Here is a 144,179-nt window from a genome sequence, read left to right as displayed (position 1 = left end):
AGGCGCTTGGGAGCGCCTGTCCTTCGTTACTAGCGCTGCCAGCGCTGGGTGTGCACAGCCGGTGCCCACCCGGCATCCGATCGCCCCGTGTGGCGAGTTGGCGGCGCGGGTGCCACCCCGCTCATTGCCGCGGTGTTATTGTCCGGTTTTATTGATCTACGAGGGAGCCCACTCCTCGGATCATCTGGGAAGCCGCCTGCCTGCCTAGAAGCGAGCCGCCGCGCTGCCCGCGGTGACCCGGAAGTGGTGAGGCGGCCGACCAATCACACTGCGGCCCCGGAGAGGCCGACCGGAAGTCCCGCCCCGCTGCCGCGACCCGGAAGTCAGGCAGGCCGGGGGCAAGACGAGAAGCAGCCTGCCGAGGAGAGCCCCGGGACCAGCGGGAGAGACCCGCCGTCGCTGGAGAGCCCAGCGCGAACCCGGTGAGTGCAGGTGCCTGCAGAGGAGGGGGGGAAGCGTCGGGACACATTGCCGGTGTCCGCCCCGCCCCCTCTCTGTAGCGCGACCTCGCGCCTGTAGTCAGTAAGAGCCAGAGAGGCTCTGGGGGCATTTTCTATTGGCGAGCCTTGCGAGGCTCGATTGCCAGCCCCGCGTCCCGAGCCTAAGAGAGGCTCCAACGAGAGAGAGCACCTCAGCGCTCCTGTTGAGTCACGAGGGGCCCCGGGGGCACCTGTTGAGTTAGAGCCCAGCGAGGCTCTTGGCAAACTTCATCCCTTTGGGTCCCCAGAGAGGGGGACCCCACAGCCCAGCGAGGCTGCACCTTTTTGTTGCTGGAGCCCTGAGAGGCTCAGCAGCCCCCCCTTACTGGTCAGAGAGCCTAAGAGAGGCTCACCAGTGCCACAGTGGTGGTTCTTGAGCCCAGAGAGGCTCCAACTTTGCCCTAACTTTCCCTGCACCAGTTGCCCAGCACTTTGTGGGCAACTGCTACGTTTAGGCCCCTGACATTGGGACACAGGGACAGTCACAGGTGGTGACTTACGTGAGTTGGCGCAATTGTTCATTTTGCTTACACCTCTGAATGTATTGTGATGCATCATGTGTTTTCCCCTTTACACCTCTGAATGAATGTTATGCATTGCATCATGTGTTTTCCTCTTACACCCCTACAGGTATTGTAATACATAGGTGGTTGTTTTCTCCCTAGTACAGGTGGTGCTAGTGAGGTCCTGGTTACCAGTGATTACTGGTTGTGTGCTATTTTGTGCTATATTCTATGTACTAAGTGCTATTTCTTAAAGTGCTACTTCTGATTCCTGACAGTGGTCCAGGTGGCCCTGTCTTGTAAATATCCCCCTGTAAATTCTGCCCGTGCCTCTGGCACATTGTAAAGTGTGTGTTTTATCTAATGTGTTTTGGTGTAATACAAAGGCTATTTTTATATAACCTTGTGTGGAGTTTCCTTTGTGGTGGGCCTTTGGTTGTTGTTGCTGGGGTGCGTGCGCAAATACTTAGCCTACATCGCCTCCAAGTTTAGCCTTGCTGCTCGCGCCACGTTACCTAGAGGGTGAGTAGGGGTTATCTTGGCGTGTAACTCCCTTGCCCTGACTTGGGTGTGGTGGTCTCTGACTGACTTTGGCGAAAGCCCTGGCCAGCCGGGGATCCCATTTCCAACAGTTATTTATTCTTTTGTCTATATGGTGAGTTAATTCAGTAAGTGGAACACTTCAATAAAAGGCTAATTCCAATTTTTAGAATTGTCCTCTGGTTAATGTTCCTTATATCCTCTTCCTCAGATGCTGTAATTCAACATGCTTATTATGACGTGCAGAAACTCTACAGCAGAGACTATTTGCATACTGTATTACAAAGCATTCATTATGACGTGGGAAACACCGCGTGCTTGTAGAAATGAAACTGTGCAGTGGAACGCAACGCTGTCAAGATATTGAAGCGCAGCGCACGTTCACCTCACGTCAGCGTCTGACGTGCATGCGCGCGGATCAGCTTTGAGAGCAGCGCGAGGCAGATCTAGCGCGAGCAAAGCCGAGGAACGTTAATTTTGCGCATCAACCAAATAAATGCTTTTCCTTTCAATATATCGGCTCCGCTAGAAACCTTCGAACACTTTATGCCACAAATAGTCCTCCCGCTCTCCTCACCGCGTTACCAGTGTGAAGGATCAGCCGCTGGGAAGTCGACGCTTCTCTTTTCGTTTTTCCGCCGCTGGAGGAGAAAGCGAGGTATTTTTCTTTGCTATGTTGTCCAGGTTGAGGCGTCCAATCGTCGCCAGTGTAAAATTAGTATAAAATATATAATAAAACGAGGAAACCAGGGATTAAGAAGTAGGTGGGTTTAATAAACCTCATCCCATGAACAGCCAACAGCAACTGACATGGAGAGAACTTCTAGACAAGAAAGTTCTCAGAACTAGAATGTGAGAAGAGAACATTAAGCTTTAAAGGGGAAGAGGCAAACATCACAAGGGGCGCTGTGTGTCTTACCCTTCCTCCTGAGAGGGGCACTGTGTGTCTTAACCCTTCCTCCTGAGAGGGGCACTGTGTGTCTTAACCCTTCCTCCTGAGAGGGGTGCTGTGTGTCTTACCTCCTTCCTCCTGAGAGGGGCGCTGTGTGTCTTACCACCTTCCTCCTGAGAGGGGCGCTGTGTGTCTTACCACCTTCCTCCTGAGAGAGGCGCTGTGTGTCTTACCACCTTCCTCCTGAGAGGGGCGCTGTGTGTCTTACCTCCTTCCTCCTGAGAGGGGCGCTGTGTGTCTTACCACCTTCCTCCTGAGAGGGGCGCTGTGTGTCTTACCACCTTCCTCCTGAGAGGGGCGCTGTGTGTCTTACCTCCTTCCTCCTGAGAGGGGCGCTGTGTGTCTTACCACCTTCCTCCTGAGAGGGGCGCTGTGTGTCTTACCACCTTCCTCCTGAGAGGGGCGCTGTGTGTCTTAACCCTTCCTCCTGAGAGGGGCGCTGTGTGTCTTAACCCTTCCACCTGAGAGGGGCGCTGTGTGTCTTAACCCTTCCTCCTGAGAGGGGCGCTGTGTGTCTTAACCCTTCCACCTGAGAGGGGCGCTGTGTGTATTAACCCTTCCACCTGAGAGGGGCGCTGTGTGTCTTAACCCTTCCTCCTGAGAGGGGTGCTGTGTGTCTTAACCCTTCCTCCTGAGAGGGGCGCTGTGTGTCTTAACCCTTCCACCTGAGAGGGGCGCTGTGTGTCTTAACCCTTCCTCCTGAGAGGGGCACTGTGTGTCTTAACCCTTCCACCTGAGAGGGGCGCTGTGTGTATTAACCCTTCCACCTGAGAGGGGCACTGTGTGTCTTAACCCTTCCTCCTGAGAGGGGTGCTGTGTGTCTTAACCCTTCCTCCTGAGAGGGGCGCTGTGTGTCTTAACCCTTCCTCCTGAGAGGGGCGCTGTGTGTCTTAACCCTTCCACCTGAGAGGGGCGCTGTGTGTCTTAACCCTTCCTCCTGAGAGGGGCACTGTGTGTCTTAACCCTTCCACCTGAGAGGGGCGCTGTGTGTATTAACCCTTCCACCTGAGAGGGGCACTGTGTGTCTTAACCCTTCCTCCTGAGAGGGGCGCTGTGTGTCTTACCACCTTCCTCCTGAGAGGGGCGCTGTGTGTCTTACCACCTTCCTCCTGAGAGGGGCGCTGTGTGTCTTACCACCTTCCTCCTGAGAGGGGCGCTGTGTGTCTTAACCCTTCCTCCTGAGAGGGGCGCTGTGTGTATTAACCCTTCCACCTGAGAGGGGCGCTGTGTGTCTTAACCCTTCCTCCTGAGAGGGGCGCTGTGTGTCTTACCACCTTCCTCCTGAGAGGGGCGCTGTGTGTCTTACCACCTTCCTCCTGAGAGGGGCGCTGTGTGTCTTACCACCTTCCTCCTGAGAGGGGCGCTGTGTGTCTTAACCCTTCCTCCTGAGAGGGGCGCTGTGTGTATTAACCCTTCCACCTGAGAGGGGCGCTGTGTGTCTTAACCCTTCCTCCTGAGAGGGGCGCTGTGTGTCTTACCACCTTCCTCCTGAGAGGGGCGCTGTGTGTCTTAACCCTTCCTCCTGAGAGGGGCGCTGTGTGTCTTAACCCTTCCTCCTGAGAGGGGCGCTGTGTGTATTAACCCTTCCACCTGAGAGGGGCGCTGTGTGTCTTAACCCTTCCTCCTGAGAGGGGCGCTGTGTGTCTTAACCCTTCCTCCTGAGAGGGGTGCATTGCGATTTCGACTCGAGGTCATGAGAAAGGTTCCTTGAGTCTACTGACCCCAGGGGCCCAGGAAGGAGGGCGGGGGGGTGGGGGGTGGTGTCTGGTCACACAGGAGATGCTGTCATTAGCTCGGGGTGCTGAACTCCCGTAAATTGGCTTCCTGTGCCACGCCAGTGCCCCCCCTCCCTCGTGCCGGCGCTGTATCTGAGGTCTGAAGCACCCCATTCAATCAGAGCATCTCTCAGGGAGGGGTGGGGGCGGGGGAGAGGGGGTGGGGGTAATCCATCAAGGAACGGAAGCGAGGGGGCCATGGAGGCCCGGATCCCGCGGCGCCCGCCCTTTGCAGATCCGTGTTCATTAAATGTTTGACTATGTTTTGTAATTTATAATTTCCCGTCCCCGCGGGGCTCCTGCCCGCTCCATCTCCAGGGCCCCCTGCTCGGTGACAGCCCTGAGGTGACGAACAGAAGCAGGGATTTATGTTTATTCGGGCTGCGGCAGATGAAAGGAGGAGCTTTAGGTTGTATGCAGTGAGGAGCCTGGGCTGAGGAAGATGAAAGGAGGAGCTTTAGGGTGGAGGGGCAGTGAGGACCCAAGGCGAGTGCAGAATAAAGGAGGGGCTTTAGGGTGTAGGCAGTGAGGACCCAAGGCGAGGGCAGAAGAAAGGAGGAGCTTTAGGTTGTATGCAGCTAGGAGCCTGGGCTCTGGCAGATGAAAGGAGGAGCTTTAGGGTGGAGGCAGTGAGGAGCCTGGGCTGCGGCAGATGAAAGGAGGAGCTTTAGGGTGGAGGCAGTGAGGACCCAAGGCGAGGGCAGATGAAAGGAGGAGCTTTAGGGTGGAGGCAGTGAGGACCCAAGGCGAGGGCAGATGAAAGGAGGAGCTTTAGGTTGTAAGCATTGAGAAGCCTGGGCTGCAGCAGATGAAAGGAGGATATTTCGCATGTAGGCAGTGAGGACCCAAGACGAGGGCAGATGAAAGGAGGGGCTTTAGGTTGAAGGCAGGGAGGACCCAAGTCGAGGGCAGATGAAAGGAGGGGTTTTATGTTGTAGGCAGCGAGGACCCAAGTCGAGGGCAGATGAAAGGAGGGGTTTTATGTTGTAGGCAGTGAGGACCCAAGTCGAGGGCAGATGAAAGGAGGGGCTTTAGGTTGTAGGCAGGGAGGACCCAAGTCGAGGGCAGATGAAAGGAGGGGCTTTAGGTTGTAGGCAGGGAGGACCCAAGTCGAGGGCAGATGAAAGGAGGGGCTTTAGGTTGTATGCAGTGAGGAGCCTGGGCTGAGGCAGATGAAAGGAGGGGCTTTAGGTTGTAGGCAGGGAGGACCCAAGTCGAGGGCAGATGAAAGGAGGGGCTTTAGGTTGTATGCAGGGAGGACCCAAGTCGAGGGCAGATGAAAGGAGGGGCTTTAGGTTGTAGGCAGTGAGGCTGGGGGCAGGTTAGAGAAGGAGCTGTAGATGTAAGATGGGTTTGCGTTGGGGAATATGAGATGAGGGGTCTCAGGCTGTAGGCAGTCAGGGCCCTGGGCTGGTGTAGATGAAAGGAGGGGTTTTAGGCAGTAGATTGTGAGCGCTTTTATATTTATGTTCCCTAAGGCAGGGGGATGGGGTAGATCTTAATGCCATTAATTCATTCAGGAAGTGTTGATTGCTTTAGGAGTTATCGTGTGTTTCATCCCTGTGTGCAATGCACACAACCACTGCATGTGGCATAGTTAAATCACACCTCTAGCAGGCCTCACAGCCCTACGGCAGGGGGCATCACCCCACAGGTGAGGGCACAGCTGCAAGAGCAATATGTCTAGGTCCATTCTTAGATATTGTAAGTGCAGTGAAGCCATGTTGACTACATGGGCTGGGAGTTTGTCATCATGAACTCCACAGCTACATGATGGCTTTACGGAAGCCAGACTAGTTTGGTATCAAACTTCTCAGCACAATAAACCGACGCTGATGCCAGGGTTGGATTTATTGCAAAATGCACTCTGAGAGCAACTAAGAGATGCCCCCTGAAAAACGACCAACTCCCTCGTGCCCAACTGACTGGTCTGCACCAGCCCGCCACACACAGACATGTTTCTGATCCCCGAGGTAGGAGCTCTTGTGCCTTTGTGGGTCAAGGGCAATGGCTGCTTGAGTGGGGGGTGGGGGCTTCACATCTACACACAAGCAGCGTTGCATTCAGGGCAGTGAGCCACACTTTTTCCGGCAAGGTTGGCAGGAAAATTAATAGTCAGGAGAGGTGTGTCCCCTCCCTGCCAGGAGGACCAGCCCTAAGGTGCCCTGCACCAAGGTGACCCCCACCTTAGAAAATCCTCCTTCTTGAATAAAAGGATTTTAGCCAATCAGGTTAGGGAATCTCCCCTGCCAAAGGGAGGGGAGATCCTAAGGGTGTAGGCACCATAACAGGCAATTAGCTCATTGACTACCATCTGCTAGTACCTGTAACACCCCTAAATTCAGTAATTAGGGGCACCCCTGAAACTTGATCCTTAAAGTCCTGTGAAGAAGAAGCAGTGCAGCCAAGCCTGAAAACGACTACAGATTTTTCCCCAGCCCTACCGGCCTTTCTCCTGTTCTAAGACCCGACAAGGAAGACGATGCCTTTAGTGCAGTCAGTGACTTCCAAAACCCAAGGAAGACTTCCCACGCTTCAACAAAGACCAGATCACCCACGAAAAGATCTCCCCTGTCTAGAAGAATCCATCTACAAGGACTCTGGTTAAGGTTGGAACCACGATCCATGCCCACTCTTCATCAGACTCCAACGGATAGAGTCTGACCTGTCCAGTGAAGTATACACAGTGAACCTGACCTTAAATTCAGCGTTGGCTGACCTCTCCTGGACTCCACAAAGACGTCTGAAGCCTCATTTTTAAGGGTCCCCTCCGACTGTCACCAGCTTGGGTAAAGGGAATCGACCCCAAAGGGCACCCCTACATCCTCCACCCCCTTCTTTGCGGAGGCCAGCTGACAGTACACGAGTCTCCCTCTACATCCCAACTTACCTGCCCAGCCGGTGATCACCTACATCCAGCCTCCAGGTCTGAGCCTTCAGCCTCTATGAGCGACCGAGATTTCCAGTTGAAAAGCATTGGGCGCCCAATGTTGGTTTGCAACCCGCACCCGGTGCCACTGGTGGTGTGAGGTTGGTGCAGCATTGTGGCCCCTGTACTTGTTTTAACCCCTGGGGCCTGTGCCCTGAAACTGCAGGTGCTTACCTGCAAACCGCACCTCTTGTGGGTGTCCCCAGTCTCCATTGATTAACATTGGACCAAGTGATCCCTGCACCCGGCTGCCCCAGTGCCTCTAGTGGTGCAGTACCTACCTTGATCTGACCCTTGCCCAGTGTTGGTCCAAACCCCCGAAGACTGGATGCGTAAGTCGAGTACTTGCCTGTAAAGACATATAACTCTTTTCCTCCCATAGGACTGCATTCAGGGACAGATTGAGAATATAAAGCAACACTTGCAATTAAATTGGACCGGCACCCAGGTGGGGGAGCAAGGGTTGCACTCAATTTGAAAAAGGACCAGCAGTACCCCTTTATTAATGAGACTAGAATAGAACCCCTAAGAGATACCAGAGTCACCATGGTGAGAGAAATACTGGTTTCCCCAGGACATTACCCTCAATTCCTACAAGAGGCTTTAGGCTGTAGGTAGTGAGGGTGGGACAGATGAGAGCGGGGTCTTTAGGCTGTAGACAGAGGGCCCTGGACAGGAGCAGATGAGGGGGGCTTTAGGCTGCAGGCAGTGAGGACACTGGACAGGGGCAAGCTTATGGGGGCTTTAGGTTGTAGACAGTGAGAGCAGGTGCAGATGAGAGTAAGGGCTGTAGGCTGAAGATAGTGAGGGCCCTGGGCAGAAGCAGAAGAAAGGAGAGGCTTTAGGCTGTAAGCACTGAGGGTGGGGACAGGTGAGAGGAGCAGCCTTCTGTGACAGCGTGGACCCCACGCATCAGTGTTTCATTTCCTTTCTTTGCAGGCACTAGAGTGCTGGGGAGTTGTCTGGCTCCTGACTGCAGCCGCCATCTTGGAACGGCAGATTTCTGATTGTTTTTATGTTTTTTTAACATTCACACTGTTATTTTAAGTCGTTTTTAAGTTCACACTAGCTACGTTTCACAAGGGAGCTTGTGAGCAGGGCCGGCGCTAGGCATGGGCAGCGTGGGCAGCTGCCCAGGGTCTCGCACTCAGACCACCAGCATGGGGCCCCGCACTGGTGATGTGTTCTGTCGGTTCCCTGGCGATCCATTTCAAAGAAAGGTGTCACCTTTCTTTGAAATGGAGGCCCCCCCCCCTCCCTTGGCCTCTCAGGGATGGTATCAGGATAAATAAGAGAGGGAGACACACCCTTCAATTAAAAGGAGGCACATTCACAGACACTGTGGGAGGCCCATTGTCCATCATTTTGGCGCCCCCATAGTTTTAACTTTTAGCCCACAAGCAATTCTCACACCTATCGGACTGAAGGTGTGAGAAATGCTTGTGGGCTCAAAGTTAAAACTGTGGGGGGCGACAAAATACTGGATAATAGGCCTCCCACAGTGTCTGTGAATGGTCTCCTTGCAAGGGGCCACTTATCTACATTAGAGGGGCCTCTCACATTCCCTTTTAGCCCAGGGCCTTGCAAATCCTAGAACCGGCCCTGCTTGTGAGCATAGCCGGGGTAGCTGGAACCCAGTTTTTTTTCTTTGCCCTCACTGTTTGTTTGCTGCTCAGTTAGCCCTTGCACTTAGCAGTGCCTGTGACCACACCTTCTCACACCCCGAACCCACCCTCAGATGCCAGGCCTTTTACACACAGGAACACTGCCTATTCCCGCCAATAAAGTGAAAAACCTTGACTTCTTGCTCGATTCCACCTTATCAATGGAGCCACAAGTGGCCAGAGTAGCCGCCATGGGCTTTGCTATCATGAAATAGCTCAAGAAGATTCTGTGGATAATTCCCTTCTCTGTAAGGTACAGAGTTGTCCCCCTAATATATTTTGAGGCTCAAGGGGGGGGACAATATGTAGCAAGGAAACCTCTTTCCTGGCCTATCTAATTTTAAATTAGTGATAACTCTGATCAATTTATTACTCACAGCAATAGCATCTATTCACACATGTTGGGTTTCTTTTTTGTTTTAATTTATTTATCAAAAATATTTTTATAGTATTTTGTACATCTGAAGATTCAGTTTTTTTAAACATCACAGTTATACCAAAAATAGAAATCGCTATATGATTCAAACTTCAGGAATCTCAAATATTTTGTTTCACTTTTTACAAATTGACAAATACATTTACAGTGACCCCTGTGGTTCTGAAATTCTCAAACCTGTCTGCATTTTAATCTTGCCCTTACGTAGGCCAGTGCTGTGGGCCCAACGAACAAGTGGCTTTTCGTGCATATATTAATTTGGGTTTCTCTGTCTCTGAATGAACTGCAGAGAGTAACCTTTTTTTCACCTGGAACTGACCTTTTGTAAAACTAAGTTTCACTAGCTGATGGTTGACTGAGTTTTCCAATTACTGATTAGGACCTTGTTAACCATTAAGTTTCCTTGATCTTAAACAACATCTAAATGTTTTCTTTTCTTATAGACTTTCTCTTCTGAAACTTGGGTTTTTGCTATGTGTCGTGACTGCCATCTAGTGTTGCTTTCTATGTAGGCTTCAGAAGTTAGTTTGTGAGCCAAGCAATCTGACCTGTTGTGAATCACATGTACACATTAACCAGGGATTTTCTTCGTGCGCTGGAGTTAATTTTAGAAGCTGGCCTTTCACCTAGGAATTGACCCTGCCAAGCCAATTTCCCTGCAAGATCGTTATTTACTTTTTCCAATCACTATTCAAGACATTTGTTAACTTTTAAAGTTTCTTTACGTCTTTGTTAATCTTGCATATTATCTGAAACTACTTTTTTTATTGTTCCTTCATTTCATGGGTTACGCTTTCAATTAAAGGTTTGTGTGGGCTTTTCAGATTAATATTTTAGATATGCCTAAATATTAACTTGTGGGTTGGGACACTGTAAAATGAGCTTTACTGTATGATGCTGTGTGATGTCATGTACTTTCTATTGGTTGAATTTTGGTGCAGGGGTGTGCATTTTAAATGTACCTTTTTTGTGTATAAATAGGGATGTCTCGCCTTAGTAAAATTGAACAGTTTCTTGAGTTGTACATCGTGCTGTATTACTGGGATTTCTGCTACTAGCTGCAGCTAATAAATATAATCTCTGACGCCACCAAGAAGTATTCCGTGTCTCTGTATACCAAGGCAAGGGAACCTAGAGGACTCTGGGCGTGTCCCTGACGCCGCTGGGTAATTGAAAACGCGGTTCTTCAGTTGGCGCCCAACGTGGGGCGACTTCAGTGGTACCGGTCCAAGCCCGAAGTTTGCGAGGAGCCACGTGAGGAAATTCTGGAGGAGGGCCCCCACTTCATCGACCCCTGCATGTCGGCGTGGACCAAAGGACTTTTCTGCGAGGCTTCCCGCTTTCCAACGGCTGCGAAGGACTGCTGCCCTGACTGTCGCCTTGTCTTGGACCCTCCGATTGATGTCTGTAAAGCGAGACGATAGACGGTCTTCTGGTGGCGTGACAGATATTTAGTTAAGTATAAGTGGGTCGCTCCCACGACTTTGTCTGGTTACTTGGTTTTGATTTGATTGGTTTTGATTTGGCTGCTGCAGTATCCAAAGCCGAAGGGCTTGTATATTTACAAAGTATATCATTTTTTTTTATTCCCTTTGAAGTTTGAAACCAGACTAGTGAGCAAGATGCCTAGTTTTGGTAAAATTGGTAATTGGTTTGTTTGTGGTAGTAACAGGGATTCCCGACTGGAGGATTCATGTCCGATACCTCCGGTTGGAACTCCGACTTATGAATTGTACTCAAAACATGGAGTAGGCCCTATTACTTATAATGAAGTATGGGTCCGCTACACTAAAAAAGATGGTGTTTTACAATGGCCCCCACATGGTAGTTTTGAAACAGAGATTTTAGACAATCTAGAAATTAACCTATTTAAGAAGAAAGCCAGGCCGGCAATGTTTGACTCTTTCCGCCTTTGGCGTAAGGAAGTCAAACAGAGAGAAATTAAGCAAGCAAAGAGAGATAGGAAAGATAAAAATATGTCAGTACTACAAGCTGCCAGACAGTTTAAGGAAGATGGAGAAGAGCGTGCGAGTGAAGTCTTAGATAGACAGCGTTGCATGGCCATAGATAAATGTTATCCGGCCTTGCCGTCTTCTCCTCCGAAAGTGATGGAAGACCCTGAAAAAGATCCTTTGATCTCTCATTTACTGAGATTGCCTCCTCCCTATGTGCAGGGTGCTACTGCGCCTCAATTACCCCCGGTTGTTCCACCCTTTGTTGTTCAACCTCCTGCTGTTGTTCAGCCACCTGGTGCTCCACAGATGGTTTTGCCTCCTCCTGCGCAGCCCATTCTAGGGTCGCCAGTTTTGTTATCAGCTTTGCCTCAAACTCCTTTGCCTTCTGCTTCTGCATCTTTGATTTCTACTGTTCTTGTCCCTACACCTTCCTTGTCTCAGAATACTTATTCTCCTGTTCTTATGTCTGCTTCTCCTTCTGTTCGAAAACGAATGACAGAGACTGTTTCTAATTTGTTGTCACCATTGTTTGGGTCACTGAATATGACCCCTGTTTCGGAACGTAAGCAGAGTCGTAGTCAGCTTCCTAGTTCTGACGAACGGACAGTGTTGGATTTGTTGGCTCGTAGGTGGATTTTAAATGCTTCGAGGTATAATTTGCCAGCAGTTATGGATGTTTTCTTTCAGTGGGAACCGGCTAAGCAACGGTATGTTTTTGATGTAATGTGTACTCTTCTGCGTCAGGAATGGGAAGATAATGAGTTGGGTCCGATTCCGCAGGATGTGCTCGATGTTCAGTCAGATTTTGCCAAAGGGATGATAGTGAAATCTGATGTTACAGATGCCGTAGAGACAATACTTGCTTTCAGATCTAGACTTCCGCCTCAGACATTGTATGAACCTGATTCCTCTGTTAGGAGGAAAGTGAAACAGTACCCTATGAGAGAAGTTCCTCCAGTATGGAAAGAAGCAGTTCAGGCTAATGTAAATCAGGGTATTGTTGCCGCTCCGGCTCATTTTCAGCGAGTGTGGGTACATGTTCCTTGGAAGAGAGCAGAGGTCTTGGCTCTTAAGCAGACCTTACCTGACCCTCGTAAGAATCCTGCTGGTTATTACAAGGAGTTGTCCCAGACAGTTGAAGCATGTATTATGAATTTAGCTGACATCGATATGTTGATGGGTAATGTAGTCCCTCAACCCTTGTGGGCGAAGATTCGTCATGAGAATCATGCTGCTGAATTAGGTGATACCTGGGCGAATATTGTTGCTGCAGATGGTAGACAGGAGGGAGGTGCTAAACCTGAACCTCTAGTTTCAGAATTGCCAGGTAGAATTATTAATCTGATGAAAACGATGATGCCCGCTTTACGAGTGAATTGGGATAAGTTAGCAGCATATAAGCAGAAGAAAGACGAGAGTGTATCTGATTTCTTCACTAGGTTTGAAGAGACGTTTATTGATCATAGTGGTCAGGATATGAGTACGGAGGGTGGTCAAAGGTTGTTTGTGGATAAATTTGTCTTTAATTTGCTTCCTGAACTTTCTAATAAGTTAAAGGACTCTGAGAGTTCATGGGCTGTCTCTTCTTCGGCCCAGATATTGGCTACTGCACAATATTACGAGAATAGGGATAAAGATGAGAAGGATAAAGTGGAGAAAAAACTAAAGAGTTAAAGACAAAAGTTCTTTTGCAGCAAGCTTATCCGCCTCGTCAGAATCAGCCTCAGTTTCAGCAACCTCCACAATTTCAGAGATTGTTACAGAAGCCCGAGCCTTATGTACAGCGATTCTTTCCTGGCCCTAATCAGTGTGCTTATTGCAGAGAGGAAGGTCATTACAAGAACAGTTGCCCGGCTTTGTTACAGCGTGCGAATGGTGTATCTGGTCAAAGAGGTTGTGGTAGTTTTCAGCAAGCTCCTAGGGGCAGGGGACGTGGTGTGATCCCTCAGACTGAGCGTTCCTCTTCCCTACAGAATTCTGCGAATTATTTTGACAGACAGAATGTTCCGAGTGGTCAGTCTGCCCAGTATTATGTTGAGGATTACTATGTCAAAGGTGAGAGTTCTGGTTATAATGATAACTAGGACAGCCAAGGACAAAGTGAGGGAGTAGTGTCAGTTCCAGTAGACCAGAGTGGACCTTATGTTGAAGTGGTTACATCAGGTGTGGTAGAACCTTTTCTTTTGGATACTGGTGCGATGAAGAGTTCTATTATGCACTCTAAACTTCCTGGCGCACCTTTGTCTGGCTTGACCAATGTTTCAGTAGGATTTTCAGGCGCCCCAGTTCGTAATCCGGTTTCTAGTCCTTTGTCCCTTTCGATTGGCCCTTGTGAATTGGAAGCTCCACTTATTTTAACGACTGGTTGTGGTGAGAACCTGTTGGGTTTGGACTTGCTGAAAAGATTGTATGCGACATTACATTGTTCTCCTTCAGGAGTACAACTTACCCTTGGTAGGAAAGTGATTTCTCCAATGTATTTGTCTAAGGATTGTTTGCCACTGGAATTACGTTCGCTTCCTGATACACTTTGGGCTACAGGTCCAAATGATGTTGGTCTTTTGCAAATTCCACCTTATGTTGTCACACTTAAATCGAATGCTAGGCTACCTCGTATTCCCCAATACAAGATCTCGAGTGATGGTGAGAGAGCTCTTTTAGCGATTGTTTATGATCTGGTTGAGAAGGGTGTAGTTGAGGAAACGAGAGGTAATGTTTGTAACAGTCCTGTTTTGCCTATCCTTAAACGTACTGATGCTTCTCAGCCACCTGTGTATCGGTTTGTGATTGACCTTCAAGAGGTAAACAAGATAGTCGTGCCACAGTTTCCTGTGGTACCTGATATCACTGCTTTGTTGACTTTGATTCCTGCTTCGGCAGCTTGGTTTTCTGGCATCGATTTGAAGAATGCTTTCTTCAGTATTCCTATTGCTGAGGAGAGCAGGGATATTTTTGGCTTCACTTAATAGGAGGCCGAAGCTTCCGGTTTAAGAGAGCTCCCCAAAGTTATTGTGAAAGTCCCTCCATCTATAGTCAGGCGTTGAAAACTCAGCTTGATGGTTTTGTGTTACCTGTTTGTGCTACTCTTATTCAGTACGTTGATGACTTGTTGGTTACTGCTGATGATGAACAGATTTGTAAAGAGGCTACTCTTTCTTTGTTGCGGTATTTGTCTGACCTTCATCATAAAGTGTCACCTTCAAAGTTACAGTATTGTCGCCAAGAAGTGACCTACTTAGGTCATCTCTTGTTGAAGGAGGAAAGGAGATTGACCCCAGAACGAATTCAAGCGATTGTGCAAATGAATGTGCCATCCACACAGAGAGAAGTGCGTGCCTTTTTAGGTATTACATCGTATTGTAGACAGTGGATCCCCAATTTTTCACTGTTGGCCAAACCTTTGTTAGCATTGACTCTGAAAGATACTCCGCATCCTCTTCCTTGGTCTGACGAATGTCAGAAAAGTTTTTCTGAACTACGTGATGCATTGTGTTCGGCTCCTGTGTTGGGTACTCCAGACTATAGTAAGCCTTTCACGTTGTACGTGCACGAGAGAGAAGGTTGTGCGTTGTCAGTGTTGACACAGACGTTTGGGGACAAGCAAGGTCCATGCGCGTATTTCTCCTCTACGTTAGACCCAGTTGTCAAGGCGTTGCCGAGTTGTCTGAGAGCTACAGCTGCAGCGGCTGTTTCTATCCGACAGTCTGCTGGTTTGGTATTGGACAATACGTTGATTGTAATGGTCCCACATGCAGTGGATACCTTATTAAACAGGACTAAGACACAGGACCTTAATAGTGCACGTCTTTCAGGTTACGAGCTGACACTGTTGGCTAGCCATGTTCACATCAAACGATGTAATGTACTGAATCCAGCCACGTTGTTACCGATCTCTACAGAGACGGAACCTCAAGAAAAGCATGATTGTTTTCTTCGTACAGAGGAAGAAACGAAAGCTAGAGTTGACCTAAGGGATACTCCCCTTACGAATGTTGATGGTACCCTATGGGTGGATGGTTCGTGTTTTAAGCTTCCGAATGGTGAAACGACTGCAGCGTATGCTATTACAACTTTACATACAGTTGTTGAGACAGCACGCATACCACAGAATTCTGCGCAAGCAGCAGAATTACTTGCCTTGACTAGAGCGTGTGTGTTGTCAGAAGGAAAGCGAGTGAATGTTTACACCGACAGCCAGTACGCGTTTGGAGTTGCCCATAGTTTTGGGCATTTGTGGAGAGAGCGTGGGTTCCTTACTTCGCACAGAACCAAAATACAGCATGGGCAGTTGGTGAATGAACTTTTGGAATCTCTCACTCTCCCGAAGCAGATTGCAATTGTGAAGTGTAGTGCGCATAAGAAAGTTGTGGACGATGTTGGTCGAGGGAATGCGTTTGCGGATGAAGTTGCGAAGGAAACGGCAAAAGACATGATGAGCCGTATGTATGTTGCAGGCCCAGCTAATTGGGTTATGGCTGGTGGAATGTGTGAAGACACAATAGAAAGTGTGAAAATGATTCAGGCTGAAGCGACTGAGAAAGAAGTGAGTGTTTGGAGAGAAACTACGGGTATGTTGGATTCAACAGGTTGTTGGGTTGAGATGTCAGAACACCAGCGATGGCTGTTGCAGGATGCGTATGTGCTCCCAGTGGTTACAATGGCTCATGGAATGGCCCACATAAGTTCGAAGGGAATATGCAAGTTGTTGGCTCCAGTTTGGCAGAATGCTGGAATCCCGAAATGTGCAGAGAACGTGGTGAAACATTGTATGATTTGTTTGAAGTATAATCCTGGTAAGGGAACTCCAACTCCAGCTGGTCATTTTGCTCCTCCTACGTATCCGTTTGAGGTGATACAGCTAGATTATATACATATGGAGAGATGCAACAATTTGAAGTATGTCCTTGTGGTTGTTTGTGCCTTTTCCAGGTGGATAGAGGCCTACCCCCTAAAGGATAATACTGCCTTGTCTACAGCCAAGGTTTTGCTGAGAGAGTACTTCCCTAGGTATGGTTTGCCGAGAATCGTATGGTCGGACAATGGGAGTGAATTTGTGGGTCAAATCATGAAGAAAGTATGTGCTGGATTAGGAATAAATCAGAAGTTCCATGCAGCGAATCACCCCCAGTCTGCTGGACTTGTTGAATGTTACAATGGTACCTTGAAGCTGAAATTAGCTAAGGTTCCAGCAAGCACTGGCCTTACATGGCCGGATGCCTTGCCGTTGGCTCTTTTGTCAACAAGGACGAATGTGCATTCTCGAGTGGGACTTAGTCCGTATGAAATTGTGTTTGGTCGTCCTGCGAATGTTTGGGGTGTGCCTCGTCCTAAAGAATACAGCAGTATTGAGTACCCTATGTTGGTGGATTACTTACATGACTTGACTGCTAAATTACGTGTTCTCCACCAACAGGTCTATGACAGTCTACCAACAGCAACTGCGGATCCAGGACACACAATTCAACCCGGCGACTACATTCTTACGAAGAATTTTCAACGAACAAAGAATCTGGAGCCGAGGTGGACTGGACCGCCTTTAGTTTTGTTAGTGACTCGAACTGCTGTTAGAGTAGCTGGCAAGAAAAACTGGGTGCATGCCACCCATACAAAAAAGGTTCCATTGCCCTTACCATATGACAAGTGGGTGAGGGAAGGTATAGCCGATTCTGAATGTGAAAAAACTCCTAGGTTTGTTCCTTTTAGTGATGCTCATTTGATATGGACACGGTCAGAACGCGAGGATGACAATGTGCTACAAGAAGCTGTTCCTCCACGTTTGAGATTGGACACTACCGAACCTAAACTTTTGTTTACCGACCAAAGTGTGCCGACTAAATCACGTTACTGTAGTGTAGTTCCTATCATCCCAATAGGCTCTGCGCATTGGAATAATACCTACAGCAGTAAAGGCCTAGACCAGACGTTAACTAGGTCTACTACTGTCGATACTAGACTTAAAGTTTTGGGTTTGCCAGCTTAGCTCAGAGTTCACTAGAAACTTTCTCGAATGTTCAGGAAGGACTTAACTTCCCTGATTAGACAAGAAGGGATTTAGTTTCTGACAACCATAGAACATGACAACTTTGCTCTCCCCTAATCAAGAGTAAATCTCGAGAGTCGTGTGAACAAAAGGCAAATTGTTTTACTCAGTCAGTACGTGCATTCTTAGTCTCATCAGATTGTAGAGAAAAGGAAGAGACGGGCGTGTTCAATAAAAAGGTGTTATTTATTGATCAGTCTCTTTTCTCATACAAGAGAAATGGATCGATATTATTGCAATACTTATAGCTAAGTAAAGTGCATACATTAAAAGCAATAGTATAAAATAATACTGTAGAAACATTGATATGGTTTCTAAGCCATAAGATGTTTTAAAATGAATAAAATATATTACATACACATATACATTTGACTAAACGTACTCAACTGGTGTTTCTAAATACGCCTACCCCGTGTACCTGACCTAAGTCTAATACGTGGGCGGGAATAGAAAGTTACAGTTTAAGTTAAGTTTCTTTTTGCCAAGCATACAGAGGCACTTTGGAGGCATTTTAGAGACTGACCTTGCTACTCAGCGGCTAACCGAGGACAAAGACCCACATCTCGCCGCACCCGCTCCGCGGGTGCCGCTTCGCCTTCCTGCAGACCGGGACATTGGTGAGGGGCTGCAGGCTTCCGGGTGAGTGCGGTCAGCGGGGCTGCGAGCGTGCAGGGGACTCCATTGCCCAGGAGCCCCTGCAAGACCATTTTACAACTTCCGGTCCGCTCTCCCTGCTGCCGCCCCCCGCCCCCTGCACTTTTAAAACCTTTCCCACCCCTTCCTTTGGCGGGACGCTTTCCAGCATACAGAGGCACTTTGGAGGCATTTTAGAGACTGACCTTGCTACTCAGCGGCTAACCGAGGACAAAGACCCACATCTCGCCTTCCTGCAGACCGGGACATTGGTGAGGGGCTGCAGGCTTCCGGGTGAGTGCGGTCAGCGGGGCTGCGAGCGTGCAGGGGACTCCATTGCCCAGGAGCCCCTGCAAGACCATTTTACAACTTCCGGTCCGCTCTCCCTGCTGCCACGCCCCCCCTATTTATTGCTTTAGCACTCCCGCAGCGCGGGACGCAGCCCGGGCGAAGACAGGGCAAAGACTGGGCCGTTTGAGGCCGTTCGAGGTCTAAGAGGGCTGGGCTGGGCCACCCCCCCTTTTATGTTTTCAGTCTTGTGTGGCACATCTTACAGTTTTATTGTTGTGTGTATATTAATTTATTGACCTGTACTCTGTAATATGTGTTCACGGGGTAGCCGGAGCAAAACCCTTATGGCTGCTAGCAATTCCAACAGGTCCATAGACGATTTCCTAGTCAAAACCAATTTGGCTATTGACGAGGAAATCAGCAAAATGCAGCACAAGGTCTCCTTAGAACTTGATGCTGCACGAAGGCTGTCAGCGCATATTGCTAGCTCCAAAAAATCTTCCCTGGGGAATATTGCATCTGCCCGTACCCCTGATCGTTCAACCGCTCCACGGCCCTTATTAACAACGGTAGTAATGCATCCTGTTCCCCCTATTATTCCTCTACATTCCCCTCTAATCTCCCAACCCAATCCAGTGCAACAAAATATTGGCCCTGCCCCTCTATTTAGCATCGCAGCCTCCTTTCCCCTTCCCAAAGCAACCCAAGCAGTAAGTCATTGCAGTGCTAAGAAAGCGGCAGCATACAAAAAGAAATGCCTTGCGAGAACCTTACACGCAAGGAAAAAAGCCAGAATAGCAAGATTAAAGTTCTTTAATAACAGACGGGCTATGGGGTCTCTTGGGGTGAAAGATGTTAACCCCAAACCGATTCCAAGTGTTCTCAATGGGGAAGCTATTACGGAAATACCTAGTTCGGTGGAAGATGATATTCTTACCATCTCTCCTAGTCAGAATAGTACAAACATCTTGGAGGGTCGGGTGACCGGCCCAGCGTCTGACAGGGAGGGTGATAGCGAATTCCTCCAACTAGTCTGGGGCACGCTAAAGCAGTTACTCTCTCCCCTAGAACTAAGGCTTTCTCGTATAGAGAATAACCTCCTTGAAATGGATAGGACCATAGTCACTCTGGCCAGCCTGAGCCTTAAGGAAATGGATGCTAAGCTTTTACGTGCAACTGAACCCACTCCCCAGCCCTTAGATACAGAACCCGCTCAATCTCCTTTACAATTAGCCCTAATCATTCCTGAGACTTTGCCTATATCCAAACCCATTCCAAAACCTCGCACCACCATTGCTAAAACTATTGTACCTACCCCTAGCCCAGTAGTACCTAAACCCTTCCCTCCGTACAAACCAGCATACAGGCCGAACACTGACTCCAGGGCACCAGCCAACCACCCCCCCAGGCCGCCCTTGGTGCGCAATCCAACACGTCAGGCCAGTCGCCACAACTTTCGAGGAGGGTTTATTGACCTCCCGCCAGAAGCTGGGTCGTACGTTGTTATATTAGCCGGTGTTCCAGAGTTGGATCAACAATCCCAGGAGAATGATCTTTCTCTAAAAAATAAAGTCATTCACTGGCTGAATTCCAACAAACAGCTCCCCGACCATCAAAGAAGTAGTGTACTTATGGTTCGGAGAGTCCCTTGGATTGGCCGCACTCACAAGTCCATAGCCGGTGACTGTGTGGTGGTATCATTTTCTGACCCCCACACAGCCCAGCATCTATGTGCATGGCCATCTTTTGAGGCCAATTCCACAATAGTGGTGAGGCCTCTCACTTTTTTCTACCCTCCCAGACAACAACTAGTGAGTGAGGGGTCATGGACCACTGTTAGGAATGTTAGTCGTCCGACACATAGTTTTGTTGGTCAAAATCAACCTAACTGGTGGCAAGGGTTTTCAACCTCCAATAGGTTTGGCTGCCTGGAGGAGGTGGACTGACTTGGGAGGTCTGGAGATTTATCTCCCCCTATGATCACTCCCCACCAACGGAGGCCTCCATCTCCAAGTCCATCTCTCGTCGGCCCACCGTTGTCTAACAATCCGGGCGCACCTTTAGACCCGGTATACATTCCTGTCTTGGCTATGAATGAAGTAAAGGGTGTGGCACAGTCACCATGTGTACTAACTACGGATTGCCCATTAAGAGTAATCTCTTGGAATATTGCTGGGCTACGGGGACGTCTGGAGAATGACGATTGGGCCAACTTTATCGATCCATATGATATCGTCATCTTCCAGGAAACCTGGTCAACTGTCCCATTGTATAGGTTGGGTTACCTTAATTTTTCAAAACCCGCAATTAAGAGCCCTAAGGGTAGGGCCTCTGGTGGTCTTACTATTTGGATAAAAAATAATTTGGGTTTCCATGGTAGGGAAACACCGGTGGCGTGTGCGGATCTCTTATGTATTAGCCTGTGTAAACCTAACACCCCAGATATCATCTTAGTCGATGTCTATGCCCGCGGTTGCCAGGGTGGGAAAAAACAAGCCGTCCTGGATGATCTTGATCTTCTATTTAAGAATTTCGGGACCGACCAGATCGTAATTGTAGCGGGAGACTTGAATACCCCCATTGAGCCCATCTCCTCCTTGGCAGAGGATGTGGGTTCTGAGGAGGACACTGTTTGGGCAATCCCCCCGCTTACTATTGCAAAGGGTGTCAGGGGCACTGAGGCAGCTTTACATTGGCTGGGTTTTTGTTTAGAATGGGGCCTACGGGCCGTCAATGGGCGCACACGATCCGATTGCCTTGGGTCCAACACCTTCGATAACGGCTTGTGCTCAAGCCGTATCGACTATATACTGATTAAAATTGAGTGCTGGTCCATCGTACAAGACATGGCGATAGAGCCCCGCCCAGAGAGTGACCATAATCCCCTTTCACTTGAGATTTTGGTCCCAGGCATGGGGGCACCTGTCAGGAGGACTAATATTCTAACATCTGATGTAATTCTGTGCCACAACAGGCGCCGTGTAAAATGGCCTAGAGTTCTGGAGGACCCTGTACTTATTTCAAAGATTGAGGAAGAGGTATGGGGCGTGTGGAGTAGGATGCCTTTGTTATCTCCTGCTGGCAATGCAGACTCCATAATCACTAACCTCCATGAGGAGTGTTTTTCGACCCTTAAAAACCTTCTCACGAAACCATCCAGGCCTGCTAAAACCAGAGTATATAAAAAATGGTACAATAAGAAGTGTAGAGCTGCCCACAGCAACTTATTAGCTGCTGTGAAGGCCCGGAACTCCGATGCCATAAGGATAGCAAGGCAATGCTACAAGCGTACCATCCAGGCTGCTAAGCGAGACTGGGACGACTCTTATTGGCTTGACCTCCTCGGTGCATGTGATTCCCCCAACCTAACAGATTTTTGGTTGATTATAAGGAGGGGAAAGGATCCTGCCGCCCAGATTCCAGTAAATCATGTCTCCGCTCAATTGTGGGTGGAATTTTATTCCGCACAGTTTAATGATCCAAATGTAGCGGCGGTTCCGACGTTGAAAACTACACTGACGTGCCAACCCCCACATATAGGAGACAGACTTTTATTTTTGGAATCTGACACCGCACTTGCTCTCGAGTCAGTTCAGCCGGGTAAAGCTCCTGGCATCGATGCTATTCCCGCTGACCTTTTTAAACTCAAACCTGACCTTTGGATCCCATATATCACCTTACTGGCAAACAACATAGCTGCAGGGGCCGAGATTCCTCCTTCATGGAAGGGAGCAGAAATTCTGCCAGTATATAAGAAGGGTGACCGCTCCCTCCCCAACAACTATCGGCCCATTAGTTTGATCGATTCAATCCAGAAAATTGTGTCGAGAATGATCCTAGCAAGAATCCTGGATTGGATCGATTCAAATAACATACTCTCCCCTATGCAGGCGGGTTTCAGGTTTGGGACCAGTACAGTTGACCAAGTCTTCCGGTTTACATTACTTTTTTGGAAGGTGGTCCTGTTGGGTGGCGGTACGTTATATGCTGCATTCGTTGACCTTAAGTCGGCCTTCGACTTGGTGCCAAGGAAGAAGTTGTGGGAGGCCCTTAGTCGCATGGGCTTTCCGCCTGAGCTCTTGATCCTAGTCCAGCGACTACATGAGGACAATTATGCCCAGGTTAGGTGGGGTAGTCAGGGGCAGGTGACCAAACGATTCCCTGTACAACGAGGGGTGCGTCAAGGCTGTGTCCTGGCCCCCACGTTGTTTCTCTTATTTATTAATCAGGTTACACAACATTTCATTAACACTCAGTCGGATGCTCCCATGTTGGGTGGTCGAAAGTACCCCATGTTGATCTTTGCAGATGACACCCTCCTGCTTTCTAAAACTAGAGCCGGGCTTCAGGTAGCCCTGAATAGATTTTCCGAGTTTTGCACTATGAATGACTTGCAAATAAATGTGGATAAAACCAAATTTATGGTTTTTTGCAAGAAAAATCCCCCTAAGTGTACTGTTTCTTTAAACGGAGTCCATATCGAGCAGGTTAGGGTCATGACATATCTTGGTGTGACCCTAGATCACCAACTCAACTGGAACCCCCAAGTGGAAACGTCTAAACTTAAATTTAATAGGTTGGCTGGCTGTTTGATCCATGAACAGAGGAACTCCCTTACTAGGTGTGTTACCCCTGCCTTAAAAATCTATGAGGCGAAGGTCATCTCCGCAACCCTTTACGGAGCCGAAGTTTGGGGTCATAAGAATCTCTCCAGTTTGGCAACTGCGCAGAACAGGTTCCTACGGAATCTGGTTAGTCTCCCTCAGTCCACTCCAACTAAACCCCTACTGTTGGATCTTGGTTGCAGACCAATCGACGAGATGGCCCAGTATCGGGTGGTGGCCTTTTGGCGCCGCCTCTGGACCACTCCTGAGCTTGGTCTGTTTACCCAAGAGTTGGAGGAAGTAAAACTCATGTGGGGGGCACACAAAATACAATGGTTTTGGGTAGTTAAAAATGTATTGAACCTGATGGGTCTCCCGGAGCTTTGGTCCAACCCAGGGGGGGCAACATTTCCATCTAAACTTGAGTTTAAGGCGCTCTTTTGGGCCTGGAGAAAATCTATTCTTGTAAACCAATCCCTGGACGCTAACATAACTGGCTCCTTTTTAGTGTTCAAGGCTGTTCCCTCACTAGAACAGTATTGGGACCTAATCACAAGCGTATTAGATCGTAAACTATACCACCAGTTTCGAATCGGCACCTTGCCCATTAATTCTTTTACAGCAAAATGGGACACGTCTACAGGAAATAAATGCCACTGGTGTCCAGACCAGGAGGAAAGTGTTGGCCACTTCTTCTTTGGTTGTCCTGCTTATCGAGCACCAAGAAGTAAGTGGTTAAGACCGATCTGCTTGACTCTGAACAGTGGTGGCTTCCGAGATGCACTCCTCAAACTTCGTGTTATTAGATCAGAAACCGTAGTGGTATGTGTTGCCAAATTTTTGAGATGGGCCTGGCTGATCCGATCCAAGAAATTGGGCATCCCTGTACGTTGAATGTCCTTTTCTAGCTGTATATAGCGCTCTGCATGGTTCTTAGTGGTACTAACTCTTGTGCAAACTATTTTTGTCCCATCTGTTTTAATATACATATGTGTAAACTATTTTTTTGTTCTTAGGAATATTCTGTGTATAATATTATTATATTGCTGGAGTGTCTTTTTATATATTGTGTATGATTGTACATTGTCTTTTATGAATTTTTTATTCGAAATAAAGACTTATCGAATCAAACTAAAGAATTCTCTGTGAGGGGTTATTCAGTTCTGTACCTGGAAGTTTAGGATGAATGAGGAATGGTATCTCTTTCTCTGGTCTCGATATTCCAGGCTGCCTGCGAGGGCTACCCAGAAACGCCGGGGCTGGATTTCTCGGCAGGAGAAAGCAGCGCGTCTCTCAGTGCGTCAGGAAGGCGGGGCTGCTGCCAGCGGGGTCTGCTCTGCTCTTGGCTTCGGCAAGTATGGCTGCTCCGTCTCGTCACCACGCGTGTGTTTGCATAGGGCAAGATCGGTAATATTTATACCTTTAAGGTGCCGAGATTGACGTAAGGATGGACATAGATACGTCAATAAGGATGTCATACGACTTGCTCGTTAGCACATTCTTTAACTGAAGTTCTCGGTGAAATCAAAACAATGGCCGCAGGGTTTTGCCCAGGTTGTCATAGGTTTGATTTGTTATGAGAACTCCGTATGCCTTATCAGGGGCTGGAGGAATATTGCTTGTCTAATTAGATCGCAAGCGTTATGACTTAATCAGATAACACGTTCCTGTGCCGTAGTGTGACTGCGTCAGATAACGGTATCTGCATCATGGGGATTTTCTGCCTCATGGGCTGACTGCTAGTTAACTTGTTGGTTTGTTTAACTAGAATAGGGTCAGGAATAGTGGGATCGATTCAGAACCTATAGGAATACATCACACCCACTCCACGCTAACTATGTACATATTTACTAATCTATGCATAGTATAACATAGTACAACATACTATAGAGTATAGTGTATACCTTACCACCCCAAAATCCATAAATGCATTTTGAAATTTTTCAATATACGGAAAAAATTGCAGACATATGTATTGTATGCACTCAAGCTGTAGAATAATGCCAAAGTAATCGCATTTGTATACATTATTGCTTATTTGGTATATAAGAATTACACATGAAATGGCTTCTTAATACAGAAAAAAGGTTCGAGACCATTCCATCACAGAATAAAATATTTATGAACGTATCAGCGGGCAGCTAATGTCTATAAGCTATCTAAAATTTAGAAACCTTAGTTGAAGGCCGAATTCAGGGAACGCCGTGTGCGAGCTTGCTCAAAAGTCTCTATTTCTGTTCTGGAGAGAACATCATATCATTCAGGCTTTCGAAAAAACTGTCAACAGCTTCCTGGGAAAGTTCCACTAACTCGGAAATAGGTGTAATCATGCATTCTTGCGCATGATTGTCTCCATTGACATTCTGATTTGCATTACTGACAGAAGGTCGTACCTGTTCGATGCTGCTTTCATCTTGAACTTCACTACCCATCAATCGTAGTGGTGAAGCTTCCACGAATGCCGTCATCAGGATTGGTAGCCTTTGAGGGCAGCACAAAGCATGAACCTTGATCGGGCTCAACAATGTTTCTGCATCCATTGGCGCATCCGATTGTAGCGTCAGACAGGTGTCTAACACGCATTCTTCTCCGCATAGCAGACACCTCAATACAGGTAAAACACATCTTTGCCACATTGGTCGAAATGATAGAAACCAAGTCATGTTCAGGTCTCTAAGCCGGGAGAGTCCCAGGATTTTTGATATCCGGTCCCGGTATCCAATGGCTAGGATTGTTTCTTCCCTTGTCGCAAAAGTTTTGTCTGTGACATGGGTTGCCATAACGAAAAATAAGGACTAAGAATAGGATTCCTGCAATTAGTCCCAGGATCAGGGGAAGTCCGCCAAAAATCGAATGGACGAAATCTGGAAAAATACCCAGTATGGCTTTGAATGGTGTTAATGCCATCGAAAATACTGTCTTAAATACCTTTGAGACCCCATTGGTATCAGAAATATTTAAGATTTCATTCAGGATTTCCGCGAAATGTACGGGGGAATTAGTTGATAATAATGTATGTATCTCTGCAGTCGTCCTTGCGACTTGTAGATCATACGTTTCTTTTGATGACGAGAGCCTGGTAGGCGTCTGAAGAAGCACTGTTTTCATTCTGCTTAAAGTATCTATTCGAATAGAAGTAATTTTCAAATTGGGCCATGCCCTTGCCTCCCTGTCTGGAAAGAAGCTGGGGAACAATGAGCGTCCGCAGCACTTGACCTTCGCAGTCGTAGTTACTAGATAAGGAGTCCCGGGCATAAGACTACAACATCTGCGGTCTACAATAATAATGTAACTCCCATTATAGAGTCTTTGAAAGAATGGTTCTATTTCTGTTGCAGGTGCGCCTTGCTGGTGACATGAAAGGTTGTATGAATTCCCTTCACAGGCTCCATGCAAACTAATTCCGTTACACAGAAGTGTGCCACTTAGTGACATCGCACAATTGTTGCCACAAAGAAACACTTTCTGTCCTTTATTACTGACACATGCATGTGAATAGGGCAGGTTCCAAGTTGTTTTAAGGTACCCCTTTCCCAATTTCTCGTACATGCCAGCCTGTATATATTTTTGGCAGTATTGAAACCTGAAGGTTGAGATTGGAATATTTATTATCCCATGTATTATCCATTCACTGACAGGTCATTCTGACATTGTCACTGGTAATCTCTCAAGTTTCTCAATGCTCAGGATTGTATAATCAGCACCCTTTTGTGCCATACTGATTTGTCTATCAGTAAGGTTAAAGATTTGGAATAGTGACATTGTGTTGATTAAACGCCAAGGCACATAGCCTGAACGCAGATTTTGTAACGTCCAGCCAAGCTGTACAATAGAACGCAATTGTGACTGACCGTGTTGTAATAACAGTAAGTCTTGCGATAATATGTCGATTGCTGAAGACACAATGCTGTCCAAAAAAAAAATTCTGGAGGACAGAGTCATTAACCCATTGTCCACTACAGAAAGTGATTTTTCCAAATTAATACGGTCAATTTCCCGTATTCTCTCTGCTGTTTCAATTTGAGTAACCTTCCAGGCCTCATTGTATGCTGCATATACAGAGGCTGCTATGAAACGCTTTTGACGCTGTTTGCGTGGTCCCAAAGTGAAATCACGCAAGTCAGCACCATCAGTAAGTAAAGTTAGGTGTTGCTTAATTTCTGCCAGTGTGGAAGTTTGTAGCCATTGAAGGCATAATTTGCCCACACTGTAGGTTTTTATTATCCCTGGGTGATGTCTTTGGGGATATCTAGGGTCTGGCCTGGTCATTTTGAGCCCCTGTGTTTTGTTCAGGAATCTGTCTTGACAGTTATTAGTATCTGTGGGTCAGATCAACCACTGTTTCCAATCAGGATGTGTTCTGTTTTGGTTTAATATATGGTTTACGTCTATCTCTTCATCTGTAGAAGTGTTGCTAAACATTGTTGGTTTCGGAATAGACGGTTTAATTAAATCTTTGATTTTGGCTAGGCCAAGACAGGTGGTTTGTTGAACAGTGTCATTTAAAAATATCATTTGTTCTGGTATCATGCAGGCTCTAAACAAAGCTTCTATACCCTGTACTTGCCATTCTTTTGTACCCCAAACACTTTTCAATTCAACATTTTTGTCCCAATAATCGAAACCAAAGGTATTCATTTTTTCAAAAAAGGAGTCTGAATATATCAATTTTGTGTTGGTTATCATGGTTTTAGTTCCTGTCTTGTATGACAATTTAAAATAGAATGCTTCAGCATTACTTGTGTTAAAACCTGAAAAGTATGAATATTTGTCATAGATGGTTCTTGAGCTCCCCTTTGGAGGTGTTGCACAATGTTCCCATTGATTATAATTTAAAACATTTCTAGGTTGTGCAGATTTATGTAGAAAATGGTTACCATAGTGGTTATAACAGTACATACTATCATAATTTGTAGAACCCTGCAAATAATCATGTTTAGTAAATTTAGCAGACATTACTAAGTCAGACATCATATTATTAATGCTTTCGAAGTCCCAATCATCAGCAAATGAGTTTGGTTTTACAAAGTCACTCAAGGAGATCTTAATTTGGTGTGGATATTTCAGGATCTCGACCGGACCATAAATTTCATAGTCAGTGTTGTCCTAAGCTACCCCACCAGGTATCGGATTGGCTGTGAAGTTGGCTCAAGAAAGTTCTCTTTTCTCGACGTGTGAAGATGTGTGTGGTTTGAGGATCAAGTTGATTTTCTGACTTGCTGTGTCCATTTTAGCATATTTTCCCTCAATGAAGCGTCCCAAAGTAAGTACCATGATGAGCCAAAGTATGAGGATAAATGCACCAAAACCCACCCAAAATTCAATCCATGGAGAAATCAGATATGTTTCTTTCAGTTGTTTCAAAAGTTCTTTAGCTTTCTCTTTAAAGGTTTTTGATGATGGCTGTGTCTTTGATTCACTGAAGCTTTTAGAGGAATCATCGAAGTTTATGAAGTAGCCGGATGCAGTTCTGTCAATTGTTCCAATCGGTTCAGCATTTTTGTTTCTTGCATTTTCACTTGGTACTTCATTGTAGATTGGTGTGTCTCTGCTAAATGTTTTTATTTGGGTTTTCAGAGGTCTGAGTTCTATTGCATTGTTGCATAGTCCTTCTTGTTCTTCTGTAGGCGTTTCGAATGTGATGAGCCTCTTTGTTAGGACCTCTGTACTGGTAGCAAACCTTGGTGTTCTGCTACTTATTGGGAGTCCACTTGGCCTACTGTTTGTTATCGGCCACATGTTGTGGTTTAACCAGGTCGATGGTTACAACTCGGTTCTCCTTTTTTCCAGCAAGTGGCGGTAGCACAACTGATCTTGTCCCGTTGACAGACAAGACAGGAACTGCTTTTCTGTAAGAAGGCCCAAATTCCTTCTTTACCGCGATCTTCTCCCTGACTAGATCCCCGACTTTTGGAATCCAGACAGGTCTTGCTGGGACAGATGGTGGTTCTTCAGTGGTTGTTGGCTGTTGTTTCAATTTTATGTTGCTCAGGTCTTTTCTTGTTTTGTTTAAGTCCTGCAAAATAGCCAAACGGTCTTTGATATCAAAGCTTTGTTCTTTCACCACTGAAGTCTGACTATCAATGTCAGAGATCATCATCCTAGTTCCAAATAATAATTCGTACGCACTGAATCCCTTCAGAGAATTTCTTGGCAAGTTATTGAGACTACGTTGGACACTTATTAGATGTTTGACCCACCCAGCTCCCGAACCTAATATCCTTTCCGCTATAGATTGCTTTATGCCTTGGTTTTTTCTTTACACCATCCCGTACCCTCAGGAAGGAAGTGAGAAGATTCCCGCTGGGCTATGCTCATTTGGTCATGTTTCCCCTCAGGCTTGAGGGCTAGAGTGGAGACAATGGTCAAACGTAGCATGCTCTTAGCGTATATGCCATTTAGACTCGCAAATCTTTGTATAACAGTCCGGACGTCAGCCGAGTGCTGGTGATCTACATTATAAGTGGAACTAGCCTGTATATGTTAATCGCAACCCTTCCTTTTTACTCCTGATTTTTTCTGGAGTAGAACGACGAGGTATTAAACTGTTTCTCTCCCCACTGCGATCTCTGTTGCAGTTTGGGCAGTTTTTTACAAACATGGTGTGACGCAGGCTCATGCCTGGCCACCAGTACCTTGATTGTAATTCTTCCAGAGAATCTTTTAGTTTGAGGTGTCTGAGACCCTCGCCCATATGTGCGTCTGCGATTAACAAGTTTCTCCTGTCCATGTTTGGAATCACTCTATCCCCCACTCCAGGGATTCGAGCAAAAGGGACGGAGTTTGCATCGATTATGTATGTATAATTGAGTGGATAGTTGATCGGTAACGCTGAGCAGTCGCCTTTTGATGACGTTTTCACCGCCAGCACTGTTTCACCGTCAATGTATTTTAATGTACGCTTTTTTCGAACTACGGGAGCCGATTTAGTGGCTGCCGCTGCGGCTGTTTCAGCCAATGAATTCCCTGCAACGTGAACGCCATCACGCTGATGACTCAGTGAGTGAGTCACGTGAGTCTTTGGTAGTTCTTTTTGTAAAAGAGCTATTTGTTCCCAGAGCAGTTTCTGCTTTATTGGTGCGTCTGTGTTATCTTTGTAACCGTTTTGAATCCATGTCTGCAAATCCTTGTTATATGATTTGACGCAGTAATATGAATCTGGCACTATAAGTGTCGGGAATTCGCGATCCGCATTATCTAGCGCCATTTTCAAAGCTAATATTTCAGTTTGTTGTTCTGAATTACTTTCTACTGAGTGTGTCTTTGTTAATAGAGGTTTTAGTTTACCTCCGCGCCACACTTCTTTTGTAATCTCACATGTGGGGTTGTATGCTTGTTCTCCCCAAACGGAGGGTTGAGCATGTCCGTCTGTATAGATTACACAGGCGTAATGTCGTAAAGGCAGAATGTCGATTGGCAGAGGGTATGTTTTTTCATATTCTAGATTTTTTAATTCTTCTAGTTCTGGATCAAAGTAGTAGTACACTTTGTCCGTTGTGATTGAATTCACCCATTGTATCCATTCCAGATTCAATGTTGTTGTTGGTAAATTACACGGTGTTGTTAGTGCCTCAAAGGCTGATTCTGCTGTTCTGACTGTGATATGTCTTCCGTCAGCTTGATCTTTTTCTGTAGCTATTGCGGTTTGAACTGTATGAACAATTTTTTCATTGTTGCTGAATTTCTGTTCAGCTTCTGTGTACAAGTGTGATTTGAATGCAATTGGTACCTTTTCTCCCTCATTAGAGGTCAGGTATGTGAATCCGCATCTCCCTGGGATGACTCGAATCACAAGATTGCGTGTGTTATCACGTGTTTCTAATTTTGTTTTAATTAACATGTCTGTTTGTAGGGATCTCAAAATTTCTGTGTGTATTTGAGTCCAATTGGATCTTTTAAAATCTGGTTTTATCAGATCATAAAGGGGTTTGACCCTTTCTGCGTAATTTGCAATGTATGTTCTTCCGAAGTTTAGGAAGCCTAGAATCGACTGTAAGTTTTTTAGTGTTCTAGGTGCTTGGAGTACGGCACATTTCTCTAGGAAATTGTCTGCCAGGTTTTTGCCTTCACTTGATAACTCATATCCTAAGAATAGGACTGTCAGATGGGCAATTCTGGATTTTTAAAGTTGAATTTGTAACCCTCTGCTGCGAACCCAAGTATTATGGTGTTCACTCTTTTCAAGTGAGTCTCCAAGTCATCATCTGTTAAGTAAATGTCATCGACATAAGATAATGCTTCATCATCATATAGTTGTATTAATTCTGTTACTCTCGCTGAGAATACTCCCGGGCTGTTCTTGTACCCCTGGGCTAACCGACAGAATTGTTTTTGAGTGCCATTTATTGAGAACGCAGTTAAATATCTGCTCTCTGGTGCTATGTTTTGACAAAAGAATCCATTAGAGATGTCTAATGTTGTTTTGTATTTTTTGCGCACTATGTTATTCATTAGTGCAGCACTATGTGAGTTTTGCACTGCAAAAGTTTTGCAACATGTGTTAAGGTGTCGGTAATCCAAAACTAGACGATATGAATTGTCTGGTTTGGAGACCGGAAACAAAGGGTTGTTCATTTGTGAGGTGCAAGTTTCAATCACCCCCTGGTATTCTAGCTGATCTAGTATTTCATTTACCTGTTTTTTAGCTTCTTGCTTAATTGGGTACTGCCTTTGTGCAGTTGGTTGTGATTTTAACTGGATTTTGTGAGGAGGAGAATCCTCATCCCATCCCACGTGATTTTTATATAAAGCAGGAGCTAGAGCCACTGCCCACTTTCTAGCAAGCGTGTATTTTTTATTAATTGGAATTTGATTTGAGAAGGCAGGCATAATTATTTCTTCGCCATGAGGGCACTCCCTGACAAACTCTGGTGGCCAGTCTTTTTCAGCTAGAAGGATATCATAGCCCTTGGAGAGATTATCCCAAAATAGTCCCCTTATTTTCCTAGTCTTATCTCCCTCTATACGCAATGTTATTTCGTATATTTTGTGAGGTTTGCTAACTCTGGTGTCCGCAGTTTCCACTTGAAGATATTCATTCGTGTCCACTGTCTCCAGATGATTCATAAGGACTTTGCGAGCTATGCTCACTTCTGCTGCACTGTCTAGCATTGTCTGAGCCCACTCTCCGTTTTTCAGTTGTGTCCTCAGTATTCTCGGCATTGTTGACTACCTTGATACTGGCTACCTTCTTTTTTGGAAATTGTAATTTCTTTTTTAGTTGAGCAGGTTCCTTGTCTTTGGACTTGGCGTGCTCTTCTCTTTGTTCTGATCGTCCTCTTCTTTCCGATTTCTGCGAGGAAGTCTGAAAAGATTGAGAGGGACGTGTATCAATGTCTTGATATCTATCAGGCTTTTTTATATTATCCCTATTTCTAAGGTTATATCTATTCCCAGAGGGGTCACTTTGTGGTGACCTGTGTCTCTGGTTCGGAGATTTTTCTCTTCGCCTAGGAGACCTTCCTCTGGACTGGAATTTCTTTTCTTTAGGATTGGATTGTTTGTTTCCATCCCAGTTCTTTTTTGGTGATGTAGATTTATTATTAAAAAATATTTTTTCTGGACTTTCAATCAGTTGCGGTTTTACTGGTATTCCACCTAAACTATCTCTACCTAGTTCCTCATAGGATTTTTCTATGATTCTGGCAATTTCAGCTGGTTGGTCTGCTATATCTGTCTCTTTTAACCTCTGGCGGATCGCCACGTTTGCTGCTTCACCTTTTATGTTGGCTAGTAATATAGCCGAGACCTGCTTGAAGTTTTTTAGTAATTTCATACCAAGAGTTAAAGCGGGTTCAGGACCATATTCATCTTGAATTTGTTTTAGCACATCTGGTATTACCGAAATGGATGGAACACCGTGCGTTTTTGTGTAGATGGAAGCAAAGACTGTACCCCAAGTGTCACAGTCCTCAATGTGTGGTGCGATTCCCATTGGAAGACAGATAGTCAGAATCCTGTGTTTTTCTAGCGGGGTGGTGTCAGGAAACACCGCCTCTATTTGGGTGATTTTTTGCGCTAGCCAGAATGGTATTTGTTCCCGTTTAGTCGGTACTTTACCTAGGCAGGACTGGATGTTCTGTGGTGTAATTTTATTTGTGTTCCCCTGGTGAGGGGTCAGCTGTGGGAGTTTAATCGCTGGCTGAATTGTTGAAGTCCGCATCACATACTGGACTAATTGTCTATGTATTTTTATTAATTGTTTTAGCTGTGTTAACAGCTCTGCTGCTGGCATCTCATTGATGTCTGGATGTGGTGTGTATCCGGCTAGGACCGGCCACGTTGCTCCTGGTCTACCTAAAGGACCGAGCCTGGTGATGTGATTATTATGTTTTAGGGTGCCATCAAATAAGAGCAAATGCTCTTGAAATTTGAGTGGTACTTCCACCTCCTCGAAAGGAGTGTACTCATTAGGATGTTCCTCTATTTTGTAATAGTGGAAGTACTTTGTTACAGCATTTGCTGCTGGAAAATGTATCCATGAATAGTATACCTCTGTCTGCCGATATTCGTGTGCCTCAATTACGAATATGACTGTGCCACCTCTAGGTGTCAGTCCATTTTCTATAAGTTTTAGAGTTATAGATCTCCTTTTGATGACCGGGATGAGTATTATATCCTGGTCTGCTGCCTGCATGGTAGCATCAGCTGCTGCGAGTTCAGTTGCTAATCTAACTGCCTCTCTTTCATCCTCATTGTCTGACATTTTACTGACAGGATGGTTATTTCTTTTGTTTGCAGATCAGGTTTCTTATGGAAACAAAGGTTAGATGCACAATATTTTGGAACTGTTTATCCTTCAACGTTGACTATACCAAGAACCATACATAGGAGTTCCCTCCTGCGAGGTCTGGCGGATATAACCTTTCACCCACTCCAGACGTCTTTGGAGTATTGTGGGAAAAGGGGTCTGAGTGAGAAAGCACGACTGAGTTACTCTAAATGTCTTACGTTAGTTTTATCGCCCTTTCCAAACGCGTTGGGCGCCATGTAGTGTAGTTCCTATCATCCCAATAGGCTCTGCGCATTGGAATAATACCTACAGCAGTAAAGGCCTAGACCAGACATTAACTAGGTCTACTACTGTCGATACTAGACTTAAAGTTTTGGGTTTGCCAGCTTAGCTCAGAGTTCACTAGAAACTTTCTCGAATGTTCAGGAAGGACTTAACTTCCCTGATTAGACAAGAAGGGATTTAGTTTCTGACAACCATAGAACATGACAACTTTGCTCTCCCCTAATCAAGAGTAAATCTCGAGAGTCGTGTGAACAAAAGGCAAATTATTTTACTCAGTCAGTACGTGCATTCTTAGTCTCATCAGATTGTAGAGAAAAGGAAGAGACGGGCGTGTTCAATAAAAAGGTGTTATTTATTGATCAGTCTCTTTTCTCATACAAGAGAAATGGATCGATATTATTGCAATACTTATAGCTAAGTAAAGTGCATACATTAAAAGCAATAGTATAAAATAATACTGTAGAAACATTGATATGGTTTCTAAGCCATAAGATGTTTTAAAATGAATAAAATATATTACATACACATATACATTTGACTAAACGTACTCAACTGGTGTTTCTAAATACGCCTACCCCGTGTACCTGACCTAAGTCTAATACGTGGGCGGGAATAGAAAGTTACAGTTTAAGTTAAGTTTGTTTTTGCCAAGTGAATAACTAAAGAATTCTCTGTGAGGGGTTATTCAGTTCTGTACCTGGAAGTTTAGGATGAATGAGGAATGGTATCTCTTTCTCTGGTCTCGATATTCCAGGCTGCCTGCGAGGGCTACCCAGAAACGCCGGGGCTGGATTTCTCGGCAGGAGAAAGCAGCGCGTCTCTCAGCGCGTCAGGAAGGCGGGGCTGCTGCCAGCGGGGTCTGCTCTGCTCTTGGCTTCGGCAAGTATGGCTGCTCCGTCTCGTCACCACGCGTGTGTTTGCATAGGGCAAGATCGGTAATATTTATACCTTTAAGGTGCCGAGATTGACGTAAGGATGGACATAGATACGTCAATAAGGATGTCATACGACTTGCTCGTTAGCACATTCTTTAACTGAAGTTCTCGGTGAAATCAAAACAATGGCCGCAGGGTTTTGCCCAGGTTGTCATAGGTTTGATTTGTTATGAGAACTCCGTATGCCTTATCAGGGGCTGGAGGAATATCGCTTGTCTAATTAGATCGCAAGCGTTATGACTTAATCAGATAACACGTTCCTGTGCCGTAGTGTGACTGCGTCAGATAACGGTATCTGCATCATGGGGATTTTCTGCCTCATGGGCTGACTGCTAGTTAACTTGTTGGTTTGTTTAACTAGAATAGGGTCAGGAATAGTGGGATCGATTCAGAACCTATAGGAATACATCACACCCACTCCACGCTAACTATGTACATATTTACTAATCTATGCATAGTATAACATAGTACAACATACTATAGAGTATAGTGTATACCTTACCACCCCAAAATCCATAAATGCATTTTGAAATATTTCAATATACGGAAAAAATTGCAGACATATGTATTGTATGCACTCAAGCTGTAGAATAATGCCAAAGTAATCGCATTTGTATACATTATTGCTTATTTGGTATATAAGAATTACACATGAAATGGCTTCTTAATACAGAAAAAAGGTTTGAGACCATTCCATCACAGAATAAAATATTTATGAACGTATCAGCGGGCAGCTAATGTCTATAAGCTATCTAAAATTTAGAAACCTTAGTTGAAGGCCGAATTCAGGGAACGCCGTGTGCGAGCTTGCTCAAAAGTCTCTATTTCTGTTCTGGAGAGAACATCATATCATTCAGGCTTTTGAAAAAACTGTCAACAGCTTCCTGGGAAAGTTCCACTAACTCGGAAATAAGTGTAATCATGCATTCTTGCGCATGATTGTCTCCATTGACATTCTGATTTGCATTACTGACAGAAGGTCGTACCTGTTCGATGCTGCTTTCATCTTGAACTTCACTACCCATCAATCGTAGTGGTGAAGCTTCCACGAATGCCGTCATCAGGATTGGTAGCCTTTGAGGGCAGCACAAAGCATGAACCTTGATCGGGCTCAACAATGTTTCTGCATCCATTGGCGCATCCGATTGTAGCGTCAGACAGGTGTCTAACACGCATTCTTCTCCGCATAGCAGACACCTCAATACAGGTAAAACACATCTTTGCCACATTGGTCGAAATGATAGAAACCAAGTCATGTTCAGGTCTCTAAGCCGGGAGAGTCCCAGGATTTTTGATATCCGGTCCCGGTATCCAATGGCTAGGATTGTTTCTTCCCCTGTCGCAAAAGTTTTGTCTGTGACATGGGTTGCCATAACGAAAAATAAGGACTAAGAATAGGATTCCTGCAATTAGTCCCAGGATCAGGGGAAGTCCGCCAAAAATCGAATGGACGAAATCTGGAAAAATACCCAGTATGGCTGCTCCGTCTCGTCACCACGCGTGTGTTTGCATAGGGCAAGATCGGTAATATTTATACCTTTAAGGTGCCGAGATTGACGTAAGGATGGACATAGATACGTCAATAAGGATGTCATACGACTTGCTCGTTAGCACATTCTTTAACTGAAGTTCTCGGTGAAATCAAAACAATGGCCGCAGGGTTTTGCCCAGGTTGTCATAGGTTTGATTTGTTATGAGAACTCCGTATGCCTTATCAGGGGCTAGAGGAATATCGCTTGTCTAATTAGATCGCAAGCGTTATGACTTAATCAGATAACACGTTCCTGTGCCGTAGTGTGACTGCGTCAGATAACGGTATCTGCAACATGGGGATTTTCTGCCTCATGGGCTGACTGCTAGTTAACTTGTTGGTTTGTTTAACTAGAATAGGGTCAGGAATAGTGGGATCGATTCAGAACCTATAGGAATACATCACATTACAACCTCCGATCTCGAAATAAATAAAGGGACTTTGAACATTACATTTATTTTTTTTATTTTTTTCCCACACTGAGACCAAAAAGAGACAATTTCTTCAAGTATTTTGTATTTGAATTTTGTTTTTCTTTTTCTCTTGCTTTTTCTGAAATTGTATTATGGTTTTCTGTTAAATTTTTGATTGGTTACCATTTGCCAGTTGCAGGGTCACGTAGCAGTACCAACGGTTCAGTTTGTGACCTGAGTAGTGGCAGTAGGTCTGCAGGACTTGCAGTGTCCCTATGACCTGCTAATAATCACAGCTGAAGTACTCTATCAAGATTGCGTGAGCGACATTAGAAAATGGAGATTGTATTGAAGAATGACGATAAAAAGCAAGAGATGAAAAACCGATATTACAGAATGTTGTTCTCTAAGTGTGGTATAGCTTTATCTATTTTAATACTTTTATGTATTCTATTAGCTACTATATTCTGGTTTGTTTCTCCTACACAATTGACGTCTGCACCAACTGCTCAACCTACTCTTTCTTTTTCTACTGTTTCTTCACATGAGTTTCATACGTTACCTGAACATGAACAGACACGAAGATCAGAATTTGTGAACAATTAGTTTATACAGATGTTGCATCAGCATCAGCTAGTCATAAATACCACGAATTGTTGGGTGTGTGGTCTTATGCCACATTCTACAGATAAGGGAATGCCATATTTGGTTTTGCCTTTTTCGCCTAACGGGTCAGTTTGGGCACTCCAATCAATGTTTATCTATGCGAATGAAGCCTCTCCTGTACATTCCGTCAAAGACAATGCAAGTAATAATGCCTTGATACGGGGAATAGTTGATATGATTAGAGATATCGATGCGTATAACGCTATCCCTAGAGATGAGGTGCGAGCATATGTTGGTTGGAATAAGACGACATATAGTGTTAGCTTGACGGAGAAAGAAAGACAGCGAAGGTCCCCTCCTATTTGGATTGTACCCCACCGAGGTCATCTTTGTTTGCAAGGTAATGGTCAGAATCCGAGAGCTCAGCTTGGTAAGAGTGTGTGTGTTCACACATACGTTTATACGTCCCAGAAATCCCCTCCGTTCGTGCCAGCTAAAGGCACGTATTTTGTTTGTCATGATAGAGCATACACATGGTTGCCATCTGATTTTTCTGGCACATGTTATGTGGCATTTTTGCTTCCCCCTACATACACTGCTGTTTTCGACTACCATAAGACAAGATATGGTAGAGGTGTAATCGATGCGAAAGATACTGTCGCACAAGAAGCTGGAGACTTCTTTAAGGGTTTCCTACCCTTTTGGGGTCCTATGGCTAATAGTAGGAATATTCGTCAGCTTATGAGAGTGGTTGAGGCCACTATAAATGAGACTGCAGGTGCCCTTAGCAATATTACAGCTGAGCTTCAAGCGGATCGCCTTATGACATTACAGAACCGTTTTATTTTAGATATTATACTTGCAGATAGAGGTGGGGTATGCAAATTGATTATATCTAGTTGCTGCGTTTTCATACCAGATAATGCCCCGACAGTGTACCAAGCCATCTCTAGACTACATAAGATCTCTGAGTCTATTCATGTGGACGAAGGAGACTGGTAATTGATGGGATGGTTATGGGAGTCGTTGTCCAAATGGGGATGGAAGATTCTGACGTTCCTTGATATGGCGTTAGCTATCCTTTTCTCGTGTTGTTTATGCATCCAGTGTGGTCCCGCCATTTGTAGTCTTTGTGCTATGATCTGTGTGAGAAGACCAGTTCCGAGAGAAGTGAAGGATAATAAGATGATGTTACAGCAACACCTTGATGACCTGATGAGAATAGATATAGACCTAGATTGACATGAGTTTAGGTTATTGCCTACGTAATGGCAAAAGGAGGGTCTGTGGTTCTGAAATTCTCAAACCTGTCTGCATTTTAATCTTGCCCTTACGTAGGCCAGTGCTGTGGGCCCAACGAACAAGTGGCTTTTCGTGCATATATTAATTTGGGTTTCTCTGTCTCTGAATGAACTGCAGAGAGTAACCTTTTTTTCACCTGGAACTGACCTTTTGTAAAACTAAGTTTCACTAGCTGATGGTTGACTGAGTTTTCCAATTACTGATTAGGACCTTGTTAACCATTAAGTTTCCTTGATCTTAAACAACATCTAAATGTTTTCTTTTCTTAAAGACTTTCTCTTCTGAAACTTGGGTTTTTGCTATGTGTCGTGACTGCCATCTAGTGTTGCTTTCTATGTAGGCTTCAGAAGTTAGTTTGTGAGCCAAGCAATCTGACCTGTTGTGAATCACATGTACACATTAACCAGGGATTTTCTTCGTGCGCTGGAGTTAATTTTAGAAGCTGGCCTTTCACCTAGGAATTGGCCCTGCCAAGCCAATTTCCCTGCAAGATCGTTATTTACTTTTTCCAATCACTATTCAAGACATTTGTTAACTTTTAAAGTTTCTTTACGTCTTTGTTAATCTTGCATATTATCTGAAACTACTTTTTTTATTGTTCCTTCATTTCATGGGTTACGCTTTCAATTAAAGGTTTGTGTGGGCTTTTCAGATTAATATTTTAGATATGCCTAAATATTAACTTGTGGGTTGGGACACTGTAAAATGAGCTTTACTGTATGATGCTGTGTGATGTCATGTACTTTCTATTGGTTGAATTTTGGTGCAGGGGTGTGCATTTTAAATGTACCTTTTTTGTGTATAAATAGGGATGTCTCGCCTTAGTAAAATTGAGCAGTTTCTTGAGTTGTACATCGTGCTGTATTACTGGGATTTCTGCTACTAGCTGCAGCTAATAAATATAATCTCTGACGCCACCAAGAAGTATTCCGTGTCTCTGTATACCAAGGCAAGGGAACCTAGAGGACTCTGGGCGTGTCCCTGACGCCGCTGGGTACTTGAAAACCCGGTTCTTCACCCCCACCGTTAAACTCATCACACTTCCATTCACTCCTGTCATTCTACTCATGCATACCATACCACACAAACAGATACATATTAAAAAGACTTCTGAGAGAGAATCATATTCATGAATACACCAACAACGATGTAATTAACTTCACTTTTTGACCAAACAGCATAAGTCCACCAGTTTTAAATTTGGTTATTTCTTCTTCTTGGTGTGAACTTGAATAAGGATCTCAGATGCTTGTCATGGCCTACTTCCCTTCTCTGCCCAGAGAACAGTCCGCACTCAGCACCAGCTACTCTGCCGGGTTGGTTCCAGATGAACCCGTTGCCTAAAGTTCAATACTCTAGGGACTCTCTTTTGAGGCTCAGACCACAAGGTAAGAGGTGCTCTGGTCCACGCTATGACCCACAGGTTGGGCCAGGGTTGGACTGGGAACAGAAACCGGCCCTGGCAAACTGCTCAGCCTGCCCCCCCTGGGGTGAGGGGCAGTGCAGCCGAGCAGTTTGCGTGGGCCGGTTTCGGTCGATTTTGTTTCTGGGGGCTGATATTGCTGACCCCCCGTAACAAAAGCGGCCTCCCAGGGGCCAAAAACCGCCCCCACCCTAGCGGCCTACCGGGTAAATGCCCGGTGCCCGCTTTGGCCAGTCCGGACAAAGTTTGTCAAGCTGCTCCCAGTGCGGGCTTACACGTCTTAAATCCCCCATTTTATAACACAACGCCTCATACTTCCACCCCGCTATCATACGGCACACCAAGACTCATAGTCCCATGTGTTCTCATAAATGCGAGATCTTTGGTAAAAAAAAACATCACATTTTGTGAATTCGTAGAAACTCACCAAATAGAACTGGCCATTATTACTGAAACGTGGGCCGATGCCTCGTCGGACCGGGATTTGCTTGTGGCTCTAGCGAGTGGATAGAGTGCAGAAAAGAGGCGGGGGATAGCTTTAATTCTTAGAACCGGCCTTAAATCATGTTGCAAAATCCTTCCCTAAATCATAGACAGCGAGGCATTGGCTTTCAAGATTGAACTGAATAGCCAGTATTCATTCAATGGAATACTGCTCTATCATCCACCCAGCACTAAAGCCTCATTCATTAATAATATCAGCCACTTCCTAGAACACAAGGCTGAATTTCCCAATTTTTCTATCCTAGGAGATTCCAATTTTCTTGTGGAAAATACTAAGGACTATGACCCAGAAGCTCTCCTAGATCATATGAACATTGCTGGATAAAGCCAGATAGTGAGGGGCCCTACTCATATTGCAGGGCACTGTCAGGATGGGATTTTCTCGGATAATCCCAATTTAAGATGGACCAGTTCTCTTCCTCTAATATGGTCCGACAATAATGCAATTTTGTTTGAAATCTCACTAACACATAAAACACTTGTTAAACACCACGGGCTCGATTCACAAAACTAAATTAAGATAAAATCCTAAACTTACTACTTTTGGTATTCACAGAAGTTAGGATTTTGTCTTAAGTTTGTCTTAATACAAACTTAAGACAGATTTAAGACAGACTTAAGACAGACTTTACTTAGGAGTTTGTCTTAACCTCTTGAGTGCTGCTGTCGGCCAACGGTCGTCGGGAGCACTACCTTGCCAGTGCTTCGCGCGTCCGTTGGCTGACGCGGCCACACCCGTTTCTTTGAACATTCAGCACTGGCGCAGAACGTTCAAAGCAACAAACGGGTTATGACGAACTTAAGACAAAATTCTAACTTCTGTGAATACCAAAAGTAGTAAGTTTAGGATTTTGTCTTAAGTTAGTTCTGTGAATTGGCCCCCACGAGAAGTCAAACACAAGTTTTCCCTGGAATTAAAAAGAAGCGAAGTAACTTAAAGCATTACTCAATCAATCCCTGCCTGACACTCCCCTCGATCTCGATTTAGCAGCGGTGAACTACCACTCCTGGCTCGATTCAGTGACAATGTAACTATCCCCACCGAGAAACCATTGGTGATCCAGGACCTCTCCTCCTAAACCCTGGTTCATGATGTACTGAGAGCTCAGAAACAAGTATGTCAAAGACACGAAAGAAAATGAAGATTAAATGATAACTTGCTTAATAAAACAGAATACAAAGCGTCTATCCAAGTCTATAGGAGCCTAATCCTGAAGGAAAAACCTTAATATACTGAGAAAATTAAAGCTGCCAACAGATGTCCCGAAGCATTATTTGCCACTGTGAGAAGATACTCTAAATTTTCTGAAACAAAAAATCCTAAAATTAGTCAGCAATTGTGCAACTCGCTAGACACTTCCTTTCAGGATAAGGTAAAGTCAGTATACACTGTATACAACACCTTCCTGCTTCTGGATTAGTGTTCTGCCCAGACACACGTCCAACTGCAAAAACTACAACATTCTTTTACTCTACACTCAGGCTCTGCAACGCCCACTCTAAGGGCCAGATGTAGGTAAAGTACATTTACCGATTCTAGAATACCGAATTTTACCGATTCGGTATTCTAGAATCGGTAAATGCTATGTAGCTAAATATTCGGAATGAATGGCAATTACCCAATCGGTAAATACCGATTCGGTAAAATGGGGAAAACATTCAAGGGTGCCAGGGTGTCACTTTGGCACCCTGTTGCACCCCTGAATCGTGCTTGTGTGCACATGTGACACACATACATGCCTTAAGGGCATGTATGTCTGCCACATGGCATTGAATAAAAACCACAAAATTGCTTTTTATAATGTATTCTGTATTTACCACCAACTATTAGTTGGTGGTAAATAACGAATCCTTAATTGTAAAAAACACTCACTTGAGTGCTCTCTACATTTCAGATTTGGTAATTTACCGATTCCTTAAATTACCGATTCGGTAAATTACCGAATCTGAAATGTAGCCACCTACATCTAGAAAAGCCTAATTCCGGTCGGTAACCGCCGAAATTCGGTAATTTCGGCCATTACCGACCGGAATTAGGCTTCCTACATCTGGGCCCTAAGTATTCTTTCCTCATTCACAACCCTCACTGTAGATCAGACTTTAAATATTCTTACCTCAATCTAGTCAGGGTGCTCCTCAGACCCATGTCCACCGAGAACCATACATCTATCCCCAGAGACCATAGGCACGTGCCTTATACCTTTATTCAATAGAATGTTCATTTTGGAGAGCTTTCCTGATGAATGGAAAAAGGCTTCCATACTCTGAAAAAGCCAAATTTGGACATCAGCGATACTCTTAACAACAGACCAATCTCGAGACTCCTTTTTCCCTCAAAGGTAGTAGAGAAAGCCATCAGAATGGAACTATCTCCCTTTATCAGAAACAACTCCATCCTTGACTCATCCTAATATGGCTTTCAAGCCCACCATAGTACAGAGTTATCTCTGATGACTGCCTCTGAAGAGCTCAGACAAACCTTGGATAGTACCGGCAGCGCTGCGCTGATTCTTTTAGTCCTGTCAGCTGCTTTTGATACGGTCAACCACAAACTTTCCGCCTCACTTGGGATCAGGGATTAGGCTCTTTCCCTGCTAGGCTCCTTCCTATCAGAGCATTCCCAATCTGTTGCTTTGGGTAATTATATTTCTCCCTCTTTCTCGCTTCCCTGTGGAGTCCCACAGGGATCTCCTTCAAGCCCCACCTTATTTAACCTTTCTGTCACCCCTACGGCTAAATTAATAACGAGTTATGGTTTTGCGTTGGTGTCTTACGCAGACGACACGCAGATAATTGTTGCAGTAAATAGCCCATCAAAATCAAAAGCGGTCCTTTTTCATGACTGCATGTGTCATATAGAAAATTGGATGTTAGATAATTCCTTAAAGCTTAATTCATCCAAAACCGAGGTGCTACTTTTGGGCAACACCTCCTCAATCTGGTCAGATAGCTGGCGGCCCTCTCAACTTGGCCCTCTCCCAATCCCAATGAATAAAGCACAACATTTAGGAGTACTGTTCGATACTAAACTGTCATTTGAATGTCAAATCAATCATGCTACCCCCTCTTGTTTTTTTCATTCTCAAAGTTCTGAGGAAGAGACTTCATTTTATTCCTTCTGACCTAACAAAAACAGTGGTCACCACCCTTATATCACCCAGACTTGACTATTGCAATGCTCTGTTTACCAGCGCTCCAAACTGCTGCATCAGCAAACTCCAGATGGCACAAAATGCCACATCGCGGCTACTCTTGGGGATTGCAAAATCGGAGGCCCCTCTAAGGCCTTGAGGCAACTACACTGGTTGCCAATTGCAAAACACATTCAATTTAAGGCCTTTGCATAGCTTTTAAATCTCTGCATGGCCTAGGGCCAGAGCAGCTTTCACTATATCTTAAACCCCACGTTCCCACAAGATCCCTTAGATCAGATGTCAAGTGTAACGTTTCATTCCCAGAGCTAGAAAGGTTAGATGGGGTCGCAGGAGGTTTACCTTGAGGAGAAGAAAGAAACCAATGTTAAGATTTAGAAATGGCTTAAAAACCCCGCTATTTATATGCTGCTCCCCTGGCAATCCATACAGTCTTCTCTGTCTGAAGGTAGCACCTAGACACCTCTCGGTATATGTAACGCTTTATATATTTTTCCTTTCACGGTGGGTGCAGATGAAAGGAGGGGCTTTGGGTTGTAGACACTGAGGGTGGGGACAGGTGAGAAGGACCGCCTTAGGCTGTAGGCAGTGATGGTGGGTGTAGATGAAAGGAGGGGCTTTAGGCTGTAGGCAGTGTAGGCCCTGGGCAGGGAAGATGAAAGGAGGAGATTTAGGCTGTGGGCAGTAAGGTCAGGTGTAGATGCAAGGAGGGTCTGTAGGCTATAGGTGGTGAGGGCCCTGGACTAGGGCAGATGAGAGGAGGGTCTTTAGGCTGTAGTCAGTGAGGGCACAGGCAGATGACAGTAGTAGTCCCTTGCTCACTTTGCCTGGCTGATGAGGGCTGTTAGCCCAAAACCGGTCCCAGGATCCTTGTTTCCGGTCGAGGGAAGACATGGCTTGGCAGTTCGGGCTGGACTGTTTCCATGAGGCACAGGGTCAAGACTAATTTGCATATAGCTGTGTCTGAACTGGGGTGGCGAAGTGAGCTAAAGAATGATGATGGATTCCACCCTGATCTGTGACTGGGGGTGAGTGTCTGCACAGTTTCAGCACTTTGTCCATCATCTCCTTGTGTTTGCTTTGTTCACCCTAAGTTGGCAGGGTTTGCCAGACATGGGTCCCTTGCTCACTTTGTCACTGGATTCAAGCTAGCCTGGCTGATGAGAGCTGTTAAGCCAAAGCCGGTCCCAGGATGCTTGTTTCCGGTCTACATGGCTTGGCAGTTCGGTCTGGACTGTTCCCATGATGCACAGGGTCAAGACTGATTTCCATATAGCTGTATCTGAATTGGGGTGGCGAAGTGAGCTAAAGAACGATGATGGATTCAAACCAGATCTGTGACTGGGGGTGTGTGTCTGAACAGTTTCAGCGCTCCATCCATCATCTCCTTGTGTTTGCTTTGTTCACCCTAAGTTGGCAGGGTTTGCCAGACATGGGTCCCTTGCTCACTTTGCCACTGGATTCAAGCTAGCCTGGCTGATGACGGCTGTTAGCCCGAAACCGGTTCCAGGATTCTTGTTTCCGGTCTACGGAAGGCATGGCTTTGCAGTTCGGTCTGGACTATTTCCATGAGGCACAGGGTCAAGACTGATTTGCATATAGCTGTATCTGAATTGGGGTGGCGAAGTGAGCTAAAGAACGATGATGGATTCAACCCAGATCTGTGACTGGGGGTGAGTGTCTGAAAAGTTTCAGCGCTCCGTCCATCATCTCCTTGTGTTTGCTTTGTCAAACGTATGGGCCATGGGCTGGGGCAAATGAGATGATGGGTTCAAAGCTGTAGGCAGAGTACCCTGGGCAGGGGCTGTAGGCTGTAGGCAGTGAACGCCCTGGACTGGTCAGATGAGAGGAGGAGCTTTAGGCTGTAGTCGGTGAACACCGTGGGCTCGGTCAGATCATAGTAGGGGCATTAGGCTGTAGCCAGGGCGGGCCAAGGGCTGAGTCAGATGAGAGTAGGGGCATTAGGCTGTAGGCAGCGAGGGCCCTAAGCAGGGGCATGTGAGAGGTGGGGTCTTAGGCTGAAGACAGTGAGGGCAAGGCCGGATAACAGTAGGGGTTGTACACATTGAGAGTCCTGGGCTCGGTCAGATAATAGTAGGAGCATTAGGCTGTAGGCAGCGAGGGCCCTGGGCAGGGCAGGTGAGAGGTGGGGTTTTATGCTGTAAGCAGTGAGTACAGGGTCAGACGAGAGGAGGGGCTTTAGGCTGTAGGCAGTATTCCATGTAGGTACCCTATATAGGCGCAGGTAACATTACAACCTTTCACCTATATTCTTCCCTACATTACATACATAGCGGTTCCTAGGGACTGACCTTATACATAGATACAACGCTGCATTCAGGACGCAGGTTTCTCCCTAAGTTCAAATCTCATACATTATGCATGAGGTTTCTTGGAAGCACAGAAGGACTACCATCTCCTGTATAATATCTCTGTATAAAGTACAGGCCCGATATCATCCTTTAGGCCGACACAGTAACACAGCAAGGTAGGACCCCTAGGGAGACCTATGGGTATATATACATCACATCTTGCTTAGAATGACAGAGGAGACCGAGACTACCCGGCTGATACACTGATGAGAGACGCTGAGGTTCCTGCATGCAGACGCTCCAGCTCACAGTGGTCTAACATCCCTCGCGGGGTGTCCAACTCGAGACCAGGACGGTGTCCTATATTCTCTCATTCTCAGGTAATGGGGTTGACTGGATCCTAAAGGGATTCTTGGCATAACACCTACAAAGATGCTAGGTACATTTAGGTACAACTAGTTAAGGAGACATCGTAAGAGTACGCACTTTTTATCATGTATTTTAAGTACTTGTATATATATTCATGATTACTGCAAGATGGTAGAACTGTACCATCCTTTTACTTTCACAGTACTTCTAATCATATATCTCTGCTACTGTCTAATGGTTGTTGCAGCTCATCTATTCTACACTACAATAAGAACTGTTCAATAAATACTTATTGAAAACGCCCAGCCTGTGTATTCTGTGTATCTCTGAGACAAACTAAGTGAGCATGAGTGGCTTAGCGAAAGGTAGTATATTGTTTCCACGATTCTGAAGGCTCTGAGGTTGCCAAGATCTATTCTCTCCCTGACAAGAGGAGATTACAGTGGCACTGTGAGCTAGCAGATACAGACAGGCTAACATACCCAGTGGAATCAGTCTGCCACCAATCCCACCGTTTATGATATCCAAACGCGCAGATCCTGTATAGGTTATATATCAAATACACAACAGGAACAGGGGCAGACAAGAGGAGGGTATTTGATATTGTCACCTGCTGCCAGTTCTTCTGCAGACCTATCTCTGGGCTTTCTTCGGCTGATACTGCCACATGCTTGCTGCCAGGTTTTATATCTGTGGGTTTCTTTCTCCTGTCTAGCTTTGTTGCTGGCTTAAACTGATATGTTGTCTGTTTTGGGCTCTGGCTGCCTCGTACTGCCAAATGATTCTAGGAACTTTACCTCTTTCTTGGATTTGGCTGCCTTCCGTTCTCAGGCACTCTATGATAGTGTCACACACTGCTGGGTATTCTGTCCCTCTGAGTGTGAGCTGTAGCTGTCTCCTACTGTCATCTACCGTCTCATGCAGTCACATCCTGCTAGTTAATCTGACTTTCTACAGCATACGTTTGCCCTCCCCTGTCACTGATTGTCATACATAATCACAAGCTGCCAGATATTACATCTATATCTGGGATGTAGAATCCTGTACAGTCACCTGTTGCCGTGCAGTGTCAGGGATTTCATCTCTCTGTCTCCTGTTCTGTCAGCCGTCACATGCCGGCAGGTATTGTGTCTGTCTCTGGCTGCTGTCACCTGCTGCTGTACACTGTCACTTCTTTAAAAGGATTTCATCTCTCTGTCTCCTGTTCTGTCAGTCGTCGTATACCGGCAGGTGTTCTATCCGCCTCAGCCTGGCTGACGCTGTCACCTGTTGCCACGCACGATTATTTGTTTGCAGGGATTTCATCTCTCTGTCCCTGTTCTGTCAGCCGTCACATGCCGGCAGGTGTTCTGTCTATCTTTAGCTGCTGCTATACACTGTCACTTGTTTGCAGGGATTTCATCTCTCTGTCTCCTGTTCTGTCAGCCATCACATGCCGGCAGGTGTTCTGTCTATCTTTAGCTGCTGTCACCTGCTGCTGTGCATGGTCACTTGTTTGCAGGGATTTCATCTCTCTGTCTCCTTTTCTGTCAGTCGTTGTAGAACCGGCTTTTTGGAGACCCCTCCCCACTAGGAGAGTCAAAGCCAGCGATGCAGGGGACACCTTAGAATCTACGGGTTCTTCTTGCATAAATCATACATTACCAAAGAGACCAGGACGACCAGCCGTGGAGGGAAGTAAGTCATTTATTATCTCGAGCTAAGGACAGGGTCCCAGAATGGTACAAAGATAATCCTACGGAGACTGCTGCTTTACTCCACAGCATTACACATATTTATAGCGCTAGCCACGTCCATTTGCACAACACAAGTTCCGTTATTCAGTTAAGTTCCTCATCTGACTAGTTCTTCGTCAGTCTCGTGTGGTGCAATCGGGGCCGGGGGACATCTGTCTCCGATTGCACAATGTACACGGCCTCGTGCTTCCTTGCCCAACTGGTGTGGTCATGGGGCACAGCCTCGTGCTTCCTCTGTCAGTTGGTGTAGTCACAGTGCACTGTCTCATGCTTCCTCTATCAGTTGGTGTGGTCACGGGGCAGTTGGTCGTGACAGGCTGAGTTACCAACAATGGACAAGAAGTGGCCGAGTCTCTGGCAAAGCTGGGGGGGTGAGGCACACAGGCAGCTTCTCGGAATTGGCTCGACCACAAGGAGCAGGGAGGGTTGGCAAGTTCTAACCGGGACGTGGAAAGCAATTCTTCACCAGGTTGCCGAGAGCATAGCAACACAAAATGGAGTCAACAGTCGTCACATGCCGGCAGGTGTTCTGTCTGTCTCTGGCTGCTGTCACCTGCTGCTGTACACTGTCACTTGTTTGCAGGGATTTCATCTCTGTCTCCTGTTCTGTCAGCCATCACATGCCGGCAGGTGTTCTGTCTGTGTTTAGCTGCTGTTACCTGCTGCTGTGCATGGTCACTTGTTTGCAGGGATTTCATCTCTCTGTCAGTCGTTGTAGAACCGGCTTTTTGGAGACCCCTCCCCACTAGGAGAGTCAAAGTCAGTGGTGCAGGGGACACCTTAGAATCTACGGGTTCTTCTTGCATAAATCATACATTACCAAAGAGACCAGGACGACCAGCCGTGGAGGGAAGTAAGTAATTTATTAGCTCGAGCTAAGGACAGGGTCCCAGAATGGTACAAAGACAATTCTACGGAGAGTGCTGCTTTACTCCACAGCATTACACATATCTACTGTTCTGTCAGCCATCACATGCCAGCAGGTGTTCTGTCTGTCTCTGGCTGGCGCTGTCACCTGGTCACATGTTTGCTGGGATTTCAGATGGGCACTAACAAGCAGGTGCCTGGCTCCTCTGTGAGAAGAATGCGAGAGGGCCTTGTATAAAGATACAACAAGCCAAAGAAAAAAGCTAACCTCATTAAACATGCACTCTGACTTCAGAACAAGGCTTCTCTTCCTCAGTCACACTTAAGGCCTCATTTTTGACGTTTTGGTGTAGGGCAGCACAGTAAGTCACGTTGGGGAAAGGGCTGGAATTCACCGTATTCATCTAATGTGGTGCATTCCTGTCCTTTCCCCCGTGCTGCTGCTGTTTTGGCAGCCTAGCACCAACGCAGGCACCTCCGTTGCAGGCAGGATTGATTTTATGCGTGAAAAGGCACTTTCTTGCACAAAAGCAATCCTGATAGCTTTTTCCTCTTCTAATGTGTTCTGTAGAATGTAGCACGCATAGACAGGGGAAAAAACAAGGAGAAATGAAGATATTTGTCCTCCTTACACCTCTCCTGGGGAGGCGTAATATTTCGACGCATTCCAAGGATTACATGTCCTCGTAAATCTGTGAATGCCTCAAAACCCCTGGGAGTTGTGTTCGAACACCCTTGGAAAAGCCCATGGAAAGCCTCCCTTGCGCAGAGTACGGCGATGCAGCGATTTGCCCCTAACTGTGCACTGTACACATGGGATACCAAGATTGCTGTGCATTTAAAATACTAATAAATGCCGTAGCACAAGCCCCAATGCCAAAAGTTATCTTTGTAAACATCTCTGCATCCTGTGGCTGGCTTCATGCAGTGCCTGCCACATGATGCAGCATCTGTTTTTTTCCCTGCAAATGGTATCAACAAAGGGTTTGTGGTGCTGAAATCACCATCTTCTCAGCTTTCGGCGACCGGCAGACTTTTGTCAGAAAAGCTAAATTTAGGGGGACACTACTGCTAGACGCCCCAGAAATGCCTTTGGCCAACCTTTTCACGTCAGAAGAACCAAAGTGAAATGGCTGGCGGAAAGGTGGATCGTAATCCCCATGGCAGTTCCTGGGAAGGTATCACCTTCATTGTGGGGAATGCAATCTGAGCACCCGCCCGATGGGCTCCTTGAGCCCTTCGGAAGCTGTTGGTCGGTCCCTGGGACAATGCGGTCCTACCGACCGTATTGTAATGCGGCGGTCTAACTGCGGTTGCAGATGTCGGTGGAACCGGCAGCAAGTTGGTCTCGTTCTCACCGACATAGTAATCGGCCCCCTAGTCTTGCATGTAAATATGCTTCCACCCACCCAGTAAAAATAAAAACAGTCACAAGTGCATAAGAGTGGAAGGACCATTTTGGGCATCTGTGTAAATTCATTCAGAGGTGGACAAAGGGGCACCAAGGAGGAGATTGACCAGCAGGGGTGGCCTTGTGGCATTAGTTTTGGCAATAGAGGGAAGGAAAGATGCATACCAGGAGTAGACATTTGAGTGAGACCACACACCTTCTGCTGTCACTTTATCCTGCTTCAGAGCACAGTGTTCAATGATGGTCTGTCTAGTACTGTAAGTTTGTTGACGTGTTGCTGTGACAAAGACAAATCCTTTGTTGAAGGTACAGAGAATAAATACATCAGTTTGTACAACATACATGGCAGCTTCATTGGTAGGAGACACAGCAGCCGTCTTTGCCACAGTGAGGGCATCCCTCTGTAAACTTCACCATGGGAGTTCTGGTGGGGAAACAACCTTTACAACGCACTTTTACAACGCACTACCATTACAACAAAACTTTTACAACGCAACATCCATTACAACGCATGTCTTTACAACGCAACCATTACAACGCAAGACACTACAACGCATACCACTACAACGCATGTCATTACAACGCAGTCATTACAACGCATACCATTACAACACTTAACATTACCATCCAACACTTACCCTACTGTTGCACCCCCTGGAGTTAGAATAGTAATTTTTACCCCTACACTATCCAACACTTACCCTACTGTTGCACCCCCTGGTGTTAGAATAGTAATTTTTACCCCTATACTATCCAATACTTACCAAACATGCAATGTAATGTTATGCATTGTAATGGTATGCGTTGTAAAGGTAGTATGGGTTGTAATGGAATGCATTGTAAAGGTAGTTTAAAAATATTCGTTCTAATGGCATGCGTTGTAATGGAATGCATTGTAATGGATGTTGCGTTGTAAAAAATGCGTTGTAAAGGTATGCGTTGTAAAAGTATGCGTTGTAACGTCATACATCCTTCTGGTGGGGGGCTGATTTAACAGCAATACGCTGGGAGATTGTCAGGTCCAACCCATTGCTATTGAGGGTCCCAGGAGAAGTTAGTAAGCCCTTCTGCATTTACAGAAGCCGGATGTCATGTTTGACTCCAAACACATATTTTGGTAAAGACAGTTGAATATTTTTCTCAGCAAGTGTACAAGCTTTGGTGATAGCAACAAATGTAGCAATTTGAACAGAATTTTCTTCCCACGCTACACCTCTACAAACCTAGCAGCCTGCACATAAAGCATAACTTAAAAAATAAGTATTCCATACAGGACATATTTAAAAATCAATTAAATAATTAATTAACAATAAATAATTATTTTTTAAATAATTATTACTCATTAAAATTTCCCAGCCTAGACCCCTAAAACATAGCTGTGCGCAACTAAAATATAATTAGAAAAAAGTTCCATAATTTCAATATGCAAATTAAAATTAAATAAATAAATCACAAATAATAATAAATATTGAATTAATTAAAGAACTTCCCACTCTATACCCTTCGAAACCTAGCAACTCTCAACTAAAATATCAGTACAAGTAATCATTGCTGATCCCATTGAGGATATGTGTTTTGGTCAATCAATCAATTAATCAGGGGAATTGTAAGCGCTTTGCTCACCCATGAGGGTCTCAAGGTGCTGAGTGGGGGTCCATAGGTTCGTTTAGCTGAAAAGCCAGGTCTTGAGCGTCTTCCTGAAGGTGTGCAGGGAGGGGGCGCTCCTGATGTCTGCCGGAAGCTCGTTCCAGGTCTTGGCTGGCTCGGACCGATGGTCGAAGCCTACCGCTTCGTAATCGGCCCCTAAGCCTCCACCTGGGATGTATGACATTACAACGCATGGTTTTACCACGCATGCCTTTACATCACAGTTTTTACAACGCATGCTGTTACAACGCATAGAGTTAAGGGGTGCTGGATAGTGAATAGTTTAATTTACTGTTCCAACTCCAGTCCCCGTGGATAGTAGGGAAGGTGTTGGATAGTAAATTAAATCTATTCCCTATCCTAGAGCGCCCCCCCAGCGCTATGCGTTGTAATAACATGCGTTGTAATAGTTGCGTCGTAAAGGCACTGCGTGGTAAAAGTTGCGTTGTAAAGGATGTTCCCCCTCCACCTATGTAAACAACAAACTTACACTGTAAGGGGCACATTGTAGTGGATGCACCCATTGATATAAACAAAAAACATGTCAGCGTACAGGGTCGTCAGGCACCATGTGCTCTAGGAACTTCACACTTTGTCATAAAAATAAAGAAAAGCTGAGAGCAGTCACCAAATGGAAATAGACTGGCACAGTGTTCGCGACAGAGGCAGCACTTAAAAGGAAAGGACTAAGGATAATGGAAACAGGCTAGAAATGTGGGGTAGAAACTTTGAAAAACCGACTGCATCCATGGGCAAGCCGAGCGAGGTAGTGAGGGGAACTCAGAGGTTTTCAAGACAGAATGGCTTGCACCAGTATCAACAAGGAAACTGGTGGATTTTTTCGTTTGTTATTCTGTGATTCTAATCCATAGAAATCAAAGGTGTTCAGGGTACAGTCAGGATCTCTTTGGCAGTCCTACTATTTAGGATGTGAGGTCTGGGAAACCTGTTGAATTTGGGTAGAACATTTGAAATCACACTTCCAATGGCCCAACTGACCACAGGTATAAATAAGCATGATCCTCCCGCGTGTGAGATTTCGCCTTGATCTCCTGTTTCATCTCCTCTCCCCCCTTGCTTCCTGTTTGTGTGAGCTCCCTATCCCTTCCCCTCCACATCCTGTTGAATATTCTACATTTTAAAAGACATCAGTTTAGGTAAGTGGATCCTTTCTTTCTCTTTTGTAATGCCACACAATGGTTTACAACAGTTTCTAATTTATCAAGCTTTTTTGTTTGCCATCCAATACAAATATCCGACACTTGATTTTGCACATTCAGTAATAATCCCTACACAAAAGCATCACATATGATCCCTGTCAGACTGGAAATGCCTGATGTTCCAAAAAAAAAATCCTTAAGTCCATCTATTATGCTGACAATTATTCTTTGTTTTACTTCCAATTCACAATCTTAGTCCAATCAATTTTTACTGGGCGCTCATCTGTAATTGCATTCAACAAGGCATCCTTTGTCATGTTCATTCAAGGTATCCTGTCTCAGCCAACCCGACTTCTCAATTAATCGATCTATTACTTCTCTTGGCACCACGAAACGCAACAATTGATTCACATCAGCCCAGTTAGTTTGATAAACTTCAAACACACCTTGCAATTCTTCATGGAGGGGGCTGGGTTTCCTCTACTCTTATAGAATGGTTCTTAATGTTCATGTTGTTGTTGTACTTGTAAAGCGCACTGCGACTCCATGGAGTATCCTGGCGCTGAAGACCGCTGGGGAACCCGTCCTGGTTTTCCCTGTGAGATGGTCCCTTTCTGGAAATCTCCAAGGTGAAACCAGGCATCCCCGGCGTCTGTGGGGGGCCGTTGTAGAGATGAGGCAAGTTTAATGCCCAGAGTTGCCGAGTGTGTTCCCTGGTTAGAGTAGGCACCGAGGCGAGAATTATCGAGTCCGTTTTGACCCTGGTCCACGACCCTGCCGCGTCGGGAATTGAACCCTGGTCCCGGGCCGTTCTCTGCTTACGGGTCTGCCGCCTCTAACCAGTGAGCCACACCACTCCACTCATTAAGTCAGAATTGGTCCAGGAGACATGAACAGTAACTCGGTTCCTGTGGGCTGGGTATTCCCTTCTTGGGAATAGGGTTTCAGGAATAGGGAAAGGGTGTTGTCTTCATAACCTGCATCGACGGATGGAGGGGAGGCGTCTGCCCTCTCTCTTTGAATCCTATTCCTAGCCAGTCGATCTATGGTTCATCTCAGATAATAGTGGGGCTGCATTTCACTTATCCATATATACAACTAGGACTGAACGCACTCTCGGTCTGGACCGCTCCACAGTTTTGAAGACAACAGAGTGCCTTGGGCTTCTAATGGCTGGTAGAATCCTGGAGTATCAACATTCCAATGTTTTCCTTTCACAGCTGTTACTGTGAACAAAGGTCTCACAGAGGGCGGGGGATTTAGAACCCCTCATGCTCTGTGAGGCTTTGTTTCACTAATTAGAACTTCTGCCTTCTAGGGGTAGAATGTTCTAATACCCCTATAGCCCTCCATAGTGGGCTATACCAGCCATTAAAGGCCCGCTCCCTTGTAAAAGGCTCGAGTCGATGGCCAGTATAGCCTGCAACGGTGGCTATAAGATTATAGAAGAATATACAGTTCATGCAGTTATTGGCGTGCCTCATTCTAGTGCTCTATTGTTGGTTGCTCGCATTACATTGCTTGCCTGTGTGTTGCCTCTTTGAACTCCCACAACCAGCAATCGGACTGGACCTGCCCTGTCTCTGGCAAAGCCCTGACTTCCTCAGTCAGCATGGAGAAAATTTCCAGTAATCCCTTCTCCCTTCTGTACTATCTTTCTTACTCTGTGTCTTGTTGTTCAATGATCTGAGGACGTTGGTAGGGAAGAGATGATGAATCAGGGGCCCGAGACCTACCTGTGTCCTTACAATGGCTTACTTAGTGTTCCAGTTTCTCCTAGATGTGTAGGATACCCCAGGCTTGGGATTCATGCTTGAGTGTGTTTTATTCCTAATACCACTTAAGAAATGTGAGCCACTGCTCAGCTTAAATGCTTTTTAATGATCCTTCAAATTGTTCTTTTGCTGTACCAACAAACATTTCGAAGCTTTGTTTCTCAAAACCTACAGAAGGGATTTGCACCAAATCACAAAGGGCAGATACAATTAGGCAATCACTATTCCATATACGTGAATCTTATAGAGTTTAGTTTAGGGATTCCTGGTGGGTCGCAAATCTACCTACCTCATGAATATTAATGAAGTAGGTCACAATTTGCAAATCACTAGGATTCAAACCCCCGAGTGGACTCCTTCCCAGTTGCGAATGCATTACCACTACACTTCAGCAGTTGGTAAATTATTCATGTTTTGCAACTAGAATTTGGTCGCAAAACATTAATAAATACAATTCTGATCCGGTATTAGGAAGGGGCCCCCCTTCCATATACCAAACCGGTATTTGGTCGCAAATCAAAATTGTGGTTTGGTGACGTGCTACCAAATCGTGGTTTGTGTTTGGATGTACGTTTGTACAACGCAATCTTTTAGATCGCGGTACTTTACAACGCTGCATTTACAACGCAAGTCATTACAACGACTTGCGTTGGTGTGCGTGGATTGCGGATTATTATAATTTTATATTCTAACACCAGCCCACGTAACAGTAGGGAAGGTGTTGGAATATAAAATTACAATATTCCTTATACAACAGCGCCATCGAGCGCAAGTCGTAGTAACGACTTGCGTTGTAATGGCATAGTTGTAAAGGTACTGTGGTGTAAACACCGCATTGTAAACGATGTTCCCCTTTGTGTTTGATACATACCAAAATGCTTTTTTGCAGTCACAATCAGCCTGTTTGCGACCACAAAAAAGCTTATGCTTGTGGCCCAAAAGCACTCTTGCTGGACCAAGACCTAGCTCGCTGCCAAATGTGCTGTAATTCCGTTTAGCATATTTTGTGGTATCGCTGTTCAATTTTCTATAGAAGATTGTATGGGGAAACACATTTTAGGACACCCTCACTATTTCTCTGCCCCAAATCCCCCGAAACGTTCCAGGCAGGAGCAGAGGTGAATGAACCTTTTTTTTAAAAAAGGACTTGTGATTTGTCAAAGTCATTAGCAAACCAAATATCTATTTCCTTTGTAAATACAGTTCTAAATGTAAATATGCAGTGGTCCCACTGAGTAATATATAGTACACATGGTATAGTTATGGTTAGGTCAGATTTTCCATGGGAAGAGTGTTTGTTATTTTCTAGTAACTTTGGGTTTGTTTGACAAATATGCACAAAACTTTCCACAAAAAAATTAAAATATTAATCAACCTCGGCTGCCTCTTGAAAAGCTTTGTGCTGATCCATCAATCGAGGGCCAAAAAGAGGAGGGTCCTAAATGTGTGATTTCAATTGAAATTCCATAGGAAAATTTGCTCACTTGTACAGAACAAATTGCTGAACAGAATTACATCGAAATTGGCAAAAAGTTAGTATTTTATTCAGAAAGCATGCTTTTTGTGATTTAGGGACTTTTTACAAGACCGCCGAAGCTGTGGTGGCGGTCTGACCACTGTTGAATTTCAAATGTTCTTGTGAATGATTGAGCCAGCTGATGAAGGGGTCCAAAGATTCAGTCGTTCCGTTCCAGAGGAGTAGCACGTCGTCGATATACCTTCGCCATAGGTTTATGTTTCTGTAGAAGGGGTTCATCGGTGTTAAGATGAGGGTTTTCTCCAGGTTGTGTACGAACAAGATGGCAACATTTGGAGCGAAGCAAGCGCCCATGGAGACTCCTTTGATCTGTAAATAATAAGTGTCAGGGTAGAGGAAGTAGTTATTTTGAAGTGCTAGGCGTAGGAGGTTCATGATGAAATCTGTGGAAATCCGAGTGGGTTGTGGTCTGGACTGGAGAAGAGTCAGAATGACTTGAAGGCCTTCATTGTGGGGAATATTTGTGTAAAGTGATTCTATGTCCAATCCTGCCATAACTTGTGTGTTGGTGTCAAAGGGCATGTCCTCAATGGTATTGATTAAGTCCATAGTATCACGGATGTAGATGTCAGTCTCGGGGACGAATTGTTTGATGATTGCGTCTATGTATTTCCCCAAGGGTTCTAGAATGGAACCGCAGCCGGATACGATGGGTCTGCCTGGTGGATTATCCTTGTTTTTATGGATTTTAGGCAAGACATATAGCACGGGCATGCGAGGACTGGGGTTGTTAAGAAAGTCAAATTCCTTTTTGGTGATAATGTCTTGGTTCTTGGCCTCAGTGGTGATCGCTTGTATTTTGCTTCTGATGTCTGTCAAGGATCCATTGACACGGTCTCTTTCCTGTACTTTTCAGTGCCCCCGCGCAGACTTGACCTCCTTCCCCGGATGACTACTGCTCCTAATTAATTAACTGGACCTATCCACTGGTCTTTCCCAAGGTAATCCCTTGATCCCGTAGTTTGTACCCCGCTTACTTAGGCACGATTTCCCTGCGCCCCCTAACTGATTCCCTTCTCTCCCCCGCAGCACTCTTTCATTCAGACAACCTAGTCCTGATGACGATCCTGAGTTATTTGGATCGAAACGCCGTCGACCAAACAGCGTTTCAATAGGCGTACCCTTCAACGTGGCTCAACACAAATCAAGAAAATTCTGTATTCTGTGATATCACCCTGTCACAATACTTGAGCCACCCACTGTATATATCTTGCACTATTGTTCACTGTGCGCCGTCCTTGCTGTTTCACCCCTTCACTTGCGTCGCCACGTTCTTCACTGACACGTTCTTGAGCACCAAGTGTAATATGATTGTCACAAATTGGTTTTATGCAGTGCTGCCTTAACTGTATTTTTCCCGACCATGAACTTGTGTTTTACAAATATATGATGACTTACAATCTTTAATCAATCAAACGTGTATTCTCCTTATTTCCGTGCTTGTAATGCTTTGTGCATGCTATTTTATTTGACTACCACTACCACCTGTTGAGACATTTTTCTTTTTCTCTACCTTCCTTACCCAGTCCCAATTTGGTATATGGGTCATATTCCTGTAAACTTTTACAAAATTGAGCAAAGGCAGGCAGGCAAATATGAGAAAATGGGTAAGGAATACATTAAGGAATCTTGGGAGTTACCATACAGATTTTGATGCCGGAATGGGGATTGAGACATGTTTCTAAGCTGTACAAACTGCAAGAGCGCTTTAAGCGGCTCTCTAATGTGCCAGGATATTTTCCTGCACGGAGCTTGTAATGGTTCAGTAGCCAACTTGTCCTGCCACATGAAAGGGACTCCAGCAGCCATGATTACTCCGGTAGTCTGGCTGCTCTTGAATGGGAGTTACTTGATGCTGAATGATCAAGGTTGCTGTGGGATGCTTCCGGACATTGCCTATCAGGTCACTGTAAACTCCAGGGTTACTTGCTATATGCAAGTATTGTTTCCCCCAATGAATACAGTCAGGCAGGCGCAGTCATGGCCTTCGTTGAAGATTTCCTTTATATAGTTTGATACTTTGAGCAGACTGAAAGCCCTGCTTATACAGCAAACCGTACCCTTAACCTCCGCCCGAGAGACCTTTGATCTTCAAATCGCTTTTACGTACAAACTGCCCCTTTCATTTCGCAGAAATGGTGGGTCGTATCTTTAATATGTCTGATACGCGTGGTATTGTACAACTATTTATGACCATAGGGTCAGGATTTCTAAGCACCTTTCAGACAATCCTCTGAGTTATTCCAAATTTTATATGCTCCATATTTGAAAGCATTTGTGGAGGTCTTCCACTGATCCTGCTCTCAATAGCAGGTATCCTGATTGTTATTTTTCTGCTACACAGTTGATGGATTAATCACCTACAAGATGGCAAAAGCACTCCTGGAGCGCAAATACCGTGAGCGCATGGTACAACATCTGGGCACACCTCGCCTGCGGGAACTGAGTGCCTCTTGGTTCCTGTTCTTTAGACCAGTCTGGATGGACTGCATCTTACCTGTTCTTCGATGCCTGTTCTGCGGAGAAGAATGCATGTTGGATCTCTGTCTGACACTTGCATCAGACACGCCTACGGACTTGAATACCAGACTGGAACCCGTGAGGTCCCATGCTCGGCATTGTCCCCAGCATATTCCTATATTGATGGCTGCATTCCTCGAGAACCCGCATGTGCCTTTTTCTACAACTGTGTTGAGCAACAGCACCTCCACTTGCACCCAGGTAACAACTACAGCACCAGATGCCCCAGCACCAGCTATTGGCAGTTTTGAATATCATCTGTGCTCAATTGACGTCCTCTGCGAGGTGTTACAGGGACCGTCCTCTGTAGCAGTGTGCAACATCGATGTTGCGTCTCCCAGCCAGGACACTTGATCTATATTTGGCTCATCATGTGCAGGGAAAGAATTCGGATTTTTCCTTTTGGTTTCAAAACTCAACTAAATTTGGAACATTTCTTAAAAATGTACACTTGTCGCTGGAAAAGCATGGCCTTCTGACGCTGTAGTGGGCTGACTTATATGAACAAACTCAACTAGGACTTTGACTTAGAGTGACATTTCTAATACTAACTTTCGAAAAATATTTTTTTTCTCCCCCCCCATTAGACTATTTTTATACAGGTTTTAAAGACAGTATGTTATGAAGCTCACTGGTAGTTGTATGCGCTGCTACCTAGTACAAAGAGTAGCTCACTAGCAATTGTTATCATTGCTGACTGTTCGGAAGAGGAGTGGGTGTTATGTTTCATATAAGTACCCTAATATGGGACAGGGTAATATCATACACCTTCCCTACATTACTTCCCTTATACTACACAGTAACAAGCCATTAGGATTGAACCTTTACCTAGTTCTAGTCCTTGGTGCAGAAGGAGGGTTTTTCCCTGAACAATAGCGCCCTATAACTTCATCAATGGGCTCACCCAGTATGAATGAATATTCATAAGGGTTCTTTGAAACCAGGCAGGGGCTACACTACCTGCAAAATATCTACATACAAGGTTCATCCCATACGTCATCCTCAAATCCAACAATGGTCAATACAAGAAACAAGGGACAAAGAAACCCTATATACTTTCTGTACCAATACCGTACATCTTGCTAGGGTTCAAGAGAGGGAACAGAGACTTTCAGGCCGACACACTGACCAGAGATGCTGAGGCTCCTGCATGCAGGCACTCCAGCTGACAGTAGTCTAAACATCCCTCACGGGGTGTCCAACTCGAGACCAGGACGGGGTCTCACACTCTTTCACTTCAGGTTATGGGGTACAACTAAATCTTAGAGGGATTCTTGGCTTCACACCTACCCACATGCTAGGTACACTCAGGTACATCTAGGTAGGCATTGTAGGAGTATGCGCACTTTTATCATGCATTTTATATTCATGTATGTATCCATGATTATTGCTAGATGGTAGAACTGTACTATCCTTTTATTTTCACTGTATTGCTAATCATAAATATCTGCTGCTGTCTAACAGTTGTTGCAGCACATCTGTTTTACACTAGAAGAACAACTGTGCAATAAATTCTTATTGTAACACTTCCGACTGTTTCTTCTGTCTGTGTAACTCTCTGAGACCGAATAAGTGAGCACAAGTGACTGAGCGAAAAGTAGTACATTGTTTTCACGATCCTGCCTGAAACTATTTTCTCCCCGATAAGAGGAGATCCTAGTGGCACTGTTAGCTAGCTAAAACAGAAAGACTAACATTCTCGGTGGGGATGCTCAGAGCCAGGCACCATCATCTCTTACGCCGACGACACCCAGCTGATCCTCTCCCTCACCAGAGACCCCGACACCGCCAGAACCTGCCTACACGAAGGGATGAAAGACGTCGCCGAGTGGATGAAGGACAGCCGCCTGAAACTGAACTCGGACAAGACGGAAGTCCTCATCCTGGGATCTTCGCCCTCCACCTGGGACGACTCCTGGTGACCCCCAGCCCTGGGCACCGCACCCAAGCCAACTGACCACGCACGCAACCTGGGCTTCATCCTGGACTCCTCCCTCTCAATGACCAGACAAGTCCACGCCGTCTCCTCATCGTGCTTCAACACCCTGCGCATGCTTCGCAAGATCTTCCGCTGGATCCCGACCGAGACCAGGAAGACTGTCACCCAGGCACTCGTCACCAGCCGACTGGACTACGGAAATGACCTCTACGCCGGAACCACAGCCAAGCTACAGAAAAGACTCCAGCGCATCCAGAACACCTCCGCCCGACTCATCCTGGATGTCCCCCGACGCAGCCACATCTCCAGCCACCTGAGGAACCTGCACTGGCTCCCCGTCGACAAGAGGATCACGTTCCGGCTCCTCACCCACGCACACAAGTCTCTCCACGACCTGGGCCCCAAATACCTCAACGACCGCCTGACCTTCTACACGCCCACCCGCCAGCTACGGTCCACCAGCCTTGCCCTCGCAGCTGTACCACGCATCCGAAGAGCCACCACCGGAAGAAGATCCTTCTCTTACCTGGCTGCCAAGACTTGGAACTCCCTCCCCATCCACCTTCGGCTGACCCAGGACCATCTCGCCTTCAGGAAACAACTCAAGACCTGGCTGTTCGAGCAGTAGCATACCCCCTCCCCCCAAGTGCCTTGAGACCCTCCCGGGTGAGTAGTGCGCAATACAAATGGCTTGATTGATTGATTGATTGAGATTATGTTATCCGGAACATTCAGATCCTGTATGGGTAATATAGGAACTACACAACAGTGGAGCAAGGCGTCATATCTACACAGCACTCTTCTGCTCTCTCATGGCGCTCTTCTGCTCTCTCATGGTGCTCTTCCGCTCTCTCGTGGCGCTCTACTGCTCTCACCGTGGCGCTCTTCTGCTCTCTCGTGGCGCTCTTCTGCTCTCCCATGGTGCTCTTCTGCTCTCTCGTGGCGCTCTTCTGCTCTCCCATGGTGCTTCTCTGATCTCTTGTGGCGCTCTTCTGCTCTCACCATGGAGCTCTTCTGCTCTCACCATGGAGCTCTTCTGCTCTCCCATGGTGCTCTTCTGCTCTCCCATGGCGCTTCTCTGCTCTCTTATGGCGCTCTTCTGCCTTCCCATGGCGCTCCTCTGTTCTCTTGTGGCACTCTTCTGCTCTCTCGTGGCGCTTCTCTGCTCTCTTGTGGCGCTCTTCTGCTCTCTCATGGTGCTCTTCTGCTCTCTCATAGCCCTGGCGCTCTTCAGGCACTCTAGCACCACAAGCCGCAGCACACACAAGAAGAGGAAATAACAAGGAGAACGAAAAAATATTCTCCTCGCTACGCCACACTCTGGGAGGCGCAGCGATTTCACGCAATCCCTGGTGTACTTGTAAACCTGGGATTGCGTGGAACCTATGGGTGGATGCGTGAGAACGCCATGTTCCACCCATGGAACGCCTTCTAGAATAAAACGCAATGCATCGCTGCCCATACCACTGCAATGCGTAACATTATTATTGCAAAGGCAATCAAGGCGGCTTCCATCGCCCCTTGCGTCGCTTTGTAAGTATCTGCTAGCATTTGGCGTCATCGATGAACCAGAAAAATGACGCAAACATGACGCAAAATGTTAGCAAATAAGGTCCTTTGTGCCTGCCTGTTCTTGTTTCCAGAATGTGGAAGCTCAGCCTGTATGTGTCATTAGCAGCCTGTGCCTGTGTTTGCGTGTCCCGATCTTCAGCCTCTGACAACCCTGCCTGTATGTGGTCACTAATGGTCCGAAGTTGGACTCACTGGTCAGCCTGTGTCAGCCTCTCCCTGTCTACAATGTCAAAAATAAAAGGTAATCGCCCGGCAATCCAAGGGACAGGGTGCCAAATAAACAAGTAAATATAAAATATCCCTTGGGATCAAAACTCAAAAATACATTTCATTCGTACATCCATACATTCACCTCTCATTTAAAGAGTGCTACTCTGTTGTCTCAGTGCATGTGTGGTACTTAATTCCCAATAATCCTATCTTAGAACGCCTGAACAGTACAATGTTACAATCTGTACATTTATTGATATCAAAATTTCATTAAAAACCATTAAAAATGTCACAATAACTTCAGTACATAAACAATACCATTACAAAATTATAAAAAAATATAAAATGAAAACCGGAAAGAGACACCAAATTCCGTGATTTTTGTCAATAATCATCGGTATATCAATTCAAGGGAATCACATAATGTCCACAATCCAATCGATCATTTCTGGGACTTGGTTTCTTGAATTTGACTTATGTAACAAATGCGTTGATGCGTTTCGGTGTATAATTTCATAAAAAAACCTTTTTCAAGACCACACTTTTTGTATCTCTTACGTGCTTGCAATAATATTCGGTAAGATAATGCTACAGGACTCTGTATATGTCCGGTGTTGCTGTTGGTTAAGATTTTATTCGCTTGTGATCCCACTAGTGTTGCTAGGAAGGAGAGAGTGGGGCGAACTGCTGAATTGAAAAGTTGTTTTCATTTATCTAAACAAACCTTTAACGGCCACAGATGGAACTGTTCAAACAAATAGATACAATAATGTTTGTAAGTGCTGCTTCTACTTGGAACCTTTGTAGGCGGCGTCTCGAATTAGCGTTCTTAGGCTAGGGGCTTAATTTCAGTAGGGGTCTACCGGTGTGACCGCTGGCACTTAATCATTAACCCTTGCATATTTCTTATTTAGTCTTCTGGATACTGTTGGACTGCTGTAGTAGAAGTAAGATGTGTAGCTACCTCAGCAGTTCATACTCTTCTAGCTGCCATTGGTAGAGTCCATGACCTTTCCCTCGGCTCAGAAGGCAGCCGGAGGTACCGACGGACAGAGCGGGGCCTCTTAAACCTGAGCGAGTGCCAGCCGAGGTGAGGCTATCTCCATACAACTTTATGGGAGAGAACTCTCTTTACCATGACTTGAGACTACCATATAGTAATCTACTAACGGTAGGTCTCTCTCTTTTTGCATGGTTCACCATAGTTTATTTTTTCACTGTTGCAGTAGTGTAATATTTACAGGTCCTGGAGAAAGCCGTGTTAGGCTGAAACATGTTGACCATATAGTTCCAACAACTGATAGTAGTATTTGTTTGACACACTATCATCACTCTGCTTTTAATCTTGCCGTTATGATGACCCCCCCCAATAAAGTCTTACCTTTGGCACCATAACAGGCAATCTTAAACACCACTTTTTCACTATTATACACCTTTTGAGCACTGCAACTTCCTTCCCTTCAGCATACGACCATATCCTGTTGGCTCTCTCTCACTGGTGGATCTATTACTAGTATTCCTCAATATACGTTCAGTGAGGTACCTAGTAGATACCAGTTTACAAAAAAACCCAGATGATGAGACTCCGCCAATGGGTGGGCTGATGGGTATCTTTCTCATACATTTCTCATACTTTCTGTTGTTTCTCTCTCCTCACATTGGTCAGTCCTCCACACTACATCTGAGTGTACAGATACTTGTATTTTTTTCTAGACCCTTAGCATCCCCTGTGTGTTTTTGAGGGTCCATAATTATACCTTGTTATATTGTAGTATGCTACATTTAGTTTGTCTTGATGAAGACCCATGAAACGGTGTTGCAAGGAGTCAAAACGCTTATGCTTCCACTGATACCGTTTGCAAATAATTCTATGCATTGCAGCCTTCACATTGGGGGAAGTCTGTGCCCTTGCAAGTAATTTATTGTATAAGCCAAAAAAGAGACTTTGTTTCTATTTTTAATTAACTTTCTCCATGCACCTAATACTTGTTCACTTGCACTGTGCTGTCACTTGGACACATTATATCATATTTTGGATGATCTATAGTTTTTGTGTAGTTGTGACAAATCTATATATAGCTCATTTTGAATTTTATACAAGTGTTTACTCTATATCATTTTTTTCTTTTCATTTGGTGCCATTGGGGTGGTTACTGCTTGTTTTTTTATTTCAGCACTTCGTGGGAGACCATTTGCTTTCATGCTCCCTCGTTTGTATACCGCTTTCCACTCACAACCACCAGTATTTTATTTTATTTTTAATAACAGGCTTTCTTTGCATTTGTATAAATCTCTTGTTATGAACCTTTTTTTTTTTTAAACTCCAATAATTATGGGGCGCTTTCTAGAAGCAAGTCACTGCTGATTTCACTGAGTGAGCTTGTGATCTTGTGCATGTTGTAGAATGCTAGTGTTCTATTTTTCATTATTAATTTCTGTAGGAGGTGTTTACCAAACATCAGAGTAAATCATGGAAATACCCTGCTTTACTCCTTTGTGAGGTCTCTGAAGCCTTGCATCGTATTCACGGCGCTGTGTAAATGCACTCTGCATCTTCAAGAGTGTAGTGTGGTGCTATTACTAAACTCGTTATTTCGTTGTCCACCTTTGAGTGATGTATAACATTTACACAATAGTACATTACACAAAGGGCACAAATGTATTGTCTCCTGTGAGGATGACTCCATTTGGTCTGGGCCCATGAAGGCTTTCAAGACCGGCAATTTGTGGGCCTACCGTGTGTAATGAAAGGACCCACATCTACAAAAATATCTGTTAAGTTTCAGAGTGTATTTATCTATCTATCTATCTATCTATCTATCTATCTATCTATCTATCTATCTATATATATATATATATATCTATCTGTCTATCTATCGACCTCACTCTATCTATCCATCTATCGGCCTCACTCACTCTATCTATCTATCTATCTATCTATCTATCTATCTATCTATCTATCTATCTATCTATCTATCTATCTATATATATATATATATATCTATCTGTCTATCTATCGACCTCACTCTATCTATCCATCTATCGGCCTCACTCACTCTATCTATCTATCTATCTATCTATCTATCTATCTATCTATCTATCTATCTATCTATCTATCTATCTATCTATCTATCTATCTATCTATCTATCTATCTATCTATCTATCTATCTATCTATTTATCTATCTATCTATCTATCTATCTATCTATCTATCTATCTATCTATCTATCTATCTGTTTATCTATCAGTCTATCTATCGCCCTCACTCTATCTATCTATCTATCTTTCTAGCTATCTGCCTCACTCTATCTATCTATCTATCGCCCTCACTCTATCTATTGCCCTCATTCTATCTATCTATCTATCTATCTATCGCCCTCACTCAATCTATTGCCCTCATTCTATCTATCTATCTATCTATCTATCGCTCTCACTCTATCTATCGCACTCACTCTATCTATCTATCTATCGCCCTCACTCTATCTATCTATCGCACTCACTCTATCTATCTATCGCCCTCACTCTATCTATCGATCGCCCTCACTCTATCGATCGCCCTCACTCTATCGCCCTCACTCTATCTCTCTATCTATCGCCCTCACTCTATCTCTCCATCTATCGCCCTCACTCTATCTCTCTATCGCCCTGACTCTATCTCTCTATCTATCTATCGCTATCTCTCTATCTATCTATCGCTCTCACTCTATCTATCGCCCTCACTCTATCTATCGCCCTCACTCTATCTATCTATCTTTCTATCTATCGGCCTCACTCTATCTATCGCCCTCACTCTATCTATCTATTGCTATCTCTCTATTTATCGCCCTCACTCTATCTATCTATCGCCCTCACTCTATCTGTCTATCTATCTATTGCCCTCACTCTATCTGTCTATCTATCGCACTCACTCTATCTATCGCCATCACTCTATCTATCGATCGCCCTCACTCTATCTGTCTATCTATCTATCGCCCACACTCTATCTATCGATCGCCCTCACTCTATCTATCTATCTATCGCCCTCACTCTATCTATCTATCTATCTATCTATCTATCTATCTATCTATCTATCTATCTATCTATCTATCTATCTATCTATCTATCTATCTATCTATCTATCTATCTATCTATCTATCTATCTATCTATCTATCTATCTATGGCCTCACTCTATCTATCTATCTATCTATCTATCTATCTATCTATCTAACTATCTATCTATCTCCCTCACTCTATCTATCTATCGCATCACCACAGCATCACTCAGCACCACCACAGCATCACTCAGGGGCACAACAACATCACTATGCTCTACCACAGCATCACTCGTTGCCACCACAACATCACTCAGCGCCACCACAGCATCAATCTGTGCAACCATTCAACAACAACTGGTTAAAAAATGTTCTCTCAATGGTTTAAGCTTTATTACAAATATCACAAAAAGATGTTAATATTTCACTTCTGTTCTTGGATTTTCATCACAATAAAATACACAACATAATCTTCACAAAAGTTATTTACAAAAGTTTAAGCTATTGACTTTATGAATTACAAAAAATTGTATGTAAGTATTAATTATTACAAAAAATAAAAAAACATTGTTATATGTAATATCAATACATCTAAGTCACGTAAATACAACACATATTGCATTACAAATGCTACAGGTGTCACATTTGCGAAAATTAAAACTATTGGCATTGTAAATGACAAATCTATTAATTTCACTATTTTCCAACACCAACACATGAATAAAACAATTATTTACAATACCAATAGCTCAAACTTGCCTAATGCGTGCCCTATTGCATTGCAAATGCTTGTTTTTGCTTTTGTCACCCCGAGTGCGACAGGTATGCCCAGACGTGGTTCCTGTGGGTCCCGTGCTCTCAAGATATCCTGTCTGATGAGGGCTGAAAGCCCGTAACCGGTCCTTGGATGCTTGTTTCCAGTCCAGGGAGGACCTGACCTGGCAGTTTGGGCTGGACTGTTCCCATGGGGCACAGGGTCAATACTGATTTGCATATGGCTGGGTTCAAACTGGAACGGCATGGTGAGCAAAAAAACATTGGATTCAGCCCAGATCTCCGTACCGGGGTGAATGTATGAAATTGTTTTGCATTCTGTCCATCAACTGTTGTTTTTTGCATTTGTCACCCCAAGTGGGACGGGTGTGTCAGACATGAGTCCTGTGATCTCCATGCCACTGGAATCAAGCTATCCTGGCTGATGAGGGCTGAAAGCCGGAAACCGGTTCTTGGATGCTTGTTTCCAGTCCAGGGAGGACCTGGTCTGGCCGTTCGGGCTGGACTGTTCCCATGGGGCACAGGGTCAAGACTGATTTGCATATGGCTGGGTTCAAACTGGAACAGCATGGTGAGCAAATAAACGATGGATTTTGGCCCAGATCTCTGTACTGGGGTGAATGCATGACATTGTTCTGCATTTTGTCCATCAATGGTTGTTTTTGCTCTCCTCCTGAGCACCATCTCTTCCTTGTCTGTGATTTCAGCAGAGTTCTCAGCGTGTTATTAAATATTGTTCTGATTTTTCAAAGCGGAGGCCAGAGATTCCTCTGCCAGGTTTTGCTGTTTTTCAGATCTGGAGGCATTGACGGAGAGCTTTGTTTTCATTCAGCCCGGCATTAAAGGCTTGGAAATAATGCCCTTTAAAATCACTTTCACTGAAATGAGGCCTGAACACCGGAGCTCAATCTTCCCTTTCAGCAGCCGGGGCTGCTCCCCCAGGCCTGCTCCGAATGCATTATTAGGAGTGTGTCTCTGTGTGCAATGAAAGCACACTCTCTCTAGTCGTGAGGCCCCGTTTGACACAAAAATATCAGAACAGAATAACGACTAGCAAAATATTATTATTGAAAATAGAGATATAAATTGTAGATTTACTATTCTCAACTCCACACATATGTACATTTTTAATATAGTTGTCTCCAAGGTATGTAGATGTTGAGCTAAGAATAGTACTTCTATACTAACCTATATATATTTAAACTAATCTTGGATATAACATGTAAATTAACCCCTTCCATACTGATGACAGCCCCCAGCCGTCATGCACTACGGGGCTCGCATGCTGATGACGGCTGGGGGCCATCATAACCCCGCCCGTTCGCGATTCTGCCGCACAGGCGCAGAATCGGGGCCGCACGGAAGGGGTTATTAAACATATGTATAAGATATTTAGGGTCTAATTACAAGTTGGCGGTACGAGGGCCGCCTGACTCGCGGTGGCGCGGCGCTGGCGGTCGAGCCACCTCTGCCCCGGCAGCCCTATCACCCCATTACAACTTTGGCGATCGGACTGCCCTGGGACCGCTGACAAGAAACCACTTTTCCCTGATGGTGGCGCTGAGGTCCGAGGCCGCAATATGCTTGGCGGGACTGCCGTGGTCCCGCCAAGCATATTTCAAATTTCCTATCCGCCAAGGTTTCCATGGCAGGTCTCTTGTGCCACTGTGTATGCACACAGGTGTGAACATACACCAGTTCCCGCACAGCATGGACATTGCAGTCCATGCCAAGCAGGAACCTTGTGAGGAGTTCCATATGCAGTGAATTTTAATTTTTTTATTTTTTATTTTTTATTTAGCATGCTACGCGTGCGTAGTGTAAAGTGCGTAGTGCGGTAGGAAAATGCTGTTTGCACTGATTGCACCATACCGGATGCTTGTCGACACTGTGCAATCATTGCAAGCGGCATCCTGCACAGTGCAAGCGGTCGTTTTCTACCGCTCAAGTAGATCTGTACTCGAGCGACAGCTTTCTCAACGCGGACTGGTAGTTTCTCATCGCCAGCGGCCGCAAGCATGTGCGACCACTCGCAATGAGAAACCTGACCTCCCCGCTTTGAGAATCTCGTTGGGAGGTTTATTTTCAACGCCCGCGATCGGCAACTTGGTGTTGCTGATCGCAAACGAGGAAAAAGTCTCGCCGGGATGTTGATTTTGCCCGCTCGCGGTCTCCAACTTGGCTTTGAGGACCGTGAGCAAGCAAAAAATGCCCGCTACGCTACACGTTTTTGCACTGTGCTATGTGCAATTTGCATAGTATCGTAGTCCTACGCCCAGGGTTAGTCAAGTTAAGTGACAACATTGATGATGTCTCTGATGACATCACCCAATGAATGTAACAGTTTGCTATACGCTTTTCATACTGGAAGGTATTCGTGAACTGCACTAAGAGACAATTTTCTACCACCCCTGTAGTGCTAATGGACGTAACCGTAATTTTTCAAAAACTACTGAACAGAGTTACACCAAATCACAAAAAGCACAATTTTTAGGTAAAGAACTAGCTTTCTGCCAAACATAGTGTCATTTGTTAAGCCATTTTTGCTATAGAGCTGTTCACTTTCCCTTTGTGTTTGCAAGGAGAATTTGTGTTTTGGGACGCACCCCTTCACCTTGGCCCCCGCTGGACAGATCACCCTTAAGGAAAGAGCTGAGGTGGATGAACTTTTTTTTAGGAAAGTTTCATGCAGATTTCTGAAATGGCACCAAAAGTATTAGTAAAACAAAAAACGCTCTTCGTATGGAAATTCTGTCCAAATTATACATATACAGTGGTGTCCACTGCTGAGAAAACAAAAAAAAATATATATATATATATATATTTATATTTATACTTTTCAGAAATAACAACCATGCCTGGTAGTTGTGTAGCTATGATCCGTCAGTAGTTGTGACACTGGTTGTAAAGCATGCGTTGCAATGACTGGCGTTGTTCTGCCCTGTGTTGTGGTGCTCTACAACCTTCCTGTTGTCCCCATGCCCTGCAGTCCTTCTGACAGTGTTTGCAGGGGAATGTCATGGCTTCCAACCCTCTGGCACCCCCCCCCCCTCCCTCCCCTGCAGAAGGATCGAAGGAGGGATCAGGCTCCAGGCAGCTCGAACAGCCACAATTAGTTTGCTGCTAAAGCGATGCTTGAGCAAAGATTTACTCAGGATACCTTAATCCCAGCATGACACGCGGCTCAGCCAGCCTGGTACCTGCACTAATAGGATGAGTGCTGGGGGGCTCCGGGGGGGGGGGGGTCCCTCCACCCGCCCATGCACAGCAGGAACAGCAGCTGGCAGGGGTGAGAAGCCTGGAGGTGAGGCTGGGGGGTGCATCAGGACAGGGCACCGGTTAGGGGGACCCTCGTGTCTGAAGACTGCTGCAGGAGCCCAGCAGCAGGGCTGAAGGGAGAGAGAGAGATGGCAAAAGAAAGGAAGGAGAAAAGTGTGGGAGGAAAGGAGAGGGAGAGAGGGGCAAAGAACACAGGAGAACAGAGTGAGAGAAGACAGAGTGGGAGGAGAGAGAGGGACACAAGTGGCAGAGAGTGGGAGGAGGGGGAGAGAGAGAGAGACGAGCACATGAGGAAGAGAGCGAGAGAAGAGAGAGGAACACAAGACACACGAGGAAGAGAGTGGAGGAGAGAAAGGGGGGCACAAGAAACAAGAGGAAGAACGTGGGGGACACAAGGCACAAGAGGAAGAGAGCAGTGTGAGTTGCAGGGCTCAGTCAAAACATTCCTGAGGTCCTTTGAAGTGGGCCAAATCTAGGGTGTTGAGTGCAGGTCATGGAGGGTCCTTTAAACTGTAGGGCTAACCCCGTGCACACTAATTCTCCGATTCTTTTCTAGAACTGTTGACCCCGCCAGGTTCGGAGGGAGGTGATGGAAAAATCTCCCAACCCCCTGCGTCAGCCCCCCAATAGGGCAGACGAGTATCACCCCCACAGCGGCCAGTGCAGCAAAAGTGAGAAATAAAATAGTAAATAAATGAATTGCCATTTTGTTTTTCACTCCTCTCAGCCAAGGCAGTGTTTGGGGGCAGAGCTGCTGCTGACCGGCAGCAGGGGAGCGGCGCTCACTGCACCAGCTTACACTGCGCATGTCACTTTGTCTGACTCTCTGGGACGGCAGCCTAACATGTACCGTGTGAACCTCTCCACCTCCTGCCGGAGCCTTGAGGCACTCACTCCAGCCAATCCTGGCGCTGCTCTCATGCTGCTCATCTGCATGTACGTTTTGGTTTATATTTAAAACTGTTTGGCCCACTGACAGGCACTCTGAGAAACCCGCACTGCCTTCAGCCTTAATTCCAGAGCTCCTAGTCACGGCCCATTATAAAATCTGTTACCGAGCCATGATTGAGAGCGTTGTGATCTGAGCCTAAAGCCACTGGGATTTGTTACAGAGTCTGCCACTGGTTTTGGCTCTCGGCTCAACGACTCTCCACTGTTAAGGGTCACCGCCCGCCACTGCCAGCCCCACCCTTCCTGCTGGCTGACACTAGAAGATAAAGACTGTGGTTTGACCAATGACTCAAAAGCCAGAACTGCCGACCTGAAGTCCCTGAGCTGGAACATTTGGAATACAGAAGCTCCGGCTGCAGCGTCTCTATGAACACGGGGAAGGAACCTCCATTCATTGTGCCAGGACTGCTCAGGGACCAGTGCAGGGGTTACACGGCAGTGGAGACTGGGAAAGACTCCAGTGCAGGGGTTACACAGCAGTGGAGACTGGGAAAGACTCCAGTGCAGGGGTTACACAGCAGTGGAGACTGGGAAAGACTCCAGTGCAGGGGTTACACAGCAGTGGAGACTGGGAAAGACTCCAGTGCAGGGGTTACACAGCAGTGGAGACTGGGAAAGGCTCCAGTGCAGGGGTTACACAGCAGTGGAGGCTGAGAAAGACTCCGGTGCTGGGGTTACACAGCAGTGGAGACTGGGAAAGACTCCGGTGCAGGGGTTACACAGCAGTGGAGACTGGGAAAGACTCCAGTGCAGGGGTTACACAGCAGTGGAGACTGGGAAAGGCTCCAGTGCAGGGGTTACACAGCAGTGGAGACTGGGAAAGACTCCGGTGCAGGGGTTACACAGCAGTGGAGACTGGGAAAGACTCCGGTGCAGGGGTTACACAGCGGTGGAGACTGGGAAAGACTCCGGTGCAGGGGTTACACAGCGGTGGAGACTGGGAAAGACTCCAGTGCAGGGGTTACACAGCAGTGGAGACTGGGAAAGACTCCAGTGCAGGGGTTACACAGCAGTGGAGACTGGGAAAGACTCCAGTGCAGGGGTTACACAGCAGTGGAGACTGGGAAAGGCTCCAGTGCAGGGGTTACACAGCAGTGGAGACTGAGAAAGACGTGTGGTCCAGGATTGGGATCACCCACTGCCAACTCTCCTTTTCAAGATTTAGGAAAGGGAACACTACAGTTATGCAAAAGCTACCCTGAACTACCTTGAAAGAAGGCGCTGACCGACTGCTGAGCAGGGTTTCAGGAGGTGACCCTGTGCCAAGGACTAGGAACCAAAAAAGGCCCTGGCAAAGTGCACGGCCGCCCCACCGGGGCTTTGGGGGTGCGTCCCAGCTGTTTGCCAGGGCTGTCTTCAGACGATTTTGTTACAGGCTGCGATATTGCCACTATGCTGCAAAAACGGCCCTGTATCAAAAATGGCCCATCAGGGGCCCAAAACTGGTCCCCACCCTGGTGGCCTACCAGGGAAATGCCCGGTGCCCGCTGTGACCACTCCGGCCCTGGCCAAGGAGAGGATGCCTAAACGAAGACAATCTTGAAGGGCTGTGCAGGAAGAACTGGCCTGTTGTAGCCCGTGGAAGGATCTTTGCTACCAGGCCATGAGGTGAGGCCTTGTGACCCATGTCCATCTGCAGCAGGCCTTGGAACAAAGCATTTTTCTCCTGATACCTGTACTTTCATGAGGCCGCTTCGCTTTCCCGATCAGTCTGTGTAGAGTGGTGGAAGACAACCAAAGATGAATGAAGTGACTACAAATTTAAAAACTGCCACAAAGCACCTGTGATGCTTCGCCTCTAGAAAGACTTGCAACCATCATCTTCAGAGCCATCATCAGAAGGAAAGCCTGGAGACAACTTGTCACAGGCAAAGATCGGAGTTGTGTTCGATGGATTCCCCTCATTAAGGACCACCAGTGCGACCGGCGGTGGGCCCTTCATTTGTCAGGTGGCGGGTTTGAGCTTTGCTCATGCCTATAAATATCTCTGAGAGAAGGACCTTCGACCACTGCGCCTCTCACCAGGCCTGGTCACCCCCTTGCTCCTCCTGCCGCCTCCTGCTCCTGCCTGCTCCTGCCTGCCAGCCTTGCCAGCCTTGCCGCCTTTTTTCGCCGCAGACGCCCCCCAGGCCCCCCGAGCGGCCCAGCCTCAGCAGAGCCGCCCGCTCGCCACTTCCCCGCTGCAGCTCGCCACAGGCCCCGCCTACCACCGGCCCATTGGCCGAGCCGCTCCCGCCGCCCAGCTGACCCGCCCTCTCGTCCCCCTTCTTAAGGGGACGGCAAGGAGTGCTCGGGAGTGACCACTGCGCCTCTCACCAGGCCTGGTCACCCCCTTGCTCCTCCTGCCGCCTCCTGCTCCTGCCTGCTCCTGCCTGCCAGCCTTGCCAGCCTTGCCAGCCTTGCCGCCTTTTTTCGCCGCAGACGCCCCCAGTCCCCCCGAGCGGCCCAGCCTCAGCAGAGCCGCCCGCTCGCCACTTTCCCGCCGCAGCTCGCCACAGGCCCCGCCCACCACCGGCCCATTGGCCGAGCCGCTCCCGCCGCCCAGCTGTCCCGCCCTCTCACCCCCCTTCTTATGACGCCCCCAGAGCAACCGCGCAGCGGACGCGCGCAGCAGGAGCACCGATTGAGCGCCGAAGGTGCGCCAAAGGTAAGCCTGTCTACGCCCGTCCGCGCCTGGACCGCGCCCAGCGCCAGGACCCCTGGCCCCCGCAGACCCCTGCCCACCCGCCGGACGTACGACACCGCCACCCTCAACGCACTCAACGCCGGACGAATCCCAGGATGCTACCGAGCCACCCCGAGACGCACCCACGGACCCTTCTGCTGCAACGTCTGCAAGTTCACCTGCATCCGGACCAGCAATACTCCTGCACCAACCACGACCAAGACGAGCAACAGCAGCAGCCACCTGAAATGCATTCTGCTCAACACCCGCTCCATCCACAGACACGCCATCGAGCTCTGAAACCTGCTCGATACCACAGCCCCTGACGTCGCCTTCCTCACGGAAATCTGGATGAACGCCTCTTCAGCACCCGACATCGCCATCGCCATCCCAGACGGCTACAAGATCATCCGTAGGGACCGCAGCAACCAGTCCGGAGGAGGCATCGCCATCATCCACAGGAACACCATCCGCATCACGACCAACACCAACGACACCCCCGCACCCGCCGAGCACCTGCACTTCCAGGTCCACATCAACCCCAAGACCACCCTCAGAGGCACCCTCATCTACAGACCCCCGTCACCACGCACACAATTCAGCGAAGACATCGCCGACTTCATCAGCCCGCACGCCCTCCTCTCCGCCGACTACATCCTCCTCGGGGACCTCAACTTCCACCTGGAGAACAACAACGACCGCAACACCACCACCCTGCTGGACAACCTCGCAAACCTCGGACTCAAGCAGCTGGTGACCACCCCCACCCACTACGCCAGACACACACTCGAACCCGTCTTCTCATCCTGCAAGGACATCGCCTTCAGCCACGCCACCGGACTCAACTGGACGGACCACAGCTGCGTCCACTTCAGCTTCAGAAGGACCACGATCCACCACCACCAGCAACAGGCTGCATGCAGAAGCTGGAACAAGATCACAGCCGACCAGCTCGCGACTTCCCTGAGCAAGAACCCACACACCAGCGCAACGAACCCAAGCCAGGCGGCCACCAACCTCGCGAAGTGGATCAGCAACTGCGCAGACGACCTCGCCCCTCTGAAGACCCCGCCTAGCAGACCCGGTAGCAAGAAAGCCCCATGGTTCACCGACGAACTCAAGAGCTCCAAGAAGAACTGCCGAGCCCTCGAGAGAACATGGCGCAGAGACCCAACACCGGACAACATGACTGCCCTCAAGCTCGCCACCCGAAAACACCACCAACTCATCCACGCCACCAAGAAAACCGCATTCAAGTAACGACTGGACAACAACGCACACAACAGCAAGGAACTCTTCAACATCGTTAAAGAGCTATCCAACCCCAACGCCGGAAACAACGACATCACCCCTTCGCAAGACCTCTGCAACTCCCTTGCCTCCTACTTCCACAACAAGATCGCGGACATACACAACAGCTTCAGCACTCAACCGACGCACGCCACGACTGAACCACCGCAACCCACCACCACCCTCCACGCCTGGACCCCGATCAGCACCGAAGACACCGTCCGCACGATGAACTCCATCCACTCCGGATCTCCTACCGACCCCTGTGTGGAAAATTACAAAATGTATATGTACATAAGCGGCGTTCATTTGTGTTCACCCTCGCCACTGTTGAAGGTAAAGAAAGTCACGAAACAGTGGCCCCGCCATCTTGTTCCCTTTTAGGCCCCATCACGAACGTAGATAGTAGCCATCTTTGTGTCATGACCTCCCTGCCCATTGCCGATAGCCATCACCTCTCTCTCTCTCTCTCGCTCTCTCTCTCTCTCTCTCTCCAGCCCCGCAAGCGCCCCGCGCCCCGACAGCCCCCGGTCTCTCCTGTTCGGGCCATAAACGCACCGCTAAACACGACCTTGTCTCCGTGCTGAACCCCTGCCCCCTCGCTCTTTCATCCTACCCATAGAACGGGCCCTTTTGGTAACCTCTTCCTCCCTGCCCGATTGCCCGGCCTGATCCCAGGCCATCACCTAGCCCAACAGATGCAGTTTATTGCTTCATACAGTAGGACCCCGCCTCACATCAGAGGAGCGGTGATTAATCAAGGCCTTCACACCCCTAGATCTGACCGACACCCCCGCATCCCTCCCAGGAACACCCTTCCTCTCTTCTGATGGCCCCCCCCCCCGGCTACACCTGGCCTCTCGACCCAGTCCCACATCATAAAACTAGGTCTCGTGGATGTACCCCTCCGGCCCCGCATAGCGAAACATGATCTTATCACCTGCCCAACCTTCGATCTGACCACCCCCTCCTGCCCTCGTGCCCTGTTGGAAATGTCCGGCTGCAGATTACAATCACATGTCACATTTGGGAGGGGAAAACAACATCAGAGCTGTCAGTATGGGAATGGGCCTGGAGCTGGGGTCCCAAACTTGCCCTTTTTTGTACTTCAAAGTGTCTTTATTGCAATAAGTAATGTTTGTACATCATAAACCAGTGTATAAAAGACGGAGCCGTAGAGAAACTTGTTAGAGCACCTCGAGAAGATACCCTGTTGTCTGATTTGACGTGTTCTGTTCCGTCGGAAATAAACTCCTGTTTCCTGCCCTCCAGTCTCCAGCGCCTGCCTCTTTATTTGGGTAATCGTGAATTGGGTGAGAAGCGGCTAACGCCGGGCAAACCTAGAAAAGGGGTAAAACGACCTGATCTGCCTGAACCCTTTTTCATCAATTGGCGTCTCAAACGTGGGGCCCATCAGCGACACGTGGATCCAGTGAGAGAGGTCCCAACGACAGAGTGAACGACTGCAACGATCGGGAAGAGCTCCTGCCTGATAGACCCTTGTCTGGCAGCCGATCATCCGAACTTCACTGGTTCCGAACAGACCTCTCTCGAGTGATCTACGGTCCTGACTGGGAACCATCAGGAGTGCCACAGCAATTACGGAGAATAGAGGACGATCGGGCGCTGGAAACGGAAGACGAGAAACTGTCCATGCGGTCCGGGTAAGGTCGTGTAAACACGACAAATTGCGAATTGATTGTTTGATTGTCATTGGAAAATACTAGTATTACGCATTTTGATTGTTTTGTCCTGAGAGATTCTCTGTCTACAAACGGGGAAGGATAGGAGTATTCTCCCTTTGCAGATAGTGAAGGGTGGGTAGCGCAGGCTTTTGCCCCCGTTGTAACCCGTCGCGCCTACTTCCCTCTCCATTTGATTGATTGTTATCCAAGCATTTATTGTTTTGGAATTGGTTCTCTTTGGATCATTCTCTATTTGCAAACAAGCACAGAGCCGCCATACTCTGTTTAGTCTTTGCAGATAGTGAAGGATAGGTAACGCAGGGTTTTGCCCCCGTTGTAATCCGTCGTGCCTATTTTTATCCCGCACTGATTGATTGTTTGACCGAACATTGATCGTTCGGAATTGGTTCTCGGAAAGGATCTTCTCTGCCTACAAACAGAGAGGAACAGGAAGACCTCTCTCTTTGCAGATAGTGAAGGGTAGGTAGCGCAGGCTTTTGCCCCCGTTGTAACCCGTCGCGCCTATTGTATTCCTCATTTGATTGATTGATTGTTTGTCCGAACTTGACTGTTTGGAATTGGTTCTCTCTTTGGGTATTCCCTATTTGCGAATACTGTAGAATAGAAATATTCTACCTAGTCTCCGCAAAGTAGTGAAGGATAGGTAGTGCTGACTTTTGTCCCCGTTGTAACCCGTCATGCCTATCTCCCCCCCATTGCTCAGTAGTTGGTTCAGCCCGGACCATTTATTAGAGGTAGACCATCTGGCTCCACCGGAGGACACCCCTAATAAAAAGGACATATATAAAGAAAATGCGGATTAGCCGCTGTATCGTGCTAGCAAATAAAAGAACATAAGAATCGTTAGGAAAAACAAAAGGAATCGAGTAAAATCAGTAGGCCACTGATGAGATCTCTTTTCAACCTCACTGAAATGGAAGCATTAGGAACAACCCCTCAGGAAATATGAAACTAGTGAGGAAAGCCGAACTCAACGCCATGATGACTGCGAGACAGCTCGGCTCCACCGACCACCCCGCCCAATTAACGGCAAACCCTAGGCAAATATTAGAAATAAACAACGCAATAGCAAAGTAACAGGTTAAAACGTTTTTATTTGAACAAAAATACATTAAACAACTATTTACACGGCAAACGGCTGCAACAACAAACCCACAATGCATTTCGCCGTCTGCTTGACGCCGTTCCTGTCCCTCCTTCCCCAAAGTAGCAATGTTGAGCTACCTTGGGCTACTTTCTAGTAGGTTTTTGGGCGTCAGAAAGTCTACAAAAGCCGTCGGCGGCGGCCTGGGGTGGAGAACCATTACGCGAATAGTCCGGAGGCGACACCACGCGCCAAGGCCTGTCCCCAGGATGAACCAAGTGACCCGTTCCTGGAGCCGTGACAAAGAGCGGCTGGCCGCCATCGGCCGGAGAAGGCATGGGCCCGACCCGAGATGTACTGGTCCTCCCATTCCCTTCTTCTCCCGGCGCCTTGCAGGCCACGGGGGGGGGATGTCTTGCATATGCCTCCGACCCCCCCCTCTTCTTCATCGCCTGGTCCGGCCATAACAAATGTCAGCGAGACGCCGTGGGGTGCACTGGGAGGGAGAGGGGGCGCAGACGAGCCTCTCCAGCCTCCCCAGGTGGAGGCCCCTCAGCTGCACCCCCAACGCTCCACGCACCCGGCAAAGGGTTCGTCCACTCTTGCGGTGCATGGACGCTCCACGCACCCGGCAAAGGGTTCGTCCACTCTTGCAGTATAGGGACGCTCCACACACCCGGCAAAGGGTTTGTCTACTCTTGCAGTATAGGGACGCTCCACACACCCAGCAGGGTCTCGTCCACTGTGGCGGTGCTACAACGCCTCACCGAACAGGCCGGAGTCCGTCTGCTCATTTGACCCAGTGACTGCCGGTAGCTGCAGAACTCCTAAAAATGGCGGTCGACCTTGCAGGAACGAACCTGGCATGCAAGGATGGCCTGGTCGCTGGCCAGCTAGAAAAACGTGTCCTCCGTTCAGAAACGTTCTCCTCAGCTTTGAAGATTCTACGAGAGTTGCGGAGGGACCTCGACCTCCGCGGGCCCCCGACCGCCCCCCGATGGGAAATGACTGCCATGATTGCCCGCAAAACGACCAAGACGTAGCCACGAGGCGTCGGCGCCCTCATGCTGGCGCCAGCCTCAGTTTTGAATGACCCAAGATACTGCAGACTACCGATTTGATCAGTTCCGGTGGAACATCAGTACGACCCGGTAGGAAAGATTGTAGCCCCTCCCTTTTCTTTGATTGATGGTTCATGTCACCAGTCCCTCCTGTTGCCCCTTAACGAAACTTCTGGACTGCCGAAAAGAGGTTCTGGTCCGACCACGAGTTGGTGGAGACATTTTGACTATACTTGGACCCGCCTGACCCCACCCAAAATGGCGCCGATACAAACGAAACTCGCAATTCCCCGTTGTGTTCCGGATGCTCAGACTTGATATCATGAGATATGTATGCAGTTTTTGAAGCACATGGCGGGAGGGGATGTGTATTGCTTGAACATTCGAACAATGAATTTGATATTAAGTTCTGACGCATCATTGATTACAGTATTATTGAAGGTTCGAATCTTTTTGACACTGATGGTACTTACCCACAATAAATTTTCGATATGATTTTATTGCACTTATCGTACCTTGATGAAATAAAACAACCACCGACTCAGTTATGTTTTCCGCAGATAAATATGCCCTCATGTACAGCTCCAGTCTGCTCCGTGGCTGGCCCACGTGGTTGTAGGCCTGCATGTGTACGTCAACATTTTTTTAAATAAAGATTTTGTGACAAACAAATATAGTCGTAGCTTTTGGATTGGTAAGTTCAAATACATAGCCCTTGTTTCTGATCTACGTAAAATACAGGCGAAATAAAGCAAGTCGATTACTGAAAGGTTAAAAAGCAAAGTACCCAGAAATATTGAAAATATGAATGATCCAAGTTTGTTGCGTGTGTTTTTTTACTTTTGTGCAACCTAAGGCAATCGATAAAGGTCCCGGTGTTCTGTTTTACTTTGTATGCCACATATCTCAGGGAAATTGTTTCAGATGCCCCCAAACCAGACCCGGTACCACTGTAGACCACCCCGACTCCTCGAAGAAGAACACGAGTTCACCCACTTTACCCTGATTGTCCTTTTGTTTCGACCTCCCCCCCACACAAGATCCGCAATACCACACGTGGGCGATCTATGCAATGTGCAGTCCATAAATGATTATGCCTCCCACACCACCAGTCCCTCTGGGCTTAAAACGCCGAGATGTGAGGGACTGCACCCCGCGGAGATAGGTCGAAATACGTAGTAAGTAAAAAGCCTTTTGGGTTTATGCGCGCGAATGTGTCTTAAAATGCTGCCCCCACCCCTTCTTTTCCCCTTCTTTCTGCAGGTCACATCGGAACGTCGACTAAAGTATGGAAAAGACCTAAGCAACACGCCATGGCTCCGCGAGGACAAATGATACATTATCCATGGGGACTGCCCCTGAGGACATGACGATTTTGGGTGATATGAATGCGCGCGTGTATAACCGGTTGTGTATGACTCGGCTGGATATACGTTGCACGCGTTGGTTTGATAAGAGAGATGTTTTTGTACAACTTGAGGGATGATCGAACGACTGATGGAATGGGGGAAAAGGGGGGTATGAACCTGGTGGCTATACACGACGAGCAAACATAGATATAACACCCCCTCACTTAGAAACAACCGTCTCTCTCTCTCTCTGAACCCAGCGACTGGAGGGGTGGCCTGAAGCAGAAACTTGGCGGGTTATTGCAGTATGACAAAAATATGACTCTAACCGGCCCCCGAATAATGCAACCAAGAATGACGTGCACCTACGAGTAGATTCTTACGCCATGAAACTCGAAGTTGCCCATTGTTCCCCAACTAACACCCTCCGTTGCCTCAGCCTGGATACCCATTCGCTAAAAACGATTCAAAGATCCCACCGTAAGTACTAGCCCGACCAGGATAGTTCCCGAACAATTGACGAAAGTATAAGTATTTGCAACAGAGACCAACAACAAAAGACAGCCAGGCGAATTAAATAGGAAACTAAGGATGCGCAGCATGCAGGGGGAAATGTATTTGGCCAAGTACTGTTCTATGTTTTGTCTTGAGTTCTGTATGTAAATGCATGTACCCCCCCCCCCTCGCCTGAATTCATGTGTACGTAGTATCTGGATTTGCGTTGTCCCTCAGTCTGTGTTTCTATATAATATGACCCCTACTGTTTTGTGTTTTCTGCGCACCAAAATGGCCTATTTTTGTACACGTTTCTCTCTCTCTCGTCCTTTCCCTTCATGTTGTACGTGTACCGAATAGTTAATTTAAAATGCGAACGACCCCTGCTCCCTCTTCCTCTGTGTGGTAATGTTGTGCCCCGCCGGCACGAGCCTAATTGGTTTTTCGAACACAAAGGTGATCGACAAATTGCCAGAAACTAAAACAATTGTAATTTGCCATGTGGTAAATAAATAAATAATACCCTATTTTTGACTAGACTTATAGCATAACAGATAGCTCAATAAATAAGAGTCAAGATTCGAGGTAGTAGGAGTTTCTGCAGGTTTATTACAGCATAAGGACAGGATCAGGACAACCTGCATAGGAACAGAATGACAGGGCCCAGCAGGACAACTGGGGCCCAACAGGGGAAAAGAGGCCCAGCAGCTGCTGGGGCTAGGTCTGGGATGAGCGCGCTAACATTCAATAACAAAACACAGGCATATATACATAGCGCGAACACATAGCATTACATTGCAGTAGGCGTAGCAGTGGGTGGAGCAGAAGGTGTGACGCGTAGCAGTCGCGAGAGATAACAGTAAAAGTGGGTGTAACTGGGAGTATACTTAGACATGTGATGCAAACGTAACAGAATATGTCATGAATGGGGCGGAAACATAGGAGGGGGCTACCTAAGGAGCCGGGACCTCTAACCTAATGGTGCGCGAAAACTAGCAATGACGTGTTACTAGGAGAAGCTGGGGGCTACGAACTCTGTGCTAGGAGCAGAGACTAGAGTCTGGAGGGTCGGAGCGACATGTACCTAAACCCTATCTGGTATCTAATGTTTAGGGAACATGTTGATATGAACTAGAAGTCATGAGGGGAAAAGCTAACTTGATTCTAAGACTGGACCATGCATTATTCTACATGTAGTGCGTGATGAAGAATATTAAATGACCGTTAATACAGTATTTCTCTAACGTGGAGACGAGTAGGCTAGACAATGACGGAAACTATTGATGCAGTTCAGTAGCTTAGAAATGCAGAGAGGAGGACTGAATCTGATAGCTGGAACTATAACATACTTTTGGCAGACTCAGAGGCAGAGCCAAGCTGCACCGGGCACTGCGAGGCAGGAAGTAAGTGAAGGGTCGAGGATACAGGTGGGGGCTGTATCGCTCCTCAGCGAGGCTTTCAGGAGACAGGAGCTGAATCTGTGGTCCGGGCCCTTTTGAGGCCTGGAAACGGGGACTTTATAATGGAATAACGTGCACACTGGGAAACGTGGCAACATTACTTTACATAGGCCTGATATTCGTAGTATTCACGAGGACTGGAAAATAGCATACTAGAGGTGGACACAACTGGAATTGCGTCATTAATCAGGCATGGGGAATAACATATGCATATTGGTCATGCACACATAACATATGATGGATGAGGCGTAGGGACACAGAACATGGCAAAATTTACTTTTCCACATTCCCTCCTTGTCACTACGTTTCCATCAGGAAACATCAATTTTCATGATACCATCTATCATTTCATACAGTACCATTTGCTCGTCTCGAATTGTCTTGGAACGGGATTTAGAACGGGGCTTGGGACTAGGAATACAAGAGGTAGCACACATGCTGCAAATCGCAGGGCCACATTGTATACAGAGGCAGCAGCTGAATATAATCGCTACTGCAATACCTAGAAAGGACAGGACTTTCCATCCCCATGCGGAAATTATATTCCAGAACCAACCGGACCATGTCCAGGTGCCTGGATCTTGATGTAACAGATGGGCAATTTTATGGAGTCTGGTTATAGCTGAATAAACAGACGGCGCGTTATTTGGAATGAAAATGCAGCAACTAGATCCGATGACTCTACAGGCCCCGCCCCTATCGGCCAGTATGACGTCAAGGACGAGACGATTTTGCAAAACGACAAATCTCATAGCAGATTGTTCTTCGGTTAGGTTACCTAGAGCAGAGGCAGTCTCATTAACTACAGCTTCAAGGGTTCTTGTTAACCTACGGATCAGTTTACTATTCTGGACAGGTCCTACAAAGAAAAAGAAACCTTTATTGAAATCTGTATACTGTTCTAGAGTAGTTTCAGTATAATCGACAATTGGGGACTCCCTTCTATGTCTAATGTGTACTAGATGTGTGTTTCTGTGATAATCAGATGGGGCTAGAAAAACAGGTGGCAGTAGGAAAGCAATGTAACAGGTTCCCTCCCAATCGAGGGGCAGACGGACATATGCAGTTTGACCACAAATAAAATAAGAATGACGTGAAGCTTTGAAAATAGATTTCCCACTGTCACTATACTGGATAACAGTAGTACATTCACTATGACCTATATGTACAGAACCATAACTACGGACACATAATTCGCCTTTGACAGGTAGTACTGAAATAGCAGGTAAGTCTGGAGTAGTATCAGACTGAACATTCAGGACCATGAAATTCGACGAATAATTACCTAAATTATATACTTCGTTTTCTAGATCTAAACCTGTTCTGTGGGGGAAACCTTGCTTGTCTGGAAAACATGTACTGTTAAGAAAAGACATATCTGTTGAGGATGACGTTAACGTGGACCATGCTCCACACGAACCATTGTGTGAGAATGGATAAGGAAACAGTGGCAGAACTCCCTTCGGTGTCTGGAAAGGGGGGAGTCGACCACACACCCAACAATTAGTGGCATTGCTGGTCTGGTGTGAATAATGTAACATACGGATGAATGTGTTGTTGCGCATAGCGAGGCGGTAAGAATATTCGTGAGGAGGCAGATCACTAAACGTGTGCTCTACTGTAGCATTAGTAGACATATTTACATGAGGAACTGGAAAACACAGGAAAAGTGCGTAGCTGGTGCAAGAAATCATTATGCTGAGAAATAATATGAAACTCAGAAAAACGATACATTGAAGTGAACTTCGACTGACTCTCTCACTATGGGGGTCTATTTTATACATGTCAGAAACAGTCTAACCGTTTCACCTAGGGGAGGACTTATACAATCAAACTGACTGACTTATTTTACTAGACCTTAATTTGAGCTTATACTCCTGCTGCGGAGTTTTCTCTAACAAGGGAGGGGTTGTAATAATGTCTTGTGCGGGACAGTCCTTTAAAACAATGTCTTGGCAATCTTTCGAATCCTGGCAATCCTTGGAAATGTTCTTGGAGACTGATTTCAATTCATTGAAAAGTTTTACATGAGAAAGGTGGACCCACCCCTTCCTGCCTTCCAACTTGACGGCAGTACGGGTGGTCAAGAGGACCTGACGTGGCTCCTTCCAACGTGGTTCCAGCGGACTTGATCTGTCAAAATTTCGGACCATTACAAGGGAGCCTGGAACGATCTCGTGCGGTGCCACCTCGGTATTGTCTGGAAATGCGGCGGCAACCTGTGAACGACATGAGTTGAGGGCAGACATCAAGGAAGCTAGGTAATCTGTCAGCATATTACATGAAACATCGGTAATACTTCGGGGTCTAGGAGTACCCCACATGTTAGGGGGGCGGCCGAATACGACCTCATACGGGGACAGACCTGATCTGGAATGTGCGACCATGCGCATATAAAACAAAGCGACTGGCAGAGCTACTAGCCAGTCCACACCTTTTTCTTTACAGACTTTGGCAATACGGATTTTCAGGGTCTGGTTATGTCTCTCTACGAGACCGGCTGCTTCAGGATGGCGTACACAATGGAACTTCCACTGGTACCCTAACAAAAGGGAAACGTGTTTCATGAGTTCGGATGAGAATGGCTGACCGTTATCAGAATATACGACTCTAGGGAGTCCGTATCTAGGGAAAAATTCACGAACCAACTGCTTGGCAGTGGTCGCGGCTGTGTAATCTGGGACTGGATATGCTTCTGTCCACCTGGACAAAGCGCATACAACTACAAGGACATACTTGAAACCTCGACATCGCTCCATCTGAATATAATCCATCTGGAGGACCTCAAAAGGGTGGTCAGGGGGCTGGAAACCACCTTGTTCCACCGGGACACTTTTACCTGGGTTAAACTGACAACATATCATACAGGTGCGGACTTTCTGCTTGGCTGCAGCTCGTAAATGCTTATTGAACCAAATGTTCTGGATACTGTCTAACATAGCTTTTTCTCCTAAATGTGCTGGACTATGTGCGGTATTAATAATGACTTGAACCATAGAGTCGGGGAGAAACCATGTGGCTCTACCCTTCGTTAACCATCCTTGATCTGTCTGGACCCCTCCTTGTTCAGACCACTTCTTGATTTCTTCAGGAGTAGCATGTAACTGGATATCTATGACGTCTTGTGTAGGGTCCTTAACTGTCATACATGTAGTCGGATCTGGAGTATGTGTCTGATTAACTGGAATGTCTGGAGTCTGTGCTGTAAGCTTGGCTGTGCGGTCTGCTAGATCATTACCTTGGGAAATAATGTCGGTGACTTTCGTATGTGCTTTGCACTTCATGATAGCAATAAATGTCGGTAAATGTATGGCATCTAACAGGGCTTGAATAAGGAGACCATGCTGAATCTTGGTTCCATGAGAAGTCATGAAACCTCTCTCCTGCCAGAGCACTCCGAAGTCGTGTACAACTCCGAATGCGTAACGTGAATCTGTGTAAACATTAACCTTCAGGTTCTTGGCATGTATACAGGCTTGTGTCAGAGCGACTAGCTCTGCTGCTTGAGCAGACAGGGTGTCAATACGGTGTGTTTCAATAACTTCAGTGTCAGTAGTCACTGCATACGCGGCTACTAGTTCTCCTGTACTAGTTCTCATACATGAACCATCCACATACAGTGTCAGGTCGGGGTCTGGTAACGGAGTATCTGTCAGATCTTGTCTTGGCTTTGTCGTAATGTTAACTACTTCCACACAGTCATGTGTGGCAGAATTTGTATTAACTGATGGTAACAGTGTAGCAGGATTTAGGATGTTGCAGCGTCTGATGTCTATGTGTGGCTGGAACAGTGTTAATTCATAACCCGTTAAACGTGCAATTGTCAAGTGCTGAGTTTGTGTTCGGTTTAAAAGAACTTCTACGGAATGTGGAACTTGTACTGTCAGAGAATGTCCTAAAACTATGGAATCACTTTGTCTGATAGCTAGTGCTGTGGCTGCAACTGACTTGAGGCACGCAGGCAACGCCTGGGCGACTGGATCTAATGTGCTCGAAAAATAAGCACAGGGCTTGTATTGTCCTGCTTGATCTTGTGTAAGAACAGACAATGCTGTACCTTCCCGTTCAGTAACGAAAAGTGTAAAAGGCTTACTGTAGTTCGGTGTAGCTAGAACTGGAGCTTGACATAAGGCTTTCTTTAACTCGTTAAAACTAAGTGTATGGTCAGATGTCCAAGGGAGGACAGTCGATACGGCTGCCTCCTGTGTCGTTAACTGTATCAGTGGCTTGGCTAGAAATGCATACTGGGGAATCCATTGTCTACAATAAGAAGTAAGGCCGATGAAGGCACGTACCTCCTTCTGGGTTCTGGGCTGGGGAAGACTCGCTATTAACTGGATACGGTCGGGTGTCAACTGCCTACCCCTCTTGGACAGCAAGTGTCCTAAGTATACCACTTGCTGGACACAGAATTGAAGCTTCGAAGGTGACACTTTGTGCCCCATCTCGGCTAGAAAATACAGAACTGTAAGTGATGCTCGCTCGCAAGCACATTCAGAACGGGCTGTGATCAGTAGATCATCGACATACTGGAGCAGGGCAGTGTCAGTTGGCATGTGAATGTTGTCTAGTTGTCTCTTGAGTGCTTGACTGTAAATACTAGGGCTTTCTGTGAAACCTTGAGGAGCGCGTGTAAACATATAGCTCCTTCCATTTAAACAGAATCCGAAAAGAAACTGACTGTCTGGATGAATTGGAACACTAAAAAATGCATTCTTGAGGTCTATGACAGTGAAAAACATGGCTTCGGAATCAATGGCTGTTAACAGGGAAGAAATATCTGGGACAACTGGGTACTGAGGAATAATACATTTATTAAGCTCTCGTAAATCAATCACTAATCGATATACTGGGGGTGCATTTGGATCAGTACGTTTCATGACTGGAATGATCGGAGAATTACATACATTGGAGTCAGTTTCTACAACTACTCCTTGAGCCATGAGCTCGTCAATAATTTTGGATAAGGCTGCTACAGCCTCAGGTGGCAATCTGTACTGCCTGATTCGTGGTAACACTACACCTGGCTTGAGAGTCACACGATGGGGTGTGATTTGCATGTAACCTACATCAGTTGGACCTTGCGCCCATAAATGCTGCGGAACTTTAGACAATCTTGAATCAAAATCTCGTAATACATAGTGACCCTTAAAGTCACGTAGGAACAGACGTATTCCCTCTGGGGAACAGCAAATAACTGCACCTAATTCTTTCAGTGTCTTGATGCCTAACAGATTTTCTGGACATGACTTAGTAAGTAACAGATTAGTAGTACGGGACAATGGACCTACTTCTAGAGTAACTGGCTTAGATATCTCATTAACTATTGGCTTTCCTGAAAATCCAAGGGAAACATTTCTTGAGCCTGAGAGCGGAGCCCCTGGAACTTCGGCATGACTAATTGTGGTCCTACTTGCCCCTGTATCGATCAAAAACTTTCTGTCTTTCCCTAATACTTGACTGTGAACATAGGGACCTTCTTGATCTACAGGTATCTCGATGAGAGGCAAGCCTACCTCCCTCTCTAGGCTGTTTCATGAATATGACTGATACTCTGGATACTCAGACTGTGCATACTGGTACATCTGTGATGTAACGTGCTGTGTTGCAGCAATAGGCTGCGGTACTGTAACTGTCTGTTGTGCATTCTGTAGCTGAGGAGTCTGTGAAACTTGTTCTTGTCTAGGCGGACGTGGTCTTTCTTTAGTCTTACCAGTAGCTATGTTGTGTTTCAGAACTGCACACTCGTTTATAAAATGACCTGGCTGTTTACAATAATTGCAGTTCCCTCTAACGGGAGCTGCAGGATGACTGGCTTGATTCGGACCCTTCTTCTGACTGTCTTGAGGAACAGATTGTGCAACTAGCACTTTCATTTTCGTGTCTTTCATACGTTTTCTCTCGTGTTCTTGCTCTTCTCTGATTCTATTCTGGTGATACTGGAGCATCTGGAGCATCTGGGACGGGGTATTCGCTTGCCAGGTGCTTTCGACTTTCAAAACTCGATTTTTAATTTGCGGACTTGAATTCTCGACTAATTTGGTAACGAAAAGATGAGGGTATGACTCACTACTTGTCTTGAGACCACTGTTAATACTGAAACATTTTTCAAATCTAGAATAAAAATCACTAATGTCTTCATCTTGTTTCTGTTTACAGGCTGAGATTGCATCCCAGTCTTCTTTCCTAGTTGTCAATAATCTGGGTAAAACTTGAATCAGTAATTCTGGTAATTCTTTACATTTATCTCCAAGACCGGTACCTGGTACTCGTGCCTTGTCTTCAGCTTCTAGAGCTGCCCAATCGATCTTTTTCTCTCCCACCTCCCATTCTTTTTCCTTTAACTTTTCATACACCCCTGCGGGTAACAGGACCTTTAACATTTTAATAATATCTGGGTAAGTGTATTCTCCCATACGGAGCATGTCTTTTAATTCTCTATGGAACCCTGCTGGATCTTTGTCATGACAGGGAATTAGTTTTTTCATTTCAAGAAGTTCCATCTTTGATATTGGAGTGTATACAAACACTCGTTGCATTACGCCACCCGCCCCTTGGACTGGGTGGACTTCTCGTAACGGATTCTGTCTGTCTATGTAGAATGGTTTACTTTCTGGGGGTGAGACATGAACAAAATGCGGGTTCAGGAACGTTCTATACTTGTGGCGCTGTTCTAGAATGACACTTATTAAATCGGTACCTAGACCTCTCCATCTATACTGGAGTAACTCGTTCAGGACATCGTGCAACGGGCCTGGATCAGAATGTTGACCCTCATACAGAGTAATGAGGTACTGGATCATATACATACCCACCAGTCGCTGCTCGGCTGGGGGCAATTTCAGAAACATTTGTGCCACTATTTCGTCTGGAAAAGTGGTAGAATCAGTAATCCATCGGACTGCTGATCGGGCTAGTTCCTGTTCATGCATGGTACTTAACTCACTGTAACCGACTCGTGATTTCAGAATGTGATCGGTAGCTTGAAATACTTGTTCTAGAGAACCTTGTTCTGGTGCTAGATGAAAAATAGACTTGGGTTCTAGACGTAAATGGCGATCTGGAAATCTGGATTTTCCGACATACGCTATTCTGGCGGGATTCTCGTTCTCTTCCTCTTCAGGATCAGAGATACTTTCTTTCTCGCTTACTTGTGCTGCTTTACGCTGTTCGTGTAACCTTACTATTTCTTTACGGATTTTCTTGTACATACTCTCCATGGCACCGACGGTCTTGTGCTTACCCTCGGCTATATTATCACTCCACCTTGTCAAGATTCTCATTTCGGCGGGATCTTTAGACGGGTAATCTTGTTCTCTTATTAGACAATTGATCAGGAACTTTAATATCATAAGCTGAATCTCGGCTTTCCTTTGAGACATAATCTCGCCAATACTTTCTGGATCATCCCCTGTACGGATGAAACGATATATTCTGTCTAGATCTTCTTTCATATTCGGTAAGGTGACTAGATACTCGGTCACTCTCCTTACACGTAAGGAATATAAAACCATAGTATATTCGCCTGGAACTGGATCATAAACACATTCGTTAAGGGCTTGCCTGATTTCTGTAACAGACTTATTACTTTTAGGAGTACGCTGTGATGCTTGAGCATGTAATTCGAGTGCCGATAAACGCTTGTGTGGCGGCGGGGTTTGAGGAGTAGCTCCTCCTGCGGCCCCTAAACTGGAGTCGTCTACTGAGGCTCTACGTCCTGGCAGAGTGGGAAATGGAACTGTAGGCTGGACCGGGGGTACCATAACAGGTACTCCGGTGTCTGGAGGAGCGGGAAGTGCCTGATTTACAGGGACTAGCGGAGCGCGAACAGGATTTGCATATTCGGGGACTGTGTCGTCCAAATAGGACGAAATAAAAATATCAGCTGCGGTCGGTTTGTGACGTAGCTTGGTCGGAATTAATGGTGGCGGGAAATTACTAGATGCCTCTGGGGTCGCTTTTGGCAAACCTTCGGCAAGGAGAGGATACATACCCTTAATGAGGGCATGCCTCTGTCTGTCTGACTGTTCGGCTTTGACTTGTTCACCTATCTCGATTAATTCTCTTTCTTGGGCTCGTTCTTGGGATTCTCTACTTAATTCTGACTTTCTGATTTCTTTTTCCGTTCTTCTATGAGCTTCTTTACGCCATAACTCGATGGCATCTTTCTGTGACTGTCTGGCTTTCTTTTTCCATAATGCTTCTTCTACTCGCATGATACATTCGGCATCCCATGTACCCGATACGGGCCATCTATACTTTTCTTCTAACTGTTTGGTATACCCTACCCATAAATCTAGATATAATATGGCGCTTATGCCATGTTTCTGATACATAAAGTGACCTGGACTGTCCCTAGGCGGGACAGGAACTGCTTCCTCTAATAAACCTTTTCTAGTTTTTAACTGACGTAACTTGGAAAATATAGGCATGACTGAACTGTAATCTGGACAAAAATACAATACACAATAAAAACACGAAATCACATCGCACTCATACCACAACAGTAAATTACATGAAGAACATTATAAATAACAGTTCGAACAGAATATTACCTGGAATACTGAGAACAGAAATAGAACAGATTTTCTCGAGAACGGAACAGACTAGAGTCACTGGATGCACTGCTGTAACAGTACGGAACATACCGGTCCCATAAAGGGACACATCAAGACCCGTATCCACCTAGGTGAACACTTCGTTTGTGAGTCTGGGCACCACCAACCCACGGACCAGGAGTCAATTTAGATTGGTCCTGTCTAGATACTACCCCAGCAATGGTACTCACCGGGCAGCACGGAACGGAAGGCCTCGGACTGGACTGGACGACGGACGACGAACTTCGGACTTCGGACTTCAGTTACAGGTGGGCCTCCGGATACCTCGGACCTTGAACTCTCGGCTTGGGCTCTGGTCGGGACTCGCCGCGTTCCTCCACCGTCTCGTTCGGATGCTGGACCGCCTCCTCCGTCTCCTCCGTGGGCCTGAGGGATACTTGAGCAGAAATATCTGCCACTGCGCAGAAGAGTTCCGTCACGACTGCAGAGGGTCAGGGGGTCGGCGTGGCTTCACCGACGCGTGGGGAAAGGGCAAGTCCCTGTTCGGGCGCCATTATGTGGTAAATAAATAAATAATACCCTATTTTTGACTAGACTTATAGCATAACAGATAGCTCAATAAATAAGAGTCAAGATTCGAGGTAGTAGGAGTTTCTGCAGGTTTATTACAGCATAAGGACAGGATCAGGACAACCTGCATAGGAACAGAATGACAGGGCCCAGCAGGACAACTGGGGCCCAACAGGGGAAAAGAGGCCCAGCAGCTGCTGGGGCTAGGTCTGGGATGAGCGCGCTAACATTCAATAACAAAACACAGGCATATATACATAGCGCGAACACATAGCATTACATTGCAGTAGGCGTAGCAGTGGGTGGAGCAGAAGGTGTGACGCGTAGCAGTCGCGAGAGATAACAGTAAAAGTGGGTGTAACTGGGAGTATACTTAGACATGTGATGCAAACGTAACAGAATATGTCATGAATGGGGCGGAAACATAGGAGGGGGCTACCTAAGGAGCCGGGACCTCTAACCTAATGGTGCGCGAAAACTAGCAATGACGTGTTACTAGGAGAAGCTGGGGGCTACGAACTCTGTGCTAGGAGCAGAGACTAGAGTCTGGAGGGTCGGAGCGACATGTACCTAAACCCTATCTGGTATCTAATGTTTAGGGAACATGTTGATATGAACTAGAAGTCATGAGGGGAAAAGCTAACTTGATTCTAAGACTGGACCATGCATTATTCTACATGTAGTGCGTGATGAAGAATATTAAATGACCATTAATACAGTATTTCTCTAACGTGGAGACGAGTAGGCTAGACAATGACGGAAACTATTGATGCAGTTCAGTAGCTTAGAAATGCAGAGAGGAGGACTGAATCTGATAGCTGGAACTATAACATACTTTTGGCAGACTCAGAGGCAGAGCCAAGCTGCACCGGGCACTGCGAGGCAGGAAGTAAGTGAAGGGTCGAGGATACAGGTGGGGCTGTATCGCTCCTCAGCGAGGCTTTCAGGAGACAGGAGCTGAATCTGTGGTCCGGGCCCTTTTGAGGCCTGGAAACGGGGACTTTATAATGGAATAACGTGCACACTGGGAAACGTGGCAACATTACTTTACATAGGCCTGATATTCGTAGTATTCACGAGGACTGGAAAATAGCATACTAGAGGTGGACACAACTGGAATTGCGTCATTAATCAGGCATGGGGAATAACATATGCATATTGGTCATGCACACATAACATATGATGGATGAGGCGTAGGGACACAGAACATGGCAAAATTTACTTTTCCACACTATGTTTTGTCTTGAGTTCTGTATGTAAATGCATGTACCCCCCCCCCCTCGCCTGAATTCATGTGTACGTAGTATCTGGATTTGCGTTGTCCCTCAGTCTGTGTTTCTATATAATATGACCCCTACTGTTTTGTGTTTTCTGCGCACCAAAATGGCCTATTTTTGTACACGTTTCTCTCTCTCTCGTCCTTTCCCTTCATGTTGTACGTGTACCGAATAGTTAATTTAAAATGCGAACGACCCCTGCTCCCTCTTCCTCTGTGTGGTAATGTTGTGCCCCGCCGGCACGAGCCTAATTGGTTTTTCGAACACAAAGGTGATCGACAAATTGCCAGAAACTAAAACAATTGTAATTTGCCATGTTACTACCTCTCCTTTTCTGTAAAAATGATAGAACTCGAATTGGCTATAAAGGAAAGGACAGGTAAGACGACTGATGTCCCCCTAATCTGGCCCTTTTTACAGGAGGACTATACGTCAGTGGCCTTCTGCTCTCAGCTCGCTAGACACACAATCTCCTAGGCCCAGATTGCCCCACCCCCCCCCCGCACCCCTAGTACGGATGTCCAAAACGTCCCCGTTCCTCCCGCATGACCCCAGCTCCGTAAACTCGAGGTATAACTGATGACCCAGCTTAACTGTTGCTCCCCGAGAGAAGAGTGTTTAGCCTCTACCCCTCTCTCATGATGATAAAAGACTGCCAGGGCTAGGGTCAGAAAGCCACATGCGACATGAATGAACGCCAAATAGACTTAGTTCAAACTCAGTAGACATGCCTGTATACATACTCCACAGTGATAACTTCTGACCGTGACCGATGAAACGTACCCCCAGCTACCTAGATCTGGGACGGAATTGAAATGTATAAATGCCTTCTCTTGCCAGTTCGCTAAAACCTGTTTTGTACCCATTCAAGGATACACAGTCACCGGAGGAGAGGGGCTGGACGTGACGCACAGCCTGGCCACAGATCGTGAGGCGCGTGTGACCTCGACCTAAGATGGAGCCGCAGAGCAACGGGACACGGGACGATGCACCACTCTCAAACGCAGAAAACGAAGGAATGGAGGGCTGCCTTGAAGCCCTCTGCTTGTTGACCCACGCGTGCCAGAAGTCCCCGCCCTTTGAGCCCGATTGATGGACCTGCCTGCGCATCACCCTTTTGCTCCCTTGGTCCGTCTCAAAGATCCGGTCCCACTCCGCCCTCTCATCCCTCGATTATCCGACAAAACCCCTTCTATCCTTTCCACGTGGATTCTGACTCCGAGAAAGAAATGCAGGTGCCCAGCATAAGGCACCCTTAAGAGAGATTAGCTAGGGAACAGGACTGTGGCCTAACGGCAAAGGACAGATCACACCCTGCGACGTGTAAAGAAGGACCCGAGCTGGACCTATAGCTCCACCGCCGGTGCTCAAAAGCGCCAACGGAAGAAAACAAACTACCAGTGATGACTCGCTACTAAAAGGACACTGAGGCGAAGACCCCCCTTTTTCGGAACTTTCTACACCCCTTGACTAATTGCTTGTATTGGACTAAATTCCTCCCTTAACCACTTTTGCCTGTAAAATGTTTCATCGGTCACTTTTAAGTACGACAAATATAAATTTATATGTATTCCACCTCGTATGTCGCATCAACTATACACGGTTATATGTAAGTCTACCAACATTGACAAACGCTATTTCATTGACTACACACGACTACATGTATGATAAACACGGAAATGATCTATCTTATGTAAAAAGCGGCGACTGTGGAAAATGACAAAATGTATATGTACATAAGCGGCGTTCATTTGTGTTCACCCTCGCCACTGTTGAAGGTAAAGAAAGTCACGAAACAGTGGCCCCGCTATCTTGTTCCCTTTTAGGCCCCATCACGAACGTAGATAGTAGCCATCTTTGTGTCATGACCTCTCTGCCCATTGCCGATAGTCATCACCTCTCTCTCTCTCGCGCTCTCTCTCTCTCTCTCTCCAGCCCCGCAAGCGCCCCGCGCCCCGACAGCCCCGGGTCTCTCCTGTTCGGGCCATAAACGCACCGCTAAACACGACCTTGTCTCCGTGCTGAACCCCTGCCCCCTCGCTCTTTCATCCTACCCATAGAACGGGCCCTTTTGGTAACCTCTTCCTCCCTGCCCGATTGCCCGGCCTGATCCCAGGCCATCACCTAGCCCAACAAATGCAGTTTATTGCTTCCTACAGTAGGACCTCGCCTCACATCAGAGGAGCGGTGATTAATCAAGGCCTTCACACCCCTAGATCTGACCGACACCCCCGCATCCCTCCCAGGAACACCCTTCCTCTCTTCTGATGGCCCCCCTCCCCGACTACACCTGGCCTCTCGACCCAGTCCCACATCATAAAACTAGGTCTCGTAGATGTACCCCTCCGGCCCGCATAGCGAAACATGATCTTATCGCCTGCCCAACCTTAGATCTGACCACCCCCTCCTGCCCTCGTGCCCTGTTGGAATGTCCGGCTGCAGATTACAATCACATGTCACATTTGGGAGGGGAAAACAACATCAGAGCGGTCAGTATGGGAATGGGCCTGGAGCTGGGGTCCCAAACATGCCCTTTTTTGTACTTCAAAGTGTCTTTATTGCAATAAGGAATGTTTGTACATCATAAACCTGTGTATAAAAGACGGAGCCGTAGAGAAACTTGTTAGAGCACCTCGAGAAGATACCCTGTTGTCTGATTTGACGTGTTCTGTTCCGTCGGAAATAAACTCCTGTTTCCTGCCTTCCAGTCTCCAGCGCCTGCCTCTTTATTTGGGTAATCGTGAGTTGGGTGAGAAGCGGCTAACGCCGGGCAAACCTAGAAAAGGGGTAAAACGACCTGATCTGCCTGAACCCTTTTTCATCACCTGCCCTCACCACATCTTCAACAAGGCCGACGCTGTCATCGCACCCCACCTGCGGGACATCATCAACACCTCCTTCGACACCGCTACCTTCCCGGAGAGCTGGAAGCACGCCGAACTCAGCGCTCTACTAAAGAAACCATCAGCGGACCCCACCGACCTCAAGAACTACCGCCCCATCTCGCTGCTCCCGTTCCCTGCTAAAGTCGTCGAGAAGACCGTCAACAAGCAGCTGGCCGCCTTCCTCGAGACGAACGTATCCCTCGACCTCTCGCAATCCGGCTTCCGGGCCAACCACAGCACCAAGACCGCCCTGATCGCAGCCACCGATGACATCCGAGCACTGCTTGACAATGGAGAAACAGCAGCCCTCATCCTCCTAGACCTCTCCGCGGCCTTCGACACGGTCTGCCACCGTACACTAGTGCAGCGACTCAGCAACGTCGGAATCCAGGAGAAGGCACTGGAGTGGATCATCTCCTTCCTCGCCGGAAGGACACAGAGAGTCCGCCTCCCCCCGTTCAGATCTGAAGCCACCTGCGGAGTTCCTCAAGGCTCCTCGCTCAGTCCAACCCTCTTCAACGTCCACATGAGCCCCCTCGCAGACATCGCACGCCAGCACAACCTCAACATCATCTCCTACGCCGACGACACCCAGCTGATTCTCTCCCTCACCAACGACCCCGCCACCGCCAGAGCCAACCTTCATGAAGGGATGAAAGAGGTATCCGAATGGATGAAGAACAGCCGCCTGAAACTGAACTCAGACAAGACTGAAGTCCTCATCCTGGGATCCTCACCCTCCACCTGGGACGACTCCTGGTGGCCCCACGCCCTAGGCAGCGCACCCAAACCAACAGACCACGCACGCAACCTAGGCTTCATCCTGGACTCCTCCCTCTCCATGACCAGACAAGTCAACGCCGTCTCCTCGTCGTGATTCAACATCCTGCGCATGCTACGTAAGATCTTCCGGTGGATCCCCACCGAGACCAGGAAGACGGTCACCCAGGCCCTCGTCACCAGCCGTCTGGACTACGGCAACTCCCTCTACGCCGGAACCACCGCCAAGGTCCAGAAGAAACTCCAGCGGATCCAGAACGCCTCAGCACGTCTCATCCTGGACATCCCCCGCCGCAGCCACATCTCCGGACACCTGAGAGACCTGCACTGGCTCCCGGTCAACAAGAGAATCACCTTCCGACTCCTCACCCACGCACACAAAGCCCTACACAACCAAGGCCCAGGATACCTCAACAGCCGCCTCAACTTCTACGCTCCCAAACGCCAGTATCCGAAGAGCCACCACAGGGGGACGGTCCTTCTCCTACCTCGCCGCCAAGACATGGAGCTCCCTCCCGACCCACCTCCGCCTGACCCAGGACCACCTCGCCTTCAGGAAGCAACTCAAGACCTGGCTGTTCGAGCAGTAGCGGACCCCCCTCCCCCAGCGCCTTGAGACCCTCTGGGTGAGTAGTGCGCTATATAAATGCCTTGATTGATTGATTGATTGAACAAAATACCATTGAGGGAGAAGAGAACCCTGGTGAGCATAGAGAGAGGGGGCAGAAAGGAGAGAGGCAGCAGAGATGAACCAAGGAGTGAAGGAGGAGAAGCAAGAGAGCGAGGGAAGGAGGGGTGAGTTGAGGGAGAAGACAAAGGAAGAAAAGACAGGAAGAGTGACGTTGGAAGAGGTCATGTCGTGTGTCCACATGGATGTGGGTGTGCGTTGACCGCAGCGGACACAAGTACTGAAGGGGGCACTGGGAGGGAATGTGGCAGTGTTGCCCACTTTGAGTTTGTATCTTGCATTCTAATGCCACTGAATATGAGCTACTATTGTGTGTGGTCTAAGGTGATTGTGTAATTCTAATTTAGTAAATCCCTAAATCATGTAACCAATCAAAACACATTACCCAATATCCCGGGACTAATATTCAGGGTTTCTCTGCTCCCCACCCAGGTCTGTGCCTTACAAATACCAGAACCTGTAGACTACCTGGAGTGTGAACCTCAGCCGCCATGACGTCACAGCCAGCTGTTCTACAGAACAGGCATGCAGCTCTTTCAGCGGCTGATGCCACATATGTATCTCCGCCCCATCCCATGCACACACGTGATGGAGGGGCTGAGCATGGAGAAGTAGTGTCCCACGCCCAATGAATGCACTCCCTCCCACCCCGAGAGCAGCCCAGGTGCAATGGCTCAAGAAAGCAGATTGTGTCTCCAACCCTGGACCATCCCCTGTTCCCCGGTGCTCTCTCACCTCAACACCTGGGGACAGTTTGAAGGGGTGATGCCCGGATTATATCATCTCCTGACTCATCATCTCAACTCTCAGCCACCATTGGCTAGCCTCAAGGTGAACTGGCAGGCTCGTTTACAGGTGAAACAGGATGAGGAAGAATGGACAGACCTTTTGGAGGTTCTAGAACAAGGAGTCAGTGAGACACGGATGAAGCTCATTCTTTTTAAGCTCCTTCAGGGCTGGCACTGGACCCTGGCACGGCTTCAGGCTCCAGGGCTGGTGCTGGACCCCGACTCCCTCATTCTGCCTGTTGGCGAGGTGATCCTGCGCCCTGAGATATTGTCCATATCCTGCTGGACTGTCAAGCCGTACACCCCTTCCGGACGGCAGAAGAGTCTAGTCCCCGGGAACTATGGATTTGCCCTCGCCACTTCCAGAACCCCTAATTCTCCTCCATGACTTATCGGACATTCCCGAATTGGCCCGTCATGCTCATCCCTCGCTCGTCACTGCCCTTGCAGCTGCCAAAATCTGTATTTTGCGACACTGGCGTTCTCCACAATTGTCGTTACATGAGGAGTGGCTCATGGAAATGTACAAGACAGCATCATATGAAAAGACCATTTACAATTTAATGGACAAAGCAGATATTTTTTTTCTTAGATGGTCCCTCTTTTTCCAAGATGGCTTCTCCCTCCCCCCATAATTTGCTTTCACTCTTGCTTCTTCATTACCAGCATTGTACTCACTACTACTCCCTACCCCCTCTTTTTCCACCTGTATTACTATGCTAGGGATTTACCTGCCTGGTCACCCTTCCCTGCTTTGTTGTTTGCACCTTTCCACTCTTCTTTTTCTCAATTGACGTCGCCTTATTCACCGAAACCTGAACTAACACTACCTCCGGCCCAAACATCGCCACTGCCATCCCCAACGGATACAAGATCCAGAGAATAGACGGCCCCCACCGCCTGGGCGGAAGACTCGCCATTGCACACAACACCTCCCTTCGACTCTACACCGCCAGCACAAGCGACCTCCACTCCAAAACAGAACACCTCCATTTCTATATTCAGACCAACCCCAGGACTACTCTACGTGCCACCCTTGCCTTCAGACCCCCAGGACCTCGCGCCACGTCTGCAACGACCATTAACAACCTTGTTGCACCCCACGCCATCGCCTCCACAGACTACACCCTCCTCGGAGTACTCAACTTTCACCTCGACAACTTCAGGGACCCAGACTCCATCACCCTCCTTGACAACCTTGACGACCTCGCCAACCTCGGACTGAAGCAGCTCATCACCACCCAGAATCACAGAGCAGGACACACCCTCAACCCCATCTTCGCAGGAGGGTGGAACATTCACTTCAACCACACCTAGCAGCCCCTCTGGACAGACCACTACTGCGTGCACTTCACCTTCCACACCTCCAACGGACCCAAGCACAGCATGTGCCCGCCTCAAAGAAACTGCAGCAAGATCACAGAAGAAAACCTCAACGCAACCCTCCTCCTAGACCCCCCCTGCGCCAAGACTTACGCCAACTCCACAGCCAAAGAATTTCAGTGCTGGATCACCAACTGCACACACAAGCTCGCACTACTCCGCCACCATGGCAAGCAGCGCCCTCTGAAGGCTGCCTAGTTCACCACCGAACTCCAAGAAGCCAGAGGCTCCTGCAGACGCCTCAAGAAAACCTGGAGAAACAGCAAAACAATGGAAGACCTGAACATCTACCGGAGCATCCTGAAAGAATACCGCCAGCGCATAAGAGACACCAAGCGGACCTTCATCAAAAACAAAATCCTCACCAAGGCAACCAACTCCAAAGAACTCTTTCACGTCATACAACAATTCACCAAACCCCCCAGCGAAGCCACGGACATCACTCCATCCCTGGAACTCTGCAACCAGCTCAGCGCCTACTTCCATCTGAAAATCAAGGCCCTCTACGACAACTTCAGCAAACAGACCCCAGACACCACACCCCCACCCACCACCAACAGAGAACCGACCATCACTACGTGGAACCCGGCCACCACCGAACTCACCACAGCTGCCTTGAGGAACACCCACTCTGGAGCCCCCACAGACCCCCTGCCCACCGCATATCTACCACAGGGCTGCCACCACCATCGCACCCGAACTAGGACGGACCATCAAAGCGTCCTTTGAATCAGGCATCTTCCCGGATGACTGGAAGCAGGCTGAAGTCAAACCTCTCCTCAAGAAGCTCATGGCCGACCCAACAGACCTGAAGAAGTACCGGCCAATCTCCCTCCTCCCCTACGCAGCCAAAGTCACAGAGAGACTCGTAAACTCCCAATTTACCGCCTTAATTAAAGAGAACTCCATCTTGGACACCTCCCAGTCCGGCTTCCGCAGCAACCACAGCTCCAAAACCACCCTCCTCACCGCCACCGACGACATACGCATGCTACTCGACCAGGGCCACACCGCGGCCCTCATCCTGCTAGACCTCTCTGCAGCTTTCGACACGTCTCACACCGCACCCTAGCGGCGAGACTCCACAACTCTGGAATACGAGGAACTGCCCTCACCTGGATCCGCTCCTTCCTCTCCGGCAGAACACAATGGATCAGACTCCCCCCTTTCACCTCCGAGCCCACGGAGATCAACTGCGGAATACCTCAAGGATCATCACACAGCCCCATGCTCTTCAACGTCTACATGGCCCCCCTCGCAGCTAACGTCAGACAGCATGGGCTCAGCATAGTGTCTTACACCGATGACACCCAGCTCATCCTCTCCCTCACAAAGAACCCAGAAGACACCAAACTCTGTTTCCAGGATGGTATGAAGGACGTCACCGATTGGATGAAAAACAGCTGCCTGAAGCTCAACTCAGAGAAGACCGAGGCCCTTATCTTTGGACCCTCCACCTAAGTTTGGGACAATACCTGGCAGCCCCCGTCCCTCAGGAGCCCTCCCACACCGACAGACCATGCACGCAACCTCAGCATCATCCTCGACTCCTCCCTCACCTTGACCCGCCAGTTCAACTCTATCGCCTCCACCAATTTCAACTGCCTACGGATCCTACGGAAGACCTTCAAATGGATACCCCAGAATACAAAAAGACCATCACCCACGCACTCATAACCAGCAGGCTAGAATACGGCAACGCCCTCAACACCAGGATCAACAGAACTCTCCTACATAAGCTCCAAACCATCCAGAACGTCGCAGCCAGACTCGTCCTCGGAACCCCACGGCACGAACACATGACCCAACACCTACGAGACCTCCGCCGTCAAGAAGAGAGTAATGTTCAAACTACTCACCCACGCCTACAAATCCCTCCACAAGATCGGACACTAATACCTCAACAAGAGAGTCTCCTTCCACGTACCCAAGAGGAACCTCCGCTCTGCCGACCTCGCAACCCCCATGGATACGGAAAACCAGAGCCAGAGGAAAAGCTTTCTCCTAAGTCGCAGCCAAAGCCTGGAACAAGCTACCAGTCTACATCAGACGCTCCCCCTCCCTGCATGACTTCCGGAAGAACCTCGAGACCTGGCTCTTCGCCTTAGCTGCACACTCTCCCCTTATGCCCTCTCCCAGAGCTGGAGCTGCTCATTCCACCCCCCCCCCCCCACCTCCCAGCGCCCTGGGACCCTCATGGGTGAGAAGCATGCTTTATAAACCCACTGATTGACTGATATGTCCTTTTTACCTTCATCTTTTTTCCTTTATAGCTTATTCTCTCAATTCTCTCTTCCTTTTTCTACCTCTGTCAAATATTATATATTAGTATTGTTTGCTATTGGTGCATGTATCACAATCAACCTTTATATCTCTATATGGGTGGAAGCTGGACTTACATGTCACTGTATTTGCTGTTATTTCTCAATCTATATATATAAAATCAAATGTATGTCTGTCTGTCTGTATGTCCTTTATGCATTACTACACCATTCATCCGATCGGCATGAAACTTTGGGAAGTTGTTGAGTACACTCCCGCGTAGGTTTCTGGCATAACAATTTGTTAAATATCGGACCCCCAGGGCCCTCATAATCTTTCCAATACTGAATTTTTCCATTCATTTATTTTCTGCGAATTTGCGAGCATCGTCGACAGTTATGCCCCCCAAACGGAAATCGATTGGTCGATCTACATCTGAAGCACGAAAGAAAAAGGCATTACGAGCTTCAGAAACAGATGAGCAACGGGAACAAGATTAGAAGCTGTTCGAATACAAACTGCTCAAGCCCGTTCTTTTCAAACGAACGAGCAACAAGAATCAAGATTGGAAACCGATTGATTCCGCACTGCTCAAGCCTGCTCGAATGAAACAGGGGAGCAACGAGAATCAAGATTGGAAAGAGATTGCAGAAGCAAGATAGTTCATAATAAAATAATTTATACAAAAAAAGAAAGCAAAGATATCAGCTTCCCCATGAGAGAGGCAGACCAGTGTCACAAGTGGGCCTGGGCCGGATACTGCCAGGACTGAGCCTGACATGGGTATGGAGATGAAGAAATATCCCATGCCCAATAAATGCACTCCCGCCTACCCTCAAGGCACCCCAGGCATGCTGGGCAGTTTCCCGGGTGCCCCACGAGCAGAGGGACCCTCTGCAGACCAGAATGTAACACTAATTTTCCATTAAACATTTTCACACAATGATATTCTATTCTGACATTGGCAGGAACTTGGTCTATACTCCTCATATATACCAACCACAGGGGGAGGGCATCACACATTGGTATACTATTTTGCCATTTGAGGGAACGTATTCTGTACTACTTCCGTGTTCCAGCAACTAGAGGGAGCTCACCACATACTGCCTCTTTTTTACAGATGTTGCACTGCCCCCTCTCGGCTTGGGCAGTATGGGCAGCTGCCCAGAGCCTGCGCTTAGCCCATCAACATGGGGACCCATTAGTGGTCGAAGTGGGGGGATCTGAGGGGCACGACGTGCCCATACTTTTATTAATGTGGGAAAACAATAGCCCTACTCGCTGTCAAAGGACAACCGCCCGAGAGGGTTAATTCCAACAGTTGAAATGCTTCAGTTGAGGTGTAAGGCAGAGAGTCTCCTGTAATGTGAAACTGAGGGAGGAGCAGTCAGCTAAACAAGCCATCTTGCCAGGGTGCCTGCTTTCATGAAAGAAATGTAAATGTGCATAACTGTTTAATCTGCAAATGTAAAGGGCACCGGGAAGCCGATATTGGCTATAATTGGTGGAATCTCGTGAAGCTTCCTGGCGACATACGTTTATTACTTATCAGAGATATTGTAAGGGAACTTCCAGCTAAGATGTGAAGTGTGTGCTTTTTTGATAGACAGTTATAAAAAAAAACTGGACTAAGTACAGTCTGCAAAACAAATCTATATTTTGGAAACACTTTTTATCTTAAAACTTTTTGCCCAATTTGTAGTAGTCTCTCATACTGGATTCAATGCAAGTTTAAAATGATGACGTACATGTTGACAGTACTTTCTGTCACAGGCTGTGTCCTCGTAGTTCTAAAAAAACACAAGTCTCTATTCTCCGCTGCACCAACCAGAATTCTGTGCAGTGCATAAACTAAAATAGGTTTCATAATGCATGATAGTGCATTTCCCACTTAAACTAACATAGCTTGTGATAGAGCCATTGTCGCACTCTAAATTTGTATGGGTGCATTATACTCATGTCACAAACGCACTTGCATGTATTTTATTGTCCGAAGTGGTTCACATTATTAGAACAATATTATTTTGTTATATTAGCATTGAAATATAGTGTGCACATTTAGGTAGGCCTCTGTATGTATCAAAGAGACTTATGAATTTCTGTAAGTGTAATGTGCAGGTTGAAATTATACTCGTGTAGTTCAATTTGTATTCAGTTTTGAGTTAACTGATCTGTAGGCCCAACTGTTGGTTGTTTTGAGTTTCGACTCTCCTTGGTTGCTCAAGAATCGTAATTAAATAGATTATTTTGTGCACAGAGAAGGAATTTGACCTCGTTATTCTTAGATTTAAGGAGATACCCAGAATGGCTTTGAAGAAGTCTGGAAGGCAAAAAGGGATCTGGCCTATCTGGGAACCACAGCCACTGAAAGAAGAGTCAAATGAATTAAAGCTTCTGTGGAAACTTACTGAAGGATGGTGAAATTGAAAAAGTTCATCATATGAGTATTAAGGGTTGAACATTGTCCTTCTGTATGATGTGGAGGAACAGATTGCCAGAGTCTTCTGCTTATTCCGGAGGAGCAGGAACATCTTAGAACGAGCTCCATAGCTTTACACTATCAGACCCATTTGACGTGAGTGTCCTTCTTAGGAAGTCAACACACGCTGACACCTTTGGGAAAGGAGAATGAGGAGATAGGTAGGGCTCTCATTTAGAGTAGAGTAGGGAAAGATATTCTTGTATTTTGAATCTCAAATGAAAAAAGAATTGAACTCAGCATCTATACTTTGCCGCGCTTTGACGTTGGAGTTCATTATATTATACCTTTTTTGACGAATACGCAGACTCCGCTCTCTATTGATTTTTATGTACCTTTATAGTCTGATATTGAGGTGTGTTTATATTCAGCTATTTTTGGCCTTATAATAAATCCACAAAACTGGAATTTGGACTCTGTGGTCTTTTGAAGGATGTCTAATTAAAAGGTATACTTCTATATTGCTTTACTCCCCTCCACACTTCTTTAGCTGGAAATAAAGACCATCTACCTTGAATATAGTAAGGAAGGTAAGGAGCAAATTTCGCGTCACCGCTTGCATTTAATTTTCATTAAGCTGTGCATTATTTCATAAGTAGTTACCAGAAGGTGAAAGACTGAGAAACGTTACCGCATATTTAGGTTTTTAGTCATACCTACACGATCACTCGACTGCCCCGTTTGCACGCAACATCACAGTTCCCATACTTTTTTTAATGCACTATCAGCACTCGCGCCCCATGGATCCCTACTCTGGGCCTAGGGTGGCAGGTTTGTCTGTAGTTGTCGCTCCGGCGCTGTGTCTGCACAGAAGTGCTGCGGGCGCCCACTAGCTACATTTCAATTTCCATCTGTGTTATATCTCCCTTAGGACAACGACTCACACTTTTCCAGCCCTTTATCAGCTCCTAAAGAAGTGCTGGTCGGTGGCTGTAAGGCAGGTGTAGCAGCACAGGCCCTACACAAACCACAGCAGGAGCACCTGCAGATAATGAAATGCAAACAGCTCTGAATGTGTTAACAAATGCAATGCATGAGACCTGCCCTCCAAGCATGCCTGCTGTTCATTTCTAACATGATACCTGTTTCAAGGATGCTGACATTGTAAGATTAGTAGACAAAGGCACAGGGACAGGAGTACTTGTCCAAGATCACACAGGCTGTTAAATTAGTAGACTTAAGACTGCAGCACATTGCACCTTGGTGCAAAGGCTTTACACTGTTGCATTTCGTTGAACGTATCATGTGACTGGGCACTTTCCACCTGCCCCAGGTGGTATCCAGTTTACTCTTTCTAACCAGCAGCTTTTACAGTGATTTTAAATACTCCCAATCTGGACAAAAAAGGGAGCTGAGGAATATGTTCAGAAAAGTGATTGCCCAAGATCACCCCATTTCACCAAATTGGATGCTGGGATTAAAACCACGTCTCGTTGTTCCACATCTACAGCTAGTCGAATACCACAACTAAGAAGGCACTGATTCTGATATTGAGGCTGGTGCTTAATTTGAGTCGGTGGTTGCAGGTGGGGCCCACTGCCACTCATTTTTGAGGACCTGCACGTGTGTTTCCTCATCAGACTTTGATTCAGAGCAAGAGAGAGAAAAACACAATAGAGGCAAGAGGGAAGAAGATGAAGACGGAAAATAGTGAGAAAAAAAGAAAGCAGAGATGAAGAAAAGGAATAGCAACAAGTGAAATGAAGAGGCGGTGGGGACGTCCCAGGGTCACAGTGCTTGACCCAGGGAAGGACACTCTCTCCCTGTGGCTCTTTCAGTGCTTTAAGGCCAGGTCAATGTGGCAGCTTCCCATGTGCCTCGCAGCGCTACACCATTGCTGTGAGGTCCAGGACTTGGAACTGCCCCCCTCTGGCTGGAGTAAAAAGAACAATTGATGGACAGAATGAAGAACAATGTCATACATTCACCCCAGTACAGAGATCTGGGGTGAATGTATGACATTGTTCTGCATTCTGTCCATCAACTGTTGTTTTGCATTTGTCACCCCGAGTGGGACGGGTATGCTCAGACGTGGGTCCCGTGCTCTCCACACCACTGGAGTCAAGCTATTCTGGCTGAAGACGGCTGATAGCCAGAAACCGGTCCTAGGATGCTTGATTCCGGTCCAGGAAAGACATGGCTTGGCAGTTCGGGCTGAACTGTTCCCATGAGGCACAGGGTCAAGGCTGATTTGCATATGGCCATGTCTGAACTAGGGTGGTGTAGAGTGCAAAAAAACGATGGATTTAGGCCCAGATCTCTGTACTGGGGTGAATGTATGACATTGTTCTGCATTCTGTCCATCAACTGTTGTTTTGCATACATTCAACCCAGTACAGAGATCTGGGCCTAAATCCATTGTTTTTTTGCTCACCATGCCATTCCAGTTTGGAACCAGCCATATGCAAATCAGTCTTGACCCAGCGCCCAATGGGAACAGTTCAGACCGAACAACCAGGTCTGGTCCTCCGTGGACTGGAATCAAGCATCCTAGGACCAGTTTCGGGCTGTAGCCCTCATCAGCCTGGATAGCTTGACTCCAGTAGCCTCTGGCTGGAGACACAGAGAAGTCGGGCCCTGGAGCCCAAGATCATATATGTGAGGCTCAGGGGAAGGCCCCTGACCCTCGCTGGCGCTTTCGATCTGGTTTGTGGTGGTGAGGCCGGGAGAGGCACCCCCTTTCACTAGACTTGTAGTGCTTGACCATTTCTACAAGGTCCAGGGAAGAGGGCTCCTCTACCATAGGCTTCCCTTCGCTGGGCATCGTTACACTAGACAATGATTGTGAGGCCTAGGAGAGTGAGGGTCCCTATCGTAGGCCTTGTAGCAATGTAAAGCACTGTGAATCCTGGAGGGAGGGCCCCCTCCCCATGGACTCTGAGCCATTGTCCAACACTGTGAAGCCCAAGGGAGGGGTCTCCCTCACAGCCCCACACCATCACAGCAAGGCACAGTCGAGGCAGGCCCCTTCCCTGAGCTTCACTGATATTACCCCACACTGTTGAACCCTAAGTGCATCGTTGCATGTCAGCCACATAGCCTTCAGCAGTGAAGCAGGTGCAGTGGCACCGGGCCCCAAGAGTATTAGGTGCCCAAAGCACCCAAATTGTGACTGTGATTTACTGAGCATCAGAGGCCAGGGCGGCAATTCAAAATGCTTCCTTGCACCAGGGCCTATTGCACCATTGATACGCCATTGGCTCTCCTCCCCTGGGCTTATCGACCATGCTCCTCCGCAGCGAGGCGTAAAGGAAGGAGTCCGTTCCCTGGCCCTCCCAACGCAGGACCAGGGCTCACCATCTCCAGTGGCTGTTCATCCAGAGAACGGTCACCTTCTATGGAAGAGGGAGAAGTGCACAAAAGAAAAATGAAGAATTGCAACAAAAAAAATACAGAGCAAAAGGCCTTCTCATTAATCCACAAGATCTGGTTCTATGTAAACACCACATACCTATATACATACATCCTTATCTATTAATCTGGAACACTTTGTTAACATTTGATTAAAGATATATGTTTTGGAGAGACTGAGACCAAGTTATTCCATCCAGTGTGACTAATATAATGTGTTTCCACTGAATAGACCTTCATAATACATCCACTTATTTTATTAGGGCTATTATTGTCTTACTGACCCAGGAATCATGCTTCTTACAAAGTTGCTTCAACAGTGCCAGAGGACTAATAGTCATTTGTTGGCACTTCCTGTGATGTCATTTCTTGTGATGTCACATTATAGGACAATTAGCGGGGGCCTTGCACATTTTCTTTCTGCCTGAGGTCCCAAAGCTCGTAGAACCGTCCCTGGCTGCTGTTAAGAGAAGCGTCAGTGTCACTAAGGAGCTCATTTGAAATCATTGCAAGCTGCAAGCCCTAGAGACAAGTGAGGAAAAAAAGAAAAAAGTTGCCAGAAATTAGAGCGAAAGCAGATTAATCCCGCTCAGCGGTGCTCCTGCCTGCGCGGTGCCGCCGGGCCTGGAGCTCCAGCCGCGTCAACTCCCTGGGAAGCGGAAGTTCATCTGTTTCTCTGCTGAGATGACCCTCGGCGCCTCCTGCCTCCCCGCTCAATAAGGCGCGTCTTAAACGACTTGTAACAAGATTGGGCTCAGGCCTGGACACCGAACATGCGTCTTTGGCTCATTCGCAGCAAGGGCCGCCGGGCAGGAGCACAAATTGGGCAATCTCATTTGGAGAGCAGAGGCGCCTCCGAGCTCCTGAGGAAGGGCTCCCAGGCGCAGGGTTATCGTATCAATAATGTGAGGCAAGCAGCACCTCATGGAGGCGAAATCACTGAAAAGGGCCGAAAGATTGCCTTCGCGCAATAATTACACTCCACGCTGTAGTTGAAGCGTAAAAGGCCATTTATTAGGACATGGTTGTAAACAAAATAATGTATCCAAACAACATCATTAACTATAACAAACCCCAACCAAACCTTTCATTCACACCATCCATTCTCCCCTCACTCCTGTTCATCTCTCCTGTTTCACTCTGTGACCTCCTCATCTCTCCATTCACCTCCTCACTTATCTTTCAACATTCTCTCCCGTATCTCCAGCCGTCGGACTCTTGCCTCCCGCACCACACACCATTCACCTGTCCCCCCCACCCCCGGAGGGGTGGGTGTGCCAGTCAGTGACTCCCCACCCCTCCAAAGTCCTGCCAACTAGGGAACCCCGATTGGGCGGTTACCTGCTCCACCTCTTTCCACCGTAAACCTTTCGCCCTCACCCTTTCACCTCCCTGCAACACCAGATGAATTCATTCCACAAATTTCTTATCGCGTCCCACATCTCCATCATATAGTACGCATTCCCCAGTTGCAAAAAGTGCACCCCATCATCCCTAAAAAGCAAAGGTTCTTCCAACTGTAGTCCGACATGACCAATTATTTTAATGTCCCTAGAGGCACAGACAACTCTCATTGCCCTGTTTAACTTCCTGTGGGCTTTTTCAACTGTCACCAGCTTCACTGCCCCTTTCCACACTTTACTCGATACGAACTCAGTCCACACAATGCATGTTCCAGCCAGATTTATTTTCATAACCTCCAGGTCCCTCTGCATCTGCTGTAGTATCGCCATTCCTGACAGGCGTATCAAGTCGTTTTCACCTAGGTGGAGGACCAACATATCAGGGCAGCCTCTTTGCGATATCATTCCTGTCAGCCAGGGCAATAATGCCCCCAACGCATCCCTCCTTTACCAGACCAATGCGCCTTGTGGTGGCTGCTCTTCAGACCCAGGTTATGGCCGTAGACCTGTTGATCTGCATATCTGGCTGCCCAATGTATAAAAGGGTATCCAACAATCCAGGTAACCGTCTTGGTCCCTGGGCCACCCACACAACCTATGACAAGAAAAATATGTTAGTGCACAAATTGAGGCTGCCTTCGTAGACGCTGCAGAACTCCCCTCCCGCCATGAAAATCATCTCGCCCTATTTGTGCACATATCTCACAGCACCTGGACCTCCACCTCCCAATCTGACGTATCCTGTCCCATGACCAGCCCAGCCGTGCCGCCGCCGTGGCTGCGCCAATGCGGAATGAGTGCGTGTCGTACCTAGCAGGGTCTTTGCCCAATCTCCTTAAAGCCATGCACAGTACCGCATACAAATAAAAAGCTATCAACTTCTCCCCAGACGAGTGACAAAAGATCTCACCCAACAGCCCTCTTGACCCACTCAAGAAAATTCTCCATTCTTTCCCTGGGCACGCTGCCCTGCATCCAGTCTCATTCAACCACACCCATTTCCCCCTGCCTGCCTGGTCTGTTTTTGAATTCCCCAGCCAACTCCCGAGTTGTTACCCATTTGATCGTATTTCCTCATATGTTCTACCCGTCCACCCCTTCGTGCCCAACAACTCCGAAACCTGAATTGCCCCAAAAAACATCAACAACATGCATAAACGGAAAAATGAAACCTCATATCCATCATAGCAAGTGGGCCAAACCCCAGCAAATTCTGCAACAATTCAAAGGTAATAGCATGCCTGGGTGCCCCCCTAATACTTCCCCCCACTTCCGACCCAATCCTGTAGCATTTTATTTAGTATGTCATCTTTTGCTGGGTAGAAACCTGCGTACAATTTACTGTAAAAAGAAATCCCTGCCAAGTTCCCAGCTATCGTCATCTGTGACAAACCCTTTTCAATACAACTGAGAACAAAATGTACAAAATGTATAACTCCCTGCTCAGTGTCCTGACGTGACATGTTCCATGCATCCACAGTCCAGCCCATAAACAATCCAAATTCAACCCAAGCCAGCCTGTAGCCTTGTAGATTCCACTATAGACTTCTCAACCAGGCCTATCACTCTCACTCCCCCCCAGGCCCAGATGTCGTTTCGGCATTTCTGTCTTGCATGCCTCCGGTCCAGGTGTCAATCATCGGAATCGTCACCATTGCAAACCAGACAAAGCATCCGCAATGTCATTTCTTGCCCCTGGAACATATTTTGCCCGAAATACTACATTCAATTGCAGGCATTTCAGCATGAAACTACACAGCATCTGCAAGACCCTCAAGTCCTTTGCTTTCTGTTTGTTCACTAGCTCTACAACCGTCATGTTGTCTGCATGGAACAGCACCGACCTATTCTGAAACTCTAGGCCCCACAAAGCCAAAGTCACCAGCAACGGAAAAAACTCAAGGAACGCTATGCTCCTCCCTTGTTTTACCCAATGGCCTGGCCATTCCTCAGCGCACCATCGACCACCCAAAAAGACACCAAAACCAGCTGCATCAGAAAATAGTTGAACTTGCCAGATCGTCCTGTCTTCTACAAAGTCCAACAACACTCCACTAAAGTCCATCAAAAATGTCTGCCATACTCCCAAATCCGCTCTGACACCCATTAAAATCCACACTCTCTGGTGTGGTAGCACTGCCCCAGACATGGCCATACCGAGGTGTCGGCAAAACGTCCTCCCAGCTCTCACCACCAGGCAAGCAAAATGTAAGAAACCCATGCGTTGCTGTACTGTCCTCAAATCAATCCTCTTTTCACCAATCACCCATAACAGGAAAGCCTGTATTTCCATCACCTACCCTGCGGGCAACCTGGCCAACCGCAGAACCGAGTCCAGTTCAATGCCCAGGAACGCCAATCTACAGCTGGGCCCAGCTGTTTTTTCCGTCGCTTACGGAACCCCAAAAAGCTGCGCCATGGCCTGAAACTGTTGTAACGCCTTCCTGCAATCTGCTGAACTTCCTCTGCCGATGAATAAGAAATCATCCAGGTAATGAGACACCTCCCGGTGACCACTTATCTTCATGAAAGCCCACTGCAGAAACGTGCTGAACATCTCAAACAATCCGCAAGAGATCACACATCCCATTGTCAAGACCTTGTCTATGAAGATGGCCCCTTCAAACTGCTTCCCCAGCAACAGGTAATCCGCAGGGTGAATAGGCAATAGACGGAAAGCTGATTTCACAAAACATTTAGGCAGTTCCGCCACCTGCCCACACAACCTTACTAGGCAGATCGTGTCGTCTACTGAGGCATATAGCACCCTCGAATTCTACTCTGCAATTAAGTCGCTTAGCGGACCTCCCCTCCGGCCAGGATAAGTGATGTATCATCCTATACTCTCCCGGCTCTTCCTTAGGGATCACCCCCTAGAGGTGAAATAATCAAGTCTCCTACCGGCCAATTGACAAACGGGCCTGCTATCCAGCCTTTCTCAACTTTTTTTCTCAATTTTGCCGCCACCACTTCAGGCAACTCTCTGGCCGATTTCACATTTTCTGCCCACCTTCTTTCTCTATAACCCACCTGGAAACCTTTGGTGAATCCCCATTGAATCCTTATTGCAGCTTCTCTGTCTGGGTACTTAGAGAGTCACGAGTCCATGGCCTCAATCGTAACTGGGGTAGGAGCCCTTTGGCCCAGCCTGTCCTCTGCCCTCAGTGGCCCGCCACTGCTCTGATGGCGTGGCCAATGAGAAGCACTGTGTGAGTGGCTGTCTTCCCCCACATTTAGAGCATTCTTGCTTAAACTTGCAGGGGAATCTTGAACAGAAACCCTTGTTGAAATTCCAACAGGCTCCTGTGGTACCTCCCCCTAGCATAGGTGGTGGACCTGTGTTCCCCGTACTAACGTTACTTCCTCCCACCCCAGCCTCGGCATGATGCGCCGGAAAAGACCGATAAGTCACCGGCAGGCCTCTGGCTGTGTGTGTGGATGCGGACGACTGCGCGGATGACATCCATTGCATCCACAGTTCCTGGTCCACCTCACCCCATGCCTTATCCGGGTTGATATCGATACGGGCCCTAAACTGGTCATCATAGCTTAACCATGCAAACCCCCAGAACCAGATCTGTGCTCTCCGGATGATGACCATGTATTTCAGTAAACCTATGGCCCTATCGAGATGCTTTTCACAATAAATACTGGCGTATATCAGAAAAGCTGAGGTCCAGTTGTCTATGTTAATGGGTACTCTGGGCCTCCCAATCAGCTCCCACTCCTCTGCTTTTGACCCTTCTTTTGCCTGAATCTCTCTATGTAATAGATTGAAAAAATCCACGTACTTGTGCTTCCACATCCTGGATCTCGTTTTGTCTCATAAGTGGGACCCCAATGGCATGGCCAAACCCCTATCGGAAAGTTTCTTGTGCCGTTTGTCCCCCGCCCTCTCGTCATTCCCTTCTGTTCCTCCTGTTTTGTCCGTCTGTACACTTTCTACAACCAAAGGTTTTGCTCCAGACTCCTTCCCCCCTACAAAAGGTGCTGCTGTTGCCCCTGCCGCCACTCCCATGTCCTTCCCGGACCTTTCCCCCACACCCACCGACTGGCAGGCTTTTTTCTGCTACCCCTTTTGGACCGCCGTTCCAGGCAGCCCACCAGTCGCCCCCACCTGATAGGTTTGGTTGTACTTCCCGGTCTTTCCCCTTAGTGCTGATCTTCTTCTGGCTCCCCGTCTTGGCCTTGCCTTTGGCTGCACTTGCCTCCTGCAAAACACCAAGCTTATTTGTTGCCGTCCCGCCATCTCCCTCATCATATCCTCATCATCATCCCGCACTTCACCCTCTGCCAACTCATCACTCTCATCACCACAGTCGCCGCAGGTGCCCACATCACCTCATGCATTGCTCTCTTCTGGCCTTTTCCTTTCTTTGCAGACACACCACTACCATGCCCCACAGCCGCCATCGGTGCCCAATCCATCGGTGGAGGGTAGGCTGCAGTGGACCCCCTGCTGCTTCTTGCCAGCGTCTTGGGACCATTTTACGCCCCGCCGGCGCCCCCTCTCTACCAGCCTCCAATGCCGGTTTGTAAACTCCCACAGGCTGCTCCAACCTGAGGCGGCCCGGGCACCACCAGGTCTCTCCGCCGTCCAGGATAGACCCTTCTCCTCCACCCACACCCACTTGCCCCTGGGCCCCTGCATGCTGGCTTCTTGTATCGCCATGTCCTCTTTCTCTGATGTAGGGGTTGGTCACCACTCCTCCCAGAGGTCAAAACCCCTTTCCCCCAGCGCTGCACACATGTCCTCCCACCTCCTCTCGGACTCAAGTATGAGCCTGCGCGGATCCCTGATATTCTCCTCCGAAGTCATCCCCCCCATCTGGAGATTAAGGGTGGTGGACTTCTGTCCCTACTGCCCAGCTCCTTTGGCCTTGCTAGTGCCAACATACCACTCCCAGAGGCCCCCCTTGGTGTGCTTACTATGGAGTTGACCCCTGGCTGCCTTGATGTACCAGCCGATGGCCTCCAAGTGAGGTCCAAGGAAGTCTCCTCCCCTTTCCCGACCTCTGTGCTTGGTTTCCCATCGAGCCCAGACACGGCTTGCACAGCCAACAGGTGCTCCTCCCCCCTATCGGCCCTGGCGCACTGCCAGACCAGCTTTACAAGGCCCCACCCACCCCCTCCATCAGGATCGACTCCCTCACCTCGGCGGCAGCGCCTCGCTGGCGCGCCTGTAGGGCCCCGGTCCACCCTGCCTCCCTCTGCCACATGTCAGGTGCGGCTGCGTCAAGAAGCAGACGCGCAGGCAGGCTCTGATGCCTGCGCCTGTGCTTCCCGGATTACTTCTTAGGCTGCCCTGCCACCTCCAGACGTATCTCGCTTTCCCGGTAGTGGCTCTTCTTGACAAGCCACCACCGCACCAGCGACTCTCGCTGACGCCAACCTCGGGGTGCGGTCCATCCCGACCCATGCCTGATCAAGGACACCAGGCTGCAACAGGTCCTCCCTTCAAGCCTGACCAAGAACCCTCAGTGCAGCCCGGACGGCCTCGGCGTCGGGTGACGACATCCTCACCTCTTCAGTAAGAGAAGCTCTTTTTATTTGACACCCTGCCTGATGTCCTAAACTTTCCTCACCAATCGTTCGATTGGCTTTGCCTTCCTCTGTCTAATAAACCATAGCTCCTGTGCTCCCCAAAACTTTATCAACCCTCCCCAGTGGCACAGGGTGCAGGAAGAGGAAGACACTCCTCCCCTGCACCCTTATAACCCTCCCCTAATCCCCTCCAGTTGACCCCTAAAGCTATGTCCTTCAATCCATTTGCGCGATTACCCCGGGGGAAGACTGGTCTGTGACCTTACTTCCGCCGGGGGCCACATTCGCAAGTGCATGGGGACAGGGGCGTAGAAGACAATACTTTTCTGGGGGGGGACAGGCACAACCTTGTGGAGTTTACAGTGACCCCATAAATCGCCCATTGCGTGAGACCATATGCCCATTAGACGAATACAATTGCATAGCTTTGAAGTCAAATATTGAGAAAGGCAGGCATGTAGTCACAGTGCAATTATGCGTTATTGTTAATTACAAATGCAAAAACAACAATTGATGGACAGAATGCAGAACAATGTCATACATTCACCCCAGTATAGAGATCTGGGCCTAAATCCATCGTTTTTTTGCACTCCACACCACCCCAGGTCAGACATGGCCATATGCAAATCAGCCTTGACCCTGTGCCTCATGGGAACAGTCCAGCTCTAACTGTCAAGCCATGTCTTTCCTGGACCGGAATCAAGCATCCAAGGACCTGTTTCTGGCTATCAGCCGTCATCAGCCTGGATAGCTTGACTCCAGTGGTGTGGAGAGCATGGGACTCACGTCTGAGCATACCCATCCCACTCGGGGTGACAAATGCAAAAGCAACAATTGATGGACAGAATGCAGAACCATGTCATAAATTCACCCCAGTACAGAGATCTGGGCCTAAATCCATTGTTTTTTTGCACTCCACACCACCCCAGGTCAGACATGGCCATATGCAAATCAGCCTTGACCCTGTGCTTCATGGGAACAGTCCAGCCCAAACTACCAAGCCATGTCTTTCCGGGACCGGAATCAAGCATCCAAGGACCGGTTTCTGGCTATCAGCCGTCATCAGCCTGGATAGCTTGACTCCAGTGGTGTGGAGAGCATAGGACTCACGTCTGAGCATACCTATCCCACTCGGGGTGACAAATGTAAAAACAACAATTGATAGACAGAATGCAGAACAATGTCATACATTCACCCCAGTACAGAGATCTGGGCCTAAATCCATCGTTTTTTTGCACTTCACACCACCCTTTTGTACCGCTTTGGCCGCCATAAGTGTGGCAGGGTATGCTCAGACGTGAGTCCCTTGCTCACTTTGCCACTGAATTCAAGCAAGCCGGGCTGAAGACGGCTGGAATGCCAGAAACCGGTCCTCGGAAGCTTGTTTCCGGTCCAGGGAAGGCATGGCTTGGCAGTTCGGGCTGGACTGTTCCCATGAGGCACAGGGTCAGACTGATTTGCATATAGCCATGTCTTAACTGGGGTGGCAGAGTGGGATAAAGAACGGTGATGGATCAAACCCAGATCTTTTGACTGGGTGTGAGTGTTTGATTGGTTCAGATGCTCCGTCCATCACCACGCCCTTTTGTACCGCTTTGGCCGCCATAAGTGTGGCAGGGTATGCTCAGACGTGAGTCCCTTGCTTACTTTGCCACTGGATTCAAGCAAGCAGGGCTGAAGACGGCTGGAATGCCAGAAACCGGTCCTCGGAAGCTTGTTTCCGGTCCAGGGAAGGCATGGCTTGGCAGTTCGGCCTGGACTGTTCCCATGAGGCACAGGGTCTGACTGATTTGCATATAGCCATGTCTGAACTGGGTTGGCAGAGTGGGCTAAAGAACGGTGATGTATCAAACCCAGATCTTTTGACTGGGTGTGAGTGTTTGATTGGTTCAGATGCTCCGTCCATCACCACCCCCTTTTGTACCGCTTTGGCCGCCATAAGTGTCGCAGGATATGCTCAGACGTGAGTCCCTTGCTAACTTTGCCACTGGATTCAAGCAAGCCGGGCTGAAGACGGCTGGAATGCCAGAAACCGGTCCTTGGAAGCTTGTTTACGGTCCAGGGAAGGCATGGCTTGGCAGTTCGGGCTGGACTGTTCCCATGAGGCACAGGGTCAGACTGATTTGCATATAGCCATGTCTGAACTGGGGTGGCAGAGTGGGCTAAAGAACGGTGATGGATCAAACCCAGATCTTTTGACTGGGTGTGAGTGTTTGATTGGTTCAGATGCTCCGTCCATCACCACCCCCTTTTGTACCGTTATTGTTAATTACATGCACAAAATAATTGGACCAAATGCAGAAAAATCAACCATAACAATAGTGCTACTCATAGTTCACAAACACTCAGGTCTGTGATCTGCATGGTACACATTCTATTCAACAGGCACATTAACCTTCTGTGCTGCTTAATGAGGAGCCAAAACTTCCACTAGACAAAATTCCGAAGTCTCACTAGTAGAAACATTACTCACCAGAGTTAACTTGTCATTTTTATTGTTGCCTGAAAACTGCCTGATACACAAGGAAGTTCATGTGCTTTTAAACCAAAAATGATTTTTAAACATGAGCCCCCCACCAAAGTCAACGCCAGGTGCGGCTGCACCCGTCGCACCACTCTAAAGCCAGTCCCACTCCCAGCAATGAGGCAGGACAGGCATTTCCAGAAAAAGGGTCAGAGCTAACCTCACGGCCATTATATGAGGAAAAAGATCTGTGTAAGTGGTGGGGCGTGATACTTCCCCCAAAACCCACCAGGCAAAACAATTTAATAGATTTCTTGTAGATGGTTTAAGGGAGATTAGCCTTCTCCCCATAGAATATTTGGCCATCTTTGGAATCAAATTTCTAAACCACCACAGACCCTTATAGGGCATTCATGAAATATTCCAGTACTTTCATGGTACACCAAGGAAGCCTGGCTTTTCCTAGGACTAGATCTGATTTTTTCATATGTCTTAAGTCAGAAATTACTTCCACTAAACCAAGATCCTCATTTTTTCTTGGGTGAGCCCCTTATGTCAAGGAGTACATTCAATATGACGGTGCCAGAAATCTACCATGGATTCTTCAGCCACAGCCATAGGTACCTCCAAAAATTCCCTCCGGAATACCAGGGTTAGCTTTTTGACATTGACACCCTCTATAAAATGAGTAGAGGTTATTTTATGACAGGAGTTACCTCAAATATCAGTTCCAACATTTTGCTATGGATCCACCCCATATGCCAAGAATTACGTGCATCATGTCAGGGCCTTCGGGCAGGTGTGGTGGCGTGTTCTGTGTCCCTGCCGCTGGGTATGTCTGGTCTAGAGGTTTTCTCAGTTAGACAGCTCATGTCCTCATAGACAATGATGGCGTAGCTAGGTGAGGGTGGCTGGGATGTCTGCCCCGGGGTCACTATTTTGGGGGCAACCATGAGTGTAAGGTATGTTCTGTGTTTTAAGTTGTTCTCCCGCCCACCCTTTCTCAGCTGCCTTCCACCCCGCTCGTCAGCGTCTTTTGCCAGCACCCTCCCCCAAGACCAGCACCACACTTGCATGCATAACACACACACACACATTTGGTCTCATGTGTGGATCAAGCAGTTACAGTATTGGAAATGAACTGATCAACCTTCTAGCAAGTAGGAAACCATGGATTTAACCCAGTAACACTTTACATAGTTGGGTTTTCCGAGACTCAACTTGTTATGTAAAAAACGATGTGTCTTGGAATAAAGCATTGTGGTGAATGGAAAGCCAGGAATGACTGAAGGTGTCACACGATCCGCAATCCAGCACTATACTCCAAAACCTCAGCCCTAGTCTCCCTCCTTGTGCCATCCCACATTCTCAGTCATGTCTCCCCTCTTACACTAGCCTCGTTGTTGAAGATGAAATTAAGTAGGTATCTAGTAATACGGAAAGAGCAGGTATTCTGTGGGTGCCTTTGTAGAAATATGTGTATATTCATGAGAGTTGTGTACTTTTTATTTAAAAGCGACTCCTGACACGTGTTTCGCTCCCATTAGAGCTCGTCAGAGAGGTGTAGCTGAGAGTGGTAAAAGGCATTTGTTATTTTACAGCTCGGCATGGACAGCACTGTGCGAGTCCTATACTAAAACTCTTTGCTGTAAAAATAGCTAAAGACTTTGACCCTTTCTATCTCAGCGTGGATGGCACTGGCTAATCCTACGCTTAAAGACTTTGATAGAAAAGCAGACATTTCAGATGAGCCGGTGTTGAGAGTCCTCTATATAGGATCTTCTTTCCACCTCAACCTGAGACCTACCCAGAGTTCTCTGCTAAAGGGTAAAGTAACATTATGGTTAGGTGAAAATCTCAGCGGCAAAGTAGTATTTTAAACGTACAAAACCACTGAAATTCTCCAGTCATGGATTTCTAAAGCAACTATCACTAGCACGACGGGCCAGATCACCAGATCTTCCATTTTAGGATGCTGTTTGGGATGTGTGTGACTATATTTGGACAACACTTGTATGTGGCAATTGTTGATCTGCAGGCCTCTTTTGATCTTGTGCCAAGGCATGAGTTGTGGGCAGCTTTAAAGACTATGGGTGCTCCAAATTGTTCATTATCTATCTTAATAAATCTTCATAAAGACAACTATGCACAGGTCCTTTGGGGTAAGAATAGGGAGCTGACTGATCCAATGGTCATACAAAGAAGAGTCAAACAGGGCTGTGTACTCGCTCCGAACTCATTCACATTCTATATCAACGATGTTATTCAATTTTTAAGTGAGTGGGTGAATGATTCCCCTACATTAGATGGCCCTGAAAATTCCGGCACTGCTGTTTTCTTCTTTGTTTCCCATGCCACTAATCTTTGCTAGCCAAGTAACCATTTTTGTGTGGCCAGTGTGTGTGTGTTTGAGTTTGCCATAGACCACTATTTTGACTCAATGTGTTCTTTGTTGCCCATGCCATCCACATTGTTGTTCTGAACATGTAGCCCGCAACCATTTTGTGTAGTCAGTGTGCTTTGGCCACAGGCCTTCATGTCTTGTAGGTTATTGCTGCCGTAACCCTTGGTGGCCATGAGGTGAGGTGGACATTTTATTTAACCAGTCGCTTTTGCTATAAGCCTTCATGTGTTCTTTGTGGTTCTTGCCTTCACCCTTGCAGGCCATGTGTCAGAACGGCCATTTTGTGTAGCCAGTGTGCTTTGCCTTTGCCACAGGGCTGCATGTGTTTTTTATTTCCATGTCTTCGCCCATGGTGGCCATGTGTCCAGCAAACATTTTGTATAGTCAGTGTGCTTTTGCCATAGGCCTGCATGTGTTCTTTATTGTTCACGCCTTCGCCTTTGGTGGCCATGTGGCAGGGCTGTTATTTTCTGTAGCCAGTGTGGTTTGGTTTTGCCCCAGACCTGCATGTGTTCTCTGTTGCCCATGCCTTCTTACTTATTCTGCAGACATTTTGGGTATCCAGTGTGTAAATCCCTTTCTTCCACATTTTGCTGGGGACATTGATAGTTGAGTCTTAAACCCTTTTATTTATTGTTGATTTATTTTTTTCCCTGACATGGATTTAATGTGTCAGAGGATGATTGCACCACAGTTTTTTATGCATTTTTCCAATTTTTCCCTGGGCCTCCTTACCTCCCATAGGATTTCTCATAGTCACCAACTATTTTGTTTTCAGTTATTTGATAGTTCTCTGCAGCTTCCTTCCTGCTATAGGTGTCTCATAGGCAAGAGGGAGGTGCACACCAGAAATTCTTTTTTAAGGATTATTACATTTTCCGCTACACCCCCTGCCTGCCATAGTTGTCTCATAGTCACACACACACACAATAGTGTTTTTAGGGATTTTTCCATTTCCCCCCTGCACTCCTCTATCAGCCACAGGGGTCTCAGGTGCACACCAGCAATAGTTTTTTTAAGGATGCTTCAATTTCCCTGAACCCCCTGCCTGCCATAGGTGTCTCATAGGCACACACCAGCAATACTTTTTAAAAATAATATTTCACTTTCCCCTGCCTTCCCTTCCTGCTTCCAGCATCTCATTCGACCTTTAAGGCACATAAAGTAACCTTTATTATTCAAATATTTTATTTTATCATGGTTTTGAATGGTTACACTGTTAAGTATTTGTGATGACCTTGCTAAATGTTATTGTCTGTAGATTCAAACTGTAAATGCCACATTCACAATTTTTTTTCTTGATTGTTTGTTTTTAGGTACACTAGAGACATCACACAAAGTACTGCCAGGCAGAAGTCCAACAGTGACATGCCATCTGAGCCCTCCTCTGCTTCCGCTTGGGCAGCCAAGTGGTACAAAAGGGGGTTGGTGATGGATGGAGCATCTGAACCAATCAAACACTCACACCCAGTCAACAGATCTGGGTTTAATCCATCACCGTTCTTTAGCCCACTCTGCACCCCAGTTCAGACATGGCCATATGCAAATCAGTCTGACCCTGTGCCTCATGGGAACAGTCCAGCCCGAACTGCCAAGCCATGCCTTCCCTGGACCGGAAACAAGTCTCCTAGGACCAGTTTCTGGCATTACAGCCATCTTCAGCCAGGCGTGCTTGAATCCAGTGGCAAAGTCAGCAAGGGACTCACGTCTGAGCATACCCTGCCAACTTATGGCGAACAAAGCGGTACAAAAGGGGGTGGTGATGGACGGAGCATCTGAACCAATCAAACACTCACACCCAGTCAACAGATCTGGGTTTAATCCATCACTGTTCTTTAGCCCACTCTGCCACCCCAGTTCAGACATGGCCATATGCAAATCAGTCTGACCCTCATGGGAACAGTCCAGCCCGAACTGCCAAGCCATGCCTTCCCTAGACCGGAAACACGCTTCCGTGCTCACTTTGCCACTGGATTCAAGCAAGCCTGGCTGAAGACGGCTGGAATGCCAGAAACCGGTCCTAGGTTCGTAGACAGGAACAAAGATGGAGAAAAAACTCTGAGGCAGAGGAAAGATCTTATACAAAGCAAAAATTAGCAAAGAATAAAGAGGGTATCTTAGCAACAAAGGCTGTACTACGTAGAGCACATGAAAGCCGCCTGTGATGCAAATAAAACTCTCTTCTCTGTAATTAAGAAGCTGATTACCCCTACTGGTGCCAGTCACGTTGGAATAAATCAAGATATTTGTGACACCCTAGCTAATTTCTTTCAAGAGAAGGTTGTTAATATCTATAACAAATGTGTGGCAAACAAAGCAGATTATCATCAGGCTGAGCATACGTCACCTGACCTAGAAGGCACAATCAGCTTTTCCACCTTTAAGATCCCTTCGGAGGAACAACTCAGAGACCTAGTTCTGTCAACTAAATCAGGCTTTCCATATGATCACTATCCACCAAATATAATGCACTTGATACCTGCCCAAGAGGCAAAAGATTTGGGACAAATTCTTAACAATATGTTCACCAGTGGGAATTTCCCCTCCCAGTGGAAACATGCCTCGATTCTCCCACTTCTGAAAAAAGACAATTTGGACACTGCACCGCCGAGTAACTACTGCCCTATCTCGAGACTCCCTTTTGCTGCTAAACTGGTAGAGAAAATTATGAACCAACAAATCTCAGAATACATAGAAGTGAATCTGCATTAATTATAGCAACAGAAGAAATACATGAAGTTTCAGACAGAGGGGGGACGGGGGGACGGGGGTTGGTGCTGCTTGACCTCTCTGTGGCTTTTTAATACGGTCAGCCACTAGATCTTGGTTGCCCGGCTCTATGACTTGAGGATAAAAGGAACAGCACTAGACCTCCAAAAATAATTTCTAACAGATCGACAGCAAAACGTGGCAAAGGCGAAGTTTGTCTCCAGGCAGTTTTCCCTACCATGTGGAGTCTCAGAGGGCTCTGCACTGAGCCCCACACTCTTTAATCTTTATGCTACGCCACTGGCATTGATTGTTAAAGACACTGGTTTTAACTCAGCCTCGTATGCAGATGACACCCAAATTGTGGTGTCTCTAACAAATGGGGAAAACAGCCCCGGTGAGGCATTCAGCTCATGTATGAGGAAGGTGAGCGACTGGATGGACTGCAATTGCCTGAAGCTTAATGCCTCAAAGACTGAGGTTATCATCTTTGGAAACAAACCCTCCTTCTGGATGCCATGCTCGTGGCCGCCAGAGTTGGACACACTGCCCACACCCTTAACCAAGGTAAAGAACCTAGGGAGAGCAAGTCAATAAAATTACATCTGCATCCTTCTGTTCCATAAGGATGATAAATAAAATAAAAAAATATCTACCTCCTGAACTTCTAAAAACAGTGACCGTGACAATGTTCCTTACACGGATTGACCACTGCAACAGTCTCTATCTCACTCTTGCATCAGGTCTTTTGAACAGACTTCAGATTTTGCAAAATGCTGCAGCTCACCTCATTTTTAAAATTCCAAAAAACGAATCAGCAAGAGAAGCCATCAGAAAACTACATTGGTTGCCAGTTACACAACAATGTAAGTTCAAAGCTCTCCGCCTGGCTTTTAAATCTTTGCACGAACTGGGGCCTGACCAGTTTAGGAGCAAACTCAAATGGTACATGCCGGCAAGAGCACCACGTTCAGGTTCTGCCAAGAACATGATGGTTTCCCCATTTAAAAAGGCAACATGAGGAGGTAGGGGTTTTTACAGGACAATGGCAACGGTCTGGAAGAAATTGTCATATACTCTAAAAACAGCTCCTTCTTTACTGAGTTTCAGAAAAGGCTTAAAAACCTGGCTTTTCACACAGGATGTAAATCTTCTCAGCTCTCCATCTATTGCAGCAGCTTCTTCTGCAACACTTGTTCAGAGTTCTGCAGTGCCAAGATACCCTTGGCCAATAACTGTGCTTTATACATTTTATTTACATTACCTTACACTCCTGCATCAAATGCACCACCCCAACCTATGGGTACGCCCAAACTCATGTCTCTCAGCTATGTAGCCACAGCAGTTATTGTGATATGCAATGAGACTGAAATGGAGTTGTCTCCACTGCAAAGTACCCCCTCATCGCGTGAAAGTGGATGCCTGGAGCTGCAGCCCGCAACAGTTCTGTCTGAAGTAGGAGCAGAGTAGGAGGCTGAGAAAGATGTTGCTCTTCAACAATTGGCTTAACCATCTCCAGCAAGAAAAAGACAGGATATTACATCATCTTCTCCAAGCCCCTTCTGATGGTTTGTACATGAAATTGGACCCGAGACCCGCCCAAGAGATATGGAAAAAGTTCCTGAAAGCGTTTGAAATATGGAAGGTGACAGTGATGACGATGAGCCAGTGGTAGTCAGTATGGAGGGTGGCTCAGGGGGCACCATGATGACCTCTCCTGCTCAAACTGTTTGTAGGGATGTAGTTCCACCACCACCACTGCCGGCCTCCATAGTTGTAGGACCCCCCTCTCCCATCAACACCTGCATCCACAACTACACCACCACAGTCAAAGTACACCCTGCAGAGAGGCAAACAACACAGCTACCTACCTACCTCCAGTTCTTCAGGTATCGTCAGTGGCACACTAAAAAAGTTATCCTCCCCAGTCTGGAACTTCTTTACAATTAGCAAGCAGGAGGATAATATTGTAATGTGCTCCATTTGCCGCACAAGTGTTTGTCAAGGTATGCAAGGTTCACACTCTGGTAATGGAGGCCAAACATCCTATCTCAGAAAACATCACACAATCCGGATGGAGGAGTACCTTAGAAAGATAGGTGGTGGTGGTGAGAGAGGGGAAGCAGCTCAGTTCACAGCGATAGAAGAAGAAGGTGTTTATGATGAAGAAGGAGATAACAGCATTTCACAAAAAGCCCCTTCCCCTGTAGTGTGCCAGCATTGCCTACATTAGCAAGCTCCAAATGGCACAAGTCTCAGATCCAGACACCGCTGCCACATACAGTGATTTCCTCAAAATATACATTGAGTCTACCACCTCCTGGTTTTCTACGGAAGTCGCCTGTTGCACCACAAAAGAAAAAAATCCAAGCTAGTACTACAGACATATGTAGGCAAGAGGGGGACTACGACCGTAACCAACCAACAACATGTTTGAACAACAGGAAGTTGGCCAGAATGTTTGCACTAAGCCTAGCAATCTAATTGTTGCATCTGCTACAGGACCAATTGAAAAAGGTGCTGCAAAGGTTCTCCTGTATAAACAAAGATGCATATGAGTTGGTTCAGAGCTTAATCCTTAGCTTGGCTGTTAAGAAAGATTTTGTCCTCAAAAGAGTACATATATTCCGCAATACTTGATCCACGGTACAAAAAAAAATACTGTCCACTTTCATTCTTTTTTCAGAAGGAGATGTTTTGCTTTACAAGAAGTGTATTGCCAATGAAGCGAGAGACCTGAAAGAAGAACGGCTGGAAGTTAGACGCACTGGCAGAAGATCTGACATGCAGCCTTCAATCTCCAGAGAGGTCAGTGCTGTCATCTTACAGCCAAAACCAGTTACACCAGCAACAGAAAATCTGACCCAACTGCTGCAATGGCCTGGTTTCAAATGGCAGTGAGGTCAACAGAGATTGAACAAGTGGAAGCACCAATAACCATTCAGAGGAAGTTCCAAGGCTATCTGGATGACCCAAACGAGGTCTACCTGAATCAAAACCCATTGATCTATTGGTGTGGGAAGATAGAACAATGAAAACACAAGGAGATGATGGACGTAGCCCTTAAACTTTCCAGTCACAGATCTGGGTTGAATCCATCATCGCTCTTTAGCTCACTTCGCCACCCCAGTTGTGACACAGCTATATGCAAATCAGTCTTGTCCTTGTGCCTCATGGAAACAGTCCAGCCTGAACAGCCGAACCATGTCTTCCCTGGACCGGAAACAAGCATCCTGGGACTAGTTTCATGCTAACAGCCCTCATCAGCCAGGCTAGCTTGAAACCAGTGGCAAAGTGAGCAAGGGACTCACGTCTGGGCATACCCTGCCAACTTAGGGTGAACAAAGAAAACACAAGGAGATGATGTACAGAGCGCTGAAACTTTCCAGACACTCACCCCCATTCACAGATCTGGGTTGAATCCATCATCGTTCTTTAGCCCACTTCGCCACCACAGTTCAGACACAGCTATATGCAAATCAGTCTTGACCCTGTGACTCATGGGAACAGTCCAGACCGAACTGCCAAGCCATGTCTTCCCTGAACCAGAAACAAGCATCCTAGGACCAGTTTCGGGCTAACTGATCTCATCAGCCAGGCTAGCTTGAATCCAGTGGCAAAGTGAGCAAGGGACCCACATTTGGGCATAGCCTGCCAACTTAGGGCGAACAAAGGAAACACAAGGAGATGATGGATGGAGCACTGAAACTTTTCAGACACGCACCCCCACTCACAGAACTGGGTTAAATGTATCATCGTTTTTTTAGCATACTTGGCATCCCAGATTAGGGACAGCTATATGCAAATCAGTCTTGACCCTGTGCCTCATGGAAACAGTCCAGCCCGAACTGCCAAGCCATAATACAACAATGGCCATAGATCAGCAGGCTGGCAATTAAGTAGCTGCTTGTCTTGTAACCAGAGTGTCTTCTGAGCTGGTGTTCAGTGCAGCTGTGTAGTTGTCACAGTCAGAAAATCCAGTGTCTCACCTCAAACGTGGAGAGCTTGACCATGATTAAAATGAACAAACACTTCATAGCACAAGTTTACACTGTTCCTGAAATAGCACAGGAAGAGAATGGGGCAATTGATCAGACTCAAGTATGTTAGCTGATGAACTTCTGGGTAAACCCTGCTGATTTGGAGAACACATTTAGCTTCCCTGCCTAAGTAGCCCACAACGGAACTTGCTTACATATCATCTAACTGCTTTGAAAAAAGAAATATATATAAGAAAATATATATTTGGTGCCTGGCTTACGCTGCCCCATTTAGTCACATTTATAGAGTCGACCAGTGTGCACAGAGGCAGCCTTCATTCACTTTAGGACATGAATACCATGCCTCCCATCCCTTTACTTCTTTTATTTCATTCCCTAGCTGGCCTGCCAGTAAAGAGCATCAATAATTATATAAGACTACCATTGTGAGATCAATAGACAATTCTGCACCACACTTGGAATAGGTTACTATTGCACCAATGAGTTGTGTTTTGAGTGATTGATGATTCATGTGGTAGCTGGGAGGGTGTAGTAACTAATTTTTAAACTTGATTTGTAATATTTAGAGCTCTGGATGTTTCTAAAGGAATACCTGTCATTCTTTCACATTTCAGTATCATTACTTATATGGTCCTTTCCTGTATATTTTTTGTTTTCATGTTCCAAGATCAGTCAGTTTAGTTACCAAAACTACAGAAAATGCTCAAATTATTTTGCTTTTCTTGTTCATCAATACTACAAGTCTATTTCATTCAAAACAAACTTGTGACGGGAGTAGGGACAGAATTACCACAACAGCCAGAAGAAGAAGTTAGAAATAAAGCCTATCTATTTCAACGGGAAACACATGACTCAAAGACATAGAGGTGCATTGATTGTAAAGATGCAGAATAGTGGCTCAAATGTCAGACTCTAATTAAGTGGTGGTTGTCTGAGGGGCGAATGTCACTGGGCACACCTAAATGGTATTGACATTTTGGGATTGATCAGCCAGGTATATGCAGCTGCTTGTCTGGGATTGGTGGAGAGATGTTTTCACTTCTCAGTTAATGGCATACAACTACACCAGCCCATGCTCTGCCTTTTTGATCCTCATCTACCATGAAGCTTACCTGTCCTTGACTCCACAATATTGACATTTACTTGACTGCATTCCACAGGCCTTCTCTTCTTCTGCACGAAAGCTCCATAACAGTCCAGTTGGGCTGATTAAGTACCTGCACTCAAGATGGGCATTCAGAGAAGCAGAATACATATGCACCATCAATTTTGGCATTTTTATATACAGTATCAATTTTTCTTTTCGTAACAATAACATTTTTTGGAACTGGGCAGGTCCTCCCTATTTTGTACTTTTCAATCATAGGTAACATAGCAATTAGGTAACTTGATACTCTGGGGCTGAAGGACTGTTTGCGTTTGGTAACTGAACTATCTTCTTCCATCCACAACAGATGTGATGAAGATGTACTCCTCATCAACTTCATTAATGTTGTGTTGTTTTTTTTCTCATTTTTCCCAACTCTCGCTTTCCCTTCCAATCATAAGCCGCTAACCCTCTCCCCTCAGGTTGTGCGTTCTATTGAGATGTGACTTCAAAATTTACAACATAAATGGATCACACACTTAGTGGGGCAGATGTGGTTAAAGCAATGTTAACTGTTACAGGATCTTTTTAACTAAACAACAGCCTAGGGCAGCCTTACTACCCACCAGGCAAGAAATGGGTATACTGATAATGCCGAGTCGCAGAACATTGTCTGTCCAAGGATTATTAGTACTAGTGTGCACTATGGTCTGACCTACAAAGGTAAAGTCGCACTTTTGGTGTAAATGTACTCTTGCAGTGTAACTGTACTAAGGCGAAATCAGTCCTGTGTTGCTTGCAAACCAATGCTCAATGTGTCACGGAAACCAAGCTGTATCCAGCTGATGAGCCAATAACTCGGGCGAGACTGATCCTGGGTTGCTTGTATTCCAATTCAGGGAGGACCTGGTTTGGTAGCTCGGGATGGACTGTTCTAAGGAGGAGCAGGGTGAAGACTGATTTGCATATTGCTGGATCCAAACTGAAGTGGCATGGTAAGCAAAAGAACAATAAGTTGGAGTGCTACCTCGAGATATTGCCAGTAGTTAGACTTATTGCAAGCACCTTCCTATCACTTTTTGTGTGTTTAGTGTAACTGTACAACCAGTAGCTTTACAAATAGTAATTCACTTTACAAGTAGTAACTACTAGTAGTAACTTCTTTTAAAATAATAGAAGTTTTTTACTACTTACAAATTTAGTACTCGTAAAGTTACTAGTGGAAAAGTTAATGGCCTTAAACTTACACTGCAAGAGTAAAGTAACACCAAAAGTGTAACTTTAGCATTGTGAATCAGGCCTTGTGTTGCTTATAAAATGTATGCAACATGGAGTAACCTTTTTTTTTCTTTTTGTCCTCATAGCACCGTAAGCGTCTGCCATCGTAACATAAAAGACCCTGTTGATCCTGAACGCCGTGGGTCCATGTTGCTGCATTCGCTTTCGGGCCCACCAGGCCAGCTTCTTTGTACGAGGCTTGGTGTAATCATCGGACTATCTTACACCAATCTTAGTTCTTTGCCCCAGCAAACCAGGGGCAACCAGATGGTTCCTTCGCTTTTATCAAGTCTTGCCACATTAAGTGCCGCCTGAACCCACTTCTCATATAATGAAGGGGCCGGATCCTTCCATAATATACAAATTTCCCTTCGGGCTAACAAGATCGAACATAAAAATAGGCCCATTTGCAGTCTGGATAGATGATTTATAAGGGCCGGGTTCAAACCAAATATAACCAAGACTGGATCTAGAGTGATCTCTAGACCAAAAATACCCAACAATGCACAACATGGAGTAACCTTATCCTCCTGAGTACTGACTCGAGGTTTTTGCAAGTTTATTTTTATCTTTTTCAATAAATGATATATAAGCTCCCCAGATTGTTTGCTGGTTATTGTTTGTTTTACTTTTTTGTCATGGTGGTCTCAGTCTTAGATTGTCCACTAACTCTGTGTTTTCTTTCAGTCTAGTTGCCTGTGATGGATAATCCTCCGTAATAATACCACAGTTGGAGTTCCCCTCACAAGCATCATTCGGAGTAGATGCAACCACGTTTTTGTGACATCCTCCATGTTAGCATTACCACCAGCATTAAGAAGGCCCTTTGGGAAATCCTGCAATGAGGTTTATGAAGACTTAGAGAGGTAGAAGACATTGCTTAATCTATTCAGGCAAAAATGTAAGAACTAGTTAAGAATTTTACGCCAGATTAGTATGTCGGACGGACTGCCACTGAAAGGCCGACCGTGGTGGTCTGTCAAACATCCAGAGTGTTGGTCTGACTACTGGATTACAATGCCTGTGGTTGGAGCAATTTGGGCTGGAGGCCCATCGGGGCGGCGGTCCGTACATAATCCCTATAATTTGGGCGGTGCCTGCAGAGTCATCACCGTAGAGTTTAGGATGTCCCTTTCACCTGCCATTAGATGGCGGTCTGGCCAATATGTAAAGGCAGACGGAAAGGGACTTGGGGATCCCAGCAGGGCCCCTGTTCCCCCATGGGCCTCCACTCTGGGGGAAGGAGGGCACATGTGGTACCCCCACCCCTCACATTTATCCATGCACGGTGTTCCTTGGCTCATCATGGTGCTTGGCACACGATGCATTGAAGTTTGAAATATTCCTTTTTCTATTAGGGCTTGTGCTGCACCCCTTTTCTGGGCCGTAGCACAAACCACGCCACTTTTACGCCAACGTGCATCACTTTTGTGATGCAGCGGCAGCGTAAGCATTGCGCCACTATGCAACTTATTACAACGTGGTGCATCTAGTAAGATGCGTCACGTTGTAAAGCCCTGCGCTACATTATACCTGCGTCACGTATAATGTATACAGGGTGGGCGTTCCGGCGAAAAAGTGATGCAGTGAAATCTACAAAATTTCACTGGGTCACTTTTACGTCCCCGCTGTGTCAAAACCTTACGCCTGCTTGTAGCAGGCGTAAGGAGTCGCAATAGGTATAGGGCACCCGTGAGCATTGCTGGAGTTGCATTGCGCTTTTGACACGACTACAGCAAAGCGCTGCCCTTATGACAGAAGATGAAACACACATCCGACTATCCTTGCGCCAGGGTGCACCCCATTGTAAATATGACGCATCCCTGGTCGCGCAAGGGTGTTTCTATGTGTCGCAAACACTACTAGAGCATCCCTGCTAAAATGCAGGGAGGCGCCAGTCCTTTGCAGACAGCTTCCCACCAAAGCTTAAGGAGACTTATGCCTTCCTATGAGACTTATGCCTTCCTATGAGGGGAGAGAGTAACTGTTTATAAGGTATAAAAAAGAGAAGAGTGCTCCAGAACGAAAAGTATTTTTCTCTTGGGTAAACGAAGAAAGGTTAAATGTATAAAAGTCCTAATATGTGAGACACACACTTACCTGTTCCAGACGCCGCCACCGCCAGGAGTCAAACGAAGGGCCAGGTCGTCAAAGCCGCCACCGCCGAGAGTCATACGGATACAAAGCCTTGCGCCGCCGCCCCGGGGACTGCATTACCCGGTAGGCCTAGCGGCGGCGCGCATCAGACGCTGCAGACGCGGGGAGAGCGCGCCAGAAGGCGCATTAAAAGTGCGGACGTCCCCGCGATGCGGGACGCGAGCGGGACGCCCGGGGCTAAGCCCGGGCAAAGGGCGGGCCCTCTACGGCCCTCAGTGGCAGGAGGCGACAGGGACAGGGCCAGAAACTCTGTTGGCTGCTTGTGGCATATACCACTTTTCAAGTAAGACACCGTTGCACTTATTTTGTCATCTATCATTGTTCGTGGACATAGTCTTTTGGCTCTAGTGGCAGGATGCCGAAAAAAGGTGCTGTTCCTAAAGCAAATACGATGGAAAACTACATGGTCCAAACTGTGAAAAAAATAAATATACAGAGGAGAGAATCCTTGGGGTTGAGTCAATCACCAGACTTAAGTCTTTTGAGCCCTACCATACCTCCCCCCACAGATGATATTACATCTATGGAAACTGATCTTGAAGCTCATCCTATCTCTCCCACTAATCAGGATATCGGCATCTTTTCTGAAAACATAGTGCCAAGCCCTGAGTCACTTATTATGGACCCTGTAAATCATATAGACAGTGACTTTGAAGTGGAGACACACGCTTGTCTTTCAGATGAAGACCAGTCCATATCTGATCAGGCCCCCCGGCCAGAACACTCTAGGGCAAAAATCCAGCCTAAACGGGGAGGGTTAAGATCGGGGACAAGGAAGAAGAGGGCAAATACTCCAAAGGCCAACTTAAAGGATCATGGAGAGGGAAGGGCAAAGTTTAATGTTGATGATGATTTGTTTGTCAAAATTGCTGAATTAATTGAAAGTAAAATTAAAGCCATTGTTAAACCTCTAATTGCCAAAATAGACAAATTACAAACTGAGGTTAAAAAACTAGGTGGCCAGCAGAACAAGCTAGTGGAGGGTGTTGAAAATGTTACCACTCTGGTTGTTAACATGGGCAATAATCCTGGAGAGCACGTTGATCTTGAGGGCGAAGCTATAGATGATTTATCGCCTAATAACGCCCCAACACAGTTGCCGGTTTTAAAAGCTAATGAAACAGTTGGTAAAGGGGATGCTCCCCTAACAGTTGAAATTCCCCCAGTACAGCCTCTGTTAACAGACCCTTTACAATTTATAGTGGAAGCTTCACCTGTTGTCCTAGTACTAGCTAATGTTCCCCCTCTAGAAGCTGGTATAGTAGAAACACCCAACACTCTATCTAATAAGGCTCTGCAATGGCTTACAAATAACACGAGGCTAGCCCCGGGGGGGGCTCAGCAATTGGCTCAGGAGATTAAGAATGCAAAAAGGGTCTCCTGGCTAGGAAACCGCCTCAAAAAATTTAAAGGGGATTGTGTGGCAGTAAGTTTTTCACATATAGGCGTTTTGCCAAACATCCTCACTAATCTACTCCCGCCCCAACGCAGGCAGGGTACTGTTGTCCCTTTAACTCTAAAATTCTTTTATGGAGAACAACAGAATGTCACCTACCCTAGGACTCCAGCTTTTGGGTGGGATAATAACTGGGATATAAACAACAGATGGGGTCGAGAACAACATCGAAACATTTTAAACCACTCAGTTCCTCCCGTTTACCAAAATCCTTTTGTACAACCTCTTTTGTTGTCCAATCGATATGCTCCTCTATCCTCTATGGATCAAAATGATTGACTTTTGCCTGAACACATAAGCCGCGATGAGAACTATGCATCAGTATTTAGTATACTTACTTGGAACATTGCGGGAATTAAGACTAAAGTAGGCAATGTGGCATGGACAGATTTTAATGGATAAGTTCGACATTAATGCATTGCAGGAAACATGGGACACAAACAACAGCTTTTCTTTAGATGGCTATAGCCATTTCTGTATACCCGCAGTGTCTAGCACTGCAGGAAGAGCTAAGGGAGGTTTGTCAAGCCTCTTTAAATTAGATATTAAAGGAAGCCTAAAGAAATGTGATTCGGGATCCGAGCAATGTTTAATTGTTGAACTTTCCTCAGTAGAATCTCCCAATATTTTATTTATAAATTTTTATAACTCCAATGCATCTGACTGTACCTTATATAGTCTAGATAGATTGGATCTTTTCTTGTCAGCCTATAGTGAAGAAGTTAATTCTTTTGAAATAATGTTTTTGGGTGATTTCAATATACACCCGTGTTCACTAATGTGTGTTTGCGATGATGCAGAATCCCCCCCAAACTGCTTGCCCATCCATCTTGAACATAATAAACAGGGTGATTGTTTAGAGAACTTTTTAGCAAGATGGAACTTATATGAGTCTGGTTGCGGGGAGGGGGGGATAGGGACCCTACATTTAAGGGAACAGACAATGGCTTTATTATTGATTACATATTTATTTCAGTATGCTTTTTAGCTAAGGTGTTAATGTATAAAACTGTGGTTTCCGTTTTCAGCGACCATAACCCTGTCTCCTTGGATCTATTGGCCTCAGATCTTATAGTGCGAAAACACGGCCCTTGTATTACTAAACAGGTATTTAAGGTTAAAGACCAAGGACGCAGACTGGAATGGGATAGTATAACTCCGGAATCCTTCGTACAAGAGGTACTCTTTGAGGTAGAGGGTGAGGTTGGAGTGTGCCTATCTAGTGAATCTGAAGACAGGGAAATGATATCTGCATTCGCTAGTATATGTAGTAAGATTAATTGTAGGCTATCTGTTGGCTCTAGACCTAAGAAAATGCCCATCAAAGGATGGTTTGATCACAGATGCTCAAAAGCACATTCTGCACTGCTTAATGCTTTAAAAGCTGTCCCGAAAGATCGTGAACTTATCATCATCTGTAGAGCCCAGTATAAAAAGGCCATAGCAGACAGGAAAAAACAGATTAAAGATGAAGCCTGGATACAGCTCTCAGATCCAGTAATATTGAAAAATAGTGGAGAATTTTGGAGGATTGTCAATCAGCCTCTATTTACAGGAGAGGAAAACTCGCCCCTTGAAACTAACATCCCTGATGAAGGATGGATTAAACACTTCAGTGATATTTATTCTGATCACACTAGTGTAGATCTTGGGGCCCAGGAGGGTGACACTAATGTCATTGGGAATCAATTGCACTTTGAAGTAACGGAAGTCTTACATGCCATTGATTGTACCCTGAAGAAAAAGGCGCCAGGACCCGATGGTGTTCCTGCAGACGCCTTTAAATGCTTTCCTAATTTTTGGTCAAGACTACTTTGCAGGGTTTTTAATGCATTAAATCATGATAACATTCCCGAGTCATGGAAAACATCTATAATTATCCCTGTGTTTAAAAAGGGAAACAGCAAACACAACAATGATGGACAGAATGTGGATCAATGTCACACATTCACCCCAGTCCAAAGATCTGGGCCCAAATCCATCGTTTTTCCACTCCACACCACCCTGGGTTAGACAATGGCGATTTGCAAATCAGCGCTGACCCTGTGCCCCATGGGAACAGTCCAGTCCGAACTACAAAAGCCATGTCCTTCCCAGAACAGAAACAAGCATCCGAGGACCGGACCGGTTTCGAGGTAACACCTCTCTTCAGCCCGGCTAGCTTGATTCTCCACACCACACCACGCCATTGTCTAACCCAGGGTGGTGTGGAGTGGAAAAACGATGGATTTGGGCCCAGATCTTTGGACTGGGGTGAATGTGTGACATTGATCCACATTCTGTCCATCATTGTTGTGTTTGCAGTTACCGCTCTAAGTGTACTGGGGATGCTCAGACGTGAGTCCCAGGCACTCCACACCACTGGAATCAAGCTAGCCGGGCTGATGAGAGGTGTTACCTCGAAACCGGGCCGGTCCTCGGATGCTTGTTTCCGTTCTGGGAAGGACATGGCTTTTGTAGTTCGGACTGGACTGTTCCCATGGGGCACAGGGTCAGCACTGATTTGCATATCGCCATTGTCTAACCCAGGGTGGTGTGGAGTGGAAAAACGATGGATTTGGGCCCAGATCTTTGGACTGGGGTGAATGTGTGACATTGATCCACATTCTGTCCATCATTGTTGTGTTTGCAGGTACCGCTCTAAGTGTACTGGGGATGCTCAGACGTGAGTCCCAGGCACTCCACACCACTGGAATCAAGCTAGCCGGGCTGATGAGAGGTGTTACCTCTAAACCGGGCCGGTCCTCGGATGCTTGTTTCCGTTCTGGGAAGGACATGGCTTTTGTAGTTCGGACTGGACTGTTCCCATGGGGCACCGGGTCAGCGCTGATTTGCATATCGCCATTGTCTAACCCAGGGTGGTGTGGAGTGGAAAAACGATGGATTTGGGCCCAGATCTTTGGACTGGGGTGAATGTGTGACATTGATCCACATTCTGTCCATCATTGTTGTGTTTGCAGGTACCGCTCTAAGTGTACTGGGGATGCTCAGACGTGAGTCCCAGGCACTCCACACCACTGGAATCAAGCTAGCCGGGCTGATGAGAGGTGTTACCTCGAAACCGGGCCGGTCCTCGGATGCTTGTTTCCGTTCTGGGAAGGACATGGCTTTTGTAGTTCGGACTGGACTGTTCCCATGGGGCACAGGGTCAGCGCTGATTTGCATATCGCCATTGTCTAACCCAGGGTGGTGTGGAGTGGAAAAACGATGGATTTGGGCCCAGATCTTTGGACTGGGGTGAATGTGTGACATTGATCCACATTCTGTCCATCATTGTTGTGTTTGCAGGTACCGCTCTAAGTGTACTGGGGATGCTCAGACGTGAGTCCCAGGCACTCCACACCACTGGAATCAAGCTAGCCGGGCTGATGAGAGGTGTTACCTCGAAACCGGGCCGGTCCTCGGATGCTTGTTTCCGTTCTGGGAAGGACATGGCTTTTGTAGTTCGGACTGGACTGTTCCCATGGGGCACAGGGTCAGCGCTGATTTGCATATCGCCATTGTCTAACCCAGGGTGGTGTGGAGTGGAAAAACGATGGATTTGGGCCCAGATCTTTGGACTGGGGTGAATGTGTGACATTGATCCACATTCTGTCCATCATTGTTGTGTTTGCAGGTACCGCTCTAAGTGTACTGGGGATGCTCAGACGTGAGTCCCAGGCACTCCACACCACTGGAATCAAGCTAGCCGGGCTGATGAGAGGTGTTACCTCGAAACCGGGCCGGTCCTCGGATGCTTGTTTCCGTTCTGGGAAGGACATGGCTTTTGTAGTTCGGACTGGACTGTTCCCATGGGGCACAGGGTCAGCGCTGATTTGCATATCGCCATTGTCTAACCCAGGGTGGTGTGGAGTGGAAAAACGATGGATTTGGGCCCAGATCTTTGGACTGGGGTGAATGTGTGACATTGATCCACATTCTGTCCATCATTATTGTGTTTGCAGGTACCGCTCTAAGTGTACTGGGGATGCTCAGACGTGAGTCCCAGGCACTCCACACCACTGGAATCAAGCTAGCCGGGCTGATGAGAGGTGTTACCTCGAAACCGGGCCGGTCCTCGGATGCTTGTTTCCGTTCTGGGAAGGACATGGCTTTTGTAGTTCGGACTGGACTGTTCCCATGGGGCACAGGGTCAGCGCTGATTTGCATATCGCCATTGTCTAACCCAGGGTGGTGTGGAGTGGAAAAACGATGGATTTGGGCCCAGATCTTTGGACTGGGGTGAATGTGTGACATTGATCCACATTCTGTCCATCATTGTTGTGTTTGCAGGTACCGCTCTAAGTGTACTGGGGATGCTCAGACGTGAGTCCCAGGCACTCCACACCACTGGAATCAAGCTAGCCGGGCTGATGAGAGGTGTTACCTCGAAACCGGGCCGGTCCTCGGATGCTTGTTTCCGTTCTGGGAAGGACATGGCTTTTGTAGTTCGGACTGGACTGTTCCCATGGGGCACAGGGTCAGCGCTGATTTGCATATCGCCTTTGTCTAACCCAGGGTGGTGTGGAGTGGAAAAACGATGGATTTGGGCCCAGATCTTTGGACTGGGGTGAATGTGTGAGATTGATCCACATTCTGTCCATCATTGTTGTGTTTGCAGGTAGCGCTCTAAGTGTACTGGGGATGCTCAGACGTGAGTCCCAGGCTCTCCACACCACTGGAATCAAGCTAGCCGGGCTGATGAGAGGTGTTACCTCGAAACCGGACCGGTCCTCGGATGCTTGTTTCCGTTCTGGGAAGGACATGGCTTTTGTAGTTCGGACTGGACTGTTCCCATGGGGCACAGGGTCAGCGCTGATTTGCATATCGCCATTGTCTAACCCAGGGTGGTGTGGAGTGGAAAAACGATGGATTTGGGCCCAGTTCTTTGGACTGGGGTGAATGTGTGACATTGATCCACATTCTGTCCATCATTGTTGTGTTTGCAGGTACCGCTCTAAGTGTACTGGGGATGCTCAGACGTGAGTCCCAGGCACTCCACACCACTGGAATCAAGCTAGCCGGGCTGATGAGAGGTGTTACCTCGAAACCGGGCCGGTCCTCGGATGCTTGTTTCCGTTCTGGGAAGGACATGGCTTTTGTAGTTCGGACTGGACTGTTCCCATGGGGCACAGGGTCAGCGCTGATTTGCATATCGCCATTGTCTAACCCAGGGTGGTGTGGAGTGGAAAAACGATGGATTTGGGCCCAGTTCTTTGGACTGGGGTGAATGTGTGACATTGATCCACATTCTGTCCATCATTGTTGTGTTTGCAGGTACCGCTCTAAGTGTACTGGGGATGCTCAGACGTGAGTCCCAGGCACTCCACACCACTGGAATCAAGCTAGCCGGGCTGATGAGAGGTGTTACCTCGAAACCGGGCTGGTCCTCGGATGCTTGTTTCCGTTCTGGGAAGGACATGGCTTTTGTAGTTCGGACTGGACTGTTCCCATGGGGCACAGGGTCAGCGCTGATTTGCATATCGCCATTGTCTAACCCAGGGTGGTGTGGAGTGGAAAAACGATGGATTTGGGCCCAGATCTTTGGACTGGGGTGAATGTGTGACATTGATCCACATTCTGTCCATCATTGTTGTGTTTGCATAAAAAGGGAAACAGGCAGGATCCTGCATGTTATAGACCAATCTCACTGATTGATTCATCAGTTAAGATCTTAGGAAGAGTTATATTAGTCAAACTAAATGAGTGGGTCAATGAGAATGGCATTTTGACAAATGTGCAATATGGTTTTAGACCTAAAAGGAACACCCAGGACCAATGCCTTAATCTCCACTTGTTGATTGAGAAATATACCAGGGCTAAGGAGGGGTCCATGTACCTCGGTTTCATGGACCTCTCCTCTGCCTTTGATCTGGTCAATAGATCAAAGCTTTGGTCAAAACTACTTGAAATGGGCTTGGATAGGACAATAGTCAATTTATTGGCTGACCTGCACTCTGGCCTTACTGCAAAAATTAGAGTTTCCTCAACTGGAAGGTGTACTGACGTTTTCGCCTCTGAAAAAGGAGTTAGACAGGGGTGCATTTTGGCACCTCTGCTGTTCACATTATATGTGAACGCCTTGGAGCCCGCTCTTAGGGACGTGACCCTCGATATTCCGCGTGCAGGGGACCAGGAGATTCCTGTTCTCCTTTACGCGGATGACGCGGTTCTTCTTGCGCGTACCGGGGTGGGACTCCAACGCCTCCTGGATGCCTTTGAATCTTTCATGGGCTCACTCGACTTGAAAATAAATGCGAAAAAATCTCAAATTATGCTTATGGGCAGGGTAGCTAGGAAAAACTATCATAAATCTTTTCTCTGTGGACAAGAAAAGCTTGCTCGTGTAACCTCCTTTCCCTATTTAGGGATTACCTTTGACGAGAAGGGCAACTGGGGACCCCATCTAAAGTATAGAGTAACTTTGTTAGCTAGAACATCTACAGCCCTTCAGGGGTTTTCTAAGAAACTTGGGGCCAGGCCAATCGCAGCCTTATTGAAAATCTATAAGGCCAAATGCATTTCAGTGGCATCCTATGGCGGTTTAATATGGGGATATAGGGGACTGGATCCCTTACAGACGATGGAAAATAAATTTTTCAGATCTGTCCTCGGTGTCCCACAGTCAACCCCGTCTTACACTGTTCATATGGAACTAGGGGAAGGCTACATCACAGACCTGATAAAAACAGCACCGTTAGTTGCTTGGCTGAGGTTGTGGCTTAACAAGGAAATCCCCTTAAACCATATCATTATGAGAGATTGTTTGTGTTTGGACAAAGTTAACAACATTAGGTGGTTGACATACATCAAGGAAACTTTCTCAAGGCTGGGGAGGCCTGAGCTTTATTCTGAAATAGATTCTATAACATCTAAAGATATAGAGTCCACAAAACTCGCAATGAAAGAGCTCTTATCTTTGGAGAGGGAAGAATGTGAGTTGAAAAAACCCAGTGTCAGGGTTAGCCTAATATTGTCCATACCTGACGGCCCAGAGAAATATTTGAACACGGTGACCTATCCATACCACAGGTTTATCTTAACTCGTTTTAATTTGATACATTTTAATCTTGGTTTTTATCCCGTATGGAGTACCCCAGACAAGGCGCCACCATGTTCTTGTGACCATTTCTCCGAACAGAATACTATGCACTTTGTGATGTTTTGCAGTCATTACATTGATGCTAGGAGAAAGTTTTTGATGCCTATTCTTAGGGAAGCTGGATTTATCCAAGTCAAACCTGCTCTTATTTATTTACAGCTTCTACAGACCCCGAAGATCATGTTTTATGTAGCTAGTTTCTTGGTTAGAGCTATTAGGAGTAGGAATATTAGACTAAAAAACGCAGCTATTTTCCCTAAATAGGCATCTTGTATGTGTTTATATTAGGATTGTAATCATATAAGGTTTTCTTCATGGACTTTTGGTGTTAGTAATGCTTATTTTGCTGGGGACTATTTTCTCCATAGTATTTTTCTGAAGCACTTTAGCACTTTGCACTTTGCATCATTACATCGTTATTACATTGTCATGAATTGTATATTGATGTATGACTTTTATCGTACTGTATTTTAACTGTTTTTAGAAGAATGTATTTTTTTGAAAATGTATGTTTTTAGTTTGCCATTGTCTTTGTATGATATTAAGTTATCGCAATAAAGTATTTTGACTAACTGACTGTGTGTCATTTCCTGAGGTTTATAGTGAGAAACACATTTGCAGATGTGAGTACTGGTGGAAACCTGAGGGCCGCAGGATCTCACGAGTACTCCTGTAAATTCTCTGAGAAGTCCAGTAAATGTGTCCAGACCTGGGCTCACGCAGGCGGCGGTGAATGTCAGATATGTTATGCCCGGGACCCTCGGTGCGCCCACGGGGCCGCCTGCCCCAGTCATTTCCGACTCATGCAGTTTCCCGGATGCTTGTAATGAGGCCGCCCGCTCTGCCGCCCCTGGCGGGCACGGCACAGGCTGCTGTGGGTTTCAATCCCGGCGCTGCCCTGCGGCCGCAGCCATTGATCTGCGGCATCTGAAAGCTTGTTTCCTATCGACAGCGGGCGGGGGGGTGGCGTCCCTCCTCACTCTCCACTGCCCTCCCCTCTCGGCCTCCCGGGACTCTACACTCTTCGGCTGCAATGCAGAGAAAACCTTTTTGTTCGAGGCCTAATCATTGGGAACAAAAACTTTCTTGACTGATCGCGTGTTTTAGCTGCAGCTCGGGAACAGGTGAACAACCATTGCGTCCCCCTCCTCCATACACAGCTCTCTCATGCCCCCTAGCTTCCACCTCTTCACACAGCAGCTCTTTATACCACAACCTTCACATTCTATCCACACACAGCTCTCTTCTGCCCCCCTAGTGTCCATCTCGTCTCACAGCAGCTATTTATACTACACCCTCACCTACTTTCCACACACGGCTCTCTTCTGCCCCATGGCGTCCATCTCTTCTCACAGCAGTTATTTATACCATCCGATGCTTCACCATCTTTCCACACACAGCTCTCTCCTGTCCCTTAGTGTCCATCTCATCTCACAGCAGCTAGTTATACTATCCCCACGTCATCTTCTTTCCATACACAGCTCTCTTCTGACCCTAGCATGCATCTCTTCTCACAGCAACTATTTATACTACCCACTGCTTCACCTTCTTTCCATACACAGCTCTGTTCTGCCCCCTAGCGTCCATGAAGTATCTTCATTAATAAATCCAAACCATCAACTGATTTGCAATGGAACTTTCTTAAGACTACAACATGCTTGACATAGCTACTGACATCTATAACATTCTATTAAAGGTACAGTGCTAAATATCACAGTCCATCTCTTCTCATAGCAGCTATTTATACTACCCCCTCACCTTCTTTCCACACACAGCTCGCTTCTGCCCTCTAGTGTCCATCTCTCGTCACAGCAGCTATTTATACTACCTCCTGCTTCCCCTTCTTTCCACACACAACTCTCTTCTGCCCCCTAGCGTCCATCTCTTCTCACAGAAGGTATTTAAACCACCCCGGTTCACATTCCATCCAGACACAGCTCTCTTCTGCCCCCTAGTGTCCATCTCGTCTCACAGCAGCTATTTATACTACCTCCTGATTCACCTTCTTCCCACACATAGCTCTCTTCTGCCCCCTAGCGTCCATCTCCTCTCACAATAGCTATTTATACCACCCCGCTTCACCTTCTTCCCACACATAGCTCTCTTCCGCCCCCTAGCGTCCATCTCTTCTCACAGCAGCTTTATACTAAGTGACGTACGGGGTGCTAGCTCTGAAGGATCACTGTAGGGGGCGCTGAGTGTCGAGAGGTTTGTATATTATTGACCCTGGGCAACAAGAGAGGCGCAGCGGCATCCTGAGGACGCCTTCCCCTCCACCTGATCACGACTGGTCCGTTGCTCCAGTCTGTTTTCACCTGTAAACACAGGGCCCGATATTACCAGTCGGCATTTCCAGATGGTAAGGTTGCATGAGACCTCGAGTGCAACACCTCTTTCTTGTGTGAAGAGAAACACTAAATGTAACTATGACAGTCATAAGAACACATCAGACTCAACTCAATTCCTATGGGGACGCAATGTAATCATATGAGAAAACCCTTTACTGAAACCCTAACGCCGAAACTCTTAACCCCTTTAACTGTAATGATTTAACCATAACTATAACCACATAACTTACCTGCTGCTCCTTTACCCATATACCAGTGATAATGGGCAGGCTAACCGCAACCCATGGGCCCGCACCTCGAGGAAGGAGACAACGGGCAAGCTGTAACTAGGGAGTGTTCCTGCAGGGGAGTCTAGTGCAACCCTGTATCTGAGGTACCTCTTGTGAAGGACCCAGGTAAGATCTACCCCATGCATTGAAATTCACAGGAGTGCTTAATTTGTGCCATTAGTATCCGGTGCTTGGTACCAGCACTTAATTGTCAACAATGGCACTTGTGACAGTCTGCCACAAGATGGAGCTCTCTTGCTAATTTGAAGATGACCACAGCAGCAGGCAATTATTAATTCAATATTTATTAACCCCTCCCACGCTGGTGACGGAACCGCTCCATCACGCCCCTCGGGTGGGCTGTGGTGGTGACAGAGCGGTTCCATCACGGCCCGCTCGCCGCGCCTGCGCGGCGCGTTCTATTGAGCGGGCGGGGCCGTGACGGAACCTCTCCGTCACAAGCACAGCCCACCCGAGGGGCGTGACGGAGCTGTTCCGTCACCAGCGTCAGAGCACCGCGCGGCCCCTCCCGCCCCTTAGCACGCGGCGGAATTGCCGCCGCAGCGAAAGGGTTAAAAATGACTTACCTGCTGCCCAAGCCATTCTTATAGCTTTGGGGGCCTGAAATTGTCAGAATTGTAGGAGTATGATGATTAGTAGTTGTGCTGTTACTATTAACAGCATGGCAGAGGCAATGGGTGGTGCAAGCTGCGTTGGCCTCCTGATGAGAACCTTGGATGTCTTTTACAAATAAAGCACTGATTAACAGGGGCAGCAGCCTTATCCACAGCCAGTGGCGATGCAGCCTGGGTGTCTTCCAAGCATGCAGAGTCTAATGTCTGCTGGGGAGCAAGAAAACACCCTCAGGTGTCTCCAATGGCATTGAGAAACCAAGGCCACTGGGAAAGGCAGAGAGAAGCTGAGACTTAAGAAAGAATGGTGGCAGAGTTGTCAGCACTGTGTAGAGACTTCCGCTCTCAAACTTTGCACTGATCTTGGCTCGTAAATTCCAACCAACTAATGGTTTCACCCTGTAATCCTCTGATTTTTATAGGGTTCAACAGGAAGTAGCAATTCCAGTTGACTGTCAGAAGAAACATAAAAACCAATGCAGCAGAGCGTGGTAGAGACTGCTTGCATTGGCTGGCCCAGCGGCCAATCGGCTGCAGCTAAGCAGTGTGCCCAGCCAATGAGAGCCCATAAGTGCGGGGTGGGTGCTTGGCTCTGCATTTGTTCTTCCTTGGTACCCTCTCATCATCTGCAGAGATGTGCAGCCAGAGTGACGTCACAAGAGAAGTCTGTACTCTAACACTGGAGCTTGGGGGCCCCTTGCATTTGCGGGGCTGGGGGGGGCTTTGTTACGCCCCTGTTTCATGGCCCCACACTCCCACTCCATATGTCCCCACACTCAGACATTTAAACTTGTATAGCTGGATAATCTCTTTAATTTGCTTGTGCCCCACTTTTTTTGTGACTCTAAAAATAGATTCGCCCCATGACAAGTTTGCTTCGAACAGGACGCCTAAATAATTGAAATGGACAACCTTTGTGATCGCGGTCTCAAGAATAAAAAAGATTTGGGGGCATATTACCAAGGGTGGCGATAAGCAATTATCGCCGGTTTAGCGGCAGCTTTCGGCAGCTAAGCGGCAATAATTCTATTGCTCTATTAGCAAGCTGTTGCTAACTTATGTTAGCGACAGCTTTTAGGCGATAGCGAGCGGTTTGGGGCCCGCTTTGCATGTCAGCAATATTTATCACTAATGACATGCAAAGTGGGCGTACCCAATCTGTTAGCGACTGAAAGCAGATGCTAACATCGCTATCGCCTATTAGCAAGGCAGGCGTAGCGTTGAAAATATTCCCGCTATCGCCAAAAAACAACGCCTGCTCAGATCAGTTCTTAGCCATGTTATCCAATGGGAGGTGGATAACATGGCTAAGAGCATTTCATGGCTAATGCGTGAATATCGCTGTATTCTCAGCGATATTCACGCATTTCGCCACTATCGCTGGATATTTTATCACAATGGAGAAAAACGTTGCTAATAGCATATTTTCTCCGCTAACAT

Source organism: Lissotriton helveticus, chromosome 3_1, assembly GCF_964261635.1.
Source record: "Lissotriton helveticus chromosome 3_1, aLisHel1.1, whole genome shotgun sequence".
In the NCBI taxonomy this organism is placed as follows: Eukaryota; Metazoa; Chordata; class Amphibia; order Caudata; family Salamandridae; genus Lissotriton; species Lissotriton helveticus.
The sequence above is the reverse complement of the archived record's forward strand: the minus strand, read 5'-3'. Positions refer to the sequence as shown.